Below are 136,500 nucleotides of genomic sequence, written 5' to 3'. Positions count from 1 at the left end.
ATATCCACTAATTTCATTCTAACAAATCAGAGTAAGAAAAACAATAACAGTTAGAGTTGCAAAACAGGTAATTCGGCTTGAACCGATTCGACCCATCACAGGTTGATGATTTAGTGAGTCAACCCAACCTGACTCATTTTTTAACGAGTTAGGAAAATTCAAACCTGGCCCGATCCATCACAGGTTGGTAGGGGTTAAACGGGTTGGTTCACGGGTTCACTTAATTAACAAAAAATATATAATTTTTTTTCAGTCAAAACTAAATTATAATTCTAATTAAAATCTAAATAAACTTTAATACAATCTAGATACAAACCAAAATAAAAAAAATACAAATTATTTATGTGTTGGCTAAAAAAATAACCTAACATGATCCAAACGTAAAGCACACCTTAATAAAAAAAATACTTGTGTGATCCTTTTATCTGTGGGTTGGTGAGTCAATTCGGCTCACCACGGGTTCAATCCGGGTGAATCGGGTCAAAAATCAACCTGTATTGAAATTTTTAAATGAATTTTAATCCAATCAAACCCGAACTCGTGGTGAATCGAGTTGACTCACAGGTTTCAACCCATCTTGACAGCTCTAATCAGAATTGAGATCTTACAATACTTTAGAATTTCAAGTATTAATATTTCTCCTTGGATTCTCTGAATTTTGATCTCCACAAACACTACACTGCATCATTTTCTATCTTTAGTAACATTTTTAATGATTTTATATTAACGTTTCTTAAATAAATGGTATTGTAAATTATATTAATAATTATATGGTAATATTTTTCAAACAAATGTCATTATTAATAAAATTAATTTATTAATTATATTTTAATAAAATGTTACTAAACATTAAAGATTAATATTTTTCTAAAAAACATATTATTATCTTTTTTATAATATTATTAGCAAAAAAACATATGTTTCACACTTTTTAATTTTTATAGAAATTTGAATTAAAATTAATAAGAAATATATAATTAATTTTTAAATTAGTTGTTAAATGTAATATTAAAAAAAATATACACAAAAAAGAATTTTTAAAATAACTGTTAAATACAAAAGACATTTTTAGGATAATATTAAAGATAAATTATTTATAAAATAATTAACTTTTAAAATAATAAGTAAAGATAAAATTGGAATAACAAAATGTGGACATAAAAGATGGTATCTCTTTATATATGGTTATATATTAAATTATTTATTCTTCAAACTACTTATAAAATTTGATAAAAACAAGTAATTGAATAATGGAAAAAAAGTAAAATTTATTTTTCATTATCCGATAAAAACAAGTAATTGAATAATGAAAAAAAAAAAGTAAAATTTATTTTTCATTATCCTTAGAAACAAAATCCTCGAAACTCAGGAACTGCTTTGTGATTTTAACAGAAAAACAACACAACTGTATGGACACACACTATCTTCATAACAAGACACGACAAGTTATATTGTGCTGCACTTCAAGTCTTAGAAGTCACCGTGTCTGCCATCATCTTATTTTCTTTTTGTATTTTTTTTTTCATATTTGTCTCGATGATGATCTAGGTTTGTACTTGAATTTAAGCATTTTTATATTATTTAAGATTTATAATGTAATCGAAGCTGATATATATGGATTTTGTGTTATTTGCATTTGTTTTTTGTTTGAAATCGAATGGATTTTCCTTGTTGCGTGTTTTGATGGTGAGGTTGAAGGTTGGGGAAATGGCGGTGGTGCGTTTCCATGATATGGCCATTTCAATAATGAACAGGATTTCAATAACATCTCTACCCATCTGCTGAAGTAGTTATATTTTCCATATAATAATGGCCACATCTCTTATTTATCAATAGGACTAAAATAAAATAAATTTAATACAATTAAAAAGCCTTTTACTAAAATATTTTATAATATAAAATATATTTTTAGGCAAATTAATATCTTATAGAAGTTATTATTAATACAAATTAATATCTTTTATTCACGTTTCTTTTTCAATAATTAGGCAACGATTTTATAATAGGACTAAATATCATCTTTATTTACAATTAGTTTCAAAATAATTGTTACCATTTTCACACAACAATTACATATGATCTTACAACTTTTTCAAATATTTATGGAGAAACATGTGCATATAAACTCCAATTCTTTTCATACTTTGTCATGAAGATGGAAAATTATAATTGTAGCTTTGGCTAAATGACATTCCTTCCTATATAAAAGATTCTATTTAAACTCATCTCCATTTTCACCTTCATCTTCATTTTCTTCTTAATCTTTATATGAACAATCTTCAACTTCATCATCACCATCACTTTCTCTATGCCACCCTTGCCACACATTCTCATCAAGCAATATTTCTATTATGTCTTTAGGTGATAAACTTTATACATGAAGAAATATTTCTATAATTTAAAACCATACACCCTCCTGTACAACAGGACAACTTTATTAAAAGAAAGAAACACTCATTTTACAACATAAGTACCATAGTACATACACACAAATACATTTCAGTATTGTTCATGAAACACCTTATAGCAGAGAAACAACAGACATATCCAGAGATGCAATGCTCAGTTTCCAACTTATCCACGGAGCATCTTTTTCTCAACAACTAAACTCATGTCAAATTTATTAACACAAAAACATTCAACAACTTATAATTTAAAACAATTCAAATCTCTTAAAGCAACACACTATCTTTCCTATAATTTAAAAACAACACGCATTTGCTCCTTCTGAATATAGGAACAATACTTATTGACAAACAACCTTATATATCTTGAGAACCATTCATGTTACCTGTAGGTATATAGGGAAACTTAAATCATGAACACTGCACTTCAACACAACGAAAAAGTCCACTATTTGTTGATAGTTGTAGTCATGTCGTTATCATTTCATTTTTTTGAGTCCCCTGATTCCCTGCAACTTAATTTTTTTTTTTGAAAGAACTACGATTAGAGAGCGTAGGAAAATAAGTCGAATTTGTTCATGACTGAACAACTGAAATCCCAGCTTTGATAATAGATTTCCAACCTTTTAAACTGGATTTTGCAAGGCATGAGAAAAATTGACTATCAAAATTTTGACAGTTTAAAATAGTGTTAAAATTCTAGTTCTGACCAGTGTCCATACTTTATCAACTTTTTATGTCTGAACTTTCCTTTCCTTTCAATCTTTTAGAATAAATTTGTATTATAAATATGGAAAATTATAAATACAAGAAGCAAAATATATACTCACTGAAATTTCATGTATTCTCCGATGGTGTGCTCAATAAAAACAAGAAAACAAATTTTGAAAAGGGTACCAGAAGCGAACGCAGTGACAATAAGTTTGTTTCAGTTGACACAATTTCTTGAAGCAAATTATTCACAAAAGGCGAGTTGATTAGAGATGACCAACACAGATTGTAGAAAAATATATTTTGATTGAACATTTCATATTTCTCCATTTATATAAAATGCAGAAACAAAGAAAAGTTAATTAGATGGTGAATGCCTTCACACTAAGTCAATAGCAGTTGAGCAGCATATGCCAATTATTTTTCCAAGATGAAAAAATAAAATGATATAATGTACTTACAAGTGAAGGGAGTTTGTCACCAAATTAACTCAGGATGCCTCCTCCTCAAGTTGTTGCATGATCAGAGCTTTTGTATCACCTTTACAACGGATTCCATCTACGACCACCCTAAATTTCGGAGGCACTTTATCACGACGACGGAAAATTTTGGTGCTGAAGCATTTGTCAACCCTCACGCTTCTCAAGGATGGGAAATTCAAAGTGGAACTCCCCGTGTAAAACCTTTCAAATTTGTCTAATGAGATAAGAGTCAAATACTCAAGCTTCATGAATATCATCTCATTTTCATCTTCATCTTCATCTTCTTCTTTGGCCACTATTTCTTTCAGGGATTCACATCCTATGACTGCGATCTCTTTGAGGTTCACTAACTTTTTTGCGACCGAAGATGTAAATAAATACTGCAATCGGGGACATTGGCTTGCAAACACTTTTTTCAGAAAAGAGAAAGACATTGTAGAAGTGGAATGCACTCCTATTGTTTTAACATGACGGCACATTTAATTCGTGAAGGTTCTCGCAGATTGTGTTTAACCAAGATGAGTTCTCTGACTGAATGGACATGATAGCAGATACGTTGAATAGTGTCAATATTCTTAATTGTAAGAGCATCCCATCCTCACAAACTTTGGGGTTTTGAGCATGGAAAATCTCCGGATTTTTGCAATTTAGTACTTGTATAATCATTTCGGTTAAGTTGGGTGCTTTATGGAGTATTTCATTTAGCACTATAGTCATTTCACTCTTATCACCGTACGAGAGCAGGTGCATTTTATTTATACATTTGAAGACTCCTGTAAATTTTTCAGACCTAAACCTCGATCTTAATGCCAGAATTTGTTTCCAATCCAGTTCTAGTTCTTTCAGGTTGGAAATGACCTAATGATTACAACAAAAACAAATTCAAAAGAAATTAAGGATTGTAACAGACCAATAAAGGGAAAAATTGAGAGTATAGACTCTTTGATGCACACTTACCTCTAGACTTGAAATTAAAGGTTCTCTCTTAACGGAAGTACCCTCACCCATGGAATGTTCACTTTGAAACAACTCTAATCTTTCACACTCAAACACAGATAATATATTTAAGGCAGGGCATTCCAAAGTGAATGTTTGAGGGTAAAAGCAACTGAGTTGTGGCAAGGAAGAAAGAATCAACCTCTCTAAACAAGGGAGCACAAACTTTGCTTCTGTGGCTTCTTCTTTTTCAACAATTTCTCGGAACTTAGAACAATCTTTTATTTCAATTCCTTTGAGACTTTTAAGATTTTTTGCCAAAGAAGCAGGAAATAGTGTTTCCAATTTTTTACAATTGCTAACAACGACCTGCTGCAGATTCGGAAACATGAGAACTCCATTTTTCTTCTTTTCCCAAACATGTGTTAGCTTCGATAGCCCTTTTAAGGCCAAAATCCTCAACTGGGATGCTATTTGCACAATCTCATTGTCATTCATATAAAAAAGTACCTCTACTGTTGCACTATCCCGTACTTCCAACTCTTTTAAGCACTTCAGAAGAGAAAGAATAACAGATGGAATTGCGCATGGCAGAGTACAGTTCTGTAGCTTCAAACTAATCAAATCTCTCAACCATTTGTTTTGCAGGCCAGACTTACAATGCGGATCTTCTTGTAGCTCAAGATTATCCAAAAAACACTCCTTGTCCACTGCTTCAAAAAACTCCTGTAAATATTGCAAAAGGTTATCTTCTAAATTACTGGTGAAGATGCATTCAATAATATAAGACCAAATAAGCATTCAAAAACTCCTTGAAATTTTTACCTTTCGTTCTGAGATCCTTTTTATTATGGTGTTAATATCTCTTGAAGGGGGTAAATCGTCTGCTTCCGGGTCCATGGATACCGTAACTCCCATAAGGGATTGAATTCGATGGGAGAAAAACTCCATGTTGGGACAACTCCATACTGCCACAGTTTTCAAAGATGACAATTGTAGAGTGTCACTCCCAGAATAAAAGCATACTAAACTTGTTAAAGATTGTAGATGAATGGTGTGGAGTCGCTCAAATTTAATGGCTTCAGAAGTTGCATTTCCCTCTTTAGCCACTATTTTTGTCAGTGATTCACATTCAATGACACTGATCTCCTCAAGGTTCATAAATCTTTTGGCAGCTGAAGTTGTGAATAAATACTTCAAGTTTGAACATTTGTAAATATTCAGTTCTTTCAGACAAGAGAAAGACACCGCAGAACGTACTCCTAATATTGCTGTCAAATGAGGACATTGGGAAACAATTAATTTGTGAAGCCTCTCACAGATCATGTTCAAGCTTGAGCAGTAGTTTAACTCGAAGAACTGTGTAGTGGACACATTGCATAGCCTCAATATTGTTAACTGTCTTAGCATCTCCTCCTCGCCAATATTGGGGTTTTGAGCAAGGAAATTCTCGATACTATCACAATTGTTTATACCCATTTCTATTAAATTTGGTGCCTTGAGTATTTCAACGGGTAACACGGGCATTTCATTCTCCTTGGCGCGAAAGAAAGATAAGGAAATGCAGTTTAAATTTCTGAGGCCTTTCGTAGATTTCTGTGACGTAAACCCTAAGCTTAATGCCAGAACTTGTTTCCAATCAAGAGTCAGTTTCTCCAGGTTGGAAATGACCTAACAATTAGGGACAAAAACATATCAGAGATAAAAAAAAGTGTGTGAATTAGATAAAAGGTGAAAGGAGAAAAAAGTTGGAAGGGCAGATTCTATGATACTTCGCTTACCTTTGGATCTGAGATAAGAGGAAGTCTGCTGCTTGAAGTACCCTCACCCATGGGATCATATACACTTTGAAATAACCCTAACTCATCACAATTCCTCACAGATACGAATTTCACAGAGGGGAATTCCAAAGTGAATGTTTTGGGACAAGTGACCTGAGGCAAGTCATTGAGTTCCAAATCCTCCACACAAGGGAACACAAACTTTTCAGTTACAAATGTTGTTTCTTCCTGTTCAACAAAGTCTTGCAAATTTTCACAGGAATCTATTTTAACCTTTTTTAGATCCTTAAGACTTTTTGCCAGGGAAGCAGGAAATAAAGTTTGAAGCTTTGCACAATCACTTACAACGACCTCTTGCAGATTGGGAAAGATTAGAATTCTACTAGTGTACTTTTCCCACACATGTTTCAACTCTGATAGCCCATTTAAAGTCAATATCTTCAATTGCGATTCTGTTTCTTTAATCTCAGTGTCATCATTCATATCAAAAATTGCCTTTACTTGGTCGCTATCTCGTACTTCTAACTCTTTTAAGTTCTTTAAAAGACAAAGAATAAAAGATGGAATTGCATATGATAGCTTGCAGTTCTCCAACTTCAATGTTTCCAAATTTGCCAACCATTTGTTTTGCAAACCTGTTTTACAATGCGGGTCTGCTTGTAGCTCAAGATTATCAGAAAAGCACTTCTTGTCCACAGCTTGAAAAAACTCCTGTGAATATTACAATAGGTTTATCATCAGATATATCCATTGCTTGCTCGACTTAGTTTTCCTATAAAAAAACGTTATAAACCTACAATGGTTCTTGTTTTAGATTTTGTAAATTCACTCAAAAAAGAGTCAAAACTAATTGATTCAGAATTGAAAGTGGTTACCTGTTGCAGGAACACCTTATCTACCGAAGAGTTAAGATCATGGTAGAAGACCATGTCATCACTTAAGACGTTTGAAACTCGAATTCCTCTAAAAGAAGAATTCAGGTGTATCTCTCCTCCAGAGAAAAACTCCATCTTGGGGCATTTCCATATGTCCACTAGCATCAGGGAGGGTAACCGCAAAGTTTCATATCCGGAATAAAAGCATTCCAAGCTTGATAAACAATATATATGTACACGCTTTAGTTGTTGTAGTTTGATCTCTTCTGAAATGTCATCATCTTCTTTGAAAACTATTGCTTGCATTGATTTACAATTACTGACTTCTATATGCTCAAGGTTCTCTAACTTGTTCACTGATGATAATGTGAATAAATACTTCAATTCTTTACATCTGTCTATGTACATTTCTTTCACATACCTGAAAGACACTAAAGGAGTAGAATGAACTAATGTTTTCAAATCAGGACAAGTGAAAACATATAATTTTTGGAGCTTTTCACTGTCACAAATCACGTTTAACCATGGTGAGTCCTCTGACCCAATGGACTGCAGTTTTGACACATTATACAGTTTCAATGTTTTCAAGTGTGTAAGCACCCTTTCTTTGACATTTTTCGGGATTTGAGTTTGGAATACCTCGAGGCAACTGCAATAGTTTATACTCATTTTTGTTAAATTTGGCATCTTTTGAAGTATTTGAATAGGCAAATCAGGTCTTTCATTCTCATCATCACCAAAGAACAACTTAATATCATTTAAATATTTGAGGTTGTCCTTAGGTTCCCCCAACTTTGTCCTTAACACCAATGTGTGTTCCCAGTCAAGTATCAATACCTCAAGGTTGCAAATATCCTAATGAAAGAAAATCAAATAGAAAAGCATGGACTAGGTATTAAAAGGTGAAATGTAAAATATATACATAGAGAGAGATAGACAGAAAGTGTGCATTTCATGTTACTGAATTACCTTTAGATCAAAGAAAATGGATTGTTTGTTAGCACTTCCAAATAGCTTCAATGCTGGGCAACTCAACACGATTAATGAATTTAACGCAGAGCAATCCAAAGTAAATGCTTCTGGGTAAAAGTAAACGAGGTCTGGTAGATCAAAAAGATAAAGTGTAGTTACGCAAGGAAAAAAGAACACCGCTTCTGTGTCATCTTCCTTTCTAACAATTTCATGCAATCGATGACAATATAGTATTTCAAGTTTTTCAAGCTTCTTAAGATTTTTTGCCAAGGTCAAAGGAAACACAGATTGCAGTTTTTCACATTCGTTGACATTAACTAGCCTCAGATTTTGAAAGCTCTCGGTTCCTTTACCATTACTTTCCCAGACATCCTTAAGCTTCGGTAGCTTTTCTAAAGCCAATTTCTCCAAGTGGAATGTTGATCCAGTTCCCTCTTCAGCATTCATCTCAAAAATTACCTCTACATTGTTGCAACCTCGTACTTGGAGTTCTTTTAAGGTCCTCAAATAGGGAAGAATATTAGATGGAATTGCACATGGTTGAATTTCACAGTTCTCAAGCTTCAAAATTTTCAAACTATAAAACCAGCTATTTTGCTTTTGCATACCACCTCCATGCTGCCAAGTTTCTTGTAGCTCTTGATGTTCGGAAAGGCTCATCTCCTCCATGCCTTCAAAAAATTTCTGCAAATATATATTGTGTAAGTTCATTGTACAATGATATATTCCACTCAAACGATCACTTGTCCATAGTTTTTCTTCTATTTTTTGGTTCGATAAGAATTTGGTAGAATTTTTAGGATTTTGATTCTCTAAAAAGATAACTGAAGCCAAAAATATATTTATTTCTCTCGTTTTCTATTACCCACAAATTTTTAAGTACTTTCATTGTTAAGTTAACTTTTAAAAATATCAAAATAGAAAAGAAAAATTTGGTCAAGAAAATCACACATAATTACATACCATTTCCTCGAATATCTTTTGTATTGTAGCATTTATATCTCCTTCCCAGCAGAATCGTTTGTTCTCTTTTCCGTGGACAACATGTATATTTTGTAAAAGTGGTGAGCTGGTGACTGTCTCGGAAAATTTAGCCATATTATAACATGCACTCACTACCAATTTCTCCAATGATGGGAATTCAAAGTCACAATCAGAGACACAGAAACTCTTGAGTTTCTTCAGTGAAACAAGCTCTAGTGCTTTCAATTTTTTAAAAACAACTCTGTCAGATTTTTCTCCATCTTTTCTTACTATTTCCATCAGGAATTCACATTTAACTACCTTCAAGATGTTGAGTTGAACCAAAGTTTTTGCAGTAGATGCCGACATAAGACTTTGCAATCCATCACAATCGACCACTTCTAGATTTGTCAAGCGAGTAAAAGATACAGAGGAAGGTGCTACAGTAATCATACAAGGACAGTTCCTCAAAATCAAGAACTCTAACCTTTCAAGAATGATGTCTGGTTCAAAGCCTATCTCTTTGAGATTCGGCAAGTCTATCAACATTAAGCTTTTCAGATTTGGAACTACTCCCAAGTTTTCAATTTCAGTATCTTCCTTTGGAGGCACTATCTTTTCAAAGAAACAATAATTCAGTGATAGACTTCTCAAATTAGGATTTCTATGTAGGAAAGAATATAAAATCTCAGTATCCATTAATCTAAATAAAGAGAGCTCTTCTAAGTTATCCCTTCGATGGTTCCTTTTACCCATATAACTGCTTGGTGACTTTGCATGCCAAGACTCAATTTGCATGGACTTCAAGTTATTGATTACCTATAATTGACAAACATGTAAAGAAAAGGATGAGTATATTTATATAAATGTACATATATTTAAGTAAAAGTGGAAGAATGTGTTTCCATTTTGATTATTTTCTATTTAATTTTGCATGAATTAGAAAGTGTTGTTGAAGAGTTGTGGGGCTTAGTACTAGTACCTCTTCAGGAAAGCATACATGTACGGAGTTGAATGGTTCCAGATTGTTACAAAGATCAATAGATAGCTCATTCAATGGACATGATAAATCATAAGTTGATGGATAGAAGCTTGTAAGTTTTAGCAGATTTGAAAATTTGATGGTGCTTAGTTTAGGGAAGTTAAAATTGACTCTATTCATGTGGTTAGCTTCCCTTTTAGTAATAATTTCACTCAATCCATAGCAATCACAAACCACAAGAGATTCAAGATTATCAAGACTCTTGGCTACTGAAAATGGAAATATATATTCCAAACTCTCACAATCTTGAGCCAATATCTTCTTCAGATTGTTAAACTTAGGAATCCCAAGACGATCTTCATTATTCATTTTCCATACAAGCTTCAATTTAGGGAGTGCTTCTAAATGAACATTTTGCAAGTTATTAGCTACATCCCCAACTTGCTCACGTATATTAAATATTGCTTGCATGAACCTGCAATTTGTGACTCTCAAGTTGCATATACTCACAAATGTTCCTTCCATTACATTTTCAAGTCTGTGACACTCCTCAATGATTAGAGTGTCTAGTTTGCTAAAGGAGTCTGAAGGGAGTTTGGGATTCCATATCTTACTCAGACTGTTCATATTGCGAAGTTTCATATTCTTCAATTTTGGAAAGATGTTATCCTGTTTTGGTACACAGTAGCCATAAGTTAATCAAATATGTGTTAAAATAGAGAAACCTAATCAGTAAACAGAAAAAGAAAAATATAACATTTATGGATCTACCAATGAATAACATTAGTTATCCTACTATCTGAAACTACGATTGTGGGTTTGTAATTTCAAATCTTAACACTGAATCTAATCAGACAAAGCTTCTTACCGTAATATCCTTCTCTCTATCTTGTTCAAGGAGGAAGATGCTTCCCATCTTTTCACAGTCACTTACATAAAGGCTTTGAAGATTCACCAGACTCTTGGCCATTGTAAATGACATCAAATATTTTAATTTCCAACAACCATTCACATCCAAATGAGTCAAATTTTCAAAAGATGATCTTTTTGAAGATTGTTCGACACTCCATATTACGTCAATCTGGATTGAGGACAACTCCAGTCTCTCTAATTTTGAAATTCCAACCTGCAAACAGCCACACGTGATTAGAGTCTCCAAAAAGTAAGGAATTGATTTTGACTTTCTCAACTTAATTTTCATAATATATAAATAACCTTCTTCTCTTTTTAACGTTGAGATCCTTATAAACTCTTTCCTTTCGGTTTAACAGAGTAAAATGGGAAAAAAGTTTTAGCTGTAAAGGATGAATAAATTTAGAGGATAATTTTAGTGCACCTTTTCGTGGAAGAGTTTTCTTTCCTCTCTTTCTATCTGAGGAATGACATCAAATCCAACAAACTCAGACAAAGATTGCAGCCTCAAATTGCGTAATTCAGGAAGCATAGGAAGCTCAATTTTGTTTTGTGGTCCCACATCAATAATTTCCTTTAAAGAGTTGCATTCAGAAACTTCAATTGTTTCAAGAAATTTTAAAAGTCTAACCATAGAAATTGAGAAGACATTCTTCAATTCACCGCAGAGATTGATCTTGATGACTTTCAGTTTGCCAAAAGAGGGTTCTGAAAGTTTGCAAGAGCATATTTCATATATCTTGAGATTATGGAGACTTAATGACTCCAATTTTGGAAAAGCTTTCTCAGGTTGTTGTCTGTCCTTTGGATTGATGAGAGATTGAATGGTAGAATTATTTACAATCCATAAATGTTTTAGATATGAAAATCCTTTTAAATTCAATCTATAAAAAAGATCATGGACAATATTATGGGCTTCACGGACACTGTTGTGCTTTTCATGGACAGTATTAAGTTCTAGAAACAAATTTTCAACTCCTTCAAACAACATTTTGATCCCCTTTAGAGAATGAATGTCAGATCCATTTTTCAATTGTACCGCCAAAAGTTTCAATGTTTCATATTTCTCTGGCATCTTGAAATCAGTCTCTAAAAATGAACTCAAATCTCCAATAACAATCTTGTAACTATCTAACTTGTCAAAAAACAAGTTCTTTGGCAAATAGGAAACATTTGGGATTTGTATGTCTAGAGTTGTCAATTGATTCAAATGTTTCAAATCAGAAAGAATAGCTATTTTACTTTGTCGTGTTTGTTCTTCATCCTCCCATTGAATCAAGGTATTTCTCATATACAACTCCTCCAGACTTACCAAGCTTGATATGACACCATATGGAATTTTTTTAAGTTTAGAACAATTACTTATGTCAAAAATTTGTAGCATTTTTAACTCATTCAACTCATCTGGCAAATTTTTAATATCAGATCCTGAAAAACTTAGAATTCTTAACTTTTCCAACTCTCCTATGATGGATAATTCCTCATCTAGCATGCAACATTGCTCCAAACAAAGCATTCTAAGTTTATGCAAGGATGAAATTGAAGAATCAATAAGGGGGAGATGAATGCCAATCAATAACAACACTCTAAGTTCTTTCACTCCTTTGAAGAAGTTTTTGGGTATTTTCGGACGTGGAATACTATTGACAATTTCAAGGACTCTAAGTCTTGGGTAATTTATTGTGCCAGGAAACTCTTTAGTGAAGTTACAATGATGTAACGAAATGGCAGCGTACCGTTCAAGTTCATCAGGCCACTCATCTACCTTTTCTTTTGTCATTGTAAATAAATGGTTTTCCTTGTATGCTATGGACAAAGCTGCTCTACGAACAGTATCTGGCATGGTAAAATGATCACTTGAATAACTGTCAGACAACAAACCTGATTCTTTTAACTTTGCAACCAACGTATATACTCTGTCTCTGGTTTCCCTTGCTGTGTTGATTCCTCGAAGAAAATCCAAACCAATACAATATTTCACCAAGTCCATAATCAATGCATCATGACCCATGCGAGCACAAAGCAAGAAAGTGTACCTGAGTTCCTCATCTTCTAAAAGATCATAACTTAACTTGGTAGAAAATTCAGGTGCCCCAGCTAAGTTTTGAGATTCAAGTTTTCGATTAGTTTCCTCCCACACAGAAAGGCTTTTATTTTTCAATGCCCTTGCAGTGGTAACTATTGTCATTGGCAACCCTTTACACTTGCTGGCAATTTGAGCTGCTAATTTGTCATATTCAGAATTATTATCACCTATTCCAGCCTTTTTATTGAACAACATCTCTGCTTCCTTCTCCTTTAAGACTTCCACTGGGAAAATACTCTTTTCTTTCCCTTCCATTTGACTTAACAACACTTGTTTGATTTCAGAAATCATCAAAATCTTACACCCTTTATACTGAGGGACAGTCTTTTCAGTTTTCAACCGACCAGAAGCATCAAGGAGGGATTTTCCTTCATTGACATTATTCAAATCACCACCAAAGAATTCTCCTTTCTTGACATTCATTGAGTCAGCAACACTAGAGGATTTTCCTTTATTTACATTCTTAGAACCTTCACCTTGTAACGTTCCTCTTCTAAAACTTGTCGAACCATCAAGGACGGGGGATTCTCCATCATTGACATTCTTCAAGATATCAACATCTAGTGATTTTCCTTTGACATTGGTAACGCCATCATCTTTCTCTAATTCATGTGGAATCCCCAACAAGTTAAAGTTCACTTTTTCCCAAAGATCGTCGAGAATTATAAGCGTGCTCTTATTCTCATCATTCAATATCTGGTGTATCCTCGCAGCTCTTGAAATGTCACTTTCCTCCTCCAATACAGCCCCCAACATATCAGCAATTTGTCCTTGGATTTTTCTTATGTCAGGGTTTTTGGTCACACTTGCCATGGTCACTACTTCAAACATCTTATCTTTTAAGGCTTTCTTCACAACCTCTTTGACTAAAGAAGTCTTGCCAACGCCACTCAACCCATGAAGACCGATCATTCTAACACCTGGCTTTTGGAATTCATCAGTAATCTTTTTCACAGTGTCATTTCTTGATGGATAGCTTTCGTAACCAAGGTTGGAAAAAAATGCAGCCATAGAGGGTGGGCCAGACCAATAAGACAAAATGTCAAACTTTGCATTTTGCAGTAACCCATTTGCCTGCTTTGTGATATCATCTGCTTTTCTACTTCGATGATACCTTATCCCAGGCTTTGGAAGGTAACCACTATCTAAAAAGTCAAACACTGCATATTTATGGCATATTTCATCCTCGTGGAAATCCTTATACGCGAGAATGAGTTTATCCACATTCTCTATCCATTCTTTAACTTCAACGTGAATTCTTCTTCCATGTCTACGTTCTTCCTCTTCAACTATATGTTGAATAGTATCTCTCTTCTTCTTGAGCTTCTCCACAACATCTTCTACTTCACTAACTTTTGCCTCGTACAAGTTCAGTTGAATCAGTTGCTTCTTTAGCCACTCCTTTGCACGAGGTGACGATGTCAGGAATTGGTAACACCCTATTATAGCAGCCATTCTACATCTCAATTACATCTTTTCTGGATGCACACATGTAAATAACAAAGTAATATTAATTAATAGAGAGTAATAGTTGAAGTCCCCAATTGATAATATTTGATGAGAGACTACTTTTTGCAAACTGTTTATGTTCATATTCTTTTACCCTTTTCATCTTTTTAAACCTAATTAATTTTATAAATTTAGTAATCTATACATATTACGCACACTATGAATATTAGAAAAAATCTAAAAATCAATAAAAATTACTAAAATATAATTATTTTATGTATATAGCTTGTATTAAATAAATAATATTTTTTATTTTAATAATTACGATAATAATAATTAATTTTTTAATGATAGTAAAAAAGATTTACGCACCAAGCATTTTTAACGACATGACATAGTAGGTGTGAGTTTGACTATCTAATCTCGATCTTATATGTTAAATTTCATTTTCATCCAATTTTTTATCTCATCCCCACTTGAGATTGAGTGTACTCGTACTTACTTACTTTTATACTGTTTTAATTAGTAATTGAATTTTTGTTATAAAAAATAAAAATCAAAGAAAAAGAAACTTGATATTTTCAAGTTTCAATATCATAAGGATACATATATTTTTTTTCAATGTCAAATACAAAATAAATTATAATGTATCAAATAATAATAATTGAATATAGGTCAATAATTATAAAAAAAAGGAACAAATATGTGACCTAAAAATAAATTATGCAAAAATAAAGACTAAATAAAAGTTAATACAATTTTTTTAAGTTATCCGATAAATAAAAGGTGTTTTGGTAATTTAAAATGAGGATTTGTATTTACTACTTGCTAGTTATACAAATTTTCCTTTTAGATTGACATAGTATAGTGTACAATCTTTTATTTAGGTTTTCAATCTAGAAAATAATATTCAATATCCGTTATTAGTTATTTTGGCATGGGTCTTAAGAGAAAAGTTGAATCATGACCTATCTATGTTACTAATGGATACAAGTTTCACACTATTCTTTAGTGAAAGCTTGATTTCCTCTAACTATGGTGTTTATGTATGAGGAAGCAATGGTTAGAGTCATATTTCTATGAAATATTGTCTAATATTATTCAACTAGAGTATACTGGCTGGTCAATCATGAATTTAATTCTCTTTCAGTGTGAATGGTTTGATAATACTTCTACAATAGGAACCAAAGTAGATAATAAGTATGGAATCGTTCAAGTAAAGCCTTCACAGAGATATAAAAAAGCATACAATCCATTCATATTTGCACAACAAGTAAAGCAATTTTATTTCACCAAATATCTAGAGTGACACCAAAGTTGGTTCGGAGTAATTAAGATAAAAGCTCGTAGTATTATGGACAGTAAGTCAAGTTGAGCATGACACTTCATACCAAGATGGTGAACTTGTGCAACTTCAAGTAGCGCTACATGTTGATTCAGACTTCATTCATGATTCTCTTCCTGATTTGATGGTGAGGGACAAGAAATAAATATCCACTTATTAAATCAGACAAAGATAGAAGAAGAATGTAAGGAGGGATACATTTCAAGTGAGGGAAACATTAATAGTGATGACACAACTCTTCGTAATTCATGCATTAAAAAGGGTCATGTGTATGGACTTGGTGCATTGATTAAAATGTTTACTACTTCTACAAGTGCTTACTCTATATCAGTCAATCTCTAGTAGTTCATCAAATAGAAGAAATGTGTGAAACTATTCAGAAATTAAATCTTGGATTATGGCAAAAGGATGCTAATGAGAGAACACTTGAAGAAAAGATGGAGTAGATGATGATAAATCATGAGCAATAGAGTGAATGCATGCACCAACAAGATGAGCAAATGCGACACCAAAATGAGTAGATGAACCATGAAACTTATTTTTCAACACGTCCAATTGGAAAATCTTATGCCAACTCCTTCTGATCCTCGTTGTAGTGGAGATGATATAGTAGACCAGGGGACCATTAGTTGTAATTTTAATTGTATGATGACTTCAAAACTTGTGTATTTATTTAGAACTGTTTCCATTTTGCTTTTATGTTGGATCATGTAGTATGTACACTTTTATTTTTTTATAATACTCTTTACTACATTATATATTTGAGTTTACTATTATTTAGCATAATTAAATTTATAGTATTTATAAGTAGGTTAAAAAATTGTTACAAACATGTCAAAATATATAAGCACGTAAAATTATGTACTTAAAAGTAGTCTTAAAAATATATTGGTTGCTAAATCTTCTTCTTATTCTTTTTGCAACTGATTTAGTTACTGAAATATATTGGTTGCTAAATGTTTTAACTTTTTGTCATCAATTTAGTAATTGAAATATATTTTAATTTAAATAAAAATGTTACCTATCGAAAAATAAGTGTCATTATATTAGTAACCAAGTTGGTGCCGATTTTTTTTTAATTTAATATCTTTTTTCATGTTTGCAACCGAAAAAATAGTCACTAATTTTGGTTTTATTTTTGCAACTGAAACTTTAATGACTAAATTGATCTCTATAGTAGAAGGTATTGAAACTTCGATAACTATTTAGAGACCAATTTTCAATTTGGTCGCTAATTAGATTGTGACTAGACTTTTTGCCACCACATATTTTTTTATCTCTAGTTTGGTTGTTAAAATATTTATAACCGATTTTATCTCTTTTAGCAATTAGAAAAGGTGGTCCCTAAAATGTTTTTTTTTCTTAGTTTGTTAGGTGTATATTTTTGTTTAAGTAATACTAGTAGAAGGAATGGACATATAAATTCTAAATATTTTATATAATATATATATATATATATATATATATATATATATTTATATATTTATCTTCAAAATCCAATCTAGGAAGATCTCTAATATATAATTTTTTATAATTTTATTTTTAGTTGCCGCTATAAAAATGTTTAGAAACAAATTTTTAAATTATCTATTAACATTAATTATCCCTTAAATATTTTATTATAAAATTTAATTAGTGATTTAGTCTTCTAATTTGTTAGTTTGGTTGATTTTGGTCCTTTTATTATTATTTTTGTTCAATTTGGTTATCTAATTCTTTTAAAGGTTCAATTTGGTCATTTTTGTTAAATTGACGTTAATACTGTGTTCATGCATGTCACATGTCATTTTGTGAATTTTTTTTTAATTTTTAATTTTTTTAATTTAAAAAAAATAAACTGCTACGTCTTGCGTCATGGTCGTGTCATATGTCAATTCTTGAAATTTTTTCAATCACTTTTAATTTTTAATTTTTTTTATTTTTTAAATTACCACGTGGCAGGTCATAATTGTACCACATGTCAGATTAATGGTGGTTGTTTCTAATTTAGTCCATTTATTTACAATTTTGATTCAATTTGAGAACAACTTAGTAAATGAAACAACTTATATATTCATGTTAAAATAATTTTTTATCATTTATAATCAAATCACTCTTTAAATACTCATGTTACTTTATTTCTTACATCTTTTTCACTTGAAATTTTTTTCACATGTAAAAGGCAAAATAATTTGAATAGTTAGGTGACATAATTTGATGTATAAATTCTATAAAGTTATTTAACGTGTATATATAAGTTGTAATTAAGCTTAATTACTAATTTGGTCTCAAATTGGAGATGACAAAATTAGATCATCTTAAAAAATAGGAGGACTAAATTGAATCAAAATTTTAAATAGAGTGACTAAATTGAAAATAAGCATAGTCTGACATGGCATGTCATGTGACAATTTTTTTTTTCAAATTAAAGAAAAAAAAAAAAAATATATATATATATATATATATATATATATTAAAAAATCGTTGAAAATTTCACAAATTAACACGTCACAACCATGACGTGACACATGACAATTTAATTTTTTTTAAATTAAAATTAAAATTCCACAAAATAACATGATATTTACGTAGACAGAATTAACGTCAACTTAGCAGAAAAAACCAAATTAAACATTTTGAAAGAATTAGAAGACCAAATTGAACCAAAAATAATAAAAAGACCAAAATAAACTATACCAACAAAGTAGATGATTAAATCATTAATTAAGCCTTATTATAAAAAGAATATAGTTATTTTATTGAAATAAGTTTTCTTACCCAAGTAGATGAGGTTATTCAAATTCTAAAATAACCAACGTACTTTAAAACAAAACTAAAAACTAAAATTCCCAAAGTTTTGAACAGGTGGGAGTACGTTATTATATATATACAAATTTTCACTATAAATACTGGCTTATTCTTCTTCAGAAACTCAATCACACGTTTTCTCATCATAAAAATAAAAGTGATCAATTGAAAAAATATATATCGTCCAGCATATATATACACTACGTTTCATTCATATAATATGAAGACCCTTTCCTAATAGCTAGCGGCAGTAATGAAATTAGAACAACTGTGTTTTTTTTCCCGTGAACTTTCAAGATTGATGAATTGAACTGTGAAAATTTTGGTAGCAGCAAAGTAAGAGGAACGGAGTTTAAGAGACTAAGAGGATTTAGATTATAGATAAACTAAAAATGCATTATTCCATGGATGGAACAAACCTAAACTTGAAATAAAAAGGAGAAATATATAGTGTGTACCTGACAACAACAATACGATGAAGACAACAAAAGCAACCACAAACTGTGATGAAGAACACAGTCAAAGAATCGTAGCTTGCCCCGATCCCTTCAAAGCATTGAGATGACCAGGGACGGATCTTCGTATACTTATAGGCCATGGCCCCTCAAAATTTTTAAAATATATGTATAATATATTATATATTAAATTACATAGACTTTTATTTTTTTATAAAATATAATATTTAATGTTAATAAATAATAAAATATAAAATTAAATATAATAAAAAATAAAAATACTTTTTGAGATATATTTTTTGTTTTTATTTATTATTTTTTAAGTTTCTCATATATTGTATTTATCTTTTATTTTTATATTTTTTTTTAAAAAAGAAATAGAAAATAGATACAAATTTATTTTTTCTATTCTCATTTCTCATTAATTCTCTTTTATTTCTTAAAGATAAAAGAGTAACTCCCATGTCTACTGATAGTGAAACATTTGTAGTTTAATATTTAATATTTTTTTCATCAAGAATATTTTGTATATTTATTTTTTTATGAATATAAAACAAAAAATTACATACTATTGTTTCTTCTTAATCTTTTTCTAATTGTGATTGGGTTATCATAGATTTTTCTTTTAGTAATAACTCTCTCAATTTTTGATTTGATTTTGATAAATTACTTTTTAGTTTTAAATATTTTTTTAAAAATTAGTATATTGATGAAGAATAAAATAATATTTTTTTTAAATGATAGAAAAAAAGACAAACCAAAACAATATAGATTTATCTTTTCACGCATAATACTAAGAATCCAACTCTAGAATTAGAGGGCTTAATATTCAAATAATTATATGTGAAAAATTTCATATTAAAATATCTCATGAAAGGGATAAATCAGAAAAATTTATTTAAAATGAATTTTATATTAAATACAATTTCAAAATTATCATTTTTCTAACGAGAAACATATAAAAATATTTTAATACTAAATTATATTTTTTTATATTAATGATAATGATTATATATATATATATATATATATATATATATATATATATATATATATATATTATTTGGACTCTTTCCAAATTTTAAGTAAAAATCCACCGGTGATGACAGTGAAAATGAAGTTGTGAGAAGTCACGAAAAGGAAATATGCTTTTAATTAATGTATACGAAATACAACCTGTGTTGATGTTAGCACCCACCTACTGCGTTGAATTTGACTTTTATAATCTTTGTTTTGGTCGTTATATATACATTTTCTTATATTTATTTATTGGAATAGTAAGCGTGATGTAGGTATGAAATGATTTTTGGTGTATAATAAAACATGTTGCACTTACTTAAATATTTGCTTTTAGATTATTTATTTTTTGTGACTGCCATTTGAAGTCTCTTATAATATTGTTTGCATGAGATGAGACTGTATTTTCCATAAAGACCAATAGCATAGAATACACAATTATAAATCACTAAAAAGAGTTATAAAATCAGCAAAACTCAAAACAAGGTTTTTTCTGTGGACTTTCTCAATATTGTTATGGTTGTTAGACATTTTCTTATTTATTGGAATACTAAAATTCAAAGCGTGATGTGGGTCTGAAATAGATTTTTGGAGTATAATAAAATATTTTGCACTTGCTTAAACATTAACTTTTATTATTTTTTGTGACTATTTTTCGAAGTCTTCTTAGAATATTGTTTGCATGAGATGAGACTGTTTCCTCGTGAACATAAATAATATACGAAGAGGAAAGGTGCTATATAAACCACAACCAGTAAAAAGAATTATAAAATTAGAAAAACAGTAAAAAGATTTATAAAATTAAGTCACTCTCACCGATCAAATTATTCTTTGTGTATCTCCAACCTTTATATGACCTTACGTTGTTAGTTTTGTTTTTAATATTATAGTTTTTAATTCATCCTTAAAATCTAAAAACAATTCAAAACTTTATCGTTATAACAAAATAAGTACTGTCTGAATCGTCGAGTCGGTTCGGCCCATCCTATCCAGGTCTTTGGGTTTGCTTGGCCCGTTTAGGCATCAGGCATGCCCGATCCGTACGGATCGTTTAGTACAGTCTGTTCGAGTCGTCGGGTCGACTCAACCTGTCCAAGTTGTCGGGGCGACTCAGCTTGTCCTGGTCCTTGGGCCCGCTCGGTTCATCAAGGTCGTCGGGCTTGCCCAGTTCGTCGAGCACGACCTGTCCGAGTCGTTGGCCGATCCGTCTGAGTCGTTAGGCCGACCCATCCCAGCCCATCTGAGTCTTCAGGTCCGCCTAGCCTGTTCGGGTCATCGGGCCCGCCTGGTCGTTCGGGTCATTGGGCTCGTCTCGCCCGTTCAGATCATCGGGCATGCTTGGCCCGTTCGGGTCATCAGGCCTGCCAAGCTCGTTTGGGTCATCAAGCTTGTCTGCTCCGTTCAGGTTATCGGGCTCACCTGATTTTTTCAAGTCGTTGGGCCCAACTGACTCGTCCGGTTTGTCGGGTCCACCTAGCTCGTTCATGTCTTTAGACCCGTCCAACTTATTTTGGTCCTCGAGCCCGCCCGACCCTTCAAGGTCGTTGGGCCTGCTCGGTCCGTACAAGTCATCGAGCAAGGCCCATCTAAGTTTGAATAAAGACATTTTATTTATAATATAATAAATGAATATCATTGTCATAAATTTTGTTTATCACCACCACATAGATCCAATTTCAAAAGAAGAAAAATTTATGCTAAATTTAAAATGTTATTAGTTTAATATTTGTTCTTTGTATAACTTTGTTAAGTGGTGTGTTATAATTTGTATTGGTGCAAAAAAATAATTATAATTTAGAGAAAGTGTAAAAAGAGACATTTAAAATATTTTTGATCTTGAATACTTAATTTTTTTTATAAATATTTAAAAATATTTTTTAATTTTATCATTTTTGTTTCGTTAACGTTTGCAAACTTAATAAATATTTTCGTTCTTAGGAATTTTTGTTTTTGTACTCTAATTTGAAATGTATATGATTATAATTTTGTTCTAAATATTTGATATTAGAAAAACAAGAATACATTATTTTGGTATTGAATATTTGATATTATCATATTTTCAAATTTCATTATTTTTTATTTTTTATAAAAATATCATTAATTAAAATAGTAAGAAAGTGAATATGAACATAAACATTAGTATAAATCCGTTATCTTGTCAGAATGAAAATGAGATAAAAATATTATATTCATTAGTTATGTGTATAATAATGAGGATAAATTTTTTAAAATATAAGATAATAAAAGTCGTCTCATTGTCATTCTTATGAAATTTAAGTTTCTTGATTTTACATAATTACGACGAATTCCGAATATATATTTTATGAGTTAAATATATTATTTTTCTTAAATTATTGTAGGAAAGGTATATTTTATTTTAAAATTAAATTATTTTTTGTTCGGTATTTTGTGAAATTTATTTAAAATATCTTTCCAATAAACAAATATTGTATTTATATTATAATTTATTACGTCTATTTATCGGAAAATAAAAGCACTTCGTATACCATTTCTTTGGAAAAATAATTGGTAAACAAAATAAAAATATAATTTAGTTAAAAAGAAACACAGTTTTTAAAAACATTTTGAAATATATTTAAATTCATTTTTATATTACAAAGGTGGAGGAGGATATAACTTATTTTTTAATTTTTTTCTTGCATTAATCATTTTATTAATTATGAAAAGAATTGAATTGTACGGCATCTACATATTATTCAAATTATGCATTAATCATGAAATGAGATATGTGATAATCGAATTTAACATAGACACTTTAGTTGAAGAACTTGTTTGTGATAAATGTAAGTTCAATTCTTTACCTGAAAGACAAAAATAAAAAGATTTTTTCTTTTCCTGTAATGTATGTATTTAAACTGAAATGTAAAATGTCTCAATCATCAAAAATAGAAATTTGATCGACTATCTTGTTGTCAAATAAAATATCATCAATATGATTAAAATAAAATAAAAAACCTTTTATTAATATTTTTAGTTATAATTATTGATTTAGTCTTTAAATTTTTTATTTGATTCTTTTATTATTACTTTTTAGTTCAATTTAGTCCTCCAATTATTAGAACCTTTAAGTTGATTATTTCCGTTAAGTTGTCATTAACACCATACATGTTACATGTAAGTTGTAAAATTTTTAATTTTTTTAATATTTTAATTTATATATATATATATATTGTATTTTTACACTTGTAATTCTTTACCCTGATAAAAAATAAAATAATTTGAATATTTAGGTGTAATGATTTGATTTATAAATTCAAAAATAAAATTTAACATGTGTATATAAATTGTAATTAAACTTATTTATTAATTTGGTCTCAAATTGGAGAGGAGAAAATTGAATCATTTTAAAGAAAAATAGAGAAGTAAAGTGAATCAAAAATTTAATCAGAGGACTAAATTGAAAACAACAACGTAACACAATAGTAACCTGACATGTGATAATTAATATATTTAAAAAAAATTAAAGAATTAAAAAAAATGAAAATTTCACAAATTGACACGTGGCATGTATAAACATAATGTTAATGTCAAAGGAAATAACCAAATTGAACCTTTTTAAATAATTAGAAGACAAAATTGAACCAAAAAATTAATAAAAGGACCAAAATGAACCAAACCAAAAAATTAGAGGATTAAATCAATAATTATACCTATCTTTTAATTACGTTTCTTTCTCATAGATAAATAATTTTTTTGATGGAATTAATCATTTTTTTTCTGAAAAAGACATAATTGAGGTAATTTTAAAAAATTAGGACGTAATTGACAATTTTTTAATAATGGTACCAAATTGACATACAACTACTAAAATTCATATCATTCGAGTAATTAAACCTTAATTTTATTAATCTAATTTTTTTAAGTAGAATTTTATTATATTTTTTGCCAGCACCAAAAATATAATTAATGTAATTTTGAAAATTTGTGATTAATTGAGTGAGACTTAATCAATTAAGATAAATCTTGTTTGTTAATAAAAACAAACAATAAATAAAAGTAACAGACTTGCTTGAGAGATTTTTTAGAACATAAGATGACATGAGGTGTACGGTTTCTATAAGATAGAAAAAAGAAAAGTTTTTAAAACATATATTCAACCTCCTTAGAAAAAAGACAGAGGCACGTAGGCTCTCTTTAAAAAAAAAGGTCAATTTCCAAAATCTCTCTTAAAAAAAGTTGCTTTTATTATGTTATCCTCCAAACACATATAAGAGATTTCCAGGATCAAGTGTTGAAATGACAAAGGTTGGTATTGGTGTGATACACGCCTAAGGCTGGATACACGTGTAAGGCTTTCATACTTTTGAAGGGAAAACTTTCTTGGAATCATAATTGCCAATAAGGTATTTTTTTCCTTATCTATTTTGTCTCATTAATATATAGTATGCATGTTTTAACCAAAATAGGTCCAATTTTTTCACCGTGCATGTTAGGAATTTGATTTGTAACCTTCGTAACCATCATACAAAGCCTAAATAGTTACATATAAGCATAAACGTAAAATATGTTCATAAGATTATTCTAATAATCAATCATAAATTTATAAACAATATCTCAGATTGATAATCATGCTGTAAATAGTAAATAGAAGCGTACTTGAATTGGTCATAACGATGATATTAAAGCACTACTGATACCTGATACCGTGATCTTCCTCCTGTAGAACACTTTTATTTTCCTTTGGTTTTCTCTCGATAAAGAGAAAGGAACAGGAACTTGAAAAGTACGTTATGACTCAGTGTGTTCTCAGAAGGCGACCACGACCATTTATAAACTGAATTACTTAAGTTTTAGTATTCTAATTTGGCCCCTCATCAAATTAGAAATTACTAAATGGTCTCTACATAATATTTATTTTCATGACATATGCATTTAGCCAAATCTTTAATTTAGTCAGATCACTTTATTATTTGGCTTTATAAATAATGACCCTAATACATTTAATTACGTATCATATATATGCATGATCCAAAATTACTAACATTACAATCCTAGAAAATTTGCAACTCGAGGGTGAGGGTGTGTTTGAATTGGGGAGTGTATGTGAAAAAAGAAAGTAAATGGATTTGAATGGATGGAAATAGAATTTTGTTGGTTTTTGAATTAAAGGATAAATGATGTGATTTGGGTAGATTTGAGATGAAATTTTATGAAAGTTAGGATATGATTTGATTGTTATAATAGATTAAAAAAAATGTTTTAAAAGATAAAAGTAAGTAATTACCATTTTACTCTTATATAAATTTAAATTAAATAGTTGAAATGATATGAAATTTAAATGGAAATTCATATTTCTAATTAAAAATAAATTTAAAATTGGGAAGATAAAATTAAAATTAGTTAGGAAATTGTAGGTAAAAAAATTTAAATACATTTTATGTGGTTACCGCGTGTTTCAGGAATATGTTGTCCTCCTTTAATTCAAAATAAAGGAAGGCTATTTTTATCTTTCTACTATGTATAATCATTAAATACTCACACATGTCTTCCATTTGCGCAAATGTGTTTAAGAAATATCATAGAACTCAAATCTGGTTAAATCATTGAAAACAATCATGCAATCCATTTACAAATTTGCTTTCGCACTCACTCGGAACAACGTCGCATGTGGAAATAAATACAGCATGAAAGAATGATGCTCCAACACAATTTATCTTTTTACTAAAGAAAGTAGTAGATAAGTTTAATAACTATAAAGCAAATAAATACCATAGGAAAATGAGAAGACGTAATTTATTGAAATTTGTACATACATGTTATATGGGAGGTTCTGTAAATTTATTGGATTAAAGTTAATATATATGGGAGTGTTAGAGGAAGTCTTGATTTATCAGCTTGTGGAGATATTTTACAGAGGAGCAGGGAGAGATGTATAAAGAGTTTCTCCGTTTTTCTAAAAAGTATTTGGTAGAAAGTCTTAACTATTGTTCAAAAGTTCAAATATTTATTAGTTTTTTAAAACATCACATTTCAAGAGAACTTTAAAATCTTCTTCTGTATGAAAACATTAAATGCACATTAAAGTTACCTACATATTTTAAAGTTACAAAAAAGTTTCCTGTAAATTTTAAATTTGTAGGGAAGTTTCAACTTGTCCTTTATCTTGAGAATTTATGGGTTTTTTTATTAATATGGTGTAATTTCTAAATAAAATTACTAAAATGAATAGATTTTAAAAATACTATAGAATTAGGTAAGTTGTGCTTAATGAACCGCAAATTAAATTTTGACAATATTTTAATGGAAAGCCATGTCAGCTTAGATTGTAAAATAGTTGTTAAAAAATAGAAATTGATAGTCTACACGTTATAATACATAGAAATAATCCTTGTTTCAGATATGAAATATATATTGTACGACAATAATTTTTTTAAATAATAAGATATGACACATGTAAGGCCCATTTATTTCTGCCTAAATCCTTAAGGGTTGTCTCAAAGTTGATTGGGTCTAAGCCTGGCCCAAAAAGGGGAGGGACCATACCCTAAGTCTGTCCTAGACTAATCTCTTCTCTTCATTCACAGAAATCGCAGCCGTCAAGCCCCTAACCTCTTCCCAGAAGCTCTGCCAGGGTTTACTCTATCTCAGTCAAGCGAGCTCGGTTCATCTTCTTGATTTGCGACTCATACACTCTTTTCCTTTCGTTGTTTACTTTTCTAGTTAGGGTTTCCCTGTAAGTTTATGTTAAGACTTGTTCCGTGGTTCTGTTCCAGCTCGCTCATCCCTTCCTTGTACTATTGCATCCCACTGTTGGAGTCGAATCCCTGTTCTAGCTAGTTCCAGGTAAGGGAAGCTAGACCTTACCACATTTTCGGTAGAATCTGCTTGTTTGATGAGTCTATGATGATGGAACGGTCTGTGTGTGAATTTAATCAGTTGAAATTGCATGTTGGACTGTGTGGATGCGTGTGGGTGGCTGTCACTCGAAAGAACAGTGGCGGGCACTGGTTTTCTCGCCCAAGCGAGCTTGCCTCGCCTAGGCGAGATTAGTAGAGGCTCGCCCAGGACCTGCTGCTCGATCTCTCGCTTAGATGAGAGGTTTTTATTTTTGAGCGAGGAGTGGTCTCGCCTAGACGAGAAGGGACTCGCCTGAGCGAGACCTCGCAGAGTCCGCGTTTCCCCTTTCGCGATCTCGCCTAGGCGAGAAGGGTTTCACTTGAGCGAGAGGACCCCCTCGCTTGAGCGGGACCTGTTATCCTGAGCGAGACTGTGGGGTGAGTTTGGTACTATTGTTGAATGGTGCGCTGATGTGTGATTGCCTATTTGATCTAAATGCTTTACTATGTGGGTTGAGGGATGATGCCATGATTGATATATGAGGTTGTAGTGGGAATGGTATGTTGTTGTATGTTATATGAATTGGAAAGCATGAGTTGCATGATGGGGTTGTTATACATGATGTTAGTATTATGGGAACTTCTGTTTGGTTGGTGAAACATGTTCAATGTGTGAATAAGGCGTAATTCCATGACTCTTGTAGTGAGAGCTCATGGTGGTGCCTCATCTAATGGACATAATTTCGTGGACCCTTCTAAGGAGGAGTTCACGGTGGTGCCTCGAGATAAGGACGTAATTCCACGCGAGTATCATGGTGGTGCCTTAAGGCCAGGACGTAATTCCACGTAGGCCACGTGGTGGTGCCTCTGGTAAGGGTGTAATTCCGCGAAGACCTCGTGGTGATGCCTCACTGTTAGGACTTAATTCCACTGTCTTGTGGTGGTGCCTCATTATGCATATCCGGATAGTCAAGTCTTGTAGTTTTGAAAGGTGTATTATGTGAGAGTTTTCCGTCAATTATGCTTGATTATATGATTGAATGATGATTATTATGATGTATGAATTATGTGCACTAGCTTACCCTTTCGCTTGTTTGTATGGTTGTGTGTGTGGTTTTCCTCATTTGCAATGATCATCAATTCTATTGATGTGAGCATATGCGAGAACTCGTCGCAGTGGTAATGGCAATGAGGATGCTACGACTTGATGGTTATGGACGGGTATGAGGCTCACTAGGGAGCCCTCAGCTAAAGAAGTTTTATTGTCTAGATTATCTTTCTGTACGAGAACTTGTGTTTTGTTGATTCATTTTAATTAGGTTAGGCGATGTAGTGCATCCTCTCTTTTGTATGAACATGGTTGAGGTATTGTGTGCCTCCTTACCTTTTTCCCGCACTCTATGGATATCATTTTATATGTGACGTTTTGTTTAAACTGATATATAAAAATATAATAAATATGTTATTATTATCGTTTGAATCCAAATTAAAATAATATGTATTAAATATTATCAAAATAAAAAATTATAAATCATTGACATCACAATAATACTACTCTTTTAGAGTTTACATATTTTGTTAATAAGTATCAATAAAGTATGTAATACACATACAAATACATATCTAAGACAAATATGTATGTTACCCAAATTAAATTATCAATCCATCCTAATATAGATTAATCTACATGTTTTATACAACTTTTCAACTTAAAAATACAACACAAAACTGTTTTATACAACTTTGTCAGCGAAAATTTGATCAATAGAAGTTGTGGTCGATTACAACGATGTTTATTGTGATAGTTGAGAAAGTCCCGAGAAATTTCCACAAATTCATTATTTTTAAAATAAAAAGAAATTGAAGTTATGCTTAGGGTGCACGACTTCTGTGCCATACTAATACAGAAGACATACTAAACACTAAATGCAAAATGAATTGAACTCATACACGACTTCTTATTTATTTAAATAAAATAAACCTAGTTTAATACATAAAATTTACCTGAGTTTGGTTAGATAAATATATGAAAAATGTTATTTCAGATTCTGAAGCAACAAGTAAGCAAAAAAAAGAAGAAAAAAATCACTGAGGAAAGGACATTTAGTGATTGTGGAAGCAAGCACATAATTGATGGAGTTGGTTTGAAAATATTTAAGTCTCTGTGTTGTGGAAGTGACAAATTATATTTCATGGCTAAGTGTTCATCCTTAAAAACTCTGTCCTTATAACAAAGTAACTAAACATACTTATATAATATAGTATGTGTAATAATCTATTAACTAAACTAAAAAAAATCAAATGAAAACATAGAAATTAATTATTTAAAACTAAAATAGGTATTAGAGCAGTACTAATGAAATCAAAAGTTATAATAACAATTAAAGTTTAAATTTATAGTGTTTAATTGTATTAAATCAAATTATCGATCGATAATTAGTCAAATTATTGATATTTTAAGAGACAAAATCATGTCAAATACAAACTAAAATAGAGGTTCAAGTTTGTTTTTTATTTTTCATTAAATAGAATTAAACATAAAAATGTAAAATGTAATTAAGTTTGGTTTGGTTTAAACTAAGTATAAAATCTGAAGAAAAGAATCAATGCTTTGCCTTTTGGTTGGAATCAAAATTTGCGTCATTATAAAATTGTTAAACATCTTTTATAAAAAAAAAATTGTAAAATATTAAATATTTGATTATGAAAATACATATTCTAGATTATTTCAGCATAACTGGAGTTATTATTTATAATTTATATACTTTATTGTATTCAAACAAATTTGATGTTCTTAGATTATATATATAAAAAATGTTTTCCAATAAAAATCAAAAGCACCAGTGGTCTAGTGGTAGAATAGTACCCTGCCACGGTACAGACCCGGGTTCGATTCCCGGCTGGTGCACATTTCTGAGAGCTGTGAAGATCAAAGCATTTGATTGAAGAGTCAGTCAGTGTTCATCTTAAAAACCTAGATGAGACAAATGCACACTCTGAGCTCTCTTTTTTTCTGTGCTGTTTAGTCCATGGAAACTATAATTTATACAACAAAACAAATATGTGACTGTTTTTTCTTCTTCTTCTTCTTATTATTTACTTGATAGATGTAAGACATACATATTTTTGTATGGTTTGAGTCTAAGTTAACTCAATTCATCGTTTTAGGTTAAAAAAATTAAAAACGTATGGGTTTTAAGTTAATAAATTTTGACCTATTTGAATTTAATACTTAAATTCTTAAATTGTAATAATGTATTTTTTTTTAAATATATTAACATTTTTTAAAATGTTTTTTATCTGAATTCAAAATAACGATTTTGGAAAAATCTTCTATATCTAATGTATTAATGTATAGCTAGCTTGCTATCTTTTTATAGGTTATGGATTTAGTTTGATCTCTAGCAAATAGTACCATTCAATTGGACATGTAAACGGGCCAATGCAATTCTTTTGGTGTGCTGGCAGGTTGAATAGTTTGACCCGTATTATTAATGGGTGTGCTGACAGATTGGCGTGTTACCTCGTTCCTTTCTTGGGGTTTCTCCTTGCACCCTCAACCTTTCTTCTTTATCATTAATAATTACATTTTTGTCTCTAATTAATTTTACCTATCTTGGTGGTTGAAAGCAGTGAAAGTAAATTTATTGCGTTGTTATCGGTCGTCTTCTTTTTATTTCTGTGAGTGCCTGCACCCCCAACTTTCCTCCCGTTTCGTTTTCTTCAGTGTCCATTTCCTCCCAATATTTGTGGTGCTATGTGCTTCCTGTGTCTTTGTGCTTCAAGCTCCCACCTGTGGTCCCAGTGGTCCCTACTTCAAGTTGCTTCTTCCATTTGTGCTTCAAGCTGTTTCTTCCATCTGTGCTTCAAGCTCTTTGCTTCTACCTTGTTATCACTGATATACATCAAAATTTACTTTTGTTACCATTGCGGATGTCGACATCCGTTTCAGATAATTGAGTTGTGGATATCGACATCCGTTTCTTATTTTTTTTTTTGTATTATGGATGTCGATATCCGCTTCAGAAGATTGTGTTGCAGATGTTGACATCCATTTCTTTTTCTTTTTTTTTTGTTTTTTTGTATTACAGATGTCGACATTCACTTCAGAAAATTATGTTGCGGATGTCGACATCCGTTTCTTTTTTTTTGTATTACGAATGTCGACATCCGCTTCAGAAAATTGTGTTACGGATGTCGACATCCATTTCGTATTTTTATTTTTATTTTTTGTATTACGGATGTCGACATCCGCTTCAAAAAATTGTGTTGTGGATGTCGACATCCATTTCTTTTTTTTTTCATATTACGGATGTCAACATCTGTTTCATAATTTTTTTTGATTTTTTGTATTACAGATGTCGACATCCACTTCAGAAAATTGTGTTGCGGATGTCGACATCCGTTTGGTTATTTTTTTTTGTTTTTTTGGGTAGTACGGATGTCGACACAAAAATATTGAGCATGAATTAGTGTGTTGAGATTCAAGATTATGCAGAATTTGGTTCTCTTCTTTTATATGATATTCAAAAGAATCGTGATAACTGAAACCAATGTTTACAAGGTTTGATAAGAGAAAGCTGATTCTTTCTTTCTCGGGAAAGTAGCACTAACTCATGTAATCATCTTACACAAACCACCACCAGAGACTACTTCTTCGCCACTACGTGGTCAAACTATTCGTAAGCCAACATTTTGGAAAAAAAATTAAAAATAGGAAACAAATGTCGACTTCCGCAATTTGAATCTCTGAAGCGGATGTCGACATCCGCAATGGCAAAAAAACAAAAAAATTACGAAATGGAGTCGACATCCGCAATTCAAATTTGTGAAACAGATGTCGACATCCACAATGGTAAAAAAGATGAAACTGATGTCGACATCCGCAACTCAAATTTGCAAAGTGGATGTCGACATCCGCAATGACAAAAAACAAATAAAAAAAGTGAAATAGATGTCGATATCCGCAATAGAAATCTCTGAAACGGATGTCGACATCCGCAATGAGCAGAAAACGAAAAAAAAAGTGAGATGGATGTCGACATATGCAATAGAGTTCTTTGAAGCATATGTCAACCTCTACGGTAACCATTTTCAGAAACAAAAAATGTATACAAAACCGAACTGGACAAAAAAAACACAAAAACATTATGATACAAGAGTGATGCAAATGGAAGAAAAATTCAATGCAGAGTGGAGTAGAGGAAGTGTGCCGCAAGAGAAAGGGAAAAGGGTAAATCAAAAGGTGTAGGATCTGGATATTAATTTGGGGTGCAAGATGTGGGTGGGTATTCTTTGGGTTGCACGTTTGGGAGTGCAAGGGTGGGTGGATTATTGAAGAAATTTTAAATGAGGGGCAAAGACAGAAATTTAAAAAATGTTTTGGGGATACTGAAGAATGTTTTTGTGGTACAGGGAGAAACCACATCCTTTTTTTTTTTTTTTTCATTTAAACCCGCTTCGTAACTTTCTTGGATTAAAATAAATGAAACCAAGTTACTCTTCTTCTAGTTCTCTAATCCAGTGATGCAAAACAAATAGAACCAGCAAGAATTTAACGGTGTATATAGTATTTTATATGAACTAAATTTCAACTTCATGATTTAAACAGTGTGTACACTGGTTTTACTGATTCACACAGATAAATTTGTTGGATTTTTTATTTTTAATCTGAACTATAGAAAAAATTGATTTTGATCGATTATTTTTTAATTGATTCTAATGAACCTTCTTAACTATATTTAATTATCATAATCTCTAAATATAGAATTAAATATATTAAAAATTGAAATTAATTTTTTTTTAAAATTTTAAACTAATTTAATTTTTTATTTTTAAAAGTATGTGAATTTAATTATTTTAATTAAATTATTGATTTAAAATTTTCAATAAAGACTAATTCTAATTTTTAGGAAGAGTGAAAAAAAAAATATTTATCCTGAAATATAAAACATGAATTAAGAACCATAGTTAGATTTCTTACAATAGCAATATAATATGTTTAAAACCTAGATTAGGATCTAATTAAGGTTAATGGAACCATACCCGTGAGAAACAACCACTTTAGAGGATAACTTGAACAGCAAAGAAGGAGCCACTCTCTTGCACTCCAGCCGTCAGTTGCAAAAGGAGAAAGAGTGTGTGTGTGTGTGTGAGTGAGTGAGAGCGAGACCAACTTGAAATTTCTCCTTCTCTTCGAAGGTAGGGAATGGGGTATCCCTCTCTTTTTGCTTTTCTTTTTCTTCCCTTCATCTCAAAATCTGCTCATAGAAATAATTTCTAACCAGAGGCTGTTTTTTTTTATTGTTTTCCCTGTTTCACTTGGTGTTATTGTCCTTTGAATAGTTATGGATGATATTTGAATTTTAGTGGTGTTCTTCTTTTTGTTTAGTTGCATGGTCAAACCTATTTGGTTGAATTTGTTTTCTTCAGGTGAGGTATGGAAGGGTTATTGAATTCCTTGCTTAACCAAAGTTGCTTAAAACCCTTTGGTTTCACTCCGAGACTTGGTTATACTTTCCCAGTGGTTACAACTAGAACTGGGAGTTTAAATCGAAAACCTGAATCCTGCACCCTGAGAAGTAATTGCACACAATTGGGTAGAGACACTGGCGCTAGTTCCCGGAGAGCTGGTGTTGATGCACTGGATAATGGTGGTGATGGAGAAGAATCTAATGTGGAGTGGGAATCTGAGTTTCTTGGGGAAGTTGATCCGTTTGGTTACCGGGCTCCCACTAAGAAAAGGGAAAAAGTGCAGAGGTCAAAGTTGCTTGAAGAAACTGATGAAATGGATTGGTGTGTGAGGGCCAGAAAGAAGGCCCTGAAATCAATTGAAGCAAGGGGCATGGGTCATCTGATTGAAGATTTGGTTACGGTTAAGAAGAAAAAGAAGGACAAGAAGAAGTTGGAAAGCAAGAAGAAAATAGTAAAGAAAATTGAGAATATCGAAGATCTTGACTTTGGCTTGGAGGAAGAGTTCCCACAGCCTATCCAACCTCTGAATGATGTTGACGATTTGAAAAGGAGAGTGAGTATGTTTTCTGATGGACTGTTTATAGAAAAGAAGGAAAAAGCAAAGGAAGAATTTGTCAATAGGCTTTCTCAATTCTCCGGGCCATCTGATCATAGAAAAGAAGTCAACTTGAATAAAGCAATCATTGAAGCACAGACTGCAGATGATGTTTTAGAGATAACATATGAAACAATTGTTGCGGTTGCAAAAGGCCTAAGCCCTTCTCCTCTGTCCCCATTGAACATTGCCACTGCTCTTCATCGCATTGCTAAGAATATGGAGAAGGTTACTATGACGAGAACTCGAAGATTGGCTTTTGCTCGACAAAAAGAGATGTCTATGCTTGTGAGTGTTGCGATGACAGCCTTACCTGAGTGCTCTGCTCAAGGAATCTCTAACATATCTTGGGCACTGTCCAAAATTGGAGGTGAACTGCTTTATTTTTCAGAAATGGATAGAATTGCAGAGGTTGCACTGACCAAGGTTGGGGATTTCAACTCCCAAAACATTGCTAATATAGCAGGTGCCTTTGCTGCAATGCAGCATTCTGCTCCTGATCTTTTCTCAGAGTTGTCGAAAAGGGCTTCAAACATAATTCACACTTTTCAAGAACAAGAGCTAGCTCAACTTTTATGGGCTTTTGCTTCGCTATATGAGCCAGTTGACCTTGTATTTGATTCTTTAGACATAGTCTTCAAAGATAGTTGCCAATTGAGAAGTTGCACAAGTGAAAAGACATCGAGTAATGATGAACAAATCAGTTTTGACAGAACTGGTGCCTCAAATGGATCTCTGAGCTCTCCTGTACTCACTTTAACGAGGGACCAGCTTGGGACAATAGCTTGGTCCTATGCGGTCTTTGGACAAATGGATAGGAGTTTCTTCTCTCATGTCTGGAAAACTCTCTGCGATTATGAGGAGCAAAGGGTTTCAGAGTTTTACAGGGAGGATATGATGTTTGCTTCTCAAGTTCATCTTGTAAACCAGTGCTTGAAGCTTGAATTCCCACATCTTCAGTTGTCATTATGTAGTGAGTTTGAGGAGAAAGTTGCCCTTGCTGGAAAAACTAAAAGGTTTAATCAGAAAATAACTTCATCATTTCAAAAAGAGGTTGGACGCCTACTCATAAGCACTGGCCTGGAATGGGTCAAAGAATATGTTGTGGATGGTTACACTTTGGATGCTGTGCTTGTTGATAAGAAGCTTGCTTTGGAGATTGATGGTCCAACTCACTTCTCGAGAAATACTGGTGTGTATTTGGTTTGTGTATGTCAAATTTGTAACCTTCTGTTCTATAAGATCTAGTTGAATCTTAGCTAATGGTTTGTTATTTTATATCTCTGCCTATTAGGTGTTCCATTAGGACATACCATGTTAAAACGTCGATACATCACTGCTTGTGGTTGGAAAGTCGCATCTGTATCCCATCTGGAGGTAAGATCTCTTATTTCTTAGATCAGACATATCTCTTCTACTAATTCCCTGGTATTTTTCTCATACAAAATTAAAAAAAAAAAAAAAAACCATATATCTGTGAAGCTGTCACAGTTTAACTCACATCTTTACTAGCACACATGCGGGATACAAAACAAAGTATTGTTTGAAAAATATTATTCTTGGCAATGTAAATGCCTTTTGGCATACTGTTGTAGTGATTATCTTTCAAATTGCACCATGCAGAAACATTTTATCATAAACCTTTCATTATTCTAAATTTTGTTTAGGAATAACCAATCAAGTTCACCCCAGATGCATCCTAAATTGTCATTTTGAGTATAAAAAACATATTACCTCTCTAACGCTCAGTTCCAGGGTAGGAGTTGTTCCTCAGCCATACAATTTAAGTGTTTTTTATTGATAGGATATTGATTTGTCACAAAAGAATTTATTGATGATAGTGTTCTTTCTTACAGTGGGAGGAAACTCAAGGGGCGTTTGAACAAGTAGAGTACCTTAGGAACATCCTCAAAAATCATCTAGACGAGGGATACGCCGAAACTACTCTGACTGGGGTAAAGTGATTAGCCAATGCTGCTTGTCAAGTGTAAGGAGATATCAGATATGTATTTTTTACCAAGCTCCCTTGATAAATTTTAGTAAAGAGGATGTATATTTCTTGGAAATATTTCATTTCAAAAGCATAAATACCATTTCTCCCCATTTTGTTTTGCACTAAAATCACTCTAGTCTATAAGTTCAACACCACAAATGAATTTGGTTCATAATAATACACAAGATCAAATTTGACAATTGACAATTCTTAATCAATTAGCTATTAAAATTAACATTGCCTGTCATTTGGACCCTAATATTACCAATTACCAAATTAGTCTATTTCGTGTATTTAGTTCTTTGGCAACAAAGGATAGCTAGACCATTGTGTTCATTGCAATGTTATACAGATATTAAATATTAGACGAGAATATGTAATCAAGAAGTACCACTGGTAGAATAGAACCCTGCCACGGTTTAGACTCAGATTCGTTTCCTGTCTGTTGCACATTCAAAAGGGCTTTGGTGAAAAATTCTGTCCAATTGGGTGGGTCAATTGTTGGTCATCGCACACAGGTCAATGAAGATAATGTTTCTGAGCTCTCTTATTGTTTTTTTCCTTGAGTTGTCTTTTTTTTATGCATACAACTCTGACAATATCTCAGGTCACAGTCAAAAGATAATCTATGTTTGTGGAGTGCAATTTCTCCTTACCAAACACTATTTTAACATTGCAGAAATCTGTCATAAGACCATCTTTTATTTTGTCTGGATGTTGCTTTGAGATTTTGCATGATTAAACATATATTCTAGCAGGCCATTTCTTTACTTGGTAGGGGATATAATTGTTGTCATAATGACGCAATGGTACCTACCAAATACCACAACACAAGCATACAATGCTTTCAATTTTGTTATAGCTTGAAGCTTGGGAGGAAAGGACCGGCTTTGAATTAACCCTTTAACAACGTTTACGTTTAAGCCTAAGTAAAATTAGTTCCATAGTTTGGTTGGGTTGAAGAAGAATATAAAAGAAGTGAAAAATATTATTTCAGAGTGGCAATTTAATAGATTAAAAATAGGATTTTATTAGTTTTCGGTACCTCCAAAATTAATTTGTTTAGAAATTGGCACCACAAAAATTTATTTAGTTTTTTTTATACTTAACATTTAATAGATATATAAATTTGATTTTGATAGTAACTTTATGTAATCATCCAAAATAATTATTTGCAAGTATGTTGGTGTTTGGAGTTCAAGATTGCCATGTTAACACCATTTATTCAAAATACCTAGAAAAATTACTCATCTAAGCTGACTTTATTTTGGCAACACCTCCCTACTAATGGGTTTATTTTAGTCCTTTATCTATTGTAATATATATTAGTCTATCGTTAGACACAGTCAGAGGGCTTGCACAATGACACTGCCTAGCCATGCTCATAAGATGACCTACTCGTATCTCTCAAATCTACACTCCTCTGCATTACCATTGTTGTTTATCTTATTTGCTTCATTTTGTGACTATGAACTTAGATTACAACTAAGGTAAGAACTGGATTTCTCCATTTTTGTATTTGTATTATGTTTTATATTTTTCTTCAATATTTTATCAAGTTCTCTTGTTTTGTAACAAGTGAATCGGTTTAGTATTGGTCCTTCATATTATTTTTCTTCTTCCATCGACCGTTGGACAGCCAATCTATCCACCCCTGATGGCAAACCTGCACTCGGTCTCACTTTCTCACGTGCCAATGGTCTCACCCATGCAGGTTCTCTTCCTTCAGCTGTCAAGTTAAAGCTTCTGCCTACTGAATTTTTTTTCATTAATGGTATTTTGTTTGCTTTTTTTTTTTTTTTTGCTGTTCTGTTGGATGCTCTACACATGCACTAGAAGCATCGCAATCTTACCAAGTTCCGAACTTTATTATTGCTTGCTTGTAGTTAGATTCTTTCAATTTCAATAACTCACGTGAATTCATTGAAAACCTGATCATGAACACCGTTTCATGAAGTGGGCTCATTCAGTTTCGATGCTATGCTAAGAAACTGAATCTGCTGTGTTTTATTCATTGTATTCTGATATTTCAATTCAATTTTTATGGTGTTTAACAAAATAGGTAATTTGGGAGGTGGTTACATTTGTGAATTTAAATGTAATATTTGATATTGATATGGTTCTGGCCTGGGTCTTGGATAATATAGCCCTTTCTCTGCGCTGATGATGGGTAAAGCTAAAAGGGAACCAAAGTTTGCTATTGTGAAAGGTTGTCACTTCCAGGAAAATCTATAGGTTAGGTTTTTCTTTCTCTCACCGAATGCTGGTTCCTTCATTGTGCTTGGTTTTGTTCTATTGTCAATTCTTGAAATCCTATCTAATTGAGCTACGAAGAAGAGGTTTTTAACTAAGAAAAGAAAAATCTTATGAAGGAAAAGTTACCCAGAGACACGTCAGGTTCGATTCTCACTCCTAGCCCCCCTTTTAATTGGCCCTGAATCTATTGCTTTCTCCCTTTCTCTGTTGGTTTAAATTTGTATTATTTAGTCCTAGTCATTCTGCGGCAACTTGCTTTTCTTACGGGATTTTGGTGGATACCAATTTTAGATTAGAGTGAGTGTGCTTTGTTTTGCCTTAATATATACCTTTTTGTTTCTCTCTTTCTAATAAACAAATGATCATTCTGGTTATACATACGCAATTTTCCATGGAATACACTGTTCAAATTTGCAGTATGTGATATGTTTGCAACTATATGTAGATGGCATGCGCTAATATGCATATGACGCTCATGATCTAACACTAACACTATTACGGGATAAAAATACTAAAGCATTTCAGTTATGGCAGATTTTTTAGTGTCTGTCTGTTTCTCACACAACACAATCTTTTATCAAATTCTCTTGGATATATCTGTAGGGGGTCAGGTACAAATTTGAATTAATCAGAAAGGGAAAAACATATCTCTTTAAACAAATTTACGAAGGTTGTCTCTTAATCTAGGGGAGGAAAGAAATTATATTACTATCGTTTTATTTGTCCTTTTTATGCATAACATGATTGCCAAGGATCCTCAATTTGAGAGAATACTAATGAAGGTACTTATGCTGCAACGGCCTTGTTTAGCAATTTGATTACTGATAAATGGCTCTTCAGGCTGGACGAGAAATAGTCTATTTACTGTTCTGTTTACTTGAATTACGACCCTGAGGAATGGAAAAACAAATTTTCAATTATTTTTTGTTCATTTGGGATTTGTTTGAACCTTGTAAATTTCCTATCATTTGGGATTGTGATATTTTTAAATCTCAACAGGCACAAGTGCTACATTGTTGCAACATGTGATCGGGACTTGAAGAGTAGAATTGGGAAGGTAACGTCATTTTTTACTTTTCATGTTTGGTTTGTTTTGATATTTGGATTTCTGTATTGCAGATTCCTGGTGTTCCAATTGTTGGGAATAGTCCAAGTGTGAGTCAAAAAGTCCCACATTGGATAGAAAAGACAAAGTTAAACACTATATAAGAATAAAGACCCATAACAACATTGCCTTAAGGTTTTGGTGTAAAAGTGGTGTCTAAGGTCTTATATGTGTAAGACTAATGTCATATAACCATATAGAACCATAATCTCCCAATAACCATATGCCATAACCATGCCCATAACCGTATATGAGAAATATATATAACTTATCAGTGGTATCAGAGCCGATGGTTCGGAGTGACTGACCGCATAACCATAACCAAAGGGGTCACTCATACACACCTGAAGGGAAATATACCATATGAAAAAAAGAAAAAAACAAGGGACTCACCCTTGAGGGGAGATGTTGGGAATAGTCCAAGTGTGAGTCAAAAAGTCCCACATTGGATAGAAAAGACAAAGTTAAACACTATATAAGAATAAAGACCCATAACAACATTGCCTTAAGGTTTTGGTGTAAAAGTGGTGTCTAAGGTCTTATATGTGTAAGACTAATGTCATATAACCATATAGAACCATAATCTCCCAATAACCATATGCCATAACCATGCCCATAACCGTATATGAGAAATATATATAACTTATCACCAATAATGTTCATCGCGAAATACAGATGCTCTGTTGAGAAGCAACAATTGGTGGAGGTAGATACTCTTCTTTAGTGAAATTTATAACACGCTTAACTACTAATTTTTGAACTTAGTTACACAAATTTGCATAGCTTTTTCTTATAAACTAGATTAATTAAGCTTCATTGACGTTTGTTCAACTCCAAAGCTGTTTCGTAAATACACAACATATTTGGCAATTTTGAACAATGAAACGTTTCACAATGACTTTTGAAATCAACACTTTATTCTGTAGAGCATTGTATTAAGCAAAAGCTGGGTGCTTTACTTTGAGATGTTCAGTTGTTGCTTCATTTTTTCCACGAAAGTTCTATCATGCATCAATTGCAAGAAGATTTTGTGAAGACACAATGGTATTGACTTTGGTAAGTTCCCTGTTAATTTGGATGTACATGCCGACAAACAAATGTGTCGTAATAACACTTTCAAAAAGAAGGAATATATTCTCTTTTATATTTAATTAAGTTTCAAGATCGTTATAAATTTATATGGTGATCGATATATATATTTAATTGAGTTATTATTATTATTATTATTATTATTATTATTATTATTATTATTATTATTATGTGTATATTGTAGTCATCTAATTAAATTTTGGTATATTTTAATTGCAAAATAAATCTGTAAATCCTTGATCATCCATTGGAGCTCCATATTAAATCACACCTTACAAGCACAAATCACAAACTAAATACCAAAATTTTTACTAGCAAAATTTACAGTAATCTCATTCTTAAACAAAAATAACACAATTATGTCAATAAGATCTTAAAATCCTGAAAGATAGATTGAGTTACATAATAAATCAATATACAATAAAAATTGCAGCATTTGAAAGGAATTAATCAATATAATATATTTTAATTTTAATAAATACTTTTATTAATTTGCATTGTCAATGTTTTAATAGTGTTTATATTTTGTTAGTTGAGATAAACACTTCATAATAGATTTTTTTTTTATAAGAGTTTTTAAGTTCATTAAAACGTGAGTATAGTCTAAGTATACATATCTTGAAATTCATATGTAAATTAATATTGATTTACAAGGGAGTGTTATTTTCAAAGGACATAAATAATTGTTATTAGGTGTCAAACTTTGACCCTTATATCGCATAATAAAATAAGATTAGTGCATTCAACTTCTAAGTTATTTGAAAATGTTTCAAACAATGTTTATCACACTTTCGGTATATAAATTGGCCATCTGCTACTCATTGAAGACACGAAACCATATTTTAGTTGTGATTCATGGTAAACACAGTGGGAATGTAAAAGAAATTTAAAGAGAATACGTAAAAGCTTTTTCAATTTGTGTTCATACTTAGCTTAATGAGTCATATCCTACTCAAAAGTTCAGATGGTGATAAAACTGATACATGAATCAAAAACTGATGTTAAAAAATTGAAAACAAATATTGTGCCGACATTTTTTATTTTATTTTGTTTCACTACGTTCATAATTTGATAATATTTATTTTTAGAACCAGTTAGTATAACAATTTAATGCTATCAAACTACAATTAGATACTTATATATAACAAATAATAATTAAAAAATAATAATGAAATTAAATGACATTTAAAATGAAATTATGTAAAATATAATAAATAAGAAAAATAATATTATAAATTTTACTTAAAAGATATTATCTCAAACTATAAAAAAATGGTCAAAAATTTAGTTGATATAGTATTATTTTTCTATCAATAAAAACACTTTTAAAGAATGGTAAAAGATACGGACACAAAAAATAAGGTAAAATCGTTAGGATTCATGATAACTTTCAGACGGAAGTCATGAGTATGACCAATTTTATTTATTTTTCTAAAAAAATGAAATTGTCAAAACTTTTATTGATTTTTATATTGAAAAAAAATACAAAACTGAAGTAGTCTTAACTTCTAACAATTTTAATTTTCTGATATACAAAAATCGATAAGGTCCTGACGAGTTCACTTCTTGCGACAAACGAAGAATCAACCAAACTCTTAATAATTTCGGTCTAAAGGTCGTTATAAGTCCCGACAAGTGCACATATTCTATAAAAAGAAATTCAAGTTATCCTATTTTACGATTAAGAATTCAAAAGAATCATATTTTACAAAAGAACCCATATAAAAGCCTATATATATATACCCTTAAACAAGGAGCAAATGCGGCGCAACGGTCCGCAGTTTCAAATTAGATAAAAAAAAAAAGACCATAGAAAAAAAAAAACTTTTCTCTTAATTTCTCACATTATCCAAAACAAACGAAACCACTTTGATCTCATGGCCACCAAATCAACAACTCTCCAGCTCACGCTTCTCTCGGCGGAAGGTCTACACGTCAGGGGAAAACCGGCTAACACCAACGTCTTCGCGGTGGTTCGCGCCGACTCCATTGCCAGCCACACGACGGCGACGGCCACGGAGACCAACGGCGAGCTGTCATGGGAGGAGACGTTCTCCTTGGAGGTGGGGCCGCACGCCAGGTGCCTCACCATTGAAGTGAAGTTCAGGACGGGAGCCGGAGAGAGAGACATCGGCGTCGCAAGAATCGCGCTTTCAGATTTTCTCGGAAGGTCGGTGCCCGGCAATAGTTTGAAGTTGTGCTACAGGTTGAGGGACTGGGATGGGAGAGAAAACGGGATCGTTAATTTCTCCGTTGGAGTGGCGGCGCCGCCGCAGCCTAACGCCGCCGCCGATGAGAATGGTTGTGAGTCGTCGTTGGGTGGAGTTGTTACCGGCATTAACGTTTGATGGAAGGAGTGATCGAGAAGTAGCAGGAGTAATGTTTGATTCGTTGAATGTGGTTGCAACTAGATAGGACCATTACTGTTTGGTATCTCTTTTAGGTTTTGAGTTGATGGACAACAAATTGGTGTTTTCGTTTGTGTTTATTTGACTTTGAATTCGTGGGAGGTTTCTAGGTGTTACTTGAACGTGTTTTTATATTATTATATTTTTATAATATGGTTGTTAAATACTTTCATCAAGAGGATATCATGTAAGTTTATTTATAGTTTGAGATTAGGGAAGTTAAAATATGTTTATAATTCGACTCACTTATGATATAGCTACAGCCGTCAAAGGTTAACCTATGATTTGATTCGACTCACTACGGGTTGATAATTTAGTAAGCCAATTCAATTCGGCTCACTTTTTAGTTAGCCAAAAAAATTCGAATCCAGTTCGGTCCACTACGGGTTGGCGGGTTAAACGGGTTGACTCACGAGTTCACTTAATTAAAAAAGTTTTATTTTTTTCAGTCAAAATTAAATTGTAATTCTAATTAAAATTTAAATAAACTTTAATACAATCCAAATACTAACCAAAATAAAAAATATAAAAATTATTTATGTGTTGGATGAAAAAACAACTTAACATGACGCAAATGTAAAACTCAACTTAATAAAAATAAATAAAAACACTTGTGTGATCCTTTTATCTGCGGGTTGGTGAGCCAACCCGGCTCACCACAGGTTCAACCCGGATGAGCCGGGTCAAAAATCAACCCGTATTGAAATTTGTAAAAAGATTTCAATCCAGCCCGGCCCGAACCCTTGGTGAGCCGGTTGGCTCGCGGGTTCCAACCCATTTTGATAGCTCTACTTATCGAACATGTTAAATGGGTTTTAGTCGGATTGAAGTTGGGTTAATCCACTTAACTCATCAACATTTTTTACATTTAAAAAAATTATTATAAATTTGTACTATTCCTAATTATATAAGTTCATAATTTTATATTTTTAATGCTAGAATGTTGTTCAATAATATTTAAATGGATGGTTTGAATGTTTAATTGATTTGTTCATATACGTTGATACTCTAATCTTTAACTAGTATCTTTATGATAATATTTCGAAAATTATGTGAACATTTTGATTACATTATTATAAAAAATAAATAAGTCAATTCACTCTAATTATAATAAAATAAATATATAAAAGAAATTGTAAAAAAATAATTTTCATAAGTGAACCAATTCACTGATCCACCTACCGTGATGGGTTAGATTGGATTGCAAAGATTCTGATTCACCAGAAAGTGAATCAGATTGAACAGATCGTTTTTTTAACTCAAATCATCGTAAACCAATCCGAGTGAATCAAATCAAATTTTGCCACCCTTATTTGAGACTAGAGTGTGTGTGATATTAGAATGACAATTAAAGTAAGAAGATGTTGCTCAAATTTTGAGTGTGATGTGTGGTGCATGATATTTGAAATTTGAGAGCATGCAATATGTTTGCTGTCATTGATGTTATAGAACATGTAATATTAGCATTGAAATGATGTTTAAACGATCGGTTAACATTCAATGAGAGAAAATTACAATAAAATTATTTCTTATCTAAAAATGAGACATATGGACACTATGATTAGGTTGTATTGTTATTATTGGTGATAGGAGGAATATATTTGTATAATATATGTGATATTTATATCATATGAAATATATTTATACTTTGATCCTTCCTTAGTTGGTGTATAGTTTCATAGATATGAAGTGAGAGATCTTAAAATAATATAGTAATGTTGTAGTATTAAGCACGAAAATCATTAATAAAAGTATATATGTATTAAAAGTTTGGTTAAATTATACTTTTAGTCCCTATTTTCGTAGCAAAATTTGAATTTGGTCCCTCAATTATTTTTTATCTCAATCTGGTCCCTATTTTGGGAAATTTGACTCAATCAAGTCCTTTTCGTTAGTGGTGGAGTAACGGTGTTAAATGGGGTGCCACGTGTCAGCTTCTGGATTTTTTGAATTTTTTATTTTTTTTTGATTTTTTTTTTTGAATTTTTTTTTATTTTTTATTAATTTTTTAAAAATTTTTAAAAAAATTAAAATTTTGCCACGTGTCAAGCTGACATCGTGCCACGTGGCAGTGACAGTGCCACGTGTCACTATTTGGGAGGTGTCATTTTCTCATTCTCAATTTGGTCCCTGTATTTTATCTTTTGTCTCAATTTAGTCCCAATTTTTGTAAAAATTGTGCAATTTCGTCCCCCTCCAAATTGAAACAAAAATTATAAAATGTTTTTTCGTCCCCCTACAAATATTTTTATTAAATTTGATTTTTTTATTCAAATTGATATTTTTATTATATATTTTCAATAAAACCAAGTTTCTTTAAATTTGTTTCACATTAAATTTTACTTAAAATTGTTTTCAAATTTTAAATTTATCTGTTTTTTATTGTTACATAAACTAGTTAATTTTTCTTAAATTATATAATTTTTATTTTTATACTAACTAAAATATTTGTATAGAAATTATTGAATTTTACACATTTTAAAAATATGCAATTATTTAAAATATAAATTCAAATAAAAAACAATATTAAAGTATAATGTAATAAAATATCAATATAATTTATGAATTTTTTTATTAATATTATTTTCTATTAACAACTTTAAAACAATTTTAAATAAAGTTTAACGTAAAATATAAATTAAAATAAACTTAATCTTGTTAAAAATATTTACTTGAAACATCAATTTTGATAGAAATATCTTTGCATATTTATATAGAAATTAAATTTGGTTTCAATTTGGAGAGAGACAAAATTGCGCAATTTTTACAAAAATTGGGACTAAATTGAGACAAAAAATAAAATACAGGGACCAAATTGAGAATGAGAAAATGACAACTCCCAAATACTGCCACGTGGTATTGTCACTGCCACGTGGCACGATGTCCGCTTGACACGTGGCAAAATTTTAATTTTTTAAAAAAATTTAAAAAAATTAATAAAAAAAAAAAAATTCAAAAAAATTTCAAAAAAAAAAATAAAAAAAATTCAAAAAATCCAGAAGTTGACACGTGGCACCCCATTTAACACCGTTACTCTACCACTAACGGAAAGGACTTGATTGGGTCAAATTTTCCAAAATAGGGACCAGATTGAGATAAAAAATAATTGAGGGACCAAATTCAAATTTTGCTACGAAAATTGGGACTAAAAGTATAATTTAACCTAAAAGTTTAGGTAGAGAAGAACATAAGAGCATACATTTAATATTTAACTTATTTGTATATGTGAATTTTTATAACTTACTTGTAGAGGATCAATCATTCTTTGAATACCTTCTTTAATTGTTTGATATAATTTTTATCTGTGACGTTGTTTTGATATTATTTTATTATTTCTTCCATCTTTTCTTACAGGAAAAGGATGTCATTGTTGCAAGAGAAGACCTGACACATAATCTTTTTCATAATACATCTTATTTTTACAACTCATTTTTTTCTTATACTTTAATATCTCAATGGTGATCATAGTTCATTTTTTAGTTTTTACTCAAGAACGATAATAAATATGTAACCTAGGAAAAAAAACTTTACATTAAAAAGATTCTATCTCTAAAATAAATATATCACTTCTATCTTCGGCAAACATAATCCTTGTAACTTATACAAATACAACTTTGGAATAAAAGAAAATAATATTACATATAAAAAATGTTATTTTCTTAAATTAAAACCAACATTTTAGAACAATGAGGTTATATTATTTGACAATTTCATCTCTTTTAAGTAAGAGAAAAGTTGTATAGAAGTATATTATAGTTTTGAATTACTGCAGTTCCACCAAAGAAAAATATAAGAATATAAATATGTACTAGAAAAATTATTAAAATAAAAATTAAATGTATAGACCAAAATAATTAATTAAATTAAACACGATTTTATAAACTAAAAAATTATTGATATTTAAAATAATTTTAATTATTAATAAAATTTTATAATCAATTTGTAAATTAAAATTAAAATTAAAATTAAAATTTAATACTAATTATCAATATTTTATTCGATTATTATTGATTATAAACTATAAATTAATTTAAAAACTAATTTCATGATAGATAATGTGACAACCCATTTGAATAGATTACACTACTAAATAAAATATCACACAGTTATAATAACGAGAAGCGCTCAGATGAACATAAAACGTAAGGAAGGTAACTATTACAGTCATCCGGAAGTACTTAAAAGAAAACTTAGGCATACCACATAGTCCTAAGCAAAGGGAGATTTTAAAAGGGTGCAACAGTTTTGCAAAAAGGTTACCACTAAGGCAACTAATACAAAAGGCCTCATGGCCATGAAACTGCTCCTAAGACATCCAGACAGGGAAGTCTAAGCCGCACCGCTGCGTCTCCCGGATCCATCTCGAACATCCCTCCCATCTGCTCCCACCAGTAAGGTGATCATCGCAAAAGAGAAAACATAGCAGAAACAATACAAGTGCAAGGGTAAGCTAGTGTGACATGAAACTTATCATAGTGTAAAAGAATAAGTGCATAAACATTCCCAGGCATACAACACAGAGACACATAAGTCATGTTATGGCAAACAAGCAAGACACTATGACTCAATTATCCGGATACATATACTAAGATCGGATTCACTGGATGCTTGCACTCGTGGTGGCCTCTACTGCTCTGCAGAGCCATTGCCAATGGGTTTCACCTTACCACTCACGAGGTTAGCCTTTAAGCGTCTAAGGCCATTATCCTGCCAAAGACTAGGGCCTCCCGCTACTCTCACCACTTGGGTCAGTTTGCTCTACTTGAGACTCACTGACCCTTTTGAGTTTCGGGATGCGATCCTTACTTGAATCCTTATCTCAATATATACACTACACGCCACCACGAGGTCTCCCCACGAGACTCATGGAATTACGCCTATCACACAACAGAATCATGTTTCTCATACCATTTCCACCTCTTTTTGGTCATTCATCCAAATTTCATGTTAAAACATCGCGAAGCCACAAACCCATGATCAATCTCATACCAAGCATGCCAATTTCGTTCATAAAATCCAAGCACCCAAGCATATTCACGCACATCATATTTAGAAAGAATAATTTAAACGGTACATGCAACAAATCATTCAAACAGCCAGGGAAACATAGCACACTCTCGCGAACTCGCTCAGGCGAGACGCTGGCCTCACTGACACAGCGGACTCTCGCTCAGGTGAGACGCGCGACATGGAGACTTCACGAATTCTCGCTCAGGCGAGGCATTCTCGCCTGAGCGAGACTATGTGTCGCTCAAAACGGGAATGGGCCGCCTAGGCGAGTTCTCGTGGCAGTGAGCGTTCTGATACTCTCGCCTAGGCGAGACGAGCTCGCTTGGGCGAGAATAACAGATCTCACCACTGTCAGCACACCAGCAGCGGCGAGAATGGCTCAGATCATCGCCCAAGTCCACATGCAACTCAATTTCATTCAACAAAAGCACACTAGGCACGCATATAAGCATAAAAACGACCAAAAACAGCCAAGAAATATTTATGACCGATGAATCTAGCTTCCCTTACCTTTTTAAGCGTTAGCAACACAACGGGCTCCCGCCACGGAATACCACAGCTTCAGAAACTACTACAATGAGCTGCAAACAGGAAACCAGGACCAAACAAGGGTACGGAGTTAGATCCCAACCAAACCCATGTGCCCAACAGCGGAAGAAAGGGAAGGACCAAGAAAGTTCCCAGATTTTACTTACTTGAAGGCCAAAACGAACTTAGCTAGTTTGAAGAGGGAGATTCACCGTGCCCTAGCAGAGGACTTCTGCTTGAGTTGTGGGATGGAGAGGAAGGTTGCTTCTGAAAAGGTGACAAGAGCCAAAATGAGACAACTGAATGGGGTATAGGGTCCTACTGAAGGGCTGGCCTTGGGCCTCCGAAAAGGCCAGGCCCAAACTCTATAGTACTGAAAAAAAAGGCTTACAATATCTCCCCAACAACAAAAATTTTTCGTCCTCGAAAAATTAGACTTACCAGAACAGATGTGGGTATGAACTCCTCATGTCCTCCTCAAGCTCCCAAGTAGAGTCACCCGTCCTCCGGTCCCATATGACCTTAACAAGACTGATGGCTCTCCCCTTCCGCTCCTTCACTTGGCGGTCCTCTATAGCCACAGGTTGTACCACTACCTGGAGATTCTCCCTGACTTCCACATCATCCGCCTCCAACACATGTGATGGATCAAAAACATACTTCCGTAGCTGTGAAACATGAAAGACTGGGTGTAGATTAGCCAACTGGGGTGGCAATGCAACCTCATAAGCCACGGGCCCTATCCTCCTCAAGATCTGATACGGACCCAAAAACTTAGGAGACAGCTTCCTCGAGCGGATAGCCCTTCCCACACCAGTGGTTCGAGTCACCCTCAAGAACACATGCTCCCCAGCCTCAAACTCTAGGGGCCTTCTTCTTCGGTCTGCATATGCCTTCTGCCGACTCTGAGATGCTTGCAATCTATCCTTCACCAACTGCACCTTCTCTATGGTTTGTTGCAACAACTCTGGTCCAACCAAAACTGACTCACCGTCCTGGTACCAACATAGAGGAGTCCTACACCTCCTCCCATACAAAGCCTCATAAGGCGCCATCCCGATACTCGCTTGGTAACTATTGTTGTAAGTGAACTCCACCAGCGGTAACACCTCATCCCAACTTCCAAGGTGGTCCAAGATACACGTCCTCAACAACTCCTCCAAGGACTGAATCACTCTCTTTGACTGGCCATCCGTCTGAGGATGATAAGCAGAACTCATCCTCAACCTGCTACCCATAGCCTCCTGCAGTGTCTGCCAGAACCTGGAAGTGAACCGGGGGTCTCTTTCCGACACTATACCACTAGGCACTCCATGAAGTCTCACTATCTCTCGGATGTAGAGCTGGGCCAACTTGGCCATAGACATTCTGAGATTCACCGCCAAAAAGTGAGCACTCTTCGTCAAACGATCCACCACTACCCATATAGCATCATGTCCTCTCACGGTGCGAGGCAAGTGGGTAACAAAATCCATGGCTATGCTATCCCACTTCCACACCGGAATATCCAAGGGTTGAAGCGTCCCACCGGGTTTCTGATGCTCCACCTTCGCCTTTTGACAAGTCAAACAGGCCGATACAAACTGTGCAACCTCCTTTTTCATGCCCTGCCACCAAAAGTTCTCCTTGAGGTCTTGGTACATCTTAGTCATGCCAGGGTGCAGACTAAGACGACTCTTGTGTCCTTCCTCAAGGATCAACTTCCTCAACTCGACATCCTCTGGTACACAAACCCTCCCTCTAAACCTCAACACACCATCACTGCCCAAGGCAAACTCCTTGGCTTGATCCGTCCCCAGTAGTTCTTTCACCTTCTGTAGACTAACATCCTTTGCTTGCCTCTCCCTGATTAAGCCCAAGAAGTCACTAGATATGACCAAGGTGCTACACCTGATGAATTCCGGCTCCAACTCAAACTGTAGCTTCAAGTCTCTGAAGCTCTCTAGCAACTCCATCTCTTTTATCATCAAGTGCGCCACATGCACTGTCTTCCTACTCAATGCGTCTGCCACCACATTCGCTTTCCCTGGATGATAGAGAAGCTCGAAGTCGTAGTCCTTTAAAAACTCTATCCACCGCCTCTGCCTCATATTCAGCTCTTTTTGGTCGAAGAGATACTTCAAGCTCTTGTGGTCACTAAACACACGGAACTGTGCACCATACAAGTAGTGCCTCCATATCTTCAAAGCAAAAACCACCGCTGCTAACTCTAGGTCATGAGTGGGGTAGTTCTTCTCATGAGCCTTCAACTGCCTCGAAGCATAGGTCACCACCTTCCTCTCTTGCATCAAGACACACCCAAGGCCCTGATGAGAGGCATCACAGTAAACCTCAAAGGGTTTACTCACATCTGGGATTACCAACACTGGAGCACTCGTCAGCCTCTGCTTGAGCTCTCTGAAGCTCTCTTCACATCTATCAGTCCATGCAAACGGTTGATCTTTCCTGGTTAGCTGTGTCAAGGGTGCCACTATCTTGGAGAACCCCTCTATAAATCTCCTATAGTAGCCAGCTAAACCCACGAAGCTCCGAATCTCCATCACAGATTTGGGACATTCTCACTGTATCACGACCTCTACCTTAGCTGGATCCACAGCTATACCCTGAGTTGATATCACGTGCCCCAAGAACTGCACCTCTCTCATCCAGAAGTTACACTTTGACAACTTGGCAAACAGTTGCTTCTCCCTCAAGATACCAAGCACTATCCTCAGATGCTCGGCATGTTCCTCATGCGTCCTGGAGTATATGAGAATGTCGTCTATGAAGACCACGACAAACTTATCTAGAAACGGACGGAAGATCCGGTTCATGTAGTCCATGAACAAGGCTGGAGCATTAGTCACACCGAATGGCATGACAACATACTCATAATGCCCGTATCTGGATCTGAAAGCAGTCTTCTCAACATTTTCTGCCTTCACCAGAATCTGATGATAACCTGACCGGAGATCAATCTTGGAGAACACTGACGCCCCATGCAGCTGATCCATCAAATCATTTATTCTCGGTAAGGGGTACTTGTTTTTGATAGTCAGCTTGTTCAGCTGCCTATAATCCACACACAGCCTTGAGCCACCATCCTTCTTCTTTACCAACAAGACAGGCGCTCCCCACGGCGAAGCACTTGGCCGTATAAACTGTTTCTCTAGAAATCCCTCTATCTGTTTCTTTAACTCCACCAACTCCGCTGGGGCCATGCGGTAGGGAGCTATCGACACAGGGCCGGCTCCCGGTACCAAGTCTATAGAGAATTCAACTTCTCTCCTCGGGGGCAAACCTGGTACCTCTTCGGGGAACACATCCTCAAACTCTCTGACCACTGGTATCACTGTTATCCTTTCTTCCTTCTCAACCTCCATCCTAGCAAAAACCATAAAGCACTGTGCGCCGCCCTGGATTTCCTTCATAACCCCATGAGAAGACAACAACTCAGGCTCCTCTGAGTCTGAGAACAACAACTTCTTCTCCCGACAGTCTATGAGAACATGATTGGCAGAGAGCCAATCCATTCCCAAGATCACATCAAGCCCTTGCAGAGGGAGGCATATAAGATTGACTTTGTATACGCGCCCATCTACCTCAACTGGACATCTAGCACACACAGAGGAAGTCCTAACCAACCCAGATGCCGGGGTAGATACCATGAGGTCAAACGGTAGCTCACACACCGGCAGACCCAACTCCCGCACACAAGACTCTGACACAAATGAGTGTGTCGCTCCAGAATCAAAAAGCACGCAACATGACTTGCCAGATATCACACAACAACCAATAACAAGGTTACCTGAACCTGCTGCCTCTGACCCAGTCATAGCAAAAACTCTGCCTGTAGCCTGAGGCCTGCTGCCTCCTCCTCTTTGCTGAGTCTGACCTGAACTCTGACTCGGAGTGTGTGGTGAAGGTCGTGCTACTGCCCCCCTCCTAGAAGGACAATCCCTGCCGAAGTGGCCTCCCCTGCCACAAAGGTTGCATCTGCGGAAACCTGGTAGCTGAGGGCAGAAATTCTTCGCATGCGGCCCTCCGCAATGATAACGCTGTATCCTGCTGGGCGGGAAAGAAAAACCTCCAGATCCCTGCGGCTGTGGATGGGGTCTTGCATACGGCTTCCTCTTCTCTTCAATCCTCGGCCTGGACCCAGATGGTCCACTAACTCTCTGCTGTGGCTGCTGCTGAGCTTCCACCTCTACCTTCATTCGCTCCATGACTCTGGCCTTTTCCACCAAGGCCGCAAAGTTCTTGATGGACAGTGGAGCTACCATCAAGCATATGTCTCCTCTGAGACCGTTCTCAAATTTCCTGCAACGCCACTCCTCATCGAGCGGCATGGTATAGAAACGCCCCAGATGCTTGAACTGCTCGGCATACTCGGCCACTGACCTGTTCTCCTGCGTCAGCTGGAGAAATTCTACCTCCTTAGCGTACCTCACGCTATCAGGGAAATACTTCGACAACAACCTCCTCTTGAAGGCTCTCCATGTGATATCCTCATGCCTCTCTTCCATCACCAGCTTCATGCTGGCCCACCAATGCTCAGCCTCTCCAGTGAGCATGTAGACAGTGAAAGCAAGCCTGCTCTCATCCGGGCACCTCTTGGCGTCAAAGATACGCTCCATGTCCTTCATCCATTGGTCCGCCTGATCGGGACTCTTCTTGTCGTCAAACTTGGCAGGTTGGTGCTTCAAGAAGTCTTCCAAACTCCATTCAGGGGGTGGAGGTTGGGGATGGGGACCATACATTTGAGCACCAACAGCATTCTCCCCTAACTGACGGAGAGCATCCACATGCTGCCTCTGAGCATCCTCTGCAGCCTGCCTAGCAGCTTCCATCTGCTGCATCATGAAGTTCTGCTGCTCAAGAGAGGCTTCCTGGCGCTGCATCGCCGCCTCGTGCTGTTGCATCATATCATTGCTTTGCTGAGTCAAAGCCGCAGCCATGGCCTCGATTGTCCTAGCTAGATCTTGTCCATCGCCTGAGGGGGTTGAGGAGGAGCGATACGCGGGGGTGCCATAACACTGGACACACAGAAAGCACCATTAGAAATTGGGTTAGACTGGAATCTCACCTAAACACGACAAGGAGGGCACAACAAAAGCTAAGCAAACACATAACCCACAGACACTTAGGAACGAAGGCTCTGATACCATAAAAGTGTGACATCCCATTTGAATAGATTACACTACTAAATAAAATATCACACAGTTATAATAACGAGAAGCGCTCAGATGAACATAAAACGTAGGGAAGGTAACTATTACAGTCATCCGGAAGTACTTAAAAGAAAACTTAGGCATACCACATAGTCCTAAGCAAAGGGAGATTTTAAAAGGGTGCAACAGTTTTACAAAAAGGTTACCACTAAGGCAACTAATACAAAAGGCCTCATGGCCATGAAACTGCTCCTAAGACATCCAGACAGGGAAGTCTAAGCCGCACCGTTGCGTCTCCCGGATCCATCTCGAACATCCCTCCCATCTGCTCCCACCAGTAAGGTGATCATCGCAAAAGAGAAAACATAGCAGAAACAATACAAGTGCAAGGGTAAGCTAGTGTGACATGAAACTTATCATAGTGTAAAAGAATAAGTGCATAAACATTTCCAGGCATACAACACAGAGACACATAAGTCATGTTATGGCAAACAAGCAAGACACTATGACTCAATTATCCGGATACATATACTAAGATCGGATTCACTGGATGCTTGCACTCGTGGTGGCCTCTACTGCTCTGCAGAGCCATTGCCAATGGGTTTCACCTTACCACTCACGAGGTTAGCCTTTAAGCGTCTAAGGCCATTATCCTGCCAAAGACTAGGGCCTCCCGCTACTCTCACCACTTGGGTCAGTTTGCTCTACTTGAGACTCACTGACCCTTTTGAGTTTCGGGATGCGATCCTTACTTGAATCCTTATCTCAATATATACACTACACGCCACCACGAGGTCTCCCCACGAGACTCATGGAATTACGCCTATCACACAACAGAATCATGTTTCTCATACCATTTCCACCTCTTTTTGGTCATTCATCCAAATTTCATGTTAAAACATCGCGAAGCCACAAACCCATGATCAATCTCATACCAAGCATGCCAATTTCGTTCATAAAATCCAAGCACCCAAGCATATTCACGCACATCATATTTAGAATGAATAATTTAAACGGTACATGCAACAAATCATTCAAACAGCCAGGGAAACATAGCACACTCTCGCGAACTCGCTCAGGCGAGACGCTGGCCTCACTGACACAGCGGACTCTCGCTCAGGCGAGACGCGCGACATGGAGACTTCACGAATTCTCGCTCAGGCGAGGCATTCTCGCCTGAGCGAGACTATGTGTCGCTCAAAACGGGAATGGGCCGCCTAGGCGAGTTCTCGTGGCAGTGAGCGTTCTGATACTCTCGCCTAGGCGAGACGAGCTCGCTTGGGCGAGAATAACAGATCTCACCACTGTCAGCACACCAACAGCGGCGAGAATGGCTCAGATCATCGCCCAAGTCCACATGCAACTCAATTTCATTCAACAAAAGCACACTAGGCACGCATATAAGCATAAAAACGACCAAAAACAGCCAAGAAATATTTATGACCGATGAATCTAGCTTCCCTTACCTTTTTAAGCGTTAGCAACACAACGGGCTCCCGCCACGGAATACCACAGCTTCAGAAACTACTACAATGAGCTGCAAACAGGAAACCAGGACCAAACAAGGGTACGGAGTTAGATCCCAACCAAACCCATGTGCCCAACAGCGGAAGAAAGGGAAGGACCAAGAAAGTTCCCAGATTTTACTTACTTGAAGGCCAAAACGAACTTAGCTAGTTTGAAGAGGGAGATTCACCGTGCCCTAGCAGAGGACTTCTGCTTGAGTTGTGGGATGGAGAGGAAGGTTGCTTCTGAAAAGGTGACAAGAGCCAAAATGAGACAACTGAATGGGGTATAGGGTCCTACTGAAGGGCTGGCCTTGGGCCTCCGAAAAGGCCAGGCCCAAACTCTATAGTACTGAAAAAAAAGGCCTATAGATAAAAATCTGGGTAATTTAAACTTTAATTCACAAATAAACTATAATTATTTGTTAACAATAAACGTTATTTTTAATATATAATTTTTAATTTATAAAATAGTATCTAATTTAATGAATATATTAACTAATTATATTTAGTTTTTAAGTTTAGTATTTATTAATTTTTTATATGTTTAAAGACAAACGAGTAAATAAAAAAAAAATCACAAAAACAGTTTTGAATTGAAAATGATATATATATGATATGAATATAGAAATAACTGATGATTATTGCTTTTGAATCTTTTCAATCTTTTCGTCTAGAAAACTCTCATTATAAAAAAAAAAAAAACAAGCAACATGCAAATTGAAGTGGTATAGTTGGAAAGAAAACAATGCATGTGGATTAACAACTGGAAAGAAAATGATGCATACTTTCACACAACTGTGAGTGATTCATCTTTGTGTCGCATTGAACAACTTGACAACTACCAATTGCAACAACACACCATAATTCTTTATTATACTTTTCTTTTTTGATTCGGTGGAAACCAATTTGGTGTGCCCACATGTTGTCATATTCATGTTTACTATTTATGTACAAATATATGACTTTAAATTTTGTTCATGTTTTAAAAGGGATAAACATTTATTTTCACATTATAATTTTGATATTTTTATCTTAATTTTACGTGATGTTTATGGTGATTAATTATTGAAACTTTCATTTGTATTTTCATTTTTATAAAATGTTATTTATTAAATTTAAATTTTCATAATTTATTTAAAAATATTATTTGAGTTTTCTCATTTTAATTTATTTATATCATGAAAAACATAACAACACCAATCTTCTTTATTTAATTAAGATTATATTTTATGCGACTTATTTATTTGAATTGGAGTAAGATACTAAAAGACAAATTTCCCGTAGAACTAAATGATATTACCAAATTTATATATGATTTGAATAAAAGTTTGTTAGATTTTAGTTATATTTAAGTTTAGAGGAAATGTAAAACTAGTAATAGATTAGACTAGTTGTGAATTATTATATCATATATATGAATAATATTTATTAGCAATGAGAAATAATTTTGTCTCTTTAAATATTTTGATATGATTTTCTAAAAATAAACTAGGTAATTATAGATTGATTTGTTCTCTTAATTTTAGATTATAAGATATTTTATAATTATGAGTATATTTTGATAGAACTTCTTAAGTATAAACTAGACAATCATAAATTAATTTGTTCTTTTAAGTTTCAAATTATATGATATTTTGTAATTATGAGATTATGAATAATAATTATTGTAAATATTTCTAGCACTATCTATATCGAGAATAACAATAATTAAAGGCATTAAACCATTTTTCATGACATGTATATGTATCTTTTTGTTGGTGACATTATTTTAGGTTCTATATATGAGGAGCTTATGTATTTAATTTTGGTGAATGTGGATGAATTTTACAATTGGTTTAAGATTAATTTTCAAAAAAAAAGAAGCTAAATTTAATGTAGTTAGAGGACTCTCTCATACGAAGATTGGTGTCTCCGGAACAATCTTTGAGAATTGATTATAGAAAACTTTGACTGATACCTCAGTTATGAACACAGTTTTTAACAATATGTGACTAAGAAGGTTCAATGGTACCTAACAAAGTAGAAAAGGGAAGTTTTTAAATAGGGCAAATCATCATTCCTTTACAAACTCAGTTGCCATCTTCATATCTTTGACCACCTTTAATTCTGCCCCACTTCACATTTGATGAATCAAAATCATATTTTAATTTTGATTCTGATAAACTCAATGACTCATGCTGAGCTCAAAAGCTATGCTAAACTCATATTAGCCAACTTATTTACATGCAGATAATTGTTTCTCATAAATTTTTGCAGATTATTAAGGAGTAAACTTTTAAGCTTAATTCAGTCTTATAAAACTGGTTTAGAAGATGAAATTTACATATATTTATTGAAAGGTCTTTCGAAGAAGAATTGTCGAGGAGACACAAGACAATAAGACATGAATTCAATCCACAAATAAAGGATTGACATCATCTTTAACCTAAAACTTTAAGATAATAAATTTATGAGTCTTCATCCTTATATGGTATTGAACTTTATCACTTTTACTCAATGTGGTCACATTTAGATTTCCAACAGTTATATATTATAAGTATGTCTGATCTCTAATCGATGTGTGACATCTTTAACACAGCCTTATGTCGAGATATATAGATCTCAAGTTGAGACTAAACATTAATACATTAATCAATAATCTGATAGTAGTAACATGATAAGTTCAACAAATAACAAATCTCGTTATAAGCTTCTTATGACAAAATCGACTTGTTATGTAAGATTTGCATCACTTATATATATTTATATATAATAAATCTGTCTTATTTTTAATTGATAGGAGATTTTTGTAACACAATTAATTGTAATTTTGGATTTGCAAAAATTTAATCATAAATTTATATAGCACATGAATATTAATTAGTGCTGAAAACTACATAGTTTTAAGTCATGTAATAATATTTCGTGAAAAAGTAGTCTTGAATTATATTTCTTGTGGAGGCTATGGGAGAGAGTAACTACTCGAATTGATTTTGTCTTTGCAGAATAGGCAACAATTATTTCACTATCCATTTTTATTTGACCCTTGAATATTCTTGAAATTTTAAAAGTCTAAAAGAAAAATAAATAAAAGAAGGTAATTGTGATACATAGAGTTTGAACGATGCACGTCAAAGGAAATTGCAGAAAAATAGATTAGAAATTTAGGAGTTAGAAAGGTGGATTGTGCATGCATGCACGTCACGAAACCAAATCACTTTTCCCTATGTACAAATCAAAAAGCTAAGGAATTACGTGAGAATTTGGTAGAGGAGAGATTAGATAAACTTTGATTATGATAAATAAAGTCTTAACTTTTAATGAAAATTTATGTCATTTTCAAAAAACTCCTCGAAACTATTGAAGTTAAAAATAATACTTCAAGATAAGATCCTTTAAAATAAGACGTCCTTTATTATATGTTAATTACATGTATGAATAAAAAAATAGTTTACTGATATGTTAGTTACATATACGTAACTAACACTCATATTTAGTCAAATATAAAATGATGGTCAACAAATTAATTTCATTAGAAATGACCCATATGAAATAGAGAATTTATTTTGAGATACTAAAAACACTTTTAAACACTAGAAAGACTTTTGAAAAAAAAAAAAACCCTACAGTGATGTGACTATGTTTTATTTTTTATTATAGTGAGAGTGAACTAAGGTGAAAGATCAGGATGATTACTCATAATTTGAAAAAAAAAAAAATAGGTATAACATATGAGTTATTCATTTTATAATAACACGACATGTTTAACTTGTCTCACACTTAAGTCATATTTTTGTTGGGGTATGACTGTTTTTTTTAAGGGATGTGTAGGTAAACGATAAAGAGTATTTAAGGGAGATATGTGAGATTCTATCTCTCATAAGATGTTATGATTTTTTTCTAAAATTTACAATCCTTTAGTATAATAACTAATAATAATAATATTTATAATAATAATAAAATATAAAGTATTTAAAAATAGTATTAATGGAGAAAATAATATAACATTTAAATAAAATATTATAAAAGTTACAATATACATACTATAAATAATGTAAATTTATACATATAAATGAATACAATTATCATTTTACAAATTGATTATTTGGGATCAAATTAAATATAAAATCTGCTTTTTAATATGATATCAAAATTTATCTTAATTAATAAAATTTGTTATTTATTGATCTAATGTATATTTATTATTAAACCACCCATAAATATTACTCAAACATGACAGATTTTTACTAGTGGTTGTGTAAACATTATATTATAAAGTCGGTTTGTAAAACTAAATTAAACTTAAATTCTGTTATTAGAAAAATATATTATAATCATATTTTTTTTATTTGTTAAATCTATTGTAACCTGTGTTATTTAATCGCTGTCATACCACCATAAATAAAACATGGGTCGAAAATTCTACATTGATTAAGATAAAACAAATTTATGCTATTCTTAAATAGGTATCTTGCATTACGATTTTATAATATAATATTAAATTAGTGTTAAAGTTCATCACTTAATCCATTCTCAAGTTAAGTTTTTAATTTATAAAAATTACTCGCAAACACATAGTGAAAACAATATGATCAGTTATTAATGATTTTAATAAACAGAGGCCATATAAAGATATTAATAAAAAGAATATAAATATAGATAATAAGTGCTGGTTCATTGAGTCATTAAGTTTGTGAGTTAAAATAGTCTGAATAGGTCCATCCTGCTGCTGTCGTACAGTTTATGGATTAAAGTATATTTCTTTTATTTTTTTATTACAGCGTACTAGTATTTGCGAGTTAACTATATGATTAAATACTTTAATTTATTATTTCCTTGATTATGTATATTTTATACATACAAAAGTAGATTTTGTTTTATGATCTAATTTAATGCTTGCTTATTTAATTGTAATAATTAGTAAATTAACCTTCAAATTTTATAATTGTTATAAGATAGTTAAATTTGAAATTAAAAAATTATAAACAAATATTTTGATTGATGTTTTTTTAATTTTTTAAATTTATACAAATCGATCCACAAATTTATAATTATAAGGATGGATCAAACTTATTAACCCATAAATTTTATGTGAATCAATTTGACCCTAACTTATTTTCTTACTGATCAAATACAGGATCAACCAGAGACCAATGAATCCATATTTTCAAAGTAAATAAAATGGTGAAATGATTTATTACTTTCTATTCATTTTCCAAACACTACTTATTCGATCTAACACAACCACTACTAACTTCTATATTAATGTAGAAACATATTTATTCATATAAACTCTTTGCATAATCAAGCTATTACTTTTTTCTGCAATTATGTTATCAATACATAGTATTTACTTTCATGAATAATTTTTCATCCACAATAATCTAACTCAAATCATAATTAAAGTAATCAAAGTTAGTATTATTTCAACTATACAATTTTTCATAAGACGGGAGTTAAGGAGCAGTAAAATTATATAATATTCGTTCTGCTATAATTTAATTATGAACAAATGAATAGTCAAACTAGCATGTCACAATTCATGCAGAAACTTTTTCCAACAAGAATTTTTATCAAAAAATTTAATAAAATAACTTGGGTATTCTTTTATAAATCTGATAAACTTGTTTTTAATTAAACATAATTTATTTTCCAAAACTAAGCCAGGAGAAGAACTATGAATATCTTATTTTTTTAATACATGACTCTTCAGTCTTCGCTAATAGTTTACCTTTGGCTTTCTTAACGAACTTTGTAGAGTTTAATCAGTTTCCTTTGTTCAAGGCCTGAAAATCCAAAAAGAAAATTAATTACAAAACAAAACAAAAAAGTTATTTTTATTGTGTTGCTACATATTAAACATGAATTTGAAAGGGAGAGTCGAAGAGATTAACTTCTTTAGATAATAATTTGGAGATATGAAGTAAATTTGGAAGAGAAGATGAAAAAATTGTGGATTTAACTCCTCTACTAATAAATCCTAACAAGTAACAATGTTCATAAAATAAAATTACAATTTTTGTATATTATAAATGCAACAAATAGTAAATTTATGTCTTCCGCCCGTATATATATATATCTAAGATTTATGTCTAAAATAATATATGTAAAAAATTGTTTTAGCTTCCTAATAACTTAAGAAAAAAAGGCCTCAAAATTGATTTAGCATATTTAGGAGTCTAAATGTTTTGTAAGAAAAAATATATATATACAACAAAAGATATTTAATAGCAAAATCACTTTTCCAACTTATATATGAAGCAAACATTCTTCTTATACAAACCAAGATTAAAAAAAAATAAACATAACTAATTGGAGATATACAAGTGAATAATGCCAAATATAAACTAATTAGACTTAAAATCCATCTTTCGAGATAATCCATATAAAAAAAAATCAACCTTCAACCTTCAAAAGTTTAGTAAACCAATTAACCGGAATGCCGATGACAACACGATTTGATTTGTTAGGGTTCTTACGAAACCCTAGAACTTCCTTTTCAATTCCTCTACAATTCACCATCTTTACGTCTTTCTCTTGCTCCGTTTCTGAACACAAATTATCCACCATCTTCACCGAGAAATGAATAACTCCGTTTCGTCGACCATCCCAGTCCCTCAAACCATAGCAAAAACTTTGAGCCACACTTTCAGACAAAACACCGTTATTTTCGGCACTGACTAAATCCGAAAGAGCAATCCTTGCTACTCCGACAGGACGAACTTCTTTGTATTTCTTGCATTGAACCTCAAACGTAACAGACCTTGCATAAGAAGGAACCTCCAACAACAGTTTCTCATTCCATGCATGCACTCCATCATCATTTCCATTCACCATTTTGGTCGTGCAACAGTTCAAAGACTCTGCACGAACAACAACATAGACCTCGGAAACTGAATTTCGATCCACTCTTATGTTTTCTCCCGACACAACCGTGATCTCCAAGGTGCGGTTTTTCTGGTTTGCCTCCATATCTACGAGAACTTAAGACTGCGTAACTAGATATACACACAACTATGTTTGTGTTTGTACGTGAAGGAAAGATTGCCTGAGATGAAAGAGTAGGAAAAACGTGAGGGGCTTAAATAGAAGAGTTTTATATATAGGAAAAGATGAGGAAAGAAAGGGTGAAAGAACACAGAGTTTGTTATAACAATGGGTGAAAACTTCACTCTGTTTGAAATCGTGTACAATAAAAAAACATAATAAAGAAGAGATGTTGACCATAGACCTTGAATTTTTGTTGTGGTAATTTACGTCAAAATGTGCTTGGTCATCATTAATTTCCACGAAGAGTTTTTTTCTATAGGAAGACCCTTTCCACGCGTAAATTTCAATGTTTTTATAAGTTTTCTCAAGTTTAAATAAGTTAATTTCAATAATTTGTGTATGTATTGATAATATATATGCAATATTGCAATTTTGAGTTTATATTTTTAAAGTGATAAAATAGCTCTTGTTCATATTTCCTTTCAGCATATTTGGTTTTCAATATATATATATATATATATATATATATATATATATATATATATATATATATATATACTATATTACATTTTCAAAACACCATTCCAAAAAATTTATAATATAAAAAAATTGATTTTTTTTTTGGAATTCAATACGGATAAACAAATTGAATATTACCCTTTATTTTTAATGAAACATAAGTTTTATTCCAATTTCTGACTTTGTATATAATCAATATGATGGTGTTTTTAGTATTATATATGTCTGTCATTTTCTACAGAAATAAATAATAATAATTTTAATTTAGTGGAGTTGTTATACTTATCAATGTGTCTATTTACTATTATTTTAATCATATGAACATATTTTAAAGGTCTTTACTAAGAAATTATGGAAGAACTTGTATAACAATTTGTTGTGACAAAACTATAGAAGAAAAAGAAAACCTTAAATGTCTATGGAGTCTAATCAATAAAAAAAATACCGTTTACATTACTTTTAAGATAAGGTTAATATTATTTTAAGATAGTTGTTTTATACTGCTATTCAATCATAAATTATATTATAATTATTATATGGTTATTTTTTATTTTTAAACTAAATACGTTAAAACTCGGTAATGAATTTTGATTGGATGATACTGGAAAAACCACTAAACTGTAATTGAAAAGGTTATAACAAACAAGTAGTCCATGATTATTAATTTGGAATTGAATAATATGTAGTGTAAAATTTATATTATCCGTGTATAATCTTTCTTTAATGAAAGAGAATCATTAAATATTTTGTTTTATTAATTTCGAGAATCCAAAGCTTTCAAGGCCAATTTATTAACACGGTTTTTCAGTTTAGGCCTGAATTTAATAAGAAAAAATGGTACAGAAATTGGTTGACAGTGGGTACCCTTCCGAGATTGTATGGAAAGACATTGGCTCTGTCTTTGGAAACTTTATAGATTATAAACATTAAATTAATTAATTATAATGCATATATTTTAAATATATTTAATTTTTAAAAAGTAAGTATGAATATTTTTTTTCATAACTTTTTTTTCTTAACTAGTGCTTCAAGCTATATACATATTTAATAAAAACTAATTTAGTCTTAGTTAACGAGAAGTATTGTCCCTATAAACCTTTAAATATGATTATCTTTATCCTGAAATGAAATAAATGAAAGTTTTGAGGTAAACGAGTGAAAAAACTACTGATTTCTATTTATACATAGAAGTCATATATTAAAAGACAAATTCGTTATTCCAAATTATCCATTTCTATCATTTTTTAAGAGTTAATATATTTGTACAACTTTTAAAAGATTTACTCCCATTTAATAGTGTTTCGGGGTAGGGACCAAGAGCCAACTAAAAGAATCTTGATACCTCGCGTTGCCTTTCTCCTCCACAATAACTCCAACGAAATCAACTCCTAAGCTCGATCGGTTGGGATGACGATCGGGGTACCTGCCTAAAGTACTCCGATGCTTAAGTTAGAAAGGGGGCCGATCGGTGTATCAGAATATCGACTGTAATAAATGCGTCATTAAGATCCTTACCAACCTACCTTTGGGCCCTATTTATAGCTTTCGACATGGGCCTGTGATTAAGGTTCCTTAATCACGGCCCAATGAAACCTTAATGAAGATTAGTGACCCGTTTAACCGATAATTAATAACTTAAGTTGTGTAATCGTGCGACCGATGGTCACTTGGCTGGGTCGATGGTGCTATGTATCCCGTAAATTGAGTGTGTCTAACCGATCCACCGAAAGGGACTTACGAAGGCCCGCCTGTCGCTTTACCGATGGGCCGTTGGACCCTTGGGGTTGCTCAACCGATTGGCCGCTGGACCCTTGGGGTTGCTTAACCGATTGGCCGCTGGACCCTTGGGGTAAAGAATTCCACCGCTGTTGCTTTGCCGACGGTCCGATAGGCCTTCGAGGCAAGAAGTTTCCTTTACCGATCAACCGATGGGCGCTCGAAGTTTAAAGATCCATCGTGGTTGTTTGACCGCTGGACCGATGGTATGCGTATAATTAAATCCTTGTTTGACCGCTTGACCGGTGGACCTATGTTTTATGTAATTCGTTCGACCGATGGTTCTTTAATAATACATTGTTGTTCGTTTACTTGTCAGACCGATGGTCACCTGGGGGTCAGTAATGGCCGATCGACCGATAGGGCATACTGTACAAATAGAAAAACCAATTAAAAGATTCAACCACATTGTTAAATTTTTTCTACTGAACTAAGAAAAAACCATGTGGAAATTTGAAGTTCATACAATCTTAGCCTAGGTTTGTACAGGAGGATGGATTTCAGAATATGAAAATGAGTGAATTTGAAATGAAAAGAAGTAGGGATGACAATCTAGGGATAAAATGTGCTACAGTTAGTTGATATTTATAGGTATGTATATTGGTAAGAAGTATTTTAATATTTGTTTATAAATGAGTGAGGTGTGGATATCATATTACTCATACATGTGGATACTTATTACTCACAAAAAATTAAAATTAAAGTTATATTTTATTCAATTTAATTTAATTTAAGTTTTATTAGGTTAAACTTAATTAAAAATTTAATTCATAATTTTTTTTAATTTATAAATATTTCTTTCTTAAATATTTGCAGATACTTTTAAACAGATATCTGACGAGTTACAAAACAGATAATAGGTTAATTTTTGTGTTGCGAGTCGAGTAACATGTAGAAACTATCTATGTCCATCGGCCATTGTCATCCTAAAAGTAAGTGATTATGAAATTGTTTGAATTAAAAAAGATAAAAAATTATAAATGATTTGATCATGTATGTATTATTTTTAATATTATATATTATTATTTAATATTAATAATAATATTATTATTACTATATTATATATATCAAATTATAAGAAATTATAATATTTTCATGTTGAAGAGTTTCCCTGCTTTACTTTACATGAGGAAGGAAAGTGTAAAGAAAACATTATATCCATTTTCACCTCGTTTTTCTTGCAGTTTCATCTCAAATCCACGGACCCCGCGTAGGGGCCCGCATATTCAGTCGACAGACCTTTATGAATTGGAACATATGTATGTGTTCTAACATTCTACATTTCTAAACTCTCAAAACCCAATCTTTTAAGGTCGGTTGAGAGAGACCTTCATCTTTTAATACTTCATCATTCAATTCTTGATAAAAACATGTACAAAATTTCTTTACACTTAATTTAGTAAAAGCTGACTATATTTATTCTTATTTAATTATAACAATATTTTTATTAGACAATGTTTTGTTCTTAATTACATTGATATTATTGTTTGCAAAAATCATCGCAATTCATATATTTTTATTTTGGATTAATATTGATATATATTATTTTAATAAAGTCCGATTAGATAACATTATTATATTAATCTGAATGAGATAATGATTTGATCATGTATGTATTATTTTTAATATTATATATTATTATTTAATATTAATAATAATATTATTATTACTATATTATATATATCAAATTATAAGAAATTATAATATTTTCATGTTGAAGAGTTTCCCTGCTTTACTTTACATGAGGAAGGAAAGTGTAAAGAAAACATTATATCCATTTTCACCTCGTTTTTCTTGCAGTTTCATCTCAAATCCACGGACCCCGCGTAGGGGCCCGCATATTCAGTCGACAGACCTTTATGAATTGGAACATATGTATGTGTTCTAACATTCTACATTTCTAAACTCTCAAAACCCAATCTTTTAAGGTCGGTTGAGAGAGACCTTCATCTTTTAATACTTCATCATTCAATTCTTGATAAAAACATGTACAAAATTTCTTTACACTTAATTTAGTAAAAGCTGACTATATTTATTCTTATTTAATTATAACAATATTTTTATTAGACAATGTTTTGTTCTTAATTACATTGATATTATTGTTTGCAAAAATCATCGCAATTCATATATTTTTATTTTGGATTAATATTGATATATATTATTTTAATAAAGTCCGATTAGATAACATTATTATATTAATCTGAATGAGATAATGATTATTTTAGAATTATGAATTTTTTAATTATTATGATTTATCTTTAAATAATATTTTAAGAGGTTGAAGATGAAGATTCATTTAAATTGTTCTTGTTTGACTTATAAGGAATACGAAACTATTAAATATATCAGAATAAATTGTTAAAAGAGTTTTTAGTTTCATATGAAACTAATATTCTGATTTCATACATGTTAATATAATATCACTAGAATCCATCATTACATTAAACTATTATTCACTTTAAAATTTAAGTTTCTGTCATAAATATTTTATCTGTTGTCTTAAAACTTTGAAGATTAGGACCTATTATCCCATTTAGATATTTTTGTCTAAGACACCTCAAAGGATATAGAATAATATATATTTTCTTTGTTGAACACAAACTCACTTACTTTTTCTCTAGTTTCTTATGTTTTATTTTATTCTTGAAGGAAATAAACCCATTTTTATTTTACTCGATAACAATATTTTCTTTATATTATTGTCTTTGTATATTATTTTTCATGAATATAAAAGAAAAAATAATGTATTATATATGTATTTTTTAATAAATAATTTTTACTTATGACTTCAATTGTCAATGGACTTTTGTTTATTAATTATGTCTATTTTTTTATTAAATTATGATAAATTATTTTTAAATTTTAATTTTTTAAGGAAAAAGTAAATTGATGTGGAAAACAAAAGAATAGATTTATATTTTAAAAATAATAAAATTAAAGTCAAAAATGAAAATAAAAATAATTCAACTTCTTATATATGAAAAATTGATGCTAATAGTCTAATTATATTCAATTGGAGAAGTACTTAAATATGAAACTTCATGCTAAGAGTCTAATTGTCCAACTACAAATAAGGTTAAAGAAATTAAAGATCATGAAATTGATATTAATTATTTAGAACACAATATCATTAATATCTTTAAACAATGAATAAAACAATCAGATTAGGAAATAATGATATTTATAACAAATACAAATTTATAAATTTATAATTATTTTTGCTGTCAAAAAAAATTATAGGTGAAGTGGTTCCACCGAAACCGGAACACCAACTACAACTTCATTAGACTGGTTGATTTCCACGAACTCATCACCGGAATTCATACTCACCACCATCCTCTTCACCGGTTCCGGAACCGCCACCCTCACTGCGAAAAATATCACCCGGTTTCTCCTCCCTTCCCAGTCCCTCAATCGGTAACTCAACACGTGCATGGAATTTTCCGGCGTAAGAAAATCGGAAAGTGCGATTCTGGCCACCCCAACAGGTCGAAGACCCTTGAACCTGTTGCTTTGAACCTCGAACGTGATGGAGCGTGCATGCAGAGGCATGTCCACCACGTAGGGGTCCTCCGTCACACGAAGGTTTTCACAACATATAACGGTGATCTCTAACAATGTACCCGAGCTTAACTCCATAGTAGAGAAAATAGTGAGTTAATGTAATATAATATGAGTGTTATATAAGTAACTGTGATTATTATGTATGATTTGTTGTTATGAGAAGAGGGGTGAAGTTTGTTTTATGGAAGATGATAGTGGAACTTGTTACATGTGATAGTAGGTTTGTCAATACGAGGAAGCATGAGGGAGAATTATTAAGTTGTTTCGGTGTTTTGTTTTTCCTTTTTTTAAACGTATGTAGACCTTTTGACTATGGACTTTAACTTTCCGCCGCGGAAAAATTTAACTGCATTGATGACGCCAAATAATACGCTGATGGTATGCGGAATGGTTGGTATGTTTCTTGAAATTGAACGGTGATTTGCGCCGACAATGCACGAACCTTCGGGAACACGTTTCCCTGTCCCCACTTTCTAACTCAAAAATTAAAATAATCTTTTATATATATATATATATATATATATATATATATATATATATATATATATATATATATATATATATATATATATTATTGTATATATTTTTTAAAATATCAATTTTATTATTTAAAATATAATTATTTATTAAATTTTTGAAAATTAATTGTTATTTTTACAAATTTTTAAAAAAATTTGTCTTTTTTTGCTTTTTTTTTATTTATCATGGTTATTCTCTCAATTTTTTGATATATTTTATTATATTTTTAATAAATATAATTTTATTTTATATATTAATTTAAAAACATTATATTATTATCACATACTAATATAATATTACGTATATTTTCATACAAACATACAAAAATATTTCGTTGGTCCTCATTTTTGTACCAAAATCTCCATTTGGTCATCGTATTTTTATTAATCTTAATTATGTCCTCAATTTTGTAAATTAGTATCAATTAGTTCCTTTCCGTTAGTGTAGAACTAACACCGTTAAGTAGGTGCCACATGTCAACTCCTCATTTTTTTTGAATTTTTTGAATTTTTTTTTTAAATTTTTAAATTATTTAAAAAAAATATTTATGCCATTGTCATGTTTGTAGTGTGCCACGTGTCAATCTAATATGGTGACACGTGTCAAAATATTGTATGAATCTCAATTTGATGTTCATATTTGTTAATTTAATTTGATTTCAGTTCCAAATTTTTTTAAAATTTTCAATTTTAGGTGCTCCAAATTTAGACCAAAATTTACTTTTATATAATGTTATGATTATTTTTATTAAAATTTATATTTATATTAAATATTTTAATAATATTAATTGTATTTAATATTAAAATTTTAAATATATTTATTTTAATTTGTTATAAAATTGTTTTAAATTTTACATTTGAATTTATAAAAATTTTATTTTTAAGCCAACTCTAAAATATTGTTGATATAGAATGTTATACAAATATTTCGAATATAAATATATTAATATATATATTTATAATTTTAAAATAAAATTTAAATAAAGTTTAATGTAAAATATAAATTTAAATAAATTAAATATTGTTAAAAATATGTAATAGAAATATCACTTTTAATAAAAGTATCATCATTACATTTGTATAAAAATTAAATTTGGTCTAAATTTGGAGCACATGAAATTTTTTTTTTTTAATTTGGGATTGAAATCAAATTAAATTAACAAATATGAGGACCAAATTGAGATTCATACAATAATTTGACATGTGTCACCATATTAGATTGACACGTGGCACACTACAAATGTGACACGTGGCATAAATATTTTTTTAAAAAAATTAAAACAAAAATTCAAAAAAACGAGGAGCTGACACGTGACACCTACTTAACAATGTTAGTTCTATACTAATGGAAATGACTTAATTAATACTAATTTATAAAATTGAGAACCTAATTGAAACTAATAACAATACTAGGACCAAATTGAAATTTTGATAAAAAAAACGATGACCAAATATTTTAACCTAATATTTAACATCACTTTTTAGGAGTCTTGACACACCTTACATCACAAGTGTAATGTAGTTATTTTTTATTATTTATTATTTTGTTTTTTAATTAAGCCTGGTTGGAAATGAGGAGGTGCGAGGAAAAGGAGTATCTTTTTCTGAATTTTGATTTTTCATTCATGTCTTGTTTCATTTTTCATACACTGTCTCATTTCTTTTCCCCTAGTCATCTTGTGATGCTTCTATCTATCTTTTTGTTGAAAACAAAAATAGACTGTTGAAAATAGACAATCAAATGCTTGATCCAAATTTTTTGAAATTTTCACATATATCATTAGGAAAAAGAAATTCTTGGAAGAAAAAACTTATTCATTTTATTGTTGTTGTGTTTTATTCATATTATCAATAATACAATTTATAAGCTTAAAATTTTTGTTTGCTGTATTCACAACAACTAGAAACGACTAGTACATTAATTACCCAACGATTATAAACGGTTAGCACATTAATTATCCAACGACTTGTATATATTAAATACCAAAAACGGTTATAACATAAACTACTTTATTCTATTTAAGTTTATCTAACATACACTACACGTGCATTTGTAATAGTAGTTCTCTTATTGAGATCAAAAAAACAGAAAAAGACACAATAATAAGATGTAGAAATTAACTCTTGATAGAATATCAATATAGCAGGAATAAAGTGTTTCAGAAACAATATACATAAATTGTGTATAAGGGTTGGAGTATCCCAGATACGCTATTTAAATACATATTTATATTTACTTATTAAAATAAAAACTTCTAGCTTCATACATAAAGTAAGTAGAGGCAGAACAAGGGACCTAACCCTAGCCCCCTTCACCACAGATCTCTCGTCGTCTCAACACCATTTGCAAGAGCCTTTGTAGTTCGCCGGTATCGACATAGCCAATAACGACTTCTCTAGTCGAGTTAGGATGGGATCCTAAAACAACAATAATAACTTTACTATGCCACATATTTCGCTCCGCACACCACCATAAGTGCTCCTCGCACTCGTCTTTTCGTGCTAGATTCTCTCATCTTAAAACTTCTACGCCAGATTTTTGTGGCTTGTAATTTTTAATATATAATTATATTATATATACGACCAATATTTAATTAAGAATATAAATATCTATATATATATATATATATATATAAAGCTTTTTAAATTAATTTAATAACTTATTTGATAATTTATTAAATATAATAGCCGGTGTTCTTAATCTATAATAATATATAAATAGGATTTCACTTTTTGTGTCCATATTTCAAAATATTAATTTTATCCTTTAAATATAATAATTTATTAAATTTTTAAAAATTGACCGTTATTTTACAAGCTTTTTATAAAATTGATTATTTCTATTTTTTTTCTTCTTATTTATTTATCAATGGTTATTCTTTTATTTACTCTGATATATTTCACTTTATTTTTAATAAATATAATTTTAATTTATATATTAACTACCTACTAATATAATATCATGCATACTTAAAAAATTATACGGACAAGCGTGATACCGCATTTGTTTACCTAATATTTATAATATGTATAATTATTTTATATATGACCGGCATTAGATTAAAAATCTAAGAATATCTTACTTGAATGAAATAAATAAATAAATAAATAAATAAATAAATAAATAAATAAATAAATATATATATATATATATAAAATGACGTCAGTTGTATAACTCTAATAAAAAAAATATGAAGATAGTTTTAAATAATTCTTTAATGAATTACTTAAATTTTTAAAAAATATATTTAAATTAAATTATTAATAATTATATCAAATATTTTGATACATATATTTATTAATAAATAAGTATAATTAAATATTCGTATTTATTATCTTCATATATTCTATTGTGCGCACGTACAAATTGAAAAACAAATATATTTATACTTATATCGATACGTGTACATAGTTAATTCGAAGATTTTGCATCAAAGTTAAGACATTTAAAAAAGTTATTAGAAACTAATTTATCATCCCTATTTACATATTATATTTCGAATGATATGTAAATCCTTTTTTAAAACAACCGACAAAAATATAGTTATTTTCAAATCAACCAAAAATTATATCGTTTTCACACCAGAATCGATTCGAAGTCTTTCGAAATATGTCTTGAAAAAGCTTGATTAAATTTTAAGACTATAATAAATTTGGAAACGTTCTTAATAAATTTTTGTAATATATGGAGTATTAAAAAATTATATATTTTTCAAGTGTCTGATAGTTAAATCTTTCTGTTAATTAGACAATATGAATATCATATCCGTCACATTAGTTGTCCTGGAGTGTTATTTTTAAAATTTGTAATTTGATATTTTATAACCATCGCTAATTTCACAATTTTCATTATCAATTTTAAATACAACAATTTTCCCCGACCACCGCCCCCTTACAAAAAATAAATAAATAACATGATATAAGGATATTGAACCATAAAAAAAGATATTACAAAACAAATGATGGTTCAAACGATCAAATCGATCAAGGAACATACATGTACAAAAACAAATAAATGAATTTATCTTGCTAGTATAATATCAATTTATTACGAAAATTCGTGTAAAAATATGAGATAACAATTTTGTAAATACTAAAGTCAATTTTTTACATTGATTATTTTTTAACTGATATAAAAGTAGACCCTGATCCGTTATACACTTATATAATATTTATTTGTAACATCAGTTATAAAATTAATTAATATAGAAACATGATGCAAACTACAGCATTTGCATTTGTAACCTTTATAAAAAGAAATTAAATACCACGTCTTTTTGTTTCCAAACTAAACAGCCATTTTCAATTTTAAGAGAGAAACTAGTAATGTAGAATCTACGTTAAAATAATACTTTTACTTTGAATACAACTTTTGTAAAGAACACTCATAAAAAGTGTTCTAATTGCATTAAAACATGATAAAACATGTATACAGCTAATCCCACAGGGAAAAATCATTGATATTTCAACAATAAAAGGACACAATTTGTCATAGGAACCGTAATTAATGCGAGGCCAAAATTAAATTTCCTCGGAATTTACGATAGTCTTTATATGCGTGTGTTCGAACATTAGAAAAGTTTGTGGTCAATGTGAACCTTTTTTTCTCTGTTTGCGCATACACGGTACGTTACAAACACATTGCTCGTAAGTTGCAACGGTTGTTTCCTCACTTCTTCATCTGCAGAACCTCTTACTTAAACCCCTTCATTCTTCAAATCCTTTCATCCCAAACACTACGTACTCAACATCATTACACACTTTGTTACTTGTTTTCTTACCTTAAATAAATTACTTAGTTGAGTGCAAACCTTGTTATTAGGTACTCTAAAAGTGTCAGAGATATGGAAGCAAAACAGCAAAAACTCACCTTGGAGATCACAGTTATGTCGGGAGAAAACATAAGTGTGGATCGAAATTCAGTTTCCGATGAGGTCTATGTTGTTGTTCGTGCAGAGTCTTTGAAGTGTTGCACGACCCAAATGAAGAATGGAGATGATGGAGTGCATGCATGGAATGAGAAATTGTTGTTGGAGGTTCCTTCCTATGCAAGGTCTGTGACGTTTGAGGTTCAATGCAAGAAATACAAAGGATTTCGTCCTGTTGGTGTAGCAAGGATTGCTCTTTCGGATTTACTTCTTGCCAAAAACAACAATGTTTTATCCGAAAGTGTGTCTCAGATGTTTTGTTACGGTTTGAGGAGCTGGGAGGGTCGACGTAACGGGGTTCTTCATTTCGCAGTAAAGGTAGTTGATAATTTATCTGCACAAGCTAAACCAGAGAAAGACATAGAAATGGTGAGCTGTAGAGGATTTGAGAATGAAGTTACAGGGTTTCATGTAAACCCTAAAAATTCAAGTCATGGTATCACTGCCATTCCAGTTAAGGTGCACTAACCAAATTGTTGTTTCAATGTTGTTTCCTTACGAAGATAGAGAGTTCTCTTTCATTTGAGTTTGTATCTAAAAGAAGAATGTTTGGTGGGTACTTTATACAAACTTAGGAACAATATATGTATGCACTTTTTTTTTTTAATTAAATACCCAACAACTTAAATATATCAGCAGTGCACTAAAATCATATATATCACTTCTGGTATATAAAATATGGAAAATGATTTTCTGACTACTAAATTTCGACAACTTTATCTTATAATATGAGATGTCATATTTTAAGTGGTTTGTTATTTTTTCATTTTCTCATTCTTAATATTCCAAAATCATTTAAAATATGACACCTCATGTTATAAGAGAAAGTTGTCAAAATTTAGTAGTCAAAATATCATTATTCATAAAATATAAATATCAGTCGGTTACCAACGATTTCAAATATTATCATTTTCACATCGAATAAAAAATGTGTATTATTTTGACATTTAATACTTAATAATATGATATTATCTTTATTTTTACAAAATAATAAATAGTTATTATTTTATATTTATGCACAATTGAGACGAAGATCGAACAAAAATCTCGTACTCATTAATATGAGAATGAAATGAATTTTTACTCTACCAATGAAATCTCATTTCTTGTTTTGAAATATGTAGTTTTTCTATTGCGGGTTGCACAATTGTCCCGTGACGGAAGTCAAGTGGATCAAGTCATAATATTTCAATTGAGATTTCTAGTAAGACAATTGTTGAGGGAAAGATGGTTGCATGTGACATTAATTGTCCCATGACAGAGGTCAAGTGGGCCGAGTCACAATCGAATCGTGGCGCTTTGACTATTACACTCTTAAGTTAAAAGAGTTGTGTCCTGACTATTAGCTATAGTTTATGATTTAGTGGTGAATCCACGATTCTAACATTCTTTTCGCATAAATCTTCAATAAAATTATATAAAAAGAAAAATAATGTAATTCTTTTATTTTAGAAGATAAATTTTCTCCAACCTTACTATCTAGAACGAAGTCATTTAAACGCAGGACTAATTTTATTTTCTCAATTTCTTTCCTTCTCCACGAACTATTATCAAATGTAGAAAGGTAAGAGTTTGTAAGATGATGGTCATAACTTTTCTTATACTTTTCCAGGGCGAAGTCTTCATAGGATAATATTACGCTGAATTTCTTCTAGTAAACATTTCAAAATATGTAAGGCAAGATTTAATTAAATCCATTCATCGATAAAAGAAACTAATCTTAATATTACACTTAAAGAGTATATAGTTAAGACATATTTTATCATGTTTATGTTGAGATGATTATAGGATATAACATATGTTCTCAGTATAACAATAAGTATTAGAACTTTTATTTTTTAGTAAAATAAGCAATATTGGTATAATAAGTTTAGTTCTAATAGTGTAACTATGAAGCCATGTTGAAGAAATTGAAACAAAATTACATATTTATCCCCAACCACAAATATATTTGCTTTTCCTTACGGGTCATTGGCTTTTTTAAACATTTGTTCCTCATTATTAATCGTTTCTAAAATCATTTTACAGTGACTTTTATTTTCTCTTCAATTGCAAGTTTGAATGTGAGTCTTAATTTATATGAAGCAGTACTTAATTATATTTAAAATTTCAAAATAAATATATAACACTTTTATATAATAATTTTTATGTAAATATTTAATATATTTAATGAATTAAAATTATTAAATTAAGATTTTTTTAGTTAACAAAATTAATAAAATTAAAATTAATGTATTAAAATCGTCTTTTTGTTATACTAAAAGAATTGTTTCAATACCTACTTGATATGTTAAAAACACATTTTATCCTAAATTATATAAATATATAACTATACTATTATAATGCAGTTGTGGATTAAAACTATGAAGTACTAAGAATAATTTATTTAAAAACATTAAATATTACATTGTATGAGAGTCTGTATAATTTTTTTAATCTAAATTCATTTGATAGTAGAATTCATATGTAAATTTAGAATGTAAAAATATACGAACATATCTAGTTGTAATTTTGAAAAACAGGCTGCCAAAAATCAATGCTAGTTATTTTGGAACGGGTCTTTAGAGATGGAGTCATTTGAAAGACACAACGCGAATAACATAAGAATGTTCTATTATTAATATATTAATATATGTATATATTTTGCTGGTAAAAAAAAGTGAACAATATCTGAGTTTTCACATAAAAATTTGGTACTAATTTCAATGAAAAAAATTTTGATAATGAATTTATAAGTCAGTTTTTTTTTTTTTATAAGATGTTATTTTTCTCATTCTTATCACGTAAGAATTTGACTCACACTTACATATTATATATATCATTATTAAGTTCAATATAACTCAGATTCCTTGTAAAATGCATCCTATAGTAGTAATTTCCTCAAACTCGAACTCCAAATAAATTTTTGGGACAGAGAAAATTGATGAGACAAACAATCTCGTGAAAACTTCCTGTGTGAGAATTTATTTTAAATAGAATCTTCTTCTTCTTTCTTATCTGTATGTGCACGATCACATGGGTAAGCGTCAAACAAGTTAAACTTCAGATTTTTAATAACTCACCTGTCATGATTCGTAGGTAATTGAATGATTTCAACAATTACTTATATGAATTTTTTTTTTTAAATTTGTTAAATTTTTATTTTTATTTTTTCTATGAATTGTAGTTGGCGGTAATTTTTTTGTGGGTAACTATTTTTTATAAAATTATAAAATTTGTAAGTATTTTTCACAAGATTTATTACAAAAAGTGTTTTATATAAAATGTTTTGTAAAAAATTAACAACAATTTTCTGCAAAATTTTTTTTATAACAAAATTTATAAGTATTTTATAAAAATAAATTAAAACAAAATTGACAAAAAATATGAATTATTTTTAATAGTAAACCCAATAGATTCTTGGCAATTATGATTAATTGTCCTAAAATAATTCATTTTGGAAAATTTAATTTTATTGACACTTTAACAAATATTAATTGTTTTTTATTGCAAATTAATGGAATATATCCTTTTAAAAGAAACCATAAACACTAAAATACACTAAAAGAAATTTATGGGAAACAAATTTTATTCTTTTTCTATAGAAGTCAGTCCAATACTGATTAAAAGATTTGAAAAAAAAAAAGATATATAGAGAAATTTATGAAAAATGATATAGCATAAACTACATAGTTGACTACTTATGAACATAACTTTTCCCTCTCCAAACTTTCAGTGAAGAAGTCTCGTACACGACAGAACAAAATAAACTGTCACCTTAATTATGTTCATTTAAGTTAATGTTTTATTAACTAGGGCTCTCTGATCTTGCCACATAATTTAGTCATTGTTGTTCAGCTCTTGAATTTCTGAATAGTGACTTGTGACGTGTGAGGGAAGTTTTCTGACACACGTAAAGCAAGTTTTGTGCTGACTGATATTATATGTTGTGCAGTTTCCTCGGAGTTCCATGCATCTTAACTTCCAAGTTTATGTACCATACTACTTCCCTCATTTATTCATTTATGCCTATATTTTTTTTTCTACATAAATCTGTCAAAACGTTAGTTGCAAGGAATTGAATGTGGCAGGTAATGGAAATATCTCATTAAATTTGTTTTGTTTAATCGTCGTCGTTTCATCATGACTTTTATAAGTACGTGTCGGGCAAGTCGCACCTCATCGGACAGATTTCCAACATCATGAGAGATAGCATCCCTTACTAAATAATCAACATTCGTCATTGTTTTTTTCTGTGATATAAGGTACTAGGAAACTTGTTCCCAAAGGTTGATGCAATCTCTACGCAAAAACACCATCCCATTATTCTAAATATTCCAAATCTAATAACTAACCAAACGCAGTCTATGGAGTCAATCTTCTACATAGTAAGTCAAAGTCAAAAAGTCCACACGTTACAGAAAAACACTCAAATTCCAAACAAATTTATATTTCACTGTAGTACATTTATTATTTTACGCTAGAGAGTTTATTTAAATGGTATTATTAGAAATCACACGTCAATTAGAAATAAAATAAATTTAAATTTACGTAATCATAATTATAATCATGGTTTTGGTTTACATTCTGTGTTTCTTCTCAGCTGCTTCTTCTTCATGCCTTCTCCCTCGTAATGTTTGTAATTAGTGATGGTTCATGCCAATTGATGATTAAAAAAATTAACATTCCGTAAAGCTTTATGGTGACCACGTAAATGGATTTCTTAATAATATTCCACTAAGGTTTTAAGCATATGACAAATAAACTTCAATTTGTTCAACAAGTAGTTGTTGACAACACTGTAGGTAAAAGTCATCATAAATTGTATATGACAACACTGTACGTATATGAAATTGTCTTAATATTTTTTCTTTTGGGTTTTGTTACTACTATTTAAGTAAGAAGTAGTTATATCTTATTTATTTATTATAATTATTTAATGTATTTTATGAAGCTTATAAAAAGACATTATTATATATTATATTATATAATATAAATGATGAGTAATTGAATAATGCTTTAAGAATTTCCTCTCTTAGTTTCATGCTTAAGTGAACGTAAACTTTAGTGAGATATCATAATATCATGTCGCACGCTAATATCAAATTGGTACCAGAGTTCATTAAATTTAACATTGTTATTGTGAGTCTATGAAAGAGAATGTAGGTATAAGAAAAATAGAGAAGATTATATTGCGGTGGAGAAAGAGGAGAGTTCTTATAACTATATAAAAAATATATTTGGAATTTGTGCCAATTGAGTGCATCAAATCAATAACGTAGAATCTTTTAATCAAAATATGATATGGAGAAAACATGTGTTATAACCCACTCAGACTATTCAGTCTAGAGGTCTCTTTTGCTTTATGCAAAATATTTCACAGGGAAAGTCTTAAAAGGTGCAATGGTTTACTGGACGCATAACACTTTGCTGTTTAATTTTGAGTAATTGGTCAGGGAACAAAATGTTACACACATACCTATTTACTGATCAGGAAACTCTCAAATAGATATCATGAATGAATTTGAATCTAACACTGGACTAAAAGGAATGAATCCAATAATTGCCAATGTTTACCAACTTGAACAAGTACCTATGAGTGGATATTCTTAAGGTGGTACTTTTTAGTTGCACTTTGAATATGCAAGGTCCTCTATTTGCCTTTAATCTTTTTGCTATACACATCTATTAGGTTGTTTTAGTTTATTTAAGAACCTCAATGTAAAATCAGGATCTGTATAAGGGTTGAGGCACCCCTAAAGTGTCTCTGTATATATATTAATATTCTTTGCTGATAAAAAAAATAAATAAAAAACATATATTTAAAAGTGACATATCAACTATAGTATTGTATAGTGAGACCCCAAACCAGATAGAAAACTAGATGATGAAGTTGTTGATAATGCTTCACAATATTCACTTATGTTAATCTAAGTTTACTATGAAAGGATAAGTGGGCACAATCACAAATTCAATGACAAGTAAACAATTTTATTTTTCGTAAAATTGTAAATTTTAAAAATGCCACAAATGTATGGGATACTTTAAAATTATCATACAAAGGAGTAAGGAAGACTCAGAAATCAAAGTTGTAATACTTGTTGAGAAATTGTAACAAATGTGAGATAATCAAAAAAACGTTGAACAATATTTTACTTGTATTACCGACCTTATTAATAAAATGAAAGGGTATGGAAAAGAAATTTCTGACAACAAGGTGGTAGAGAAAATTTAACGTATTTTTTCGATCAAATGTAATACTATAATAATTTTGTTTATCGAAATATGTTATCGAAGGATTTTATATTTAAATTTATCGGCCGGTACTTTCGTCAAAGTGAAATGAGTCTAAAAAATTCGTCGATCAAAAAGTTCTCTCAGAATCTTACCATCATAATTATCGACAATTTTTAATCTGTTGGTAAGTTATCATCATAATCAACAGATACTTCCATTGATAAATCAATCAACACTTTGGACGATAAGGAATTTTCTATTATATTAATAAAATATGAGTGAGGAGGAGGAAAAGAAGAGAAGCAACAAATGAGGAAGAAGAGGAGGATGAGGACATGGGTGGGCGAGCTTGTGAGTGATGCAAACGGTGGTGACTGATGGGAGACTCGTTGGTGGCACACACCGATGACGATGATGATGGCCAGTTAAAGTTGACAATGATAGTGGTGGTCTGAGGAAAATCACTTGAACACGGTGGTGATGGCGTGACTGCTAGTTAATAAACAAAGTAGAAAAGGAAGAAGACACTATCATATATTTTACCGATGAATTTGAGGTTGTTGGTAACCAACAAATATCTATATTTGTAAATACTAGAATTGATATAGGTTAAAATACTTCGATGGTCCTCGTTTTGGTTCAGAAATCTCAAATTGGTCCTCGAATTTTAATTGATCTCAATTTTGTCCTCATTTTTGTAAATGTGTTTTAAATCAACCCTTTTCGTTATCAGTTGACAAACGGCATTTATTCCTGATGATGTGGCTGTTTTGTGTATTCTGACGTGTCATTCAGTTGTTTTGGAACATGTGTTCTTGGTTTCTCTTTTAAAAAGTTCATAACTTTTGAAGCTTAGGGTTTGAAAAGGGTGAGGTGAAGTTGTCTCATGCGTTCTGATTTGGTAAGATTGGTAATGTCTCTCTCTCATTCTTGCTCGTCCTGCACTTGCAATGGTTGGGAAATGAAAGATTCCAACGTTTCTTCTCATGGAGGTGCAGTGAGGAGGTTCGTTTTAACACCTGTTTACTATTGCGGTGAAAAGGCAATCACGAAAACTGCTAGAACTGCTAAGAACATGGGGAGAAAATTTTGGGGTTGCCGAAAGTTCAAGTTATGAAATTTGTTGTTTTGGTGGACGTTTTTTTTCGTATTTTGATTTTGGAAAACCTAATTTTGTAATTGGTATGTAATTGGTGGTGTTGATTTTTTGTTGGACAGGGTGCAAGTGAAGAAGTTGTTGGCTACAATTTTTTTTCATGGTGCAGTGAAAATCGCATTCGCTACCTTCACCACCCAATTCCAATCCCTAATTCAGTAATTTAGGGTTTCAAGGATGGTGCTTATTTTAATTATCAGGGTCCACACACCCATTTTTCAGTCCTCAAAATAATGCATAAAGCCATGTCAGAAAATTAAAATGAAGTTAACGTTAATAATTTTAACATTGTTAACGATTGGGTTGATTTAAAACACATTTACAAAAATGAGGACGAAATTGAGATCAATTAAAATTCGAGGACCAATTTGAGATTTCTGAACCAAAACGAGGACTATCGGAGTATTTTAACCATTGATATATGTAATTTTAGTGCACTACAGTTATATTTAAGTTGTTGGGTATTTAATTAAAAAAAGGTATACATATATTGTTTTTGTGGCAACCAATTTTTTTTTTACTATTATTTTCTATATTATACTTAAAAAATTTTAACACATAATTTTACAATAACATAAAATATTCACATATACATATATTTATATATTTTACAGTATTATATGCATCTTAAATTTACATCATTTTGGTACATATTATATTTTCTACACTAGAAGAGGAAGAAGTATTATTTATTTACATTTTCGCCCTCGTATATTAGCCTTTAGCCTTTAAATATGTGGAGGAAAAATGTTATGAATATGATTCACTTGGACTATTGGGGGTAAGTAAAAAGTGACTCCAATTTTTCCTTCAAGCTCATGTTCCCTGAAATGTCACATAATTATTTACTACATTTGTTTGTCACGCATTTCCCAGGAAGACCGCCACAATGTTAGCGAAGAAAGGGTCAGGCATGTTAGGGGCAGCTATCTACGATGAGATTATAAGATTTTGTTTTTCATACACAATCATAAAATAGGAAAGTGAGACAACTATCACATGAAAATATGACATATCTTAATAAAATAAAATAAATGAAAACTCTTTCAAATCAATAAAACTTGGATCTTTATTTTACTTTATAAAGATTTTGATTAATTTTGTAGAAACTAACACTAGTGCAGAATTTCCTTTTTACCTCGCCTTATATGTCTCGATTGGCCAGGAACCAAAACATATAATGGTGCGGTGGCATTTTTGCAATTCCAGACAAGTTTTATGTCTCGGTTCAGCTAACATCCGAAGCCAAAGAGAGTTATAGGCCTCGGTTCGCCCAAAACCGATGCCAAAGAGAATTATATACCTCGGTCCAACAAGACCCGATGCCAAAAAGGGGTATATGGCTTCGGTTGTTAAAGGAACCGAAGCCATAGGATTTATTTAGGGTTTCAATTTCGCGAACCCCCTTCTTCTCCGTGCCTCTACAACTCTTTCCTCTCTCTCTCTCCGCTGCTGCCAACCCAAATTTTTCTCCTCTGGTTCACGTGTGCAGGTGCTCTTTCTCTTCCTCCCTTTGATTTTCAAACCCTTTAAACACACTATTTTTCCATAGACACAAATCCCATATTCGCCTTTCCGTCGTTACTATGTCAGACATCGAAACCACACCGGACCAACCCTCCGCTCCACCGCAAACAGAGGCTCCGCCGCAGCCAAACCCCTATATACTATCCAAATGCTACGACACTCTCTCATCCAACGAAGCCTCCACCGCCGCTCACCAGATCGAGGGTGAAGCCTTCTCAGCTGCGGGTGCCTCTGCCGCGACCTCCGTCGATGGCATTGAGACCCTTCAGCTCTACTCCAAGGAGATTGGCCTGTTGTTTTGCGCATGGTGAAGGTAGTGGTGGTTGTTGGTTCTGATGTTGTGGTTGTCATGGTGAGGTGCGCCGTCACAGGTGCAGTGGAGCATGGTGGCACGGTGGTGTGCTGCCGCAGGTGCGTCGCGATGAAGGTGTTGCTGCTGCGTTTCTATGTGCGTGAACGGTGATTCCATGGTGGACTGCGTGCTGGCGACGCTGCAGTTTTGTGCGTTGTTGCAGGTTGGTGGCGCAGTGGGTGAAAGCAACACTGCAGCTGGTGCGTGAATATGGCTTCAGTTCTCATATACCCGAAGCAAAAAAGTCCTTCTATAGCTCTGGTTCCTTTGCAACTGAGACCAAAGGTTCCTCCTTTTGGTCTCGTCCCAATATGCCTCGGGTCTAAAACCGAGGCAAAATGACGAAAATAACCGGGGCCAAAAGTCCTTGCTGCACTGGTGTAATCAAGATAATTGAGTCTCGTCATGGCCAATGAAGTAACTCAAGAACATTTCATCTTGAGTACTAACTACTCATTTAAATCCCGAAGGTCATATCTCCAACTACAATAATCAAATATTTATTTATCATAAGTTTTATTTTGATATTAAATCATATAATTGCATAAATAAATAAATAGGATCAGTGCATAACTAAAAATAAATATAATAAATAAAGATGATCAATACGTGACTGGAGATAAATATAAAATAAATAAATGAGAATAAATATAAATTTAATAAATAGGATCAGTGCACAACTGGAGATGAATATAAATAAATAAATAAGAACAAGAAGGAAATTTAAATTAGAACGAGGTTAGGGACACCTCACTTAAAATAAATATAAAAATAAAAAAATTATGAATAGATAAAAAGATAATAAAAATAAAAATATAAAATGATAAATGTCTTCTCCCCTTACCTTAATTATTGTGGAAGATATACCAAGATTGTATCGAAACTTTGATTATATAGTTTTTTTTTTCGCTTCACTCACCACCTATATTCACTACAAAAAAAAATCAATTTTCATACGAACAAAATTCGTATGTAAAGTCCTAAATCTGTATGTAATTGAATAATTCTGACGGATTACATACGAAAAAGAATCCGTATGTAAAATAAGCGTCGGTAATTTTACATATGAAAAAATTACGTATGTAATATTACATACGGAATAAATCCATATGTAATTGATGAAGACATCACCTACGAAATAAATTCGTATGTAACTAATAAAGACATTACATACGAAAATAGATATGTATGTAACTAATGAGTAACATTTTCCATGGATATATCCATATGTAACGTGTGTTTATAATTTTTTTTTTTATATTCCTGTAACTCAATTGCAAAATAATTAAAATGAAATAAACTTTAACCAACACTAATTCAAATGAAATTTAAATTGGTGCCCATAACAATCTAATAAAGTTTTAATACCATATCCCAAATCAAGTCATAATAACATATAATTCAAATAAATATTAATAAAATTAAATAAATATGATTGAATGCATAATAAATAATATTCTCACATATATTTCAATAGTATAGTTCAAATTACATGATCAAAACAATTATCTTAAAGTCATAATAATAAGAATAAACCTAACAAAATTAAAACTAAACCTATTATTTTTTTGGATGATTGTCTTCAACCTACAAATAATACAAAATATCCTTTATCTTTCTTTCTTATACTTGATGAACTTACAACATTGTATCTCTCTATTTTTTTTTTCCTTTTTCAAGTTCAACCTCTTTTTACATTTTGATTCCATCATTTCTCATCCCTATTTATAAGAATTAAAGTAATAATTACTTTTAGTTTAAATTTAACTATATTTTGATAACACTATTCTTTTAGATTTGTTTTTAACATTTGGTTTCAGATTTTTTCATTAATGATCATAGAGGAGATAAGGTTTGCAGTTCCCATGTGCATTCTTATCGCTCTCTTCTCTTTTATCAATTATATAAACTAATAATTATGTTAAAAATAAATTTATAATATATATATATATATATATATAATATTATTAATTTATGTTTCTTATACATTGAATTTTTTTATAACAATTGCAACTATACATGATTATTTGAAGTTGTTAGCAGTTAGTTAGTCCTTGCCATATTTATATGTTTACAAATTATTATTATTATAGAGACCAGTGTAACACAGGTGCTATATTGTATCTGTGTGTAGACATTTTTTAAATATGCGTGTTATTAAGTTAATATATAAAATAAAATTATATTTATTAAAAATAAAGTGAAATATACCAAAAAAATAAGAGAATAACGGTTGATAAATAGAAAGAAAAAGAAAAAGCAGATAAACAATTTTATAAAAAATTTGTAAACGTAACGAACAATTTTTAAAAATTTAATAAATAATTATATTTTAAAGGATAAAATTAGAATTTTAAAATGTGGACAAAAAAAAAATTCTTTGTATATTGTTATAAATATTGTTATTTATAATAATAAATCATTTTTTTAATATAATATATATATATATATATATATATATTTTATTTGGATGTTACAGTTCCTATAACTTGGTATACAGTACCCAGCAAACATTTCTTCTTCTAGATACAAACTCAAATGAAAGAGAAGTGAGGGAGGGAAATGGAAGAGAACTCTCTATCTTCGTAAGGAAACAACATTGAAACAACAATTTGGTTAGTGCACCTTAACTGGAATGGCAGTGATACCATGACTTGAATTTTTAGGGTTTACATGAAACCCTGTAACTTCATTCTCAAATCCTCTACAGCTCACCATTTCTATGTCTTTCTCTGGTTTAGCTTGTGCAGATAAATTATCAACTACCTTTACTGCGAAATGAAGAACCCCGTTACGTCGACCCTCCCAGCTCCTCAAACCGTAACAAAACATCTGAGACACACTTTCGGATAAAACATTGTTGTTTTTGGCAAGAAGTAAATCCGAAAGAGCAATCCTTGCTACACCAACAGGACGAAATCCTTTGTATTTCTTGCATTGAACCTCAAACGTCACAGACCTTGCATAGGAAGGAACCTCCAACAACAATTTCTCATTCCATGCATGCACTCCATCATCTCCATTCTTCATTTGGGTCGTGCAACACTTCAAAGACTCTGCACGAACAACAACATAGACCTCATCGGAAACTGAATTTCGATCCACACTTATGTTTTCTCCCGACATAACTGTGATCTCCAAGGTGAGTTTTTGCTGTTTTGCTTCCATATCTCTGACACTTTTAGAGTACCTAATAACAAGGTTTGCACTCAACTAAGTAATTTATTTAAGGTAAGAAAACAAGTAACAAAGTGTGTAATGATGTTGAGTACGTAGTGTTTGGGATGAAAGGATTTGAAGAATGAAGGGGTTTAAGTAAGAGGTTCTGCAGATGAAGAAGTGAGGAAACAACCGTTGCAACTTACGAGCAATGTGTTTGTAACGTACCGTGTATGCGCAAACAGAGAAAAAAAGGTTCACATTGACCACAAACTTTTCTAATGTTCGAACACACGCATATAAAGACTATCGTAAATTCCGAGGAAATTTAATTTTGGCCTCGCATTAATTACGGTTCCTATGACAAATTGTGTCCTTTTATTGTTGAAATATCAATGATTTTTCCCTGTGGGATTAGCTGTATACATGTTTTATCATGTTTTAATGCAATTAGAACACTTTTTATGAGTGTTCTTTACAAAAGTTGTATTCAAAGTAAAAGTATTATTTTAATGTAGATTCTACATTACTAGTTTCTCTCTTAAAATTTATACATTTATGACTATTTTTTTTACCTTAAACCCTACGAAATTTAATTTTGGAGAGAGATTATGAATGGTTCGTAGAAGTACTCTTCATTGAGGAAATTTCAATTATGTGAGGGGAGTGGCTATATGTAAATTTTCTCATGTTATAAATATATATATATATATATATATATATATATAACAATATATATATATATATATGCATCCACATTTTTAAATACCATATTTCTACTTTAAAATATAATTATTTATTAAATTTTTAAAAATTGACAGTTATTTTTACAAACTTTTATATAAAATCATTTATTTTTGTTCTTTTTTTTCTTTATTTATCAAGTGTTATTCTCTCATCTTTTTTGATATATTTCACTCTATTCTTAACAAATATAATTTTATTTTATATATTAACTTAATAATATTACATTATCATCACTAATGTCACATATATTTAAAAATACATACCTATGTATATACGCTAGTATATATATAATTGTATGGAAAGTATAATGCAATTACTTCTTTAATTAAATAAAATTAAAATGTTTATAAGTTATTTTTTTTATTTATACACTTGTTTTCTTAAAAATATTATTTAATTGTATTTTAACGTAATGAAAAAGGAAAAGATAATCCTTGACTCGGTATACATCTACGTGTCACCGCTTCTCTCACGCAAAAAATTGGATAATACAAAGAAAATGACACACAATTTGAAGTACTACAGTGACACTTTATTTAATCTCTTTAAAAGAAGGTGACATGTGTCTACGATGTTATTGTGTTAGGTTAAATACTACTAAATAATTTTATATTATATAGAAAAAATTGTAAAATTTGTTAAAAAGATTTGTAAAAAAAAAACATTTTTTTGTTATTTTATTAAAAATCTTAATTGGTAGATAATTCTTGATAATTATTTTTTATAAAATTATAAAATTTGTAAATTTTTTTACAAAATTTAATGTAAAAAGTGTTTTAAATAAAATATTTTACAAAAGAAATTGACAGTAATTTGAAAAAAAATTTATAACAAAATTTATAAGTATTTCTTAAAAAAAATTTAAAACAAAATTGACAGAAAATATAAATATTTTTAATAATAATTATAAAATTATAAATATAATTAATAAATAAATATTATATATATATATATATATATATATACATTATATATTGAATTATTGAAAATTGTAAATTATTGAAAGAATGCAGAGGAACAATTCTCTTATTAAATGTAATTTTTTGTTATTTTTAATATATTATTGTTGAATGATAAATTACATGTTTCATTTTTTCAATAATTTTTGTTTATTTTTTTTAATTTTATTATTATATATGTTTGTTTTGAATAAAATAATTATAATAAAAGTAACTTTTTTTAATTAAAAAAAATAATTGATATATAAAAAATAAAATTTGATTTCCTTAATATCTTTTGTACAAGTTCGACAACTATATATGTTCCATTGATGTTATTAAAACTGCATTTATCTTATTTAATTTTATAATAAATAATAAGACTTAGACATTTTTAACTTTGAAATAGAAACTTAAATTCGTTACTTTTAATAAAATAATACTTATATTTCCTTTAGTTTTTAATTTATATTTATATTTTTCCATTTTTTTAATAAACGATACTTTTTTTGATATTTTAATAGAACCGACCATCACCTCCTTGGTTTTACTAAAAACTAATATACTAACTAAAAATTATTAAATCATAAAAGTTAAAATAAAGATTATTTTATAAAAAAAAGTGAACTTTATCATAATTATATATTAAAAATATCGTAAAATCATATTATGATTAAATTATAAATTTCCTTATTAATATATAAAAGTCTTACTTTTAAAAAATATAAAGTTTAATATATAAATAAACAAATAACTACAAGATATGTTATTAAAATTATTTATTATTATATTTATATATACCAATATAACTATAAACAAGATCAAAATATATGATTGTTATTTTTCTTATTAAATTAGTAATAAAAGGTTGTGAGTATTTTTCTTTTTATTTTTTACTGATAAATATTCGTTGTCAGTAATAAACCTCGTATAAGATTGTGAGTATTTTCTATAAAATTAAAATGTTCTGTTATATAATTCTAAAATTAAGGTCAACATTAAAATATATGATATCTGGATTGCTAATTGACAAAAATTTTAAACGCATGATGATGGAAGAAGTCCTTCCTTACAAGGACCGTTTACACAATATGTGGTTTGAGAAGATATTAGAATTAATTTTCCAAAAGTTGAATCATTCTATTTCTTTATCTACCAATTCAAAACTTTTGCCACATATTAAATTTACAAAAATTTTAAAACAAAACTAAAAACTAAAAATGAAAGAAACTTTGTCTCGAAAAACAATCACATATCTTCCAAACACACTTCATTTTTTTTTTCTCTCTCTTCGTATTCTTGTCAAACAAGTTTAGTTAAACTTTTCGAACTTCTCTCTCATAAATTTTAATATAATTCAATTTTTTTATCATTTTACTTTCTTTTATTAATATTTATTTTTATAAATAAATAAAATAAAATTTATAAATATAGTTAAAATATAATAGGAACTAGAAAACTAATTTAAAATTGAAAAATTGATTAAAAATATTTAATAATTGATTTAGTGTGGTATATATTTACTCTAAATTACTAAATTGATGTTATAAATTAAATTATTTGGCTTGAGGGATTAAACGTAAATGAAAAACTTTCCAACCAAATAAGGAAGTAATCAACTAAAATAATAAATTGTAATAATAGTTTTATTCTAATTTTAATAAAAATATATACGAATTGAGAAATAAAGATGAGTGTGAGGTGATAAAGTAATTACTTTATAAAATTAAAAATAATAGGTATGTATTTAATAATAATATCTCATGAAATTACAGGAATCTAAAGAAAAATTAAATTTTAACATAACTTTTAATTTTTTTTTTTTCATTTTACTTAATCTTACTAATATATTTTTACAACAAAATATTAAAACTATTACTTATTACAATAATTTTTATATGTTATTTCTTACTATTAAATTAACTTGAAAAATTAGTCATTTATTAGAAATAAAAGTTGAATAATTTATTATAGATAATATATGATAACTTTTTACATAAAATTATTTAGTCATTTAATCTATTTCATTATTAACACATTATATCAGATCTAATCATTATAAAATAATATTTATGAATAATTTAAATTAATATACACAATATTTTATGTTTTGTCTCTTGATGTAACAGTTTAAAATCCTAATTCAGTTCCATTTGAGTCATTTCTTGTATAGCACATAAGATGAAGAGGGGTGTGCTCTCAGCTATGCTAATGCATAAGCTTTGTAAGAGTTGTTGAAGAGTTGTTGAAATTAGTTTTGGTTATAAATGTATTGAGAAATGATAGGTTGACATCCATATTTGACCATTTTTTTTATCACATTCATAAGTTACAAGTTAATTTGTCTTGGGTTACAAATTAGTTTTAAGGTGATAAAAAAAATAGTTAAATGTGGATGTCAACCTATCATTTCTCAAATACATTTGATTCACTGTGGCAATTGTTATATTTTCTTTTATATTTTTTTTTATCAATAAATGTTAGTTATATAAGTAATTTATATCAGCGAAAAGCCAAGTCAAGGTAAAAAATTCACATGCTTTACAGAAAAAAACACCGAATCAAACTCATCATTTTCCCTGTGTTTTCCTCGTTCGTTCCTCCTCGTATTTGCATAACCCATTAATTATTACATGTCACAGGTTCTGCTAATATTTAAAAACAAATTTATTACAATTAGTTATACAACATTTATTACACTAATTCCCACTCTACCAACTTTCGACACATTTCTGTATCCCAACATCTCACACTACTACCACACTTATTAGGAAAATGTACAATTTAAAAAACATTTTAATGAATCACTAAAATATATAGTTTTGTAATATCAAATTAGATTTAAAATTTATTTTTTAATAATATGAAAATTATTTGAAACCTGTCATATATATTATTCATTTTAGATCGTTTACTAATGTTTAATCTTATCTTTAAAATATGAATATATATATATATATATATATATATAATTATTTAATTATTTAATGAGAGAAGATCGTTAAATACTCCATATCGACACACTTCATATGAGAGTAGTTGTTTAGATTTGGTAAGAAATTCAGCGATGCATGAGTTTTTTGAAATTCAGAATTGTAATGAAGTTGTTGATGTTTCGTTTTGGTAGAAACGAAAAAGTAAGGTTGATTGAGTAATATATTGTGAGAAGGTTGATATTATTTTATGGAAATTTGTGTTCAACGTCAACCTCCAAGTTACTCTTGTAAAAGAAAATAATTTTATAGACTCTACACACAAAACCAAACCCCCACTTAATGTAAAAACAACCAACAAAAATAGAATAAAAAATATTTTTTTTATATTAGAAGAGTTACTTGACAATCCATTCTAAAAATAAAATAATAAAAAAATTAAAATTTTATATTTATAAAAAAAATTGAATAGTAAGAAAATAAATTCAAGTAAATATAAAAAGTTTGAGATGTAGATCTAAGTAGAATATAGCACCCAATATATAAAGGAAATGCGAAATAAATATTGGCAACTGAGACACCAATGAATATAATGCCCAAAAGAAGATGATATGTGAGATGCTCCTTCAGAAAATACAATCATTTGATAATTTAATATTTTAATATTTTAATTATGGTATTTATATTTTTATGTATATTTTATATTATTAGAACTGGTTATAAAGTGAATGCATTTTAGTTTATTTCATATACAAAAATATTAATTGATTATTTTTTAGTACTTAATAACCAATTGTAGCTTAAATACACTTTTGAAGCATTTGTGTTGTTTTCAAATTTTTCTCACCACTTAAAAATTATTGTGCAACACCCTTAATTTTCAATTTATAGCAACTACATTTATTCAATTTGATACTTTGAAAAAAAAATGAGGAATAAAATATAGATGAAATATACAAGAAGAATAATGTGAATAATGAAAGCACAAACGCAAAATATGATCCTAATATTGATTCTAATAATCAATCATAAACTCATAAACAATATCTCATACACATACTGATAATCATGTTGTAAATAGTAAATGGAAGCGTACCTGAATTGGCCATAACCTGAATTGGCCATAACAATAATATTAGAGCACTCCTATATGCGCAGTGATCTTCCTCCTGTAAAGCACCTTGATTTCCCTTTGGTTTTTTATCTCTTGGTGGGGATAGAGGAAAAGTACGTTATGACTCTCTGTGTGCTCTCAGAAGGGGACCACGACCATTTATAAACTGAATTACTTAAGTTTTAGTATTTCTAATTTGGCATTACTAACTGGTCTCTACACAATATTTATTTTTATGACATATGCCTTTAGCCAAATCTTTAATTTAGTCAAATCACTTTATTATTTGGTTTTATAAATAATGGCCCTAATACATTTAATTATGTATCATATATGCATGATCCAAAATTTCTAAGAAATAAAGGAGATGAAAAAAAAAATTTAAAAGAAGAAGATGAGTATGTGAAAGAGATAAATATAGGTGAAGAGGATGAATTTGAATGAAAGAAATGACTCTACAAAGATTTATAAATATAAATTAAAAAGATGGGTGTACAATATTTATATAGAAAATAAGAAAAAAATATTATTAATGGAAAAATTTGTCATCTTTAAAATCTGAACAATGAAATTAAAAAGATCCTATCGTTTATATGATATGCCTTCTCATTAACACAAACGAATTCACAATATACAATTTAACTTTAATTAAATCAACGGTAACTTAAATAAATATCGGAAATAAATAAAGTTATATTGCTAAACATACACTAACTTTATTTATTTTAGTTAATGTTTATTAAGCATAGGTTATTTTGAATATTTATTTAATTTAATGTTTACACTAATTTATTTATTTTTAATTCTTCTTTTAATTAATATATTTTATGTTAATATTAACTTATTTATTTTCGATATTTATTTTAACTATCTAAACTGCATTTACAAAAAATTAATTTTGTATCGATTATAATTACCGTGAATGTATGGTGTATTTCTTATGTTAAATCTAACAAAAACTAACGCAAAAAGCACTTACACTAAAAAAACTGTGAGAATTCGTGTTCTCATTGGTGTTTTTAACGAACGTTTCTGTTTTCACATCTGGAGTTGCATGGGGTGATTCTGAGAAATAGTTGAAGGTGTTTAGGCCAACAAGAGTTGAAAATGTCAACGTGATTGTTATAGGACTTGTAAAGCAAGTTAAACTTACTTATATCTTGAATTTACTCGATCCTTACTCATGCCCACTTGGTACGTGTTCGTACTCTTTCAACTTGTTTAAAAATAAACTAAATTTTAATAAAGAATAATAACTAATAAATCAACGGTTAAATATATTTTTAGTACTTAAATTTGGAATTAGTTCATTTCAAAATTTTGGACCAATTTAATTCTTCATCTTTCCAAATACATAAATTTAGTCCTTTTAATCAAATTTTGTTAATTTTATTTGACATTTCAAGCATGTTTCATAATAGTATTTCACTTAACATTAAAGTAAAAATGTGTCAAATAATATAAACAACTCAAATACAATCCTGAAATGCGTACGAAACATGAAATAAACCTAAAAAAATTTGATTAAAGGACTAAATTCACGTATTTCGAAGGATGAATCACTAAACTGGTCCAAAGTTTCAAAATCGACTAAATCCAAAATTTACTGAAAGTTAAGGGACAAAAAACATATTTAACCATAAACTAATTGTTCTAACCACATATCTAATAGTCTTACTTTGTTTAGAAGTCGAGGATTAAGATGATTTAAATAAACATTCCTTTCTTCTTTCATCTTTCGAGATATTTTAAGAACGAAATTGAGACAAAATATACATTTCAAAGTAGGATAGCAAAAATATTTATGTTTGTGGATAGTTGGTATCCACCGATAACATATCTTTAATACCTATTTATAAACTTTATAAACGGATTAGGTGCGCTGCGGGCCTGTAAATTATTAGAATTTAATTTATATTTTTTTGTGATTGTATATAAATTTTGTTTTAAAATTTTATAAAATATATTTTTTTAAATATTCACGAGTATTCACAGGTACCCACAAATATTTTTTAAACGGATATCTGACATATAAGTAAATACGTAGCGTGCGGGTGAGGCATTATCCATGTCCAACCCGACAACTCGTTGTCATTGCTACTCCAAGATCCATAATACGTCATATATATATATATATATATATATATATATATATATATATATATATATATATAATATATATATATAAATTGATCGACAATAATTTTATTATCTGATAAAATTCTAATCTTTTAAAATAATTTTACATTCTTTTGTTAAAACTATAATCGTAATTAAGACATAGAAAGGAATTAATTTTAGACTAAATTAAAAGAAAATAATTGAAAGATAAGGCTAACAGTGAATTTAAAATTACACTAAACAACAAAAAAATATCTTAGTTTTGGCTTGGCACGTAAACCGATTACACGAAGCTCACCGTCTTTTATTTAGTTTTTCTTAAAGAAAAGCAAATTTTATATTTTCAGAGGGTGTTAAAGTAAAATAATTTTGTTAATTGGTTGTCGGCACCGGCCTGCAGCTGCATGCGGATCCTCCCTTAATCATGCTTTTTTGCACAATCTTTATGTGTAAATTGTGTTAATAATATAAAAACGAAGCTATTGTAAATTCGTCATAGGTGTTGGATCATCATAGCAAATATTAAAATTTTCCGTACCAATAATGAGTAGAGTAAGAAATTTGACACTATTTTATTAATATAATAGTAATAACAGGAAACTCTTATATTGTTTTTAAATACTAAATAAATACCAAAACTAGAACAAAATCCCTTTAATAATAAGTTAAGCTTCATTAATACGATATAATTGGAGAAAGTGTTATGGAAAGTTTCCCCAGCTCCTAGGCACACGCAATGGCCACGAAAAACAGAAGTGTAACGAAAGCGATAAACCGCCAAATGTGAAAGACGATGCGAGATTTAAGGTCAAAGTCCATACACGCATATTTCCAAACCATGCAATGGTGCAAGTAGTCAAATATTCATAATTATTATATCATCAAAATCAATGGCGGAACTAGGACATGATATGTTTCTTCCATTTTTTTTATATATATATTTATATATTTTTTTAAATTATATTATATATTATTTATATTAAGATTATATTATGGAAAATTATAATAAAAGATAAAATAAAAAATTTTAATAAAGACATTAATTTATAATAGAGATTAGGGTTTTTTTTTTACTATAAGATCTTTTCACCATATAATTTATCATGAAAGTGTATGAAGAGAGATAAATACAAAGAGATAGATTGGGAAATAGAGATTGGAAACACATAGATTGAGATTCTTGTATACATTCTTTTATGATCTCTCACAGATCAAGGTTAGTATCTTATTATGATTTATGTATGTTAGTTAGTTTATGATTCTTTTTAGGATATTTCTTCCAAATTAAGTTTATCTCAAATTAATATAAACCCTAATTATGATTTTAGGGATTCTTTTATGAAATTGGTATGAACCCTAATTATAATTTTTCCAAAATTATTATAACCCTTAATTATGAAATTTAGGGATTTTGTGTTTTCCCTACTTATGGTAATTTTTTTTAAGTTTTGAATTTATACAATATTGCTTATTTAATTAAAGTAGTATGAGTTTTGTTATGTTTTGCATTGTGATAATTGTAATTTGTGAATATAATTTTTTTTTTCTAAATAGGTGAGAGGTATAAATTTATATTAGAAAGATTATGATAAAAAGTAAAAAAATTGATTCCTTTTTTCCAAAGAGGAAGATTTGTGATGAAGATGAAAAAGAAATGCATTTACGTTAACTAAACTTGAGAAATTTAACAAGAAGCAAGAATTTAAGACAATATAAAACAAATCTCTAAAGTTCTCAGAGTTACATATAATGAATTTAAAAATTCATTAGAACGTGATATGGGAAAAACGACATCAAATTTGACAATACCACCAAATCAAATTGATGAGATACGAATGACTTATCTAAAATGGTATTCATGAATTGATATCATAATATAATAGCATGATATAATAGCGAATGATAGTAATATTTTTTTGAATTCTAATATTATGTGTGTTTGTTTTAAGGAGAAGAAATGAAGAGAAAAAAATGAATAGTTTTTTTTTTCTAAAGAAAAATTATATATAACAAATATAATTTGGCCCCCTACAATTTTAGTCCAAGTTCCGCCACTAATCAAAATAATTAAATAATCTTTTCTTTATAAATAATATTATTAAGGTAAACATAATTCTTTTAGAAATCAATGGATGATATTTTATATTTGCTAAATACTTCATCTATTCATATGTTAAAAGCTCTAATATATATGTTCCGAAAATATAATATGGTTAAAGTTAATCATTAGTGGATTCAAAGTATTCTCTATTTTGGAATGTATATATGAAACTTCTATATCAAGGTTTTATTTTTAAAATGTATATTTAAATCGTCTGATATTAAGATATGTGAAATTATTAAATGTATTAAAGTAACTCAATTAATAACTAAAGCAATTTTCTTTTTCATATAGGACTCTCAATGTTGCAACAAATATATTAATATAACATTGTTATGGTCGATTATAACCAATGGCAATCCTTAATAGGGTTTTGGCCCCCAAAATTTTTTCACCTCTTTATTTAAAATTTAATAATAAATTTTTATTATTTTAAAATATGAATATTAAAAAATAGTTGATTTTAGATAAAATCCGAACTATAGTTGAATTTGAAAACAGAAAAAAATATGACAACATTTATATAATAATAATTTTGTAATTAAGTTTCCAATATCATATTTAAAAGAAAACTAGTTTAAAAATTTAACTTCATTTGTATTAATCATTTAAGTTGGAATAATAATTCAATTATTTGAATTATCTACTTGAACAAATTCTTTTTTCTATAATGATTTACAAAAACTAGGTCGTAAAATAAATACAAGATAAATTTCTTGCACACAAATTATGACTTATATTGAAAATATAGTTGAAAATTTTAGATTTAATTTAATTATTGATAGTATTAATAATTTGAAAGAATATAAAAATAATTAATTAAATGTATGTGATTTCTTTTATAACTATAAATACTATATAATTATAATTCAACCGTTAAAGTTAATAATTTTCTATGATGCAGAAATATGATTCATGTAAAATATATATATATATATATATATATATATAATTTTAAAAGTATGATAAATACGTGATTGTTATTGTGTGAATATAAATTAAAATCATATGTGTTAGATGTTAAAAACATATGTATTAAATGTTGTCAAAATAAAAAATTATAAATTATTATTGTCATGAAAATGTTATTATTTTACTGATTGTATTTTATTAATAACTATCAATAAAATATCAAATACAAATATATAACAAATACAAATATAAACTAAATTGAAGTATCATTTTATTATAAATAACTTCAATTCCAAATGTATGTTTTTTTTTTTTTTCTGAATAAACATTATGACACTGATCTTCATGAACATTATTCAATCCCTGCATCTTTTCACAGTTTTGAAAATATTTTGCCTCTACCATTAATATTTTTTTAAAGTAAAGATTTTCATGACTGAGAGTCGATCTTCTAAAGCATAAAGATTATCGATGAGATTAATAGTCTGAAACATGCAAATCATTGAAGCAACTTTTATTTCTCCTTACAGCTTTTTCTATACTCATCTAGGAATTGGATCTTTGCTAACATATTTATAGAATACACTGATCTGTCAATTATGATTAACTGAAACTATTAAAAATATATATTTTTATCTCAATCTATTTCTCTCAAACTAACACAAGTATCCCTTATTTCAGTTACTAAAATTAACATTCGGTGTCACCAAAAGACCCAACATAAATTCTATGTAAGTGGATTAACATCACCTCTTAAGACAATAAATTTATATCCTTATATCCTAAAAAAAAAAAATTAATAATTTTAACATTGTTAAAAGACTCAATTTGTCAATGTCAAGTTTGGTGGATGGCTCCACCTAAAAGTTTCTCCGCAATCTTCAAGAAAACACACAGATATAAACTAATTACCATGTGTGAACTTGACTGGCTGAATAAACAATTTCTTATACTTCTTATTAATTAAAATTGAAAGACCACATAACAGTGTTTCACTTAAAAAATGAAAAAAAAAAATATAGTTTACCTTCACCAAATTTATTAACGTTGGTGTGTGTGCGTGTTCTTCACACTGGTGGACTTAGACTATAAACATAGTTTCTGCGACTTTGCACAAGAAATTAATTCTTAGAAAATTTTCGTAAAACGTAAATCAAGGGTAATGAGCTAAGTGTATCTTCTTCTGTGATTTGAAGAATGTTGTAATTACATCACTTAAAATTGTTTGGTTGCAACTTCCATTAGTGGAATTTCGCGTTTTTTTGTCTCTTCTTTTCTCTTAGAAAAACAGAAGTTCCTTAGCTATAATTTTGCGGTTTAATCTTTAATTTACCAACAAGAAGAAAAATAATCATTAATTTTATATTTTCATTATACGTTGTTCAGTATTTATTTCCTACAACCTTCTTCGTAGTAAATCATTGAATATACGTCCGCGTCTCAAAACAAGTGCTTCTCAAAAAATATAAACCAAACACGTTATTAGAGTAAAGAAGAAGGTCAAAGTCAAAGTCAAAAACCAGAAGTTAAACACTGAAACCGCAAACCAATTTCGCTCTTTCTTTCTACGTTCCGATAATCCAAACCAACTCTATAAATAACAACCTCAGAAAAAACCCAACAACAAAACATAGAATTTTCAGAAGTGAATATCTACATTAATTCATTCTTTTCATCATCTTTTACCTCTCTCAAGTTCAAACCTTGAAACATAAAACATGACAGTGAGATCACGTACGCTAGAAATCACCGTTATCTCCGGCGAAAACGTGCGCGTAAAGGAGGACGCATACGTCGTCGTTCGGGCGGAGTCGTTGAACTGCTGCACCACCAGAACGGCCAAAGACGACGGCACCAACTTCCTCTCGTGGAACGAGAAGTTCCTGTTGGAAGTCCCGGTGCATGCAAGATCGATCACATTCGAGGTCCAATGCAGCAAATTCAAGGGTTTTCGCCCACTTGGGGTCGCCAGAATCGCTGCCTCCGACTTCCTCGGCGGCGGCGCCGTCCCGGAAAATCAGTTGCAACAGTTGAGTTACGGGTTGAGGGACTGGGAAGGGAAGAGAAACGGGGTCATTCACTTCGCCGTCAGAGTGGCACCTCCGGCGCCACCGGTGGAGGAATGTCTGAAGCCCGCCGTGGGACAGGCGGTGACCGGAATGGGTTGCGGTGATCGTGATCGAATCAAGGTCGGTGGCAAGAGCAAGGGAGTTGTCGTTGGTGTGCCACTTTGGTGGAACCACCCAAACGTTGTTTAGAAATTAATTTTCATTTTTTTATTTATTATATATTATTGTTACTATCATTTGTATAACGGTCAAATATCATTTTCAATTGTGAGAAAGATTATCAATCTAGATTTATTTCTACATAAGTTATATAAATTTAATTTTTTGAAAGTTTTCTTCCCTCCCTCGTAAGATACACTAGAACGCGTGTGAAATATGAAATATGTAATCTATTATTCTAATTATCAGAAGAAAAATAGGTTGAAGTTCCACGTGGTGGAAACGTGTGATTTTGTCGGATATGTGGGGTCCATGTGGGTTCCACGTACTTAACTCTAATACTATTGAAACATAGCTTGCAATTTATAGAAAGATGAAAAGGTGGGTGAAAGAGGAGTTAAGAAAGCGCGTTAAAGTTGAGACCAATTCAAAATTTTACGAGCTTTTGACTAGGAATTGTTCAGAACATGATTACGTACACATGTACTTGACTTGTTAAACAAGGGTTCAATTCAACACATGTTTGTTTTCTTGTACTTTACGTAAACATATACTTTATCAAAAGCTAAGGCGGTGCGAATATTAATATGTAATGGAAAAGAAAATATCAAACTACATATTAAAGATTATATATAAAATGCCATAAACTTATTATATACTCAAAGATTTGTTGATACACTGAAGAATGTTTTGTTTAATATTTTATATGGCTTATGTTTTTATGTAAATTATGAAAGAATTATATTACTCGAAGCAACTACATATGGAGTGAAAAATTAAAATCAAATTGAAGTCTTTTTACATCGAAGAATTGGAGGATAAAGATTTAATAAGTAAAAAAGCTTTTATAATTTGCAAATATTAGGTAAAAATGTAAAATATGTGGATATCATAGAGAAAGACAGTGACAATGATTTTTAATTACGGTTTGAAATGTTTGTAATTGGTTTTTAAATAATTTTATTAAACTAAACATTAAGCTATATAATATGATAGATTTTTGTTTCCGTTTTCTATACATCATAGATATGTCTTAAGCAACACACAACAGGTTTTGGTTTTAATAATTTAGAGTACAATGTATTAACTATTGATCATAGCTATACTTGTTCTATCAAAGAACAAAAGCACCAGTGGTCTAGTGGTAGAATAGTACCCTGCCACGGTACAGACCCGGGTTCGATTCCCGGCTGGTGCACATTTGTGAGAGCTGTGATGATGAAAGCATTTGATTGTTGAGTCAGTCAGTGTTCATCTCAAACATGTAGATGAAATGAATGCATTACCTGAGCTCTCTTTTTTTTTTGTGGTTTAAATTTTTTATTTGCTTGGTATTGTTTCAGAATGTGCAGTTAAATTGTAAATTAGTGTAGAGTTTGGTGGATGATCAATGTTGAAGCAATAATTGAAAGCGTGTGTACACAATGGTTCACACCTGGTGTTCCTTATCTGTCAAATGAGACAGTTGGAATATAAGATGAGGAAGGTGGAAGCAGTTGAAGGTTATGAAGTTGGAACAAGTTTCTTAATAAATGGGAAATGGGGTAAGCTACCAAAAATGCTTTGCAAGGAGATTTTCTATTTATATTCAAACTACATATATATTAACCATTTCAAAAAACCTTCTATATCTAATCTATATGTTAGGCAAACTAAAATAAGATGAAAAATGAGGTTAAATAGTATTACATGTAACTTAGGTTGTATGCTCTCATACATGTGCCCTTCTAATATTAATATGTTTATATTTTTGCTATCTTTTGCATTTTTATATTCTCTATTAGGACTAAGATTAAATGCTTTTCTTCATTTTAAGGTGTCATGGGCTTTTATTTCATTACTATGATATTGTTTTTTATTAGTATGAGTTTAAAGTATTCCATCGAATAAAAGTGAAAAAAATTGAGTAGCATGTAAAAAAATTTACAAATGCTTAGTCTTAAGTTTTTAACTAAACTTTTGTCATGATTTTTTTTTTTTTAGTAGAAAAATCAAGTTTGTGATTAGGAGTTGTTATGATACAATCTCAATTGGGGTTCTAGAGCATATTTGCAATCTAACCTCGTTTGTACCCTTTTTTTCTTTTTCTTTTTCTTTTTTTTTTGAACCACCTCAATTATTTCATGACATAGTGTGTTCTTTTGTGTATAACCCTGTCTCTTCTTTGTTTTTGTTTCTACTTTGGCTCTCTTGTTTCGTTTTCTTGTTTGATTATGATGCAACAAAAGGTGTCACTTTAGCAATCTTAGTATTTAATATTTTCTTGTTCATCTTAAAGCAATACATTTTCCTCTTTGTTGCATGGTTCTCTTATGCAAACATTCTGGTTTTGTTGTGGACCAAAATATTAAAAACAAAATATTGGAGACTGGTAAAAAAAATTAAAGAACTTTTTTTCCCAGTTTTTCCTCAAATGTAAGCATTTGTGCTAACATTCAAAACTGTGTGCATTCATGATCCAAATCAAGTAAAAGTCTCTTCCAGTAATTTTCAAGTAGTCTCTCTTGGTAAGGTAAAGTATATTCTTTGTTATATTCTCTTGTCAATTAAAGAAAATTGTGTTGCTAATAGAAGTGAAAATTTTCTCATTGAACACAACCATTGATACATTTAAATTTAAAAAAGTTTACATATATAGGTAGAAAAAACAAAAATATAGTACAACAGGTTTAGTGGTAGAACAGTGCACTACTGCATTGTAGTCCCAGGTTTGATTCTGAGAAGGTACTGAAGAAAGCAACTGTAATGGGGGTCCATCATTTTCCTGATTCCATGGACGATAGATAGATGATGCATCTGAGCACCAATATAATTATTGTCCTTTAATTTTCATCACTAACTTAAGTACCCTACCACGTTCCACATTTAGAAGTTATGCATCTTATCACTGACACTTGAATTATTGGAGAAAGAACACTGTCACACATTCTTCTCATTCCACTATGGTCCTTGTTTTCAATAATTTCAATTATAGCTGGTAAAGGTAGGCAGGGTAGATATGGACAATTCAACTTATTTCATGACATTAACCACTGAACAACATTGAAGAAACATTTTATGGCTGAGTAATGGGCTGGTGCAATAATAAGCCTTAACTATCTGCATCATTCATTTTGCAGCTTGTATGCATAATATAAAAATATGTAGTTAATTTCATTACATAGTTTCATGTTGTTTCATATCGTGGTAATTTTTTAACTGGAAGCTTCATGCTATTTGGAATCAGAGTAATTTTAGTTATTGTGCATTATGAGAAAAGGAAATGTCTTTTTGTTTTTCTTTTCTAAAACTAGTAAAGGAAGAAAAATATAGAATAAAGGGTAGTGGAAAAGATGTGCCTTTTGAATTGAGGATTTCCCTTAGTCCACTTCAAGGAATAAAGTAATAAACGAACTTGAACTATATGGAAACATGATTACAGGATAGTTAGAAATCATTATCTTTCACAACAGAGGCACCAAATTATAAACTACTTAAAAAGGGTTGCTACCCTGTAAAACCAGGCAGTGACATTTTATCCATTTTGAGTCACCTGCAGGTCTTTTATACATGTTCCTTGATAAAACTTTCAAGGTTTTGTTCAGGTTTCTCACTTGTGTAGTCACAGTTGTGACTTGTGCAGAAGATGCTGAAGAACAGACCTGGTGGTGATGCCGGTGAGGGTATCTCTATTTCATTCAAAACACATTTACAATGCCCTGGATATGTTTAATCTTTCAGGTTGATTCAACTCCTTGCATGTTCAGGGATGAGGCGGCGCCGCAACTCTTCAGGTGCATTTGCAAGTTCTGCATTGTTTTCTTACATAAGCAGCCATATATACACATTGTTTTCTTACATAATCAGAATTGAAAAGTTCACAACTATATTACCATTAGATGTGAAGTTGAACAAAGGAGGTAAGGGTCGCCCATTTGGCAAGCATGCATTTGGATCCCGGAGATCATCAAAAAATGGATGTGCACATGCAGCCAACTGTTAGAAGATTAACAGCAGTGTTAAATATTTCCTCCCAAATACCATACTTGGCAGGTAATGAACAATCTAAAACATAAACAATTACTATCACATGTAAGAATGGTCCATCTTTCTTTTAGTGTAGCATATAAATGTAGTGTGATTGAATACACATTATGTAATCTAGATACAGTAGGTAACATTTTTTAAAACAAAAAAACTTACAGCAGTGCAACGTAGATTTGGAGAATACTGAAGCAGCCTTGACACCAGATCCACAGCTTCAGGTGGCATTCTCTTGTGAAAAACCTGGAAGCATTTTTCAGTCAGGTTTGAATGGAAGTATTCATCATTTATGGATTACATAGTACTTTAGCAGACAGCAGAAGAGGAAGATTAGTTAACCTTGTGCCATGGATGAGCTTTAATCTGAGGAAACTTAAATTCATTGTAGTTGGGATTCATGCACCTTATTTCTTCTCTGGTTGGAGTTCCCAAGATCTATTGAAGTACAAAATAAAAGCTGAGATTGAAGAAAAAATAGAAAGGCTGCAACTTTGAAAAGTAATCTCATAAAGCGAAACAAGGGGACCAGATATTAAAGTGCAAAAGAAAATGTACCTTGATTATCTCTACCAACTGGTCAACCCCACTTTCACCAGGAAACAATGGCTGCAAATAATACAACATAGATCAGTTTAATTGGAAACTTTCTCACAATAAACAAACTTAATAGAAATTTAAAGTTTTAACAACCGCTATAAAAGCTCCTCAACATATGAGAGAAAGAGAGAGAAATAACAAAAAGGCCTTTTCCAACAACGTTTCACATATCAAATGATCTCATTGTTTTCTTTCATGTACCAAATTCACAGGAAGTCCATCAAGTGTGTGAGAGAGAAGAAAAATAACAGAGTCTTGCATATGCTCACCTGTCCAAGAAGTAGCTCAGCTAAAACACAACCAACAGACCACATATCAATAGCGGTAGTGTATTCAGTTGCCCCAAATATAAGTTCTGGAGCTCTATAATATCGAGAGCAAATGTATGATATGTTGGGTTCACCAGGCACCTGAAAATCAAATAGTGTCATAAACCCGAAAGTATACCATCAAAAGATCTTCAAAAGCTTATAGTCAGAAGGTGAAAAAACTTACCAACATCTTTGCACTCCCAAAATCACATATCTTTAACTGATGTGTCTGCGGATTTACCTATCATATGCATCACATGTCAGGATGTATAGTTACAAGTTTTAAGCAATATGAATCACATCACATGTTAAACAAGCATGCAACACTGTTGCTTTGCAACCTCTTGTTTTCCTTCTAAAAAATACATTATCTACATCTCAAAAACTGTTTACCACCCGCTGCCCCAAGAAAAATTAAAGGAGTTGAGCAATCCATACATCAGTCCAATCAATTGGAACATCCAAAGGATAAACCTTTGCATGTAACAAAAATATGGCAGAAATAAAGGAAACTTTTAAAACATAAAAGAGAGCAGAGGAAGTGTCACTCAGAACCCACTGTTGAAATGAACTTACCAGTAGATTCTGGGGTTTGATGTCACGGTGACAGACACCGATAACTTGATGTAAATAATTCAATGCACGGCATATCTACAAGATGGGAGTATTGTGACAAATCAATATAGACAATAACAAATAGCTCAAAGCAATTAACACAAATAGAAATCCTGCAGAAAAGTCAGAACATCAAACTGTTAGCAACTCAATTACAAAACTTACCTGGTATGTATACAGTTGCACATAAATCATGGGCATATGTTGGTGCATCCTAACATAGTGTTTTGAAACTTTGTAGACAGTTTCAGGTACGAACTCCTGAACCAAGTTAAGGTATAATTCATCTTTGTCTGTGGTTGAAAAGAAGCAGTGCTTTAGTTTAACAACGTTCGGATGGTCAACTGTGCGCATAACCTGGAGCTCCCTATTCTTATATCTCTTGTCTTGCAGCACTTTCTTTATGGCAACTGCTTCACCGGTCTCAAGGCACTTAGCCTACACCACATAAAGAATACTGTAAGCCAACAAGTAAATGTGAAGCCCGAAGGGCACAATGAAGTAGAGGACAACTACATAATAAAATCACTGAAAATACAATATAAATACCTGAAAAACGACACCAAAAGAACCAGTCCCAACAACACGTTCAGCCATGTATGAGATTGTCTGAAACCAATAAATTATAATTATATAAGTTATTAAAGTAACAAACCACTGTTAAGGTTTGTAAATTATCATTTACCAGTGCAAATAAAGCATACAAATGCAACAAACATAAAGTAATCACCTGCTTTGGTTGTCCATCCCGACCACCAATGGCAGTTGTTATTATTTGACCTGTTTCTGTTCCATTACCACTCACAACAGTTGCTTCTATATCCTGCACGCAGAAATTTCGGTAAAATCAACGACTGATGGCATTTGAAAAGATAAATGAAATTGTTAAACACAAAAGTAATTTGTTTTATGAGATGAAGTTGCTGTGTCTTCACTCGTAATGAACAGGAAATATCTAAAAGATATGATTTCACATATATAGATTAACAAGGCAGTGACCAAAATAAGCACAATATGGAAGATTAAGGAAAGATGAATGGCATGAAATACCTTGTCATTGTTGTTCTTGCTTTTCTCATCTCTAATTTTCATTTCATTTAATTCTTTGGGAAGCTCATCATAGCCTGGCTTCTCAATTCTAACTACTGTAGATACATCGGACATGCCAACTGTCGTTTCTTTTGGTCCATCTACAGGCTGATCCTGATCTGTGCAGACTGTCTCAACAATATTTGATTTCTCAACAGGCTTCACTTCAATTTCTTGTTCAAACTTGGCTCTTTTCGAGTTAGAATCCCCTCCCTGAAAAGAAACCGCTTGCACTTCACTTAAAATATTCAAGACATGAGTTATTCCAAGAGTGTTAGTGGAGGGAGGAAAAAAGATTCACATTCCACATTTGATATGACAGTCAAATAAATTTCATTACTCAACCACTTATTCAGGTTTATTATCACTTAATCTACGTAATGTATTTTGCAATGAAGGAAAAGCTTCCCTTTTAATAGGCAAACGTAGCTGACCTGTGTCAAGATCATGCTTACATAGAAAAACAGCAAATGAAGAAATGTCTCAGATGCAGGCTATATATAGTAAGATCATAAAACTCGTTAATCCCATCACCTAAATCTTCCAAAAATAGGAAAGAAAATATATACAATAACCACTACTCAGAAAAAAAGGGGGAAAACATTCACATACATTAAAGATAATAACATAAAAAAATTGGTAACTAAAAGATATATCACAACAAACAAATCTAAAAGAAAAAAAAAAACATAAAATATTTTAAGAAATAGAGGAAACCTTTCAAAGCAGCATCATCAATAGTTCCAAAAAATCCCAGAAACCTAAAACAATTAACATGATCCTCTCTCTCAAAACCTAGCTGCTTCCATTTTCCGAGCAACCAAACAACAACAGTTCCCCTACCAACATAATAATTAAAACAAAAACTTTTTGACCCAAGAAAAAGCATATCTTACAGGATCTGAAGAAATGGAAGTCCTCCCAGAAGCAATGCTCTTCAACCTTCGCATCATATTCATGGTTGCTGACTCCACTCACAACCCACCAATCCAAACCCTAAATCCCTCAAACCCCACCAGAAAAAATCCAAACTTTTTCAAGTTAGAAGAAAGAGAACCCCAACTTTCTCTCCCCACACCCCACTTCTCCCAGCAACCAAACCAACAAACAAATGAAAAACTAACACAACACAATCCTGTTAAAAAAAAAAAAAAACCCTCTCTCAGTCTCTATCTCTCTCTAGATTCTCTCTCTCTTACTCAAATACAGAACTTCCCAGGTAGTCTCTTCAGTTTATTTATGTTAAATGAAAAAAATTTCTCAAATTTCTATGGTCAAACCCAATCATTCCACCTTCAAAGTTTGTACCTCAGTCAAACGCGAAATTGTGGCCGTCAGTTAGTTATTGATGGAAGATGAACGGCAGTGATCTTCTGATTCGAGATAAAGTAAAGGTTGGGTTTGGTGGCTTGTGGATATGAAAATGTCCTTAGTTTTGGCATTTATTTACGAAAAGGGGACCATAGGTTCGATGCTTAAACGGAATATCCTGTGACTCAAAAACTGTGTTCAAATTCTAATATAAACCAATCAGATTTGAAAAATGCCTTAGGATAAGTGTGTTTAATTAGGGTAATAATAATGTACCTTAAGAAAACAACATTTTTTTTTTTCAAAAACCACGAAGGTTAAAAAAATAGTAAAAGGGAAAAAAAAACTCTCACTACAACTCTACTGTAATAATTTAATTTACATTTTTTACAATAACCACGAAGGTGAAAAAAAATAGTAAAAGGGAAAAAATAAAGTATCTTACCTACAACTCTAATGTAATAATTTAATTTGAGTTAAATTTTTCACTTAAATATAATGTTTGTTTATCCGTTATATTGTTTAATCTATAATTTTGTATTTTAAAACGTAAATGTTATTTAGTTCATGAATTAAACGCGAAATTAAATTTTTCTTTAATATATTCTTGTCATCAAATTAAATATATATATATATATATAATATTTTTAATTCAATTATGTTAATATATTTTTATGCATCAAACGTTTTTTTTAATTAATATTGAAATCATATATGTCAAAGAATAATAAATAAGCAAGAGTTAAAAAGGTTAGAAAAATTCATGTTTCAAATTTCAGCCAAAAAGTTCAATTTTACGTAAAAACATATTTAATTCTTAATATTTATTCTAAAGAGACATTCATATATACAATACAACTTAAAAAGGGTTTCTAATAGTTTTTAATATTGTAAATAAATAAATAAAATGTCAAAAAAAAATAGACTATAATAATAAATTTTAATTTAATTGTTTAATTTACTTTTGATAAAAAATATTTTATCATGTCATTTGTTTTAACTTGAGAATTTTTTTAATAGTTAAGAAACATTATTTATATAAGTAACTTTTATAAGTTCTCCAAGTGGGATTCGAAATAAAAAAAAAATACATGTGACAATGTAACTAGCTTTTTTATAAGATTTTTTTTTTGTCTTTATATTGATTTTTCATCAAGGTTTATCTTAAATAAATTAATTGTTATATTTAATTTTTTATCTTCAATACATAGGCCCATTAAATCATTTTAAATGGTCTTCTGTTCAAAACCTATCTATCAGTTAAGATATTATATTTAACGTAAGTTTTTAAAAATTCCAAAGTTTAACTCATGGAAATGTTAGTCTGGAATTTATAAACTATTTCAAAATTTATCGAACAATTTGACTTTTAAATATTTTAAGTCATAGTGTGTACTTCAAATGGATTGAGCAAAAATAATTAAGGTTTTGTATGCACAAAAAGTGTTAACAATTTTATTAACTAAAAAAATTAAAGCATTCCAACTTGTTTCGAAATTAAGTTACGAATAATCGTATATGATATATTGCACGTTTTAAATTTTCAAATTTTGTCAGATTTTATCCTTAAAATACATTATAGAAAATTAAAAAGGAACGGTGAATTTAAATTGATTTTTTTTTTTCAAAACTTCTAAACAGTACGTGAGGATATTAAATATACTAGAATACGTAGAATAGTTAAAAGAATATTCATCAATTATTCAAAGTTAAAAATTTTAATAAAAACAAATACAAATGTTATAACATATAAAGTTGAGTATGATATTTATTATTATTATTGTTATTATTATTATAATTAAAAAATACTATAGAAAAAAATCCTCTAAAATACATTTCTTTGAAGTCAAATAAAACAAGTACATGCTAATAGATCAATGTATTAAATATTTAACTAATGATAAAATAAATTATTTAAAATACCACTTATATAATTATTTATATCGAAATTTTTCTTCAAATCCAACTCAAAGTATGATCAAATAGAAGTGATCAATAGACATTAGTTTAGTTATTGAGATCTTAATTTATGAGAATCCAAAAGAAAGAGTGAGAATAACTTTTACTTCATATAGAGTTTACATATAATCGGATGGTTAATACCACAATTTCTCATTATCCTTTTATGAATTTAACCAATCAATACTGGCCCATCTTTGTTGATAACAATACTCTTACCAAAGATGGATATTCAACCTTGTGTTATCCCCTCTAGGGTAAATGAGTGTTGACAACCCTACCCTTATATTATAGCCCTTATAGTAGGGATCTCGATTCATCTCTGGTGAGATTCTTATTATCTTTCATGTTAAGATGCAATGAATGTTGTCATGTTGTCTTACTTGTTCTGATGTCATCAAGAAAATGTCTTATGAAAAAAAAATGGTACAATAGTTACAAACACAACATATATATGTCAACAATAGGAGCCACAAAAACGGATTAGTCCAACCCGTTTTTGGCAGGCCCATCATTGTAAAACGAGTTGGCCCGTCACTTTTTTATTTATTTATAAAACTTATCTGTATATATACTTATAAATGAATATTTAAAGCATGTTTAATCATATAAATATTTTCTAAGCTTTTAATTGATTAACTAATATTTTTAATTGGATAAATTAAAATAATTATTATATTTACATGTTAAATTACTATATTATAACTAATAATTGAAACTTAGTTTATAAGTGCTAATGATTTAAATTACAATATTATTGTATATTTACATCTTTACAAAAAATTTAATGTAAAAATTTTAATATTTTTAATTTAAAAAAAAAATGGGTTAGGGGCGGATTGGCTCGTTTGGTGAACTAGGCAAGTCGGGACAAAACGGGTTGGGGGTTGAAAATGCCAACCTGACTTGTCCCGTTTTGGCAGACTAGCCTGTCAAACCCAACCCACTTTGTCACCCACAGTCAACAATGTGGATAAAACTAGTATAAGGTGTGAATTGCCCTAGGATAGATATGTCTTACACGCTAAAAGTTTGGTGGGTTAGGCGAGTCGGGACAAAACGGGTTGAGGATTGAAAATGCCAACCTGACCCGTCCCATTTTGGCGGACTAGCCCGTTGGACCCAACACACTTTGTCACCCACAGTCAACAATGTGCATAAAACTAGTATAAGGTGTGAATTGCCCTAGGATAGAGATATCTTACGCGCTAAAAGTTCTGCATTTGTCGTATTTTTAACAAGAACAAACATAATGATGACCCTTCATAATATGAGTATGCTTACAAAACATTTTTTTTTTTTAAAGTTACCAAGCAGTTGTTTCGAATTGTTTGACCGTGGATTTCTCACTTTAATAAAACCTTTAATACTCCCAAAACCCAAAGCAACAATATTAGAGCAAAAGTTGAATCTTGTTGAGGTGGAGATTTAAAGGAAATCTTAAAGGATACTCTAAAAGAAGATGAATTGAAGTTATATTTGAAGTTAACTTGTGAGGAATGTGTTGATTATGAAATTAGAACTATCAATGTCCATAAATATGAATTTATGAAAACATATAAGGATATTCTCATTTGTCTTCTTGAGAGTAATAAATTTAAGAGTCTAAACATTAAATCACTTGAATGATGAATTTGAGAAAAAAAATACATATATAAATGTGTGTATACATGTGTGTGTGGATGGGTGTATGCGTGGGTGGGTATGTGCGTGTCTGTGTGGATGGGTGGGAGGGAGTGGGGGTAGGAGTGGATGTGTGTTTGAGGGTTGGTTAATATTTCAGGAAAGAATATAAGTCATTTTTTAAGCCAAGAGATTGGATTTGATTATACTTAAGAAAGAAAAGTTCTCTTTCTTAAAGAAAGATTAAACTACAACCAATGGGTGATGGACCTTTTCAAGTCTTTGAGATACTAATAGTTCTACATTTAACTTTAGTGATCTTACTCTTCTTTATGTAGGTTTCAAAAATTTGTGGACAAATTATCTCCAAGAAAAAGATAATGATGAATGCATGAAGGAAGAAAAAGAAAAGGAGAGGAAAAAAAAACATCATTCCTAGGATGACAATTGAGAGCAAGCATGGCATTGTTAAGATGAAACGATCCAACTTTATTAATATTAGACGACCTAAATACACCTTATAAAACGATGTAATTCATATAATACCATCTTATGATTTTAATGATAATAAATATTTTAAGTGAAATGGAATGATATTATATATAACGTTTATAACATGTGTGTTCATGTACGAATGACAAATAAACCTGCCCCCATGGGTATTATCCAAACTCATCCATATTTTGACGGATAATCGCCGCATTAACTGGATATGGGTACGGGTATAGGGAATCCCCAACTTTTTTCAACTAGGGATGGGGATGTGTATAAGGGTGTACATATCCACCCCGTCCCCATCCCCATACCCGCCATAATACTCATCCCCGTCATATATCATCGTCCCCACTTAAATTATTCAAATATTCACAATTAATTAAGTAACCTTGTATACTCTTTCTATTCTTGATTTCTTCTAATGTGTGATTTGTCATGAAATTCATTCGTATTTCCAATATATTTTTCATCTTATGATAATCTTTATGCAATTATGTTCAAATGATATATGTCAATTAAATATTTTTTATGTTCCACATTTAAATATTTATATTCTTTTTTAATATTTTTATTTATTGTATATTTTTCTTTCACTCTTAATTTAAGTGTTTAATACTACAAATCTTTCATTTTACTAGGTTTATATATAAAATTTATTTCTTTTACTCAATTATTGTAAATTTTTGTTTCATTTGAAAAACTCTTTTGTTTTTTTAAAGCAATTTTCGTCATTTCTCAATCATTGACCATGTTGATATTTGAAAAATTTTGTTAGATCTGTAAGATATTTTTCCCCTTATCATACCACGAGTTATACATTTGTTTTTCTTTATACGATTTCATTCAATAATCTCTCAAATTATTTCTAAGATACCCATTATATAATTATTTTTTATTTTCTAACTCATTATCAATCATATTGTAATATATTAAAGTTCAAAAGATACAAGATCTATGTTAAAATTTTATTATTATTAATTTAATATTTGTTCTTTGTGTGATCTTGATCAAGTAATAAATTATAACTTTTATTCGTGTATAGAAATTATATTCATCATAATTTAAAAAAAAATAAAGTAAACATACATTTAAAATATATTTTAATTTGAATATATTTTTTTATATTTTTTAAAAAATATTTTTAAATTTTATCAACTAGGTTCCATTAATGTTTGCAAATTTAAAAAATATTTTGATTTTCATAAAATTTTATTTGGTATTCTAATTTGAGATTTGAAATGTATACAATTATAATTTCTTTTTAAATATTTGATATTGAAGAATATTGAATATTTGATAATATTATGTTTCTTTACCGTAATTCTTTTATTATTTTATAAAAATTAATTAATTAATATTGAAACAGTAAGAAAACGGGTACGAGTATGGATACGAAAATATATCCGTTACCCGGTGCGGATGAAGATGAGACAAAAGTTTGATATCCGTTGGATTTAGGTATGGAAAGAAAGATGAATTTTTTTTATGAGAATGAGTACGGGATAACGAAACTCATCCTCTTCCGCCCCCGTTGCCGTCCCTATGTTCATGCAGTTAAAGGTCTTTGATCAAACTTCCATAATACCTTGTTTAATGTGTTACGAGTTATGTCTAATACCTTAAAATTCAATTTAAATTTAGTTATAATGAAATTAATCAATACGTAACAATCAACACTACTCAGATGTGTGATACTCATTGCCGGTCAAATATGTAGATTAATGAATCTCTTAAACAAAAGTAGACAAAGTCTAGAGGTGAAGCAATTTAAATTCTCTATGTAGATTTTCTCTATTCCTACTAACACACTAGTTTTCTTCCACTCGTGAGTTTTCTCATATTTTTCTCACATTCTTTAACTATTCAATCATATCTTGTTCAAGTTTCATTTTTTTTTTATGTTGTTCTATTTTTATACTAAATTTGTGATTGACATCACTAACCCGAAGTTGATTATGAAAGTATTTCAAGCCAAAATACATAAGATGATTTACTATTGCTTATATTGCATGTCCATATCTTGATATGTTTCTTAAGCATTTTACTACTCAACCACACAAACCTTGACACCTAACCATCTTCGCATGACCTATATTACACGATTTAGGTCTTTCATAGTGGAATCAACCCAAAATTATTGTCCTTGGTTCCACACCACACCCTACCCATCCATCCAAAAAAAATCATTATCTTGAGTTGAAGGTGACAATCACCGACATGAAAATTTCATGGGTCATCATGCATAGAGTGGCAAGGTCGGTGAAACAACCTTAAAAAAAATAATATGCCATGTTCTTCATTTTTTTATATCATTTAAAGATTTAATTTTTTTTTCTTGGTCTTATATTGTTTTAATGTTATAGCTTTCAAATGTTGTACTTTAAATTATTGTATTAGGTAACATTTTTGTTTTTTTTTCTCTAAACTTTTTATATGGGTTATTTCTTATATTGTTTTGGTGCAATTGCACTTCTTATCCTCCATTTAAACTATTTTTCCTGCAGTTTCACTTGTTGATCCTTAATTTTTATCAAAAAATAATTATTTTTTTCTTGTAAGAATGAACAATTCTTTAATAATCATTGCTTAATTTTAACCATCTTTTATAACCATGCCAACTTCCACTGACTTGTACTTCTAGCAATGTAAAAAAGTAACCAACATGATTCTCTTAGTTTGATCTAGACAATAGTGTGAAAAATAAATTGTATCATTTTTTTTCTTAGGTAAATAGTGTTTAGTACAATAATAAAGAACTTATAGTGTAACAACTTTAATTTTATTAATTTTGTTTGAGTATAGTTAATATAATTTAGCATGTATTTGGTTTTAGAAGAAAAATTTACAACAATGTCATTAATCTTGAAGGAGCTCTTAAAAGTTATAAATTTACAAAAATAAAAAGCAAAGAGTAAGATATCTCTTTAAGATTAGTTACATATAAATAATTTTTTTTATAAACATACGTGACAACTACTACAAACTAAACACATGTTCAATATCTCAATCATTAATAAAATCCAAATAAGATTAATAGAATTAAATATTATAACTATTTTTCTTATTATACTAAAAATAAAATATATTAATATTTATTGTACTAAATCCACTGTCTATCCTTTTGACTCAATCACAATCAATTTTATTCAGCTGTAAAGCTTGTCGATCCACTTTTTTATGACTTATTTGGATTAAACAATAAAAGTGATCGGGCAAAAATAATGAAAGAAAACAAAATGGAAAACAAAATATTTTTTGTTAATAAATTTATATTTCTTTTTATTATTATTTTAGCATATGTTTTTACTTGTTATAATAATAAAAACATAAATTAACAAAATATTTACAATATAATTAATTGTATAACATAAATGTTCTTATGTATTATTAAAATATTTATAACATAATTGATTATATTGATTTTTTTAATGTGTTTTTTTGTGATTGTTGTGTGGAAAGATACGAGAAATGAAGAGAAAATGAATAAAAACAATATATATATATATATATATATATATATATATATATATATATATATATATATATATTGATAGTGAATTACACTGAATTCGCAATTCTACTGACAGTGGAGAAAATAAATCTGATATATTGACAAGCAAGTTACATAGTCTTGATGATATATGTAACTTTTACTATACAATAACCCATGTCCCCATTGTGTGACCAATTATGGTTCTATCATCATAAATTAAATAATTTTAAATAGAAAAAATAAACAGTAAAAATATATTTGAGGAGAAAATAGATAAATTCTCAAAAATATAATTTCCCTTTCATTTATTTATTTTTCAAACCAAATATAATTATTTACAAAATTTCATTAATTTTATTTCCGCTCCACCCATTATCAATTTTTGTTCTTATTTTCCATTTATTACTCACTTTTCTTTCCAGAATCAAACAAACAAAATTTTACTCACCCCTCACCAAAAGCTATAGTTTAGTTAAAATTAAGGTTTAATTAAGTGTATAATATTTTTTGTAGGTAGATTTATTTTAATTTAAATGGTAAGTAACCACTACATCAATTTGTTAATAAAAAAATCAAATTCCAAAATACTTAAATAAAATTAAACATTCCATAAAATATTTTTTTACAAAAATTGAATTAAATATATATAAATTTATAAAGTATTTAAAACTTAATTAAAATAAAAAATATTTAATCTCTCCTCATTGTTCTTTTATTTCTGTAATCAAAACACAGTTTTTTTTTTTTTTTTTTTAATTTGCATTCGGTATTATAACACACTTACAATGTAACCTTAAAATAATCTTCTATTAATTAAACTACCCTTGGAGTCATTTGTGCCACAAGCAATATCTTTTCAAGTATTCCAACTATAGTATGGTTCTTCCTTATGGATGGAAAGTCTTTCTTTCAATTTCTCATTCAAACATAGTTTCTCTCTTCTTCTATTTTTTTTTTTTCTTTTTCTTATCTTTATTCTTCATTCAAAGTCACTGACCTTATATTTATATTATTTTGGTCAGTGGTCAATGATGACTCCGTTGACTTTGTATCTCAAATTATTATGACCGTTTCTTCTTACATCCTGGTGAATTTTTTCTTTTACCCCCATCAATCAGATTTTATGAATTTAAATTTTCGAAAATCTGTGATGGGGTGCAAGAAGAAACAACCAATTATTAATGGGTCTTTCTGGTATAAAAACATTGCAGCCCACAAATTACAATCAAATTTAGCCCATATTGTTCATGGAGCCCAATTAAGCCCACTCAATAGTACCTTCACTTCATGAGGGGTATTTTCTTTTTACTCTCATACCTTTCTTTTGAATTTCTATGAATATGACAATCTCCACTTTATCCTTCTGGTTTAAAGGTTTTTTTTTTCAGATTTCGTAATCCAGAACTTTTTGGTTTTTTAATTTGAAAGTTAAAAGTTTCTTCTAAAATTCATAAGTTATTTTTCAGAAATAATTTTTAAGATTATTTTGACTTTTTAATGGTATAACCCAGAAGTCAATTTTTTACAATTATTTTTCTAGATTACACAATTCATGAATTACTTTTTACATGAAATTTTTTCTTAATTGTACAATTTGAAAGTAATTTTTTATAATTTTTCAAGTTACACAATGAATTTTTTTTTTTACATAAAAAAAAAACTTCAAGATTAATCTGAAATTCGTTGCTGAGGACCGGAAATGTGTTCGTCAAAATACGATGCGATGTATTGAACTCTGAAAAAAAATATACGATCAGAATAAAAAAACACGATTAAAGTGGCGTTGAGGAAGGACCACAGGAGGTGATGGAAGAAAAGACAGGGGTGCAACAAGAAATCCCCGCCAATAAGTGTAAACCCTTTCGTTTTTTTTATAAACTTATGTTGAAACCTTTCCATATTAATTTATCTAAAATAAAAAATTCAATTTATATACAAACAATTTTATTTTACACATATACATTCATTTTTCTTGATTTTTTTTCTTTTAAAAATTGTTTACAAAAAAGTATAGTAATTATACCTTGTTTTTTATTACAGCCAAAAACATAGATTCAAATACAAAAATGAAAACAATGAATAGGTCTTGAAACAAACCATTTGTAATGATTGTAATGAGTTTCAACCTTCTTAGGTGAGATCTTTAATATTTTACCAAAAATGTAGAGTGTGTAATTATTTGTGAATCAAAAAACTCTAAGTGCATGCGCTTTTAACAAAGTTATAAATGTTAAATTGAATAACTTAGTACCAGGGATTATTTATCAGTATCAAATTAAAGTTTACTTTTTTTTTTCTTGGAACAAACTTTCTGACATTCCTTAAGTCCTAAGATAATTAGCATTATGACATTCCTCAAGTCCCTCGTTTTTTTAAGATATTTGGTGTTTGCTTTAAGATAATTAGCATTATCCGAATAATGTTTATGGAGAAAAACGTATGGGCGATAAGGCATGCGTGGAAGCAAGGAAGAAGCTATTATAATAGCGAAGGCACATGATTTGGTGTTATAGTGATATTGGATTCCTAAATCTACACAAACACGTAGCGAAGTTCTTGAAGATGAATTTAGGGTTTAGTTAGTAAAATGATAAAGAAGAGTTAAATTTTGTGTGTGAGGATTACTTAGAATAATGAAAGGAGGAGCTTTGAAGTGGTAGTTTTGGAATAGGGTTTTTGAAGATAGAGAGGGAAATAATAATGTGTAAGTTGTAGTTTTCTAATCCCTTCTAATAGCTCCAAATGTTGGCATCATTGTCTTAACATAATGTTTGAAGGGTGTGGGGAATGATGGGACCCATGAGCATGTGTTAGAAAGAAGATGAAAACACAAAGAAAGGGTGGTGAGGTAGCTCATCCAATATAGGAAGAAAGAGGCCCATAAGATAATGTCCTAAACCCACCAAAACTACCATTCCCTCTTTCTCATACCCTTTCATTTTCTTGACTTTATTACCTTCGTCCACACCTACTAGTATTGGGATTTCATCCATCACACCTCACGTGTATCCATCCCCTTTTTTATGCATATAAATAATAATAATCATTTAACTTATTTCATATTTTTTGCCACAGAATAATTGATGTCATCTGCAACAAATTTTTCAGCAGTTCTCATATTTGGAGCGAGGCTCGTAACTTTAGTTTTGATACCAATTGTTAGATTTAATGCTTATCATTAGACTCAAAACTAATTTATCCTAACAATTTATTTTTCAAGTTGGAGTTTCTTTTACATTGATATTTCTCCACAACTTGTATTATCGTTTTTATTATAACAAAATATGTTTACCTTAAACTCTTTATCAAAATCATGTTTCAAGTCCACAAACACTTCATCAATGTGTTGGACTTTTTTACTAAGAAACCGCGAGGAAGATTTGGTACCAAAGAGCCATAATACTACTTGTAATCCAAAACCTTAAAACAATAGGTGAGTATATGTTTTCTTTCTAATAACCTACTCTTTATACTCATTCATACTCAATACGAAATCAAACTCTCAGAATCCTAACAAATCTAAATACCACGATTTGATTGTAACCTGACCTCTATCACAAGACGATTAATACCACTTAAAACAATGTATATGCATGCATGGAGATGAAAAGAGAAAAAGGTGACTCATGAAAAAAAGTGTGATGAGGTATATAAATACATGAACAAAGTGAATCAATTGTTGGATTGAGCTATAAATTCCAAAGTGGGGTCCTTCAATGTGTATGCATATAATGATGAATGAAAGGGGGGAAGAAGTTGTTGTGACTTTGAGCATACACACATACATTTTTGGTTTATTATTATTAGTCGTTACTACATGTATATTTTGAAATGGGTGAGATTCTATATAAGTATATCTCATGACACATGGTCACAAAAGTTTGGTTGAATTGAAGCTTGATGGGAAGAGGCATAGAACGAGATGTGTTTAAAGTCAAAAAAAGCAAATATGTAGGGTTTTGTTGGAGAGGGCCCAAAGGTGTGGAATTGAGATTGTGGTGAAATGTCTGCAATAATATTGGCAATGTGCATGAAGTCTCCATGCCATTGATTGAGTGGTAGTAAGATGCAGCTTTGTCAATTGAAAGTTGCATGATGAGTAGGTGCACTAGAAGTGGCCAAAACAGCTTTTTACCCACACATTCATGCTCACTGTTAAGATACTCATATCCATTCTTCACATTATTGCCAAATATCAAGTGTTGTTATCATACACAGATGGGACATGTCAATTTCTTCACACCATCACTCACTTTCCAACTTTCCAAATCATTCTAATCCTCCAAACTTCACACTGTTCACAAACAGTAACCATTTCATATTCTTGGAAACTAGATCCCATTATATCCCCTCAATTTATCCTTTGTTTCAACATTTACATTCATTGAGTTTAATCAAAAATACCCTAAAACCAAATCTTCTTACAAATTTTAACGCCATGTTTAGACTTTTAAAATCTCCTTTTCTTATCAAATTTGGTCGGAGTGACAAAAAGTTCTAAATTCAGAAACGAATTATATTTAAAATTTGATTTTAACAATGTTATCTCAAAATACTTGAACGAAGTAACAGAAGTTCTACGTTCAAAAACAATCAACAATCGCATGTGATGAATGACTTTAACAATATTATTGCCATAAATTTGAGATATATAATTTTCATTGTTAAAATTTTGTTTTTATTTGACACATTGATATGTTTGTGTGATTTTTTTAGTGAGATCATCATCCATTCATTGTGAAATGGGTTTTCTAAAATATTGGATTTGTTTTTTCCTTGAGAAGAAAATGACTATCTATATAAATGCAATATTTAAAATTTTGTGACATTAATGGAGGAAGATAAGTTGCATGTGTGTAGTCTACATCATATTCAAATCCAATAAATTAGGATAGCATTTCATTTAAACATTTTAAGTATATATATTTAAGATAGAACAACAAAATTTTCTCTCTCTCTTTCTCTTTCTATTTATATATGTTAGAACCATTTCACACTATTGTATACCTCTATTCTATGTTAATTTCTTGAACACTTCCTTTGTAATGATTATTATAACTCTATATATGGTATCATTATGCAACATTTGTCAACCTTAGTCATAAGAGTAGCAAAACAGCAGTGTCATGATTGTATGTGCCATAATGTGTTACTAATAATATCTTTCCCCAAAACAAATAAAAGATATTTATGTTGTACATTTTTTACTTAATTATTACTATTTTATAAAATTTGTTATTAAACTTTTTAAAGTTTATTTTACTATTTTGTTTTTCAATTTTCATATATTTAATTAATCCATTAAATATTTAAAAGTTTGTTGATGTGCATACAATATTCAAATAGTGAAAGCTTCTGAAAGTTAGGTTTTTTTATTTTCAACTGCTACCATAGCTTTGGGTTTATCTAGTTTGACTTAAATAAAACCTCGCTAATTTAATATAATTTGTACAGAATTTTAAATATGTACAATTAATATTAAATGTATTGAAGAAAGTGCTTGTTACTAGAAATAGTTTAACTCATTTAATAAAATAACAATAATCTTTCGTTTATTAACCACTATATCACCAATTCCCTTATTAGCAATTATTGGTTAGGAATACAACTTTAATAATCATTGTTGAACTCATCATTTATGGTTAAATAAAAAAAAAAAAAACTTTAGTTAATTGTGATAAATTAACTTCCTTTTATTTAAAAATACTTGCACCTTTGATTGAATTATAACCTAATCAATGAATCTTTATTCATAAAACCATTACTACAAACATATACCAAAATTAATATATATTTTCCTGTTATGAATTTAATTTACACTCATCTTAAATAATATTTTTTTCTTTTGTAGTTTCTCTAATTAAAAAGAAAAGTCGGTTGAAGAAAATAAAATTAAAAAAAGAAAAGGTAGGGTGAGATTTTAATCACATGTCATTTTCTAATACAGACAAAAAGAGATGAGCTTTTAATCACAAGTCATTTTCTAATACAGGCAAAAAGGATGATTGATTTCAATGCCTTACCTCAAACTCTCATTGCATGTCTCTATTTTTCATCATGGCTTTTGATTCTTAAAATAGTTCTTTGAATGCTTTATATTTGTTTTGTTTAATATTCTGAATATTACGATATATATTAGGATTCAAAACCAAGAGTAGTTATTACACTCAAACAATCTGGTAATAGTATAATCTACACTTAGAGGATTTCTACTTTATTTACTTATTTTAATTTTAAAAGCTTAATTATTTTTATTATTTATTTAATCAAACTGTTCAACTATATTTAATAGACTTTCATAATTTGAAAGTTTAAACAATAGCATTTTAAATATATGTTTCTTCTTTTAACTCTTCAAAAATGAACAAAACTGTAAAAATTATAGATTTCAAAACCAACAATGTTATCCCATCAACAGGACTTGATATGAGAACATAAACATTATATTTAAAGGCCTAATATGATTTTTAATTTTATTATTTGAGAAATTTATTCATATATGATTTATTAATTTTTTTTTTTGTAATTATACTTGCATTTCATTTAAAAAGAGTTAGTGGTATCTTTTTACATCACAAAAAAATACCATTACACTCATTTCACATAAAAAAAATAATATTTAATTAAATTTATATTATTTTTGTTTTAAAATTACAATATATTATTATATTGTTTTTCAAAATATACCAATACCAATTTAAGAAAATTAAAAAATAACAGTAAATAAAGTTAACTAGAAATTAAGTAGGGAAAGGTACAGAAATAGGTATGATGATGATGGTATGGTAGGCACAGAGGTAACGGATTAACATCAAATCAAAGGGGTGATGGTGCCAAAACGGCGTTATCTTCGAAATCCCCACTGTTGTTTCTCTGTCAGATAATGCTTCTCACTAAGGTGTACGTGTCAGAAGCTTATTGGGTGAATCAACAAAATGCCATTACCTTCGCATTTAATGATGCCAACGCTTCCTCCAACACCTTCTGCACACTCATTTAATGCATACCAGACCACCACCACCACCATTTTTATAACCATTTATCTCATCATATATTATAAAAAAAAACTTAAATATCACAAATTAACAAAAATCATGGATTAAATAACATTTTAACTAATAAATACTAACGAAAACTTTTATTTTTATGTTTCTGTTTTTTCCATTCCTCTATTTTCTTCTACTCGAACAAACAAAAGGTCGACCCGAGTCAATACCCGAACCACGACCCTTGCCTTGTGTTAAGGAACCTCACCCGACTGCTTCGGATCCTTACCACCATGCAAGGAGCTTTTTCTTTTTTCTCCCATGCGCGGTTCGTTCTTGACTCAAACAACCATCCCGTCATTCACACGCGCCACCCATTACACTTTCCAATGTCTAAACTTTCAAAATCTCAACAAATGAAACAAAAACAAAAAAGGAAAAAATAACCACACTCACGTGACTGAGAGATGACAATGACATGATCGATCACGTGATGGTGATGGTTAACTTTCACAGTGCAGGGCAGCTTTGATTTTTTGAACGGTGCATGATATGAGGTTGTTCACAGTTTCCACGGACTCCACTGTGAGCTTCGCTGTAGGAAGACTATTCACAAGTATCTGAAACGCCACCGTTAACAGGGACCCACTCACACGCGTCCCACCATTATCACCACCGTTACTTACGGCAGTAGGCCCGTTCTGTGACCCACGAGATCCTGGCCCATCTGGAACAATAGCAAATCCCGATGGCAGCAATGCCACGTAAGCCGAATCACCACCGTTCATAACCACGTGCATGGCTGGGATATCCACCGGCGCGTACACCACAAGTGATCCCGCCTCGTCTATGCATGTCTCCTGTAGTATCAGCATGCTGCTCTGGCTGGAGTTTATGGCCTGGAAACAAAAGAAAAAAATAATTAAATAAAACTCAGTTCAAAGTGGAATAATATAACTAGTGTGTTGTCATTTTCCAGAAGCTAGTCAAACCTGATTCCATTTTTTTTTATTTCACTTTTTAAAATTTTCATGTTTATTTTTAAATATTGAATAAAAAACAATGAAGTCAGAAACCCACGCATTATATTTTGACTTTTTTTTTTATTTATTTTAGTGATTCATCAAAATCTGCCTCCATTGATACTTCCAAAACTTCCATCGTTGTCCTTCTCAAAGTTTCAGCAGCTCTCATCCAAAAACTAAACGACAACCAACACCATTTCCGATCTAAATACTAATGAAAACAAAAACATTAACACAACCTATGCATGCCCTAACAAAGAAATTATCGCAAAACATTCACACATAAAAAATCAAGAAAAAGTGAAAAGAAAAAAAGTTTGTTATGAGTGAGAAGAAGCATACACTGGCTCGCAGGAGAGAGACGCAGTTGCCGTGGTCTTGGCCCTTGGCGATGTGGGCCATCTCCTGCATGGGCCCGCCGTTGGAGAGTATGTCCCACTCGCTCCGGAGGCGCTCGTCCCGGAGGAAGTCGAAGAGCCTCTGCGGCGACACGGGGAGCCAAACGGAGGTGGCGGCGCTCAGCACAATCCCCGGCGGCTCGCCGGGATCATCCACGCTCTTCCGCGTCATCACCCTCACGTCCTCATCCACGTTCCCGGGATTGAGTTTGTTCCACTTGTGCACCGTGGAGGCACACACGCCGGCGCAGAAGTTGTTGGTCATTCGCTGCGCCAGCTTCACCATGCTCCGCCTTCCCCCCGCCGTTATTGCTGCACCCACCATCAAAATCATGAATTTCAAAAACAAAACATTCGCCATGTAAAAAAAGATTGATCTTTTACAATACCTATATGAAAATACCTGAATGATCTCGAGAGGGTGTTGCTGAGGACATTAAGATAGCAAGACACTCGCATTGGCGTTGAAGGGTAGCCACCCAACGCTGAGCACCGAACCCCATGCCTGAGTTCAACAGTGGTCTATAAACCTGATGAATTTGGCTCTCATCGTATTCTGCATGCTCCACCCATGTCACCTTCAAACCACATGCAACCAACCATGTCAAAATTTCATGCATGTCACAAAATATTAAAAAAAAAAAAGTACTTTTTTCTTGATTAATTAATCAAGTTCATCATGTTGACTAATTTGAATTGTATGCATAATAATATAAGGTTATGTTTGTTTGTTTATGGCGTCACTAGATGATAAAAAAAATGTGTAAAAGCAAATCTTGGAAAAGCCTGAAGACTGGGCTCAGCAACAGACATAGGTATCTCTCATTTATCTGGACAAGTACATAAAATATTGGTACTATATAAAGTCAAGGTGCAGTATTTACAGGAGCAATGGGTACTGTGAGCATCGAGATTTACCACCAAACAAAAACTCAGAGGAAACAGACAAAGTACTCAGTCTCTGGTTTTTTACTCCAAGGGTCTTCATTCAATATTATATGTAACAGCCCTATCCGATCATAGGACTGGAGCTAGTCCACATTCGATCTCGTGAATTAAATAATGCTACAAGATACTTATTATGTGGCGTCAAAGATTGGAATAGAAACATCATATGTATTGTTTATAGAATCAGAAAGTGCGTGCAAGATCATATGCCCAATTTCATACAAATGGATATCTTATTAATGAGTTCAAGATGGCATGGATTTAAGAGATGGAGATTTTTGTGAATAAATTAATGGATTGATTTGGATTTTATACCACACAGGGAATACTCTCTTCCAAAACTAACACTGTTATCTTATGAGGAATCTATACATAGATTAAAAAATTACCAGCTGATGAGTGCATGTTTTGATTAAAACACCTTTAGTACTTTATTGATAGTTGAGATGTTTATAAAATGATTAAAAATGTCAAGGAGCAGCATTCAAAGAGTCTATGGGATTGAAGATGAAACGTTGAAAACCCCACATTGGAATATAATTGTTAAATTGAGATCCTACTCTGCTGCAATGATATTATGTAAAGTTTTGAAAAAATGAAATGAATTTTGTGTGAAAATCATCACTGACAGAATAGTTATATAGAGAGTAGTCACTAGACTAGCCAAGTTACTTCGAAACAGGAGCTCTTAAAAAGCTTCGAAAAGCAAAGCCCCGTGATTCCTTGGCATGGTGTTTTGTTTCTCTTGAATATTCTGTACTTTAGCTCTTACGATCCAGTAACTTCCATGAACAAGTGTGATTAAAAACTAAAGAGAAAGATACCCACTTTGGAAGTCATAAAAAATTCAATAAAAAACATGGAAGCTATTAAATACTAGTGTATAGTTTGGTAACAGTGGCTGCATGGAGAATATAAACCATTTTTGCAGTCTCAAAAAGATTAGGATTCTCAAGCAAAAAACATATTTTTTACAATCAATTTTTGTAAAATACCCTCCTTTCTTCGTAGTATAATCATTACATGCTTTTGTTTTCTTTGGACTAGGGAGTAGAGTTAGAATAGAATCACCCCACACTACAAACTAGAAAAAGTGTTTTGAATTTACCTTGGAGTAACCATTGGGCATGTCTTGCACAACACAACCAGAAGGAAGCCTCCTACAGTTGACAAAAGTTGATGCTGCTCCTGAACTTTCTCTGATGCTATCTATGGACACATCCACCACTGCCCAAACCCCTTCTGCGTGCTGCTTGCAAAACCTTAAGAAATTGACCTCACGAACAGGAACCAAAGGCGAAAGAACTTGAAGTTCAGCATGCATCTGAGCAACAAATTTAAAGGGTCAAAAACCAAAAATCTCACCCCATTTCCCTTCACCAAAGAAAAGAAAAAGAACTTGCAAGAACATAAACCAAACTTACTAATTGAAGTGCTCCATTTCTTGTTCCATTTATCCCGTTAGATATCACTTCAGTAGTGGAGGTTCTTGCAATGATACAAGGAAACATCTCTGCCCATCGATTCTGTTGAGGCAAAATGCAATTCAGTCATGCATTTTCAACATTTCATCAGCTTTTAAGTTTAGACCAAAGTTTTACGTGCTTCACACACCATTTTCTAATTAAAATCGGAGTTTAGAGAGATTAAATTTCAATTGGCTTACCGCGTCCATGAGAGTCTCAACAAGTGCCAAACTGTTAATAATGACCATTCCATTTTCCCTAGATGCTTCAGACACAAACCCATTGGGTCTCAAACCAATACAAGGAGTGAAGGTTCTCACGTACTCCTCATGGTTCATGATTTCCCTCCCACCTTCAACATTCCTCACCCAAAGAGGCTCCCCAGTTTGAGCCATCTTCACCAACTCATCCATGGCGGCCAAAGCAAGCTCGAGAAACATGGACCTCTCCATGGACCTATCAAACCCACCCACAACAGAAGTTGGTCTGGTACTCGAGGGAGACACCATAGCCAAAGGGTTGTTAGACACAGACATCGACATTCCCATTCCAAAATCTTGTCCTAAAGGCAATGTGGTGCCAATGCTGATTCCACCGAACCCGTTCCCCCCAACGCCAAGCTCCAAACTTGAATTCGGTAACGAAGAAACGGGGCGACCCAGAAACTTGCCCGTGAGTGCACACACGCGATCGAGCTCGTCCTTCAACCGCGCGTTCTCAATCCGAAGGTGCTGCTCCTCCAGCGAAATCTCGCCGATGATGGCAGGGCCACCGCAATTGGAGCACATGGGGTTCCTCATTGCGTCCCTGATAGACATGTTCTCCGCTCTCAGCTTGTCGTTCTCTTGTCTCAGCAACGTGTTCTCGTGCCGCTCCAACTGGGTCTGGTACAACCGTACGTAGAAGGCAAAAGTTTCAAACTGCATCAGAAACCTCAAAAAGGAAGAAAAGGAGTGTGAAAGTGACTTTGTGAGAGTTTGAAGCATGCCACACCTTCATTTGGGTTCTCCGGTTTTGGAACCAAAACTTCACCTGTCGAGTCTCCAAGCTCAGCCTCTTGCTGAGTTCGAGTCTTTGCTTCTCATCTGGATGAGGACACTCCTTGAACAACCTGAACCCCATTAAAAAAAATCCAAAAAATCATCCACCATTCAAATCACAAATCACATACATGTACATGTACAACGTGTTTAGGAAGTAAGAAACTGTTTCGGAACCATGGTCATAACCATTAGCTTCATAGAATTATTACATGTTAGTATGTTTAAGAGTGAAGAAGAAGAAGAAAAGGAGTGAATGGTGAGATGAAGATGAAAATGAAAATGAAAATGAAAATACGCTTCAAGTTCTTGTATCTGCTGAGGGGTGTGTCGGTGATAGCGTTTTTTCCTCGGAGGCTTGTCGGCGGCGTCTTGTTCATCGCCGGAAGCGCCGTCGATGTTGTCGCTGCCAGATCTGCTTTCATGCTCTTCCTCTCTGCTTCTTCGCAAACCGTTTGGTTCGAAGCTATTTTCGACCATTCTATTCACATCTTCTTGTCCATCTATATTGGTTTGCTGCTTTTGTTTAATTTTTTACAAACAAGAAAGGAAAAGAAATAAGGAAACACAGTACAACATGGTACCAACACGTTAGTTTTTAAAGTAAAGTAACAAGATCTCTCACAAGTGCCAGAGATAGTCCTGGGGAGTTGAACATGGATTTGGCCAGGGTTGGAGTGGTGGTGGTCACCAGGCGGGGCTGAGAGATTGCACCAAAGGGCATTCTATCGTCGTCGTTGGTGTTGGTATGGTTGGTGGTGGTAACGTTGTTGTAAGGAATATCCGAAAGGTCGTGTCTGGCTGCGCCACTACCTGATTTGTTGTCAAGAAAACCCCCAAAACTCATCAAAGAAGCCACTTTTCTCTTCAACACAAGTACCCGAACAAGCCTAAATTTTTTACCCTGAAACCCCTTGAACCCACTTCTTCTACTCCTCCCTAAGCATCGAATTGCTTCATCAGTGAGAATTTAGGCGTCAATTGGCTACCCCAGAATTTTGAAACTCAAGAAAGACTCAAAAGATGAAGTGGGTCGGTCAGAAGGAGACTTATATACTCTGGGAGAGTGATCAAAGAAGAAACTTTCAAGGTAAGGGGGGAAAGAATAGAGACAGAGAGATAGAGGAGACAAAAGGATAAAACCCCAATGTCTCAGCTTTCTCTCTGTAGCAGAAAGAAAAAAAAAAATACTGTCTTTTTCTTTTCTTCTATTATTTGTAGAGAAAGAAAGAACGGAAGCCTAGAAACCCTTATGCTATTACAGCAGCTTCCTTCTTCTTTCTCTATTCCTCTCTTAGTAGCAGTGAGCCTTTGAGAGTGGCACTTTGTGGCACAGACACAGTTGAATGGTAGCTTCAATCCATTGGCTTGGGGTTAAATGGAAAAAAGGATATAAGAACCCTACTGTCTTTGCGTGTGTGTGTGCCTCATTCTCTGCATGCTTGACTCTTGTAAAGCCTAAAAGGAAAAAGACAGAAAAAAAATGAAAAAGATGCAGTTTTTAATTAAAGTTTTAATCAAATAACATGATTATATTTAATCTATGAAGGCTCTTAAAAAGTGACACTCTAGTTTTAATCAAAAGCTTCGTGTTTGACTTTTGTAATAGAATAACAGTATGCCACTATTATGCTAAGGAAAAGGGTGAGAGATTGAAGAAAATGAAAATGGTTATGGATTTGTACAGAAAATGATGAGAGAGAGAGAGAGAGTGTAAGGGGAAAAGGTGAAGATAAAACGTAACGTGTGGACTATTGGAAGCCTTACAAATAGATGGATCCAAAAAGGGACGGTTGACTCTTACTGTGATGGCTGATGCTATTTGCACAGTATCCCCAGAAAGCCTGTGAGTGACTGTGAAAATTGCAAAGTGGCTTTTTGATGAGCTTTTGTGAAGAAGAAAGTAAACCGAGTTATAGAATAATGATGATAGGGTCCTATGGTGTGAGTCTGTTTGGGCATGAGATCCATAAGATAGGACTCTTTCACTGAAATCTCAACCTTTCTTCACAAACCGTCCTAGGGATTCTCAATAATTGGACTAAGCTTGCTTTAATCTCTCTAAGGAGACAAACATCACACCACTTTTTAAACTTTTCTCCCTTCCTTTTTTTTTTTTCTTTTTTTTGATGAATCTCAAATTAATTCTCATCAAATTAAAAATATATATATTTTTTATTCTCTAAAACTTTTAATGTACATTGAATTTCTTTCCTTTTTTTTAGTTAAAGGTTTATTGTTTTTATTTAGGTAATTATGAAAGGAATTAATGTTGTAGTTAAAGTTATCCGGGTAAATAATAGAAATCAATGTACAAAGCGTTTTAGTGATAAAAGAAATATAAATTACAAATCGGTTTCAAAACGAAACTTTGGATCATTAATCATATGACCTAAACAATTAATTTCATTTATATGTTAACGGTGTTTATATTATTAATAATTTTTTGTTTTATTTGAAAAATTCTTTTATTTTGTTAAAATAATTTTTAAGATCTCTCATATGTTTAATTATGTTGATATTTAAAATGTTTTCTTAGATTTATAATATCTTTTTTATTTTTATATTATTAATTATTAAATTTGTATTTTTTTCGTGCGATTTTACTTAACAATCTATCGAATTGTTTTCATTTGATATTTTTTAATATTTTTATTTAGTGTTTATTTTTATCATATAAAATATTATTTTTGATATTTTTTTGTATAATTATTTTTATTTTCTATCTTATTATTAGTTTTATCACTATAATTAATTAAATAAAATTTATTTAGTATAATATAATAATTTAATATTATTGTCGTAATTTTTTTTATCCTCATAAAAAGAGGAAATATGTATATTAAATTTTAATTATTATTAGTTTAATTTTTTTATTGTGTGATTTTAATCGGTATTATAATTGTTATCGATGTATAAGAAAATGAGATTTCTTACAATTTAAAAAATTAAAGTAAACATACATTTAAAATATTTTTTAATTTAAATACTTTTTTCTTTATATTTTTTAAAATATTTTTTAATTTTATCAATTAGATAACATTAATGTTTGTAAATTTAAGGGTTAAATATGATTTTGGTCCCTCAAGTTTCAGCGAAATTTAGAATTAGTCCCTCATCAAAACTTTTGACCAATTTAGTCATTCGTCTTTCAAAATACGTGAATTTAGTCCTTTTAACCAACTTTTGTTAAGTTTATCTGACGTTTCAAGCGCATTTCATGATAGTATTTAAATTATTTACACTGTTTGACACATTTTTGCTTCAATGTTAACTTAAATACTATCATAAAATGTGCTTGAAACGTCAGATAAACTTAACAAAATTTGTTTAAAATAACTAAATTTACGCATTTTGAAAGATGGAGGACTAAATTGATATAAAGTTTTGATGAGGGACTAATTCCAAAATTCACTGAAATTTGAGGGACCAAAAACATATTTAACCCTAAATTTTATAAATGTTTTGACTCTCATTATATTTTATGTAGTATTTTAATTTAAAATATATATAATTATAATTTTTTTCTTAATATTTGATATTGAAGAAAAAAAATACCCTCTTTATAATATTAAATATTTTATAATATTATATTTCATTTATGGCAAGATAAAGAATACGGATATGAATACAAAGTACATAGGCATTGTTCGGTGAAAATGAGAAAAAATTAATAAATGATACATTTGAGTATGAGAATAAAGAAATTTTTTCAAATAATATAAAATAACAAAACTCGTAATTGTCCTACTAGGTTATCATTCCCATACAAAACGTTTTAGTGATAATAAAAGAAATACAACATAGGAATTGTTTTTTTAAGTAACTTGGGATTATTAATCATATGAGCTAAACGATTAATTTCATTTATATTTTTTTAATGAATCTCAAATTAATTCTCATCAAATTAATATATATATATATATATATATATATATATATATATATTCTCAAACTTTTAATGTGAGTTTTAATTTCTTTCTTCTTTTTTAGTTAAATGTTTATTATTTTTATTTGGGTAATTATGAAAAGAATTAATGTTGTGGTTAAAGTATCTGGTTAAATAATAAAAATGAATGTACAAAGCGTTTTAGTGATAAAAGAAATACAAACTAGAAATCAGTTTGAAAAAGTAACTTGGGATCATTAATTATATGAACTAAACAATTCATTTCATTTATTTATTTATTTTCTTTGTAATGAATCTCAAATTAATTCTCATCAAATTAATATATATATATATATATATATATATATATTCTTTTTCTATTTCTAAAACTTTTTTATATAATTGAATTTCTTTCTTCTTTTTCAGTTAAAGGTTTATTATTTTTATTTGGGTAATTATGAAAAGAATTAATGCTGTAGTTAAAGTTATCTGGCTAAATAATAAAAATGAATGTACAAAGCGTTTCAGTGATAAAAGAAATACAAAATAGAAATCCGTTTGCAAAAGTAACCTTGGATTATTAATCATATGAGTTAAACAATTAATTTCATTTATATATTTTTTTTCTAATGAATCTCAAATTAATTCTCATCCAATTAAAACAAATATATATCTTCTAAAACTGATAATGTAAGTTGAATTTCTTTCTTTTTATTTTTAGCTAAAGATTTTTTATTTTTATTTGGATAATTATGAAAAGAATTGATGTTGTAGTTAAAGTTGTCTGCCTAAATAATAAAAGCGAATGTACAACGTGTTTTAGTGATAAAAGAAATACAAAATAGAAATCTGTTTGAAAAAGTAACTGTTTGAAAAAGTAACTTAGGATCATTAATCATATGAGCTAAACATTTAATTGCATTTATAAACAAATTAAAGTAAACAGTTTTCAAATTACAGTTACTAAGAATACTGTTTTTTAAATTGAGGAAAAATGAATTTATTTCGGATTTGATGAAGTAATCTCATGGTCCACCAACTTTTAAAATTTGCAAAGCATCCTTTGTCCGGTATATGGGCTATTAATAAAGAGTTAAACGGATTAAAAAATATTTAGATTTTCTATTGGGTTTTTTTTTTGTACATTTACTGTGTCTTCATCGTACATCGATTACCACCGATTATCACTAATTTTGATATTTTAAAATATATTAAAAAGATATTTAAAATATAAACACAATATATTTTTAATATTCAACAGATGATCGTACAAAAATCAGCAGAAAATCTAGATTCAAACCAAATAAACTAATTCTAATTTTCAATGAGAATTAAGGATCAAAACATACTTAACCTGTATAAATATATATTGAATACGTTTATTTATTTTCATTATATATTTTGAAGCCATTAATATATCTCAAGAGGAGTTTAAATCTATTCATCAATGACTATGAAATGTATTGTGAGTAATTAATTTTAGGTTTAATCAAATTTTGAATTTATTTATTATTTTTAATTGAAATTTTATTAAATTTTTTATTTATTGACTAGTTTTAATTTTTAAAATTTTCAATTGAATTTTGCTATTTATTTATTTTTTCAACTGGAGTCATGTCTATTACTTTTCTTGTTATCATCTCGTTTACCTATCTTTACATATGATAAATGTAGCATTACTATTAATATAAAATAATCTTGCTTATTTCTATATAGGTTTTAAGAAAAATGAGGTTTTATAGTTAATATAATATGATATTGTAATTAATGTAAAATGACAAATGATTTGGAAGAGATATTAGATAATGATATCATAGTGTTTCCTGATGACTATCTTATTATCATCTATGTGAATAATGATATTTTGACCCATTTTTTTTTATTCACTCTTAATCCACTACTCCAATCACCTTTCAATTATCTATTTTGATTTATTTAAGTGATGTGATGTGATGATCTAAAGATAATGAAAGTAGTATGTGGGTTAAAAATGGATTAAAATATCATTATCCTACCTACAAAGACTAAAAGATGTCATCATCATCACCATAGATGCAAATGATGATGATAATATTCTTTTATCAAGAATGTTTTTAGCAAAAGCAATAAAGTCACTTGTCATATTACACTAACTATAATATCATTTTATATTAACTACAAAACATTACGTTATTATCATGTTCAGACAAACAAAAAAGATTACGAGACAATATAACAACCAATGAGAAATTACTCAATTAAAAAATATATAAATTTTAAATATTTAATAAAAATGAAAACAAAAACTCAATTAAAAATAATCATTCACTTGAAATTTTGTTCAACCTTAATTTTTTTAACCCTTAGTTAATGTACATATTACTTAGTAATAAAATTTTTATTGAAAAAGTCATTGTGTGATTTCTTAATTTACTTTTATGAATTTCATTTCATTATATCATTTTTTTTTTATTTTTTTCAACTCCTATTCCAATTAAATATATTTATAACACTCACACTTTTTAATTAATGTTTAATATTTTCAAAACTAAAATATTTTTGTTTATGATCAATAAATATCTTAAATTTTTATCATAGATCATTCTGTCTTATTACTATAACCTTATAACAGTATTACTATAACCTTCGTAATGAAATGAATTGAAATATAATTGCCTACTAATGAATAAATAATGAAAGTAACTCCCTCTCATTCATTGCAACGGTTTTGCTAGCCTATATGCACCGTGTTCATAGAATTAAAGTTCCAAAATACATGTTTTGATGAATTAACATTTTGAAAGATGATAAATAGTTAATTAACATTTCCATTGTAATTAATGCTGATTAAAATTAATGATACCCACATTTATAAATATTTAATTAATATTTCCATTGTAATTAATGCCTGATTTAAAATTAATGATACCCACATTTATAAATATTTAATCAATATTTACACTGTAGTTAATGCTTGATTTAAAATTAATGATACCCACATTTATTTCCTTATTTTTATTTTTTCTATATTTTTAAACTCTTCACATCTTCATCTATATAATTACGAGTTAGAATTTTCCTTATAATTAAATATACTATTCATCTTTCCATCGAGTATAGATAATTTTATATAAAATTGAGTCGAATTATATAAAATAATAAAGATGAAGATGTTTTTCTTGTTATGTAATAATGTAATGTAAGTCACAATAGCACAACAGTAATTTTGTAAGCTTCAATAATTCCAACTTATCACCTACCAATTTTATCTACCATTTTTTTTAATAGATAACATTTAAATTATATACATTTAGTCATTAATTTCATTCGTTTTTTTTTTCAATTTAGTCGTAATATTTTTTTAATTAAGTCTCAATTTTTGACAATTTTATTCAATTTGGTCTTTTTTTTTATAACGTCATTCAAATAATTAACAATAATAAACAATGACCGTCACGTGTCACTTCGTGTTTTTTTTTATAATTTAAAAAAAAATGTCTATGTGTCAACCAGCAGTGTGTCACATGTCAAAATCAATGTTTTATATTTAATTTCGTTCCTATATTCGTTATTTTTATTCAATTTAGTCTCATCTTTTTTTAAATGGAACAATTTTGTCACTGTTGAAATTTTGCACCAAATTTAAATTTTATATAAATGTTATAATGATGTTTTTACTAAAATTCACATTTTTATAAATATTTTGATTTAGAGTTACAATTAGTTTAAAATTAGGATGAAAATTTCAAGGATGAAGACTAACACCATTTTGACATATTACTAACACTTCTTAAAATTTTAGATCAATTGTGTTAGTCCTCATCATTCAAATTTTTCTTGTAATTTTAAACTAATTGTAACTCTAATTTAAAGTATTTAATAAAAATGCGAGTTGTAGTAAAAACATCATTGTAACATTTACATAAAAATAAAATTTGGTCTCAATTTGGGGAGGGACAAAATTGCTCTATTTTTTTTTTAAAAATGACTAAATTGAAAAAAAAAATATAGGTATCAAATTGAATATAAAACATTAACTCTAACACGTGACACAAGGCTGGGTTGACACGTGAACATTTTTTTCAAAAATAAAATATAATAAAAAAAGCAAAAACAAAAATTAGGAAGTGACACGTGACAATCACTATTCATTACCGTTAATTATTTGAACAACATTAGCAAAAAAGGACCAATGTAATTTCTGGTGGGGAGAAAACCACTGGTGCAAAAACACAACAATTTTATCGTCTTAAGGTGGTTGGTGCCTAGGGTAGAAGTAAAGGCTCTTTGGGTTCGATTTTAAAGCTTTGGAGGCAGTTGTGCTACCTGTTATGGAGCCTGTGGTGGAGTCTATGGTGGAGTTTGTGGTGAATCCTATGGTTGAGTTCTGGTGCCCGTGGTGAATCATGTGGTGGACCCTATAATGGATCTTGTGAGGGAGCCTATGTTAAATTAGTCAGTACTAGAGCCAAATCATGATAATGTATGTGTTATGCATGTATATATTGTTAATAATATAGATGTTTCTAACAGTGGTGGTATCCCAGTAGATTTTGATTCCTTGGTTGATATGTCTTATTTTGAGGATGTTACTTCCATTGTCGATAGTTTACAAGGTTTACAACATTTATACTAATTTCATTCTAATTTTGAAGTAGTTCTAATATTTTGAATTCAAAGGAACCTCGTTTTGTGGATGAATGCAAAATAGTCTCTAAATAGACTAATATGTTTAATAAGAGAAAAAATTCTAATTTTGAGAAGAATGATGAGCCATATCAAACTGTAAGGAAGTTTTAAATCTTCTAAAGTAAGGGTGTCTGAAAAACTATAATAAGTTTTAAAAATCTTTTTATGGATTGTAAGAGTTTATTATGCTGAAGAATTTGATTATTAAACTTTAGTCTTCTATTTGTCACTTTGAGATACTTTTTTCCATCTATCTATTTACTTAATTTTTTCATCATAGATTGTTTTTACCTATACATGCGATATATTTTTATCACGGGTTTAGTGCGATCCTCTCATATTTTCTAATTTTTTATCTTTTTATTTTTTTAATAAAATCTTCATGTTTTTTAGTTTTTTTTTTTAATAAAATCTTCATGGCAATTATGTCTTACATAAACCTATTGAAAAACTTTCTAACAATTACAAATGAATATAAGTAAAATTGTTTAAGTTTTTAGAAATCTATATTATTTTAAATGTTGCAATTAATCATGTTTTGGTAAAGAAAAATATTCTCTCATCTAATTCCATTAAAATAATGTTTTATGTCTTGCATTAATTTTTCTATAAAGGTAAATTGTAAAATGTTTGAAGCAAATATTACAAGTTTAATTTTGAATAAAATAATTGTTAAAATGAGAAATTATTGTAAGTTATGATAATGATTGTGCAACAAAATTTAGATAAATTAAATCACAGTCAACTTAATTATATATGCATTATGAAACTGAAGACAACATGATCGTAATTTACTGAAGAAATTTCACTACTTCTATTTTCAATAATTTTCTTGTTCTAGTAATAATGGAAAGCTTGTCCCCCACTAATGGCACTTAATACATTAATTAAACATCCATAAAGAACAAACCACATTTAATTATGAAGGTAATCATGTTTGATACCATTGAATGAGAATTTATGAAGAAAAGAAACCGTAAAATTTATACTTGAAAGGATTGAAGTATAAATGGAAATGGAGTTGCTACATAAATGGTAATAAATATAAAAACTCTTCCAACTGTTGAAGAACTAGAAATGAAAAAAATGAAAAAAATAAAATAAAATAAAATTTGAATGCACCATCATCATCATGATGATGATCATCATCGCATTGAGTCTGTGTGTCCCACCACATTATAAAGCTTTTTTATTTATTTTTTCTTCCATCTATTAAATCTAAAATATTAATATCAGAAACAATCATGCACACTGAAAATGTAGGCATGTGATCCCATCAAACCTTTTGAATTTTGATTGGTCTTTCATGTTCCGACATATTACTTGGCCCCAAAAAAAGAAGACAAAAATAGCTCTCAGAGAAACATGGCTTTCAAATTTTCGCCTTCTGTAATCCAAATCATAATGTTCTATAATACTATTACCATGCATTGTGACTACTATATACAAAAACATATCTTATATATCTTCATCCATTATTACATCAAAAATACACCCACTTTTCATTATATTATTATAGTACCACTAAAATGTTGACTCAAACTATCATCACACACCTTGTTTAAACGACTTCCCCACAAGTACTTTCTTAGGAGTAAAAATAAAAATAAAAGCTAAACTTTTTTTTTTGCATATTTTGTTCTTAGGACTACATTTGAATTAGCATGTTTTTACATAATTAATCTCGGATAGTAATACGTGTTTACATATTAAAA

General features: G+C 30.6%; 10 protein-coding genes, 2 non-coding genes and 1 pseudogene across 14 annotated transcripts; 6 read left to right on the top strand and 7 right to left on the bottom strand.

Moving 5' to 3' along the window:
- Positions 1–2,330: 2,330 nt before the first annotated feature.
- LOC114166832 lies at positions 2,331–19,229 on the bottom strand. Its single transcript, XM_028051693.1, has 13 exons — positions 19,145–19,229; positions 15,946–16,015; positions 11,444–14,583; positions 10,976–11,233; positions 10,108–10,776; positions 9,126–9,944; positions 8,160–8,846; positions 7,191–8,045; positions 6,316–7,026; positions 5,360–6,205; positions 4,556–5,260; positions 3,578–4,456; positions 2,331–2,920 (listed from the first exon to the last, which is right to left on the bottom strand). Exons 3-12 carry the CDS (start codon positions 14,558–14,560, stop codon positions 4,061–4,063), a joined length of 9,063 nt encoding a protein of 3,020 aa, XP_027907494.1. The 5' UTR covers positions 14,561–14,583; positions 15,946–16,015; positions 19,145–19,229; the 3' UTR covers positions 2,331–2,920; positions 3,578–4,060.
- A 10,563-nt stretch (positions 19,230–29,792) lies between these two features.
- Positions 29,793–29,863, top strand: TRNAG-GCC. The gene has a single exon. It is a non-coding gene; the product is annotated as a tRNA-Gly (tRNA).
- Positions 29,864–32,994: 3,131 nt separating this feature from the next.
- Positions 32,995–36,127, top strand: LOC114166854 (RAP domain-containing protein, chloroplastic). The gene is made up of 4 exons (XM_028051722.1): positions 32,995–33,156; positions 33,388–35,216; positions 35,319–35,401; positions 35,881–36,127. The coding sequence occupies exons 2-4, from the start codon at positions 33,395–33,397 to the stop codon at positions 35,986–35,988; spliced, it is 2,013 nt and encodes a 670-aa protein (XP_027907523.1). The 5' UTR covers positions 32,995–33,156; positions 33,388–33,394; the 3' UTR covers positions 35,989–36,127.
- A 6,089-nt stretch (positions 36,128–42,216) lies between these two features.
- On the top strand, positions 42,217–43,051 carry LOC114166397 (BON1-associated protein 1-like). The gene has a single exon (XM_028051124.1). It carries the CDS (start codon positions 42,345–42,347, stop codon positions 42,813–42,815), a length of 471 nt encoding a protein of 156 aa, XP_027906925.1. The 5' UTR covers positions 42,217–42,344; the 3' UTR covers positions 42,816–43,051.
- A 7,920-nt stretch (positions 43,052–50,971) lies between these two features.
- LOC114165564 lies at positions 50,972–53,350 on the bottom strand. Its single transcript, XM_028050153.1, has 3 exons — positions 52,201–53,350; positions 51,240–51,861; positions 50,972–51,152 (listed from the first exon to the last, which is right to left on the bottom strand). Exons 1-3 carry the CDS (start codon positions 53,348–53,350, stop codon positions 50,972–50,974), a joined length of 1,953 nt encoding a protein of 650 aa, XP_027905954.1.
- Positions 53,351–60,633: 7,283 nt separating this feature from the next.
- On the bottom strand, positions 60,634–62,131 carry LOC114166501. Its single transcript, XM_028051244.1, has 2 exons — positions 61,459–62,131; positions 60,634–60,836 (listed from the first exon to the last, which is right to left on the bottom strand). Exons 1-2 carry the CDS (start codon positions 62,020–62,022, stop codon positions 60,816–60,818), a joined length of 585 nt encoding a protein of 194 aa, XP_027907045.1. The 5' UTR covers positions 62,023–62,131; the 3' UTR covers positions 60,634–60,815.
- Positions 62,132–67,521: 5,390 nt separating this feature from the next.
- LOC114167678 lies at positions 67,522–68,106 on the bottom strand. Its single transcript, XM_028052804.1, has one exon. It carries the CDS (start codon positions 67,972–67,974, stop codon positions 67,570–67,572), a length of 405 nt encoding a protein of 134 aa, XP_027908605.1. The 5' UTR covers positions 67,975–68,106; the 3' UTR covers positions 67,522–67,569.
- Positions 68,107–73,128: 5,022 nt separating this feature from the next.
- Positions 73,129–73,975, top strand: LOC114167334. The gene has a single exon (XM_028052394.1). It carries the CDS (start codon positions 73,262–73,264, stop codon positions 73,811–73,813), a length of 552 nt encoding a protein of 183 aa, XP_027908195.1. The 5' UTR covers positions 73,129–73,261; the 3' UTR covers positions 73,814–73,975.
- Positions 73,976–85,059: 11,084 nt separating this feature from the next.
- LOC114167321 lies at positions 85,060–85,896 on the bottom strand (annotated as a pseudogene).
- A 12,332-nt stretch (positions 85,897–98,228) lies between these two features.
- On the top strand, positions 98,229–99,020 carry LOC114166233 (BON1-associated protein 2-like). Its single transcript, XM_028050939.1, has one exon. It carries the CDS (start codon positions 98,340–98,342, stop codon positions 98,877–98,879), a length of 540 nt encoding a protein of 179 aa, XP_027906740.1. The 5' UTR covers positions 98,229–98,339; the 3' UTR covers positions 98,880–99,020.
- A 956-nt stretch (positions 99,021–99,976) lies between these two features.
- On the top strand, positions 99,977–100,047 carry TRNAG-GCC. The gene has a single exon. It is a non-coding gene; the product is annotated as a tRNA-Gly (tRNA).
- A 2,137-nt stretch (positions 100,048–102,184) lies between these two features.
- Positions 102,185–106,661, bottom strand: LOC114167122 (shaggy-related protein kinase theta-like). Its single transcript, XM_028052084.1, has 13 exons — positions 106,381–106,661; positions 105,446–105,697; positions 105,126–105,218; positions 104,945–105,004; positions 104,561–104,833; positions 104,357–104,431; positions 103,965–104,021; positions 103,739–103,879; positions 103,428–103,478; positions 103,212–103,307; positions 103,032–103,115; positions 102,722–102,824; positions 102,185–102,637 (listed from the first exon to the last, which is right to left on the bottom strand). Exons 1-13 carry the CDS (start codon positions 106,441–106,443, stop codon positions 102,576–102,578), a joined length of 1,410 nt encoding a protein of 469 aa, XP_027907885.1. The 5' UTR covers positions 106,444–106,661; the 3' UTR covers positions 102,185–102,575.
- A 14,762-nt stretch (positions 106,662–121,423) lies between these two features.
- On the bottom strand, positions 121,424–128,159 carry LOC114167499 (homeobox-leucine zipper protein ANTHOCYANINLESS 2-like). Of its 3 annotated transcripts, XM_028052597.1 has the most exons (10): positions 127,996–128,159; positions 126,854–127,686; positions 126,527–126,747; positions 126,182–126,299; positions 125,389–126,072; positions 125,147–125,248; positions 124,831–125,046; positions 123,178–123,352; positions 122,719–123,086; positions 121,855–122,250 (listed from the first exon to the last, which is right to left on the bottom strand). In XM_028052597.1, exons 2-10 carry the CDS (start codon positions 127,073–127,075, stop codon positions 121,855–121,857), a joined length of 2,502 nt encoding a protein of 833 aa, XP_027908398.1. In that variant the 5' UTR covers positions 127,076–127,686; positions 127,996–128,159. The 3 variants fall into 3 exon arrangements, with proteins under 3 accessions (XP_027908399.1, XP_027908398.1, XP_027908400.1); XM_028052598.1 differs by lacking the exon at positions 127,996–128,159 and having other exon boundaries at positions 121,424–122,250; positions 126,854–127,075; XM_028052599.1 differs by having other exon boundaries at positions 126,527–126,744; positions 126,854–128,156.
- Positions 128,160–136,500: the final 8,341 nt, after the last annotated feature.

The sequence above is a fragment of the Vigna unguiculata genome, chromosome 10 (assembly GCF_004118075.2).
Source record: "Vigna unguiculata cultivar IT97K-499-35 chromosome 10, ASM411807v1, whole genome shotgun sequence".
Classification (NCBI taxonomy): Eukaryota; Viridiplantae; Streptophyta; class Magnoliopsida; order Fabales; family Fabaceae; genus Vigna; species Vigna unguiculata.
The sequence above is the reverse complement of the archived record's forward strand: the minus strand, read 5'-3'. Positions and strand labels throughout refer to the sequence as shown.

Coding starts and splice junctions, on each gene's coding strand:
- LOC114166832 (XM_028051693.1), bottom strand. CDS start 14,560: ATGGCTGCTATAATAGGGTGTTACCAATTCCTGACATCGTCACCTCGT. Junction 7,027..7,190: donor ATAAGGTGTTCCTGCAACAG/GTAACCACTTTC, acceptor TAATATTCACAG/GAGTTTTTTCAAGCTGTGGA. Junction 5,261..5,359: donor AAAGGATCTCAGAACGAAAG/GTAAAAATTTCA, acceptor CAATATTTACAG/GAGTTTTTTGAAGCAGTGGA.
- LOC114166854 (XM_028051722.1), top strand. CDS start 33,395: ATGGAAGGGTTATTGAATTCCTTGCTTAACCAAAGTTGCTTAAAACCC. Junction 35,217..35,318: donor TCACTTCTCGAGAAATACTG/GTGTGTATTTGG, acceptor TCTGCCTATTAG/GTGTTCCATTAGGACATACC. Junction 35,402..35,880: donor CATCTGTATCCCATCTGGAG/GTAAGATCTCTT, acceptor TCTTTCTTACAG/TGGGAGGAAACTCAAGGGGC.
- LOC114166397 (XM_028051124.1), top strand. CDS start 42,345: ATGGCCACCAAATCAACAACTCTCCAGCTCACGCTTCTCTCGGCGGAA.
- LOC114165564 (XM_028050153.1), bottom strand. CDS start 53,350: ATGGCTGCGGCTTTGACTCAGCAAAGCAATGATATGATGCAACAGCAC. Junction 51,862..52,200: donor GTCAGAGGCAGCAGGTTCAG/GTAACCTTGTTA, acceptor TGTTGTTCTCAG/ACTCAGAGGAGCCTGAGTTG. Junction 51,153..51,239: donor GTGACTAATGCTCCAGCCTT/GTTCATGGACTA, acceptor CATATACTCCAG/GACGCATGAGGAACATGCCG.
- LOC114166501 (XM_028051244.1), bottom strand. CDS start 62,022: ATGGAGGCAAACCAGAAAAACCGCACCTTGGAGATCACGGTTGTGTCG. Junction 60,837..61,458: donor GGTTTACTAAACTTTTGAAG/GTTGAAGGTTGA, acceptor TTGGATTTTCAG/GCCTTGAACAAAGGAAACTG.
- LOC114167678 (XM_028052804.1), bottom strand. CDS start 67,974: ATGGAGTTAAGCTCGGGTACATTGTTAGAGATCACCGTTATATGTTGT.
- LOC114167334 (XM_028052394.1), top strand. CDS start 73,262: ATGGAAGCAAAACAGCAAAAACTCACCTTGGAGATCACAGTTATGTCG.
- LOC114166233 (XM_028050939.1), top strand. CDS start 98,340: ATGACAGTGAGATCACGTACGCTAGAAATCACCGTTATCTCCGGCGAA.
- LOC114167122 (XM_028052084.1), bottom strand. CDS start 106,443: ATGAATATGATGCGAAGGTTGAAGAGCATTGCTTCTGGGAGGACTTCC. Junction 104,022..104,356: donor TCAAACCCCAGAATCTACTG/GTAAGTTCATTT, acceptor TGCATATGATAG/GTAAATCCGCAGACACATCA. Junction 103,880..103,964: donor TTGGGAGTGCAAAGATGTTG/GTAAGTTTTTTC, acceptor TTTGATTTTCAG/GTGCCTGGTGAACCCAACAT.
- LOC114167499 (XM_028052597.1), bottom strand. CDS start 127,075: ATGAGTTTTGGGGGTTTTCTTGACAACAAATCAGGTAGTGGCGCAGCC. Junction 125,249..125,388: donor TTGAGACTCTCATGGACGCG/GTAAGCCAATTG, acceptor TTGCCTCAACAG/AATCGATGGGCAGAGATGTT. Junction 123,353..124,830: donor TGCCCAATGGTTACTCCAAG/GTAAATTCAAAA, acceptor TGTGGTTTGAAG/GTGACATGGGTGGAGCATGC.